Below are 144,179 nucleotides of genomic sequence, written 5' to 3' on the forward strand. Positions count from 1 at the left end.
CTAGGAAAGAGAAAACTGAGGTGAGAATCTGAAAACAGTTTTCAACTATATAAAAGCATGTTATAAAGAGCATGGTAATCAATTGTTCTCCATGTCTACTGAGGTTAGGACAAGAAGTAATCAGCTTAAATTGCAGCAATGGATATTTTGGATAGATATTAGAAAAATGTTCTAATTCTAAAGATAGTTAAGCACTAGAAGAGGTTACTGTGATACTGACATACCATGTACCAGCTCATGCCAACATCCCCATGTCTCAGTGGAATACCGACAAATACATAGCTGGAATCAGTCTGGCTCACTTTTGGGTTAGTATTGTTAAAATATGTATTAGAAGTATCAGAATGTGTTTAGTGTTTCGACTTTATTTAATGCTTGTGAGTTGCTGCATGCATTAATCTCATTTATAGCTTCTGTGTCCCCTATTGTAAGGGGATATTTGAGCATTTGTATTGTGAATCCCTGTGACCATATAAATCACCAGACAGGAGAGGGACATTAGTGTGAAACACTGGTCTCCAGTGAAAGGTGTTAAGTCCTGTCCAACAGGGAAGGTCCTTCAACACCATATGGGCTATTGTGGGATATTTAAGAGGACAAAATACACTGTTGTTCTGCTGTCCCACTCCTGCCCCCCCCATGAAGATAAGTGATGCAAGTGGATTCCTCCCATCAGCTAAATTTGCAGGTCAGAATACAAAGGTCCCTTCCAGCCCTGCATTTCTATGAATCTATGATTCAGTAAGTGTTTACAGAATCAGGGCTTTAAGGATTAGATTCCTTGAAAAATTACCTTTGTTTCTGATGTATGTTAAAACACAAAAGAGTGATGGAGTAGAAGAAAAGATGGATTAATTAATACCTTGCCTGTGGTTATACCTGACTGATGAATTTCTGAAGAAATGAGAAAACGGTTTTAAATCATTCAAAGCAGAGGCCAAATTAGAGGGAAATAGCAATGGGATTTTCCCAGGCTCTACACATTTGAGTCACACTCTCAGTAGACTGTGCAGATGTTTCAAATATGATTATGCATGCTCCGGGCTCGACTATGCTACTTGGGCTTGGTTACATCTGTGTGGGGCTCAACTGCTCTGCTGGGTTCTTGGCTAGGCAAACAAATTATCAGTTGTGGTATCTCCCAAGACCATCCATCCTTGCACTAAAATGAGTTGTCATAGCGAGTAGATTGTACATATCTTCATAATATCGTAAACCTAGATCCAAAAGACTTGGGGGTGGGGGTGGAACTCCCTTCTCCCTCTTTAAGAAGGCAAAGAAATAGCATATTGTAAGCCTTCTGTCAGCCAATGGCAACAGCAACGGCAAGGTTTAGTCTGTCAGGTCAGACTAGATGATCACAGTGGTCCCTACTAGCCTGGGAATCTATGAGATCTACTATCTAGGGCTCTTTTTTCTAAAATACATAAAACTTGGTTCAAGCCCAAACCTAGAGCCAAACTCCTATCTCTGGTTCTGGGGAAATAAAATATAACCTCACTGACCACCTTTGCCGGTGGTTTTTCCATAGTTTTCAGGTTATAAATGAGGTAGATTTGAGTTCTCCTACTGTGGCTTTTTCTTTTATTTTTTCTTGTATTTAAAGAGGGCCCTAACCAATACAAACAAAAACATATTTTATTGACTACATTAAACAGTGTATTTTCACTGGCGACATGTATACTAAAGGGAGTAAGTGAAAAAAGTATTAATGACACTAAATTGAAGGGTAGCATGCTGTGATAACTGAATAATCTGGAGGTATAAGCATTACAATCTGTTTATGTGCATATAAATCAAACTCCAACTGCATATTTGAGTAGGGGAAAGCCGAGGCATTTTACCAATGATTTTTAATTTTTTTTAAAATATGCTCACATATAGAGCAGCTGCATACTTTAATCCTCTCAATATCATGTAAATATTGATCTCAAGATGCAAACCTATTTTGGATAAAAGATGCAATAGACAAAACGTGGTGGGGGTTAGGGGTTGTAATAGCTATCTATTATTGCAATGAGTCAGACAAACTACAAACAAATAAAATAACTCTCATTGTACAAATTCACTGAGATTATGTTCTTGCTTAAAATGTGAAAATCTTTTCTTTGGGAAACTTTTATATCATAGAATCATAGAAACATAGAATATCAGGGTTGAAAGGGACCTCAGGAGGTCATCTAATCCAACCTCCTGCTCAAAGCAGGACCAATCCCCAACTAAATCATCCCAGCCAGGGCTTTGTCAAGCCTGACCTTAAAAAATTCTAAGGAAGGAGATTCCACCATATCCCTAGGTAACGCATTCCAGTGGTTCACTACCCTCCTAGTGAAAAAGTTTTTCCTAATATCCAACTCAAACCTCCCCCACTGCAACTTGAGACCATTACTCCTTGTTCTGTCATCTGCTACCACTGAGAACAGTCTAGATCCATCCTCTTTGGAAGCCCCTTTCAGGTAGTTGAAAGCAGCTATCAAATCCCCCCTCATTCTTCTCTTCCACAGACTAAACAATCCCAGTTCCCTCAGCCCCCCCTCATAAATCATGTGCTCCAGCCCCCTAATCATTTTTGTTGCCCTCGGCTGGACTCTTTCCAATTTTTTCACATCCTTCTTGTAGTGTGGGGCCCAAAACTGGACGCAGTACTCCAGATGAGGACTCACCAATGTCGAATAGAGGGGAACAATCACGTCCCTCGATCTGCTGGCAATGCCCCTACTTATGCATCCCAAAATGCCATTGGCCTTCTTGGCAACAATGGCACACTGTTGACTAATATTCAGCTTCTCGTCCACTGTAACCCCTAGGTCCTTTTCTCCAGAACTGCTGCTGAGCCATTCGGTCCCTAGTCTGTAGCGGTGCATGGGATTCTTCCGTTCTAAGTGCAGGACTCTGCATTTGTCCTTGTTGAACCTCATCAGATTTCTTTTGGCCCAATCCTCTAATTTATCTAGGTCCCTCTGTATCTTATCCCTACCCTCCAGCGTATCTACCTCTCCTCCCAGTTTAGTGTCATTTGCAAACTTGCTGAGGGTGCAATCCACACCATCCTCCAGATCATTTATGATATTGAACAAAAGATATTTGAAGATATTGAACAAAACCGGCCTGAGGACTGACCCTTAGGGCACTCCACTTGATACTGGCTGCCAACTAGACATGGAGGCATTGATCACTACCTGTTGAGCCCGACAATCTAGCCAGCTTTCTATCCACCTTATTGTCCATTCATCCAGCCCATACTTCTTTAACTTACTGGCAAGAATACTGTGGGAGACCGTGTCAAAAGCTTTGCTAAAGTCAAGGAACAACACATCCACTGCTTTCCCCTCATCCACAGAGCCAGTTATCTCATCATAGAAGGCAATTAGATTAGTCAGACATGACTTGCCCTTGGTGAATCCATGCTGACTGTTCCTGATCACTTTCCTCTCCTCTAAGTGCTTCAGAATTGATTCCTTGAGGACCTGCTCCATGATTTTTCCAGGGACTGAGGTGAGGCTGACTGGCCTGTAGTTCCCAGGATCCTCCTTCTTCCCTTTTTTAAAGATGGGCACTACATTAGCCTTTTTCCAGTCGTCCAGGACTTCCCCCGATCGCCATGAGTTTTCAAAGATAATGGCCAATGGCTCTGCAATCACATCCACCAATTCCTTTAGCACTCTCGGATGCAGCACATCCGGCCCCATGGACTTGTGCTCATTCAGCTTTTCTAAATAGTCCCAAACCACTTCTTTCTCCACAGGGCGCTGGTAACCTCCTCCCCATGCTGTGCTGCCCAGTGCAGTAGTCTGGGAGCTGACCTTGTTCGTGAAGACAGAGGCAAAAAAAGCATTGAGTTCATTAGCTTTTTCCACATCCTCTGTCACTAGGTTGCCTCCGTCATTCAGTAAGGGGCCCACACTTTCCTTGACTTTCTTCTTGTTGCTAACATACCTGAAGAAACCCTTCTTGTTACTCTTAACATCTCTTGCTAGCTGCAACTCCAGGTGTGATTTGGCCTTCCTGATTTCACTCCTGCATACCCAAGCAATATTTTTATACTCTTCCCTGGTCATTTGGCCAATCTTCCACTTCTTGTAAGCTTCTTTTTTGTGTTTAAGATCAGCAAGGATTTCACTGTTAAGCCAAGCTGCTCGCCTGCCATATTTGCTATTCTTTCTACACATCGGGATGGTTTGTCCCTGTAATCTCAATAAGTATTCTTTAAAATACAGCCAGCTCTCCTGGACTCTTCCCCCCCATGTTAATCTCCCAGGGATCCTGCCCATCCGTTCCCTGAGGGAGTCAAAGTCTGTTTTTCTGAAGTCCAGGGTCCGTATTCTGCTGCTCTCCTTTCTTCCCTGTGTCAGGATCCTGAACTCGACCATCTCATGGTCACTGCCTCCCAGGTTCCCATCCACTTTTGCTTCCCCTACTAATTCTTCCCTGTTTGTGAGCAGTAGGTTAAGAAGAGCTCTTCCCCTAGTTGATTGCTCCAGCACTTGCACCAGGAAATTGTTCCCTACACTTTCCAAAAACTTCCTGGATTGTCTGTGCACCGCTATATTGCTCTCCCAGCAGATATCAGGGTGATTGAAGTCTCCCATGAGAACCAGGACCTGCGATCTAGTAACTTCCGTGAGTTGCCGGAAGAAAGCCTCGTCCATCTCATCCCCCTGGTCCAGTGTTCTATAGCAGACTCCCACCACGACATCATCCTTGTTGCTCACACTTAATCCAGAGACTCTCAGGTTTTTCTGCAGTTTCATACTTGGGCTCTGAGCAGTCATACTGCTCCCTTACATACAATGCAACTCCCCCACTTTTTCTGCCCTTCCTGAACAGTTTATATCCATCCATGACAGTACTCCAGTCATGTGAGTTATCCCACCAAGTCTCTGTTATTCCAATCACATCATAATTCCTTGACTGTGCCAGGACTTCCAGTTCTCCCTGCTTGTTTCCCAGGCTTCTTGCATTTGTGTATAGGCACTTGAAATAACTCGCTGATCGTCCCTCTTTCTCAGTATGAGGCTGGAGCCCTGCCATCTTACGCGCTTCTGCACATGCTTCCTCCTGGTATCCCACTCCCCCACTTACCTCAGGGCTTTGGTCTCCTTCCCCCGGTGAACCTAGTTTAAAGCCCTCTTCACTAGATTAGCCCTCCTGCTTGCGAAGATGCTTTTCCCACTCTTCGTTAGGCGGAGCCCATCTCTGCCTAGCACTCGTCCTTCTTGGAACACCATCCCATGGTCAAAGAATCCAAAGCCTTCTCTCCAACACCTCCTGCATAGCCATTCGTTGACTTCCACGATTTGACGGTCTCTACCCAGGCCTTTTCCTTCCACGGGGAGGATGGACGAGAAGACCACTTGCACCTCAAACTCCTTTATCCTTCTTCCCAGAGCCACGTAGTCTGCAGTGATCCGCTCAAGGTCATTCTTGGCAGTATCGTTGGTGCCCACATGGAGAAGCAGGAAGGGGTAGCGATCCAAGGGCTTGATGAATCTCGACAGTCTTTCCGTCACATCGTGAATCCTAGCTCCTGGCAAGCAGCAGACTTCTCGGTTTTCCCGGTCAGGGTGGCAGATAGATGACTCAGTCCCCCTGAGGAGAGAGTCCCCGACCACCATCACCCACCTCCTTCTCTTGGGAGCGGTGGTCGTGGAACTGCCAACCCTAGGACTGTGCATCTCATGCCTTCCAATCGGCGGAGTCTCGTTCTGTTCCCTTCCCTCAGATGTGTCATCTAGTCCACTCTCCGCATAGTACCTGTGAAAAGAACATGAAAACGGTTACTTACCTGTATCTGCATTGCTGGTACACGGATACTCCCCTTTCTTCTTCTGGAGGTCACATGCTGCCAAATTTTTTCACCGTCCTCCTGTCCCTGCAGTGCAGCCTGCTCTGAATCTTCAGAACGTTGTGTCTGTAGAAACATATCCTGACCAGGAAATCTTCAGTTTCTCTTATGCAACACAAGGTTGATACATGTTGCTCCAGACCTTGAACCTTCTCTTCCAATATGGAGACCAGCTTGCACTTTGTACAGACAAAGTTGCTTCTGTCCTGTGGAAGAAAGACAAACATGGCACATCCAATGCAGGTCACAACAGATGAACACTCCCCATCCATATTACCTTCCTTCTGTGAGCTTCCTCAGGAGTTGTAGTAACTACTCAGAGAAGCCGGCAAGATGTAAGCCTCAGTAGGCTCTCCCCGGGCAAACTCCCAGGCAAAATCCCTCTGTTAGCCTCTCTGCTGTTTGCTGCTCAGCTGGTTTGCAGCTGAGCGGCTTTTTATAACAGTCAGGCCCACTCAAGGCTCACCTGGAACAAAGCACTCCCAATTCACACTTTTCAAACAACCAATCAAGCACACAGTCAAACTGTCCCCACAACAGACACTCAGATACTCACCAACACAGCCTCCTTAATGTAGCCCTTAGCGTATCTCGTCTCAGGCAGATCCCAGGCAAACTCCCTCTGTTAGCCTCTCTGCTGTTCACTGCTCATCTGGTTTCAGCTGACTGGCTTTTTAAAACATTTTTATATGCATTCTGAGATACAAATATAGAGAGAAAAAACAAGATTGCCAGATGTGCACAGCTTTTGTTATGATGACACTTGTGAACCAGAACTGGATCAAAGTCAAGAACTAATTTTGCATAGGTTGTCAAATAGACCTGATCCGACACCCGCAGAAGTAAATGGAAGAAACCCATTGATTACAATGGGTGTCAGATTAGGTGCTAAATAAGAACTTCCAGTTTCTTAGAGGTACCTTCATATCGGTGGTTTAGAGGCTAATGTCTTTGGTAGTCCATTAGCAGTCTTCTGCATAATCAGAATTTTAATTTTTCTCTTTTCTAGATTAATGTTCTCACTAATTAAAAATAAATAATAACAAAAGTAAGGGAATAATGGCCCTGACTTGAGCGAGGCATGGAGTAAGATGGTACATAGCAATATTCTAGATTGCGTCTACTAAGTCAACTCCAGCTTCACCTCCAATTCTTTGGGTCTTTCTTGATAAGAGATAATTATTTATGATGAACAGGCTCAAACTGTGCAATGGTTTTCTGCACTGCAAAAGTGGGATTTAGGATGATGCCACCACATTCATTCACTTAAGCCCTATGCCAGGATTTGAACTCAGGGGTCCTGTTCAGTAAAACACTCACTTAATTTCTAGTCTGTGTTTAAGTCCCATTAAATAATCAAATTGCAGTCAATGAGACTTAAGTACACGCATTACGTTAACCATGTGTTCAAGTGCTTTGTTGAATAGGAATGGATTTAAGCACCTACTTAATTTTAGGACACCTACTTAAATGCTTTGTTAGTGCATTAAACGATAATGCTACATATTCCTCAGTAGTACTATGGTTAAGCAATAGTTGTGGTAAAGAAAGTTATATATGGAAATAAGAGGGAAGCACAAAAATATATATTCCTACCTTTTCAGTTCACAATCCTGGAACTCTTACATACATGAATAATTCTTCAGTTCATCGGGAATACCCAAATGAGTAAGAAAAATTCACATATGCAATGTGGGTTTGCAGGACTGGACCTTTAGTGGCTTGCTTTACAGTCTGGTTTGATTTATTTTTCCTAGGAGATATAAGAAGGTTTGAAGTTTCTGAGTTCTAGGGTATTTTTCTCGTGGTCATTAATCCTGAAAAAAAAAATTATTTATTTATTATTTATTGAATTAAGGCCTGATTCCTAGAATGAACAGTATCCACAATTCCCATTGACATGACAGTAGCTATGATTGATGTTAAAAAGTGGCTGCTTTTTTTTATAATATCTGAGAGCTATAATTGATTACAGTTCTCAGAGGAAAATAGTTTGAGGACATAATTTCCTAGTATGGAGGCAAAAGATTGCTAGTATTGAAAGAGCAATTATATAAAGTTACGAAAATTAAACTAAAGATATTTATATGTCAGGAAATAACAAAAACTGGATGTGGGAAATTAAATTAGGATGGCCTGATTCTCCTTTACACGTCTCTCTCTCCCCTTAAGTGTAAAGGGGCCTTAATTTGGATGTAAAAGTAATTTATCAAAGTAATGATGCTAGACAGTATAAATGAGAATCAGGCCTGGAATGCTTCAAGGTCATCAAAAATAATAGTCAATTTTAACAAATATAATCCACATTAATATAAAGTATTGATTTTATCTGTTTTGTTATTATGGTATTATTATTTATGTAAATATACTGATCTTTAATACAGACCTTTTAAAAGTCAATCAGGCTTACTGATCTGCTACCAGCTCTTGCATCTTTGTTGGATAAATCACTTTCCCCTTCAGTGTCTTGGAGATGTGTGGTGAAGGGAGGCCTGTTCCCCTAAGATCTTGGATGAACCTGCAGGGGTTAACAAGTGACACTATCTCTCAAAGAGTACAGAATCCCTTCCTGCTGCCAACCTTCCGCCTCCTTCCCCCAACCTCCCCCCTGACAACTATGTCAAAAACACACTGCTGCTCCCTCTCAGAAAATAAGTCAATATGACTCTCTGCCAACCTTTCAACCTACAAGGCAGGTTCCGTTAGGCAGGAGCCATGTGACTTATGACCAATCAAACCAGTTTGAAATTCAACAAAGTAACAAGAAAATGTGTCAGAAATTCTCACAGCCATTCAACATGAAAAATAAATTTCACATTTTCACTGGTGAGGAGCAAATGTTCATAAAATTCCCTTTTCTTGTGTGTGTGTGTGTGTGTGATCTTGGAACAGGCAGATGTTGATAAACAAATGTGTGATAAAAATACTGAACTCATCTCTAATGACTGGCAGCCTGGTATCTTGTCATAGTTTGAGGTGTGTGTGAGCATAATCTGACTCTGTGGAACTGGACAACTGGAAATATGTGATAGAAATAAAGGAGTCTGCAGAATGTGTAATTTTGTTGAAATTAATATTTATCATGTTTCTCTCAGCTGCTGAGAGGTCAAAGATGTTACAAGTGGCATCATAAAAATGTAACAGGAACTTAGAGAAGCAAGAAAACTGAAGATTAATTACCAGAGATGTCATCAACCTTTAGAAAAATGCCATTAATACTTTCACTGGAATATGACTTTGGTCTTTTGTTTTTAATTCTCAGAACTGTCAAACGGTACGAGTCTCCTGTGTTCAATAGTTCACCTGGCATTCATGGCTGGCTTTCCAAAAAGGAGAAGTGCAATTACACAAGCGTAAAGGGTCAAATCAGCCCCACCCCCCAGCCCGCCTCCAACCATGAAATATATTGCAGTGTGGTCCTGCTACAGCAGATAGAGAAAAAAGTGTGTGTGTGGAGTGGGGTGAGGGTGGTGAGGGATAGAACAGATGCAAAACTGGGGGATTACTGTTGAGTGGATCCTCCAGTTCTTTCCCTGCTGAGGGCTGCAAAAGGTACTGCAAAGGCTACTCTGGTCACTGGACTGGAGAACCTCTGTGTAATACAGCTCAATAGCTTTTTAATGTGACTGATGCTAGCCTAGGTACCTGAGCTGTGTGTTATGATTTTGAGCTGAAACACATGTGAAAAGCATATCCATGGTTGTGTGCTCTCTTACTAGAGTGTTATTTTCAAATGGCTAATTATATGCCTATTTATTCTTCTGCATGACTTGTGCATGCAGTTGTAGTGCTAGTGCTAATTTGTGGGCCTATACTTTTGGAAAATGTTATATTTCCATGTTGGGTATATGTGACACAGTGACCCATCAGCAGCTCACTACCCTATGTCAGCACCTCTTGTCAGGCCAGGCATACTCACTATACCTAACACATTGTTGTCATAATCTGTATTTAAAAGGTGTCATATAAGATATCTTTGGAAAACTTAACTCTGATCATTAATATTCTTCCATGGTGTTTGTATAGGATTGTACAAAGAGTTATGGATATGTGTTAGAATTATATTCTTAAAATGAGTTGGGCAAGCATAAGCCCAATCTGCCCTGGACAAGGAATATGTATTGGTTTGTCTGACCTGCCTGGTCGTCAGGCAGAGGCAATAAAGGTAAATTTACATAAAAGGTAAACAAAGCCATCAACCTCACATGTGGGGGAGATAGTCTATTGCTGGGTCTGAACCTCAGATGATAAATAATTGAATCAACTGATTGTGTACATATTACTAGATTATATAAGTGTATCAAGTAAGGTCTTTTATGAAATTAATGTCTCACTGTTGTTTAATACCACTGTGAAATGTATACATTAACACTATATGAGGCATTATGGATACTCACTCATTATGAAACACCCAGATTCAGGACATGGAATGTGTCAGACCCTATCAATTTTTGCACCCAGGCCCCAAAATTCTACTGCCTGAATACAGACCATGTCCAGCAACTCTTACCACACCAAATGTTGCAGACCTTGGTATATTCCAGTGCCACAAAACCCAGAGTTGGAAGATTCATTTTGCCAATTTTGGCGCCTCATCTCCCTCCCCCCCATACACACACATTCCACTGTGTAAATAGAGCATACATCCAGCTGCATCTACTGCACCAAATAAACCTAGATCCAAGCATGTTGTGTTGCCACAGAGCTGCCAAAATCCATATCCAAGGTATGTATCATGCAAGATCCTGCCTATTTTTGCTCCCAAGGCTTCATATTTCATTGCGTCAGTAAAGAACACATCCAGCCACTCCTAGTGAGCCAGCAAATTCTGGGACTGATGCTACATAAATGGGGAAATAGGATCCACTTTCAGGGAGCAGACCTGAGACCAGAGGCACCGGGGGACTAGTACTGGCAGACACATAGAAGCCACCCATGGGCCCCTTGATTGACTTTTAAAAGGTCTGTATTAAACTGAAGCTACCTGTTTTAGGGTAATGTGTGGGGGACAAAGGAATCCAAAAGCTAAGCAGCATGTGCATGGAATATGGAAAGAGTGAACCAATGGCAATATGTGCAGGGGAGAGCAGGACCTGGGGTCAGGAAAGCATGCATAGCAGCAGGGATATATGAGAAAGTAAGCAGGAGACTTTGCAACAGAGAAGGGTGTGAGAGGAGATGCATTGCAAATAGAGCACACATTTTTCAAGGGGTAGGGAACAGGCAAGTTTCAATGAAGGAAGAAATGTGGAAGGGGCAAAAGGTGGCATAGTTGTGAATTATGGGGTATTTATTATGGACAGAGTAGAAATATTGAACAGTGCAATGTTGATAAGAGATAGATTTGTTTCAACGGGGCATGTGGAGTATGGGGTCAGGTTGGAATGGAACGGCCTATGGCAGGCATATAGGTGATGCCTAGGTTGAGTCATATGGCTCTAGAAGAAAGAATTAAGAGAGTAAAAGATTCCAATGGGAACCTGTACTTAAAAAGGAGACCTCAGGGGAACCTGTACTAAGGTACTGGAAGAACAGTCTGAATTCTGAATTCTACTTTCAGATGACAGACAGAATCTAGAGGAAAAAGGAAAAGGCTGCTTGATAAAGAATGAGGAGTAGTGGAGAAGACACAGTATTCAGGGCCCAGAAGGAAAGTTAAGTGGTCTGGTGACAGAAGTTACGAATCCAAGAAAGTAACGTCAACATAGACAGCAATGAGCAACTACATGGCTATAGCAAAAATATGGGAAAACTGAATCAAGACTAACATCTTGGGGGTGAGAGCAGTTGGTGAGTGGTGGGGAGGGCATCACTTACCAGAGACCGTCAGTAACAGGCCTGCAGAAATCTCTGTGGAATCTCTGGATGTACAGTATGGCTTTTTTACTACAAAAGAGCTATTGCTTTTGCAGTGGGAAACATATATAACTGTTCTGAGGGTCATAAATTTGTTACTGACCCACCATATAGACTTTGTGAGGATGTGTTCCTATATTTTTTCAGAGGTTTTCCCCAGAAGATAATGACTGCTGGTTGTGATAAGTATTCTTGCATTAACTGATACATCTTTGGACAAAATTACATCTTAAACTATGACAGGTTTCAGAGTAGCAGCTGTGTTAGTCTGTATCTGTAAAAAGAAAAGGCATACTTGTGGCACCTTAGAGACTAACAAATTTATTAGAGCATAAGCTTTCGTGAGCTACAGTTCACTTCATCAGATGCATATAGTGGAAAATATAGTGGGGAGATTTTATATACACAGAGAACATGAAACAATGGGTGTTACCATACAGACTGTAACAAGAGTGATCAGGAAAGGTGAGCTATTACCAGCAGGAGAGCGGGGGGGGGGGGGGGGGTGTATGTGTGTGTGTGGAAACTTTGTAGTGATAATCAAGGTGGGCCATTTCCAGCAGTTTACAAGGACAGTAGGAGGGGAAATAAACAAGGGGAAATAGTTTTACTTTGTGTAATGACACATCCACTCTCAGTCTTTATTCAAGCCTAAATTAATTTTATCCAGTTTGCAAATTAATTCCAATTCAGCAGTCTCTCGTTAGAGTCTGTACACAACAAAAACACTAACTCAGGAACCTATCCTTGCAACAACGCCCGTTGCCAACTCTCTCCACATATCTAGTCAGGGGACACCATCATAGGGCCTAATCACATCAGCCACACTATCAGAGGCTCGTTCACCTGCGCATCTACCAGTGTGATATATGCCATCCTGTGCCAGTAATGCCCCTCTCCCATGGACATTGGCCAAACTGGACAGTCTCTACATAAAAGAATAAATAGACACAAATCAGATGTCAAGAATTATAACATTCAAAAATCAGTCGGAGAACACTTCAATCTCTTTGGTCACTCGATTATAGACCTAAAAGTGGCAATTCTTCAACAAAAAAACTTCAAAAACAGACCCTGCTCTCCTGCTGGTAATAGCTCACCTTTCCTGATCATTCCTGTTACAGTCGGTATGGTAACACCCGTTGTTTCATGTTCTCTGGGTATATAAAATCTCCCCACTGTATTTTCCACTGAATGCATCCGATGAAGTGAGCTGTAGCTCACGAAAGCTTATGCTCTAATAAATTTGTTAGTCTCTAAGGTGCCACAAGTACTCCTTATCTTAAACTATGGAAATTTTAGCACAGAATCAAAAATTAAGTAAAGTACAGGAACATTTGTTACACACAGTTTTCATAGATTCAGAAATTTTAAGGCAAAAGGGACCACTGTGATCATCTAGTCTTACCTCATGCATAATACAGGCCACAGGACTTCAAGTCTAATAGCTGTGGCTGAACTAGAGCATGTCTTTAAGTACAACTGGTTGGAAAATTTTGCCATTTTGACTAAAACCATTTTTTTTCATGAAATCGTATCAATTTTGACAAATATTTTAAACTAGAATACCGGAATCAAAAGAAATGTTTATGAATGCTTCCATGCAGTTCTAAAACAGCAGTCTGAATTAACAGAAATATCAATGGAAAAAATGCTACTACCAATGTACTGTCTACAAAAAAGTTACTGGAGATAAATGTTATGTGAACTTTGACATATAGGAGATTACCACTGATGCTCACAATTCATCAAACATGCAACACTCCCTGAAATAAGTTTTGATCGTAATATAAAATATAATATAATTAATATATAATACTGCTTATGATCTACCACCAGGGTAGGGAGCTCAAAAATATAGAATTTACATCACCAAAAAAGAGGGAACCTGTAAGTCACATTCTGTGTGTCCAAAAATGCTAGCTAATATAAGATAGAAAAATTAACTGCTCTGTGGCTACGATGGAACAATTTTCCCATTTAGTTACTACTTAATACAGACACTGGTGCTGTAAAGATTGTCAAAGCAAAGCACAAAATATTGCATAAAGCACAATGTCCTACAAAAAGACAATTCCTCTTAATGAGAGACATTCACTGGATACTGATTATTGTCATTATGAAGAGAAAAATGCTTTAACTAGACTTAAACTATGGACAGAATATGGACTAGATGTATGGAATTGCAACAGTGTTAGGGAATCATCTTCTTATGGAGACTAGAGAGTCCTCATTTTGAGTCATTTTTTGTTGCAGCAGCCAAAGTAATCCAAGCAAAATAATTTTAATGACTGGTGTGTTTCTGTTCACATCATTGTAACAGCTAGGAAGTTATATTACCCAGAATATTATCACTTGCTACTTCTACATCTGGAGCCAAGGGTGTGATTCCCAGTTCCTGTAGACATACTCCAGCTAGCTCTCAGAGCTACCATGCTAAAAATAATAGTGTAGCCAATAGCACTGGGAGCTGGGCCGAGGGCTAGCCACAGGGAGAACAAACCAGCCAGGATCCCTTGGGATGTACTGGACATCATTAATCTTTGCTACCACTGCTGCACTACTATAAAGCTAGCTGGATGAGAGCTAGCACCAGTATATCTATGCCAGATGGAAATCACCCCTCTAGCTCCTAGTGTAGATGTAGCCATTACAGACTGTATTGCAATGACATTAATAAAATGTATTGGAAAAAGATATTATTTGTGAGGTAACTAGTCTCCAAAAATGAACCAAGAACATCCAAGTTTCCAGATCTTGTTCTGATGGCCTTTGAGGATCCTCAATCAGGTTTTTCTCCAATTTTAATTTCTTTGATGGACATTAGACATGGTATTTTCTGAAAAAGAAATGCTTTAGGCCAAACTTGAACAAGAATATGGTATTTTGTAAAGGAAACTGTAAGGCCTGGTACCATTGCAGTTGCTTGGAAATTGAGACAACAACAAAAAAATCCTCCCCGGTGTTATTTCCCCATTTGTGAAAATTAAGTGCAAATCAAGATCAGTCAGATAGTACCTGCTTCTATCACTAATACTTAGTGGGTGGATGAATATATTTTATGGAGAGAGATGGATTTAAGGGAAAGGGGTTGAAGAAGACTAAACTAAGGGATTTGGCAGAGAGGGAGGGGAAAGTGAAGGGACAGAGGGATATCCAGAAAAACACAGGGCTTGCCCAGCAGCTTGTGTCATTATTTGCACCTATGTAGAGTGACAGGTTTCAGAGTAGCAGCTGTGTCAGTCTGTATCCGCAAAAAGAAAAGGAGTACTTGTGGCACCTTAGAGACTAACACATTTATTTGAGCATAAGCTTTCGTGAGCTACAGCTCACTTCATCGGATGCATATCCACATGTCTACATGCATCCCATGAAGTGAGCTGTAGCTCATGAAAGCTTATGCTCAAATAAATTTGTTAGTCTCTATGGTGACACAAGGAATCCTTTTCTTTTTATGTAGAGTGAGTGTAAAGCAGACGTGAGAACAATTTTACATCAGCTCAGCAAACAAGTAAGTGTTCATTGTTTGAGATGTCAAAACTGGAGGAGGATAAACATCCCATACTCACTTAAGTGACACAACGCGATACTCCTGTTTAAAAACACCTTGTTTTGAAGTCTGTGATCACCTTCCGTCTCTCATTGTGCTCATTCTGCCCTTCCTTTCTCTGGTCTCCTCTTCAAAATTCATTTGTTAGGATATGTAAAAATGTTTGATCATGCATTACATCTTATACTTAAAACTGTGACCCGTTCAGGAACTGTGTTCCTTCTGATGCTCTTTAAACTATGTAGCACACTTTAGGTGCTATGCAAATAATAAATACTACTACTTATACTCAGTAATTATTCAAAGACTTATAGTTTTTGTGTAATTGAATTTAAGGGCTTAGATCCGAAGCTTTTTGGCATGTATTCAACTATGGTTTTATTTACCAGTTCCTGCTATATTTCACTCACCTATTTAAAAAAATTAAGTGATTGAGCAGCAAATGTTGTCATTTAAATCATATTAAGAAGCCAATGTGAAGTTAAGAAATTCGGAAATATATTTATAATATGGAAAGGGCAAAGCTGTGTAACTTTCCTTTTTATATTAAAACTCTTCTCTGCCGCCTCCCGGGATGGTCCTCAATACCACCCAAACATAATTTCCGTTCAGCACCGGACTTCATTCGTTATATTTTCTATCCGTTAAGAAAACGATGAATCAGATAAAGGGGATGCGCATGTGGCAGATATTGGAGCGCGGCAAGCAGAGCAGTGAAACAGCGACACTGTTACCCAGAATCTACATAATTATAACAAAGCGCTAGAAACAATTATTTGACCAGAGAGGTTGCCTCGCCAGGGAGAGCTCGCAATAGGCTGGGCAAGGACGCGCCGCCCTCCCGCTCAGTCTGGGAGGCCGAAGGACAAAGCGGTCTCTGTGTGAGCGGTGGAATGGGCCACGCCGGGAGGCGCAAATCCGCCGGTGGATCCAGCTTCCCCCCGGCCCCCCGACGAGCGCAATTGGAGCCTGAGCGCGCCGGAGCCCCCGCCGCGTGACGGGGCCGCGAGGAGCGAGGGAGGAGGCGGCGGGTGACGATTGGCGCGCTGACCGCAGCTGGCTCCCTCCCTGCGCTGCCCGGGTGCTCCCCGCTCCTCTCCCTGCCCGGGCCCCGTGGCTGCCGCGGGGCGCAAGCGCCAAGCGAAGGGGGCGCCCCAAGAGCCCAACGCCGGGGCTGCGGCGGGTGCCTGCTGCACCGTCTCGCGGCGGTGGCTTCCAATGGAGGAGGGGAAAGGGAAAGGCCCCGCCTGGCTCTGCGCCCGCGGGCTGCTGTGCTGCCGGGAAAATGCACCTTGCGCTGCTCTTCCTAGCCCCCACGTGAACTCTCTGGGTGGCTCAGGCTAGAGGGGGGCTAAAGAGAGAGGAAAGGTGAAATATGGGGCGGACTGTAAGGAGGAGGAGCGTGTTAGCAAATGGGGAGGATTTTATTAGGGACTATCAGAAGGGCCAGTGCAACTCCTGTTTGAGAGTGAGCAGAAAGGCGCTGGGAGAACACAGATGTAAGAAGTAAGCTTACCACGAGTGCCTTGCCCACCCCAGGATTTCACTTTAGAAGAGAGTCCCTTCCAGGGGCTGTTTGCTAGGCAGATCCCTGTGCCTGAGATGCTTCAGTGTTTCCTAAGTTTTCACTGATTTCCTAATGCATCCGATGAAGTGAGCTGTAGCTCACGAAAGCTTACGCTCTAATAAATTTGTTAGTCTCTAAGGTGCCACAAGTACTCCTTTTCTTTTTGTGAGAAAGACTCATTCATTCTCTGTACTCCGGTATCTCATCATGGGAGCCCACCGGGATTGAAACCCCCCCGAGGGGCACTTTTTTGTGATACTTTCGTTCTCAAGTTTCAGAGTAGCAGCCGTGTTAGTCTGTATTCGCAAAAAGAAAAGGAGGACTTGTGGCACCTTAGAGACTAACAAATTTACTAGAGCATAAGCTTTCGGAGCTACAGCTCACTTCATCCGACGCATTTGGTGGAAAATACATTGATCAATCTCCCCTCTGTATTTTCCACCAAATGTATCCAATGAAGTGAGCTGTAGCTCACGAAAGCTTATGCTCTAATAAATTCATTAGTCTCTAAAGTGCCACAAGTACTCCTTTTCTTTTTTCGTTCTCAAGTAGCACAGTGATGTTGGGAGCTCATTGCCACTTGCACGTTCCCTTGTCTATTGTGTGATGATGTTGCACGTTTCTGCTGACTGCGTTCATGGGGGATTATTAGGCAAACCACATGTACCCTGCTTTTGTTTGGCCTTTTTATTTTTTTTTTCCCCTGAAAGAGTAAGGTTGATTGGGGCCCCAGAGATAAAAAGTGAAATGTGCAGTGATAAGTGTTTTGTACAGCAAGGGTCATGAGAGAGCAATATCATCAGACTGAGTCTGATGACAGCAAATTGGCAATGAGGGGCATGAATTATGCCACAATTGCACTAGGATAACATCTTCCAAGACATGTCTTTAAATTACATCAAGAACTTCTATGAAGAATGTGTGAGTATTAAGTAAATAATGAAAGGAGAGGTGTTGGGGAAATAATGTGCTTTCTTTATCATGACAAATATACATGGGTGGAGATGAAAGTTCTGATAATGAAATATGGAGGAACAGAATAGCATTCTCTGAAAAGGCAGACTTTAAAAACTACATAATCCATGTTTTCCTAAAAGAAAATAAAGATGTAGCACTACTACTCAAAGTAATAGTGCAAACAGGTAAAGTTTCCTAGCCTAGTTCCTAGCAAAGCCACTTTTGAGAAGTTTATGTGTTTAATTTCTGATACTAAATATTAAATTATCTTAATTTAATCAATAGAATAATAAAAATGGATTGACTCTTTATTGAAGGATTCTTTTTCAATCAGCCTGACATGTCTGTAGTTGTAGAATACTGACTTTTATGAATGTAGCTGATCTGTAAAGCCACTACTGAAATCACGAAAGCATAGCTGTTAAGCAGAATAACTGACAGACACAATATAAACGAGAGTGTACTAGAAACAGTAAGTAAAATCAGTCCCTAACAATAACAGGGACTTTGATTTTATGTCAAGCCACCTTTTGGTTTAATGTACACGACACCCTTTGTATAACAGTTATTTTTAAAAGGAGAAAAAAAAGAGTGAGAAGGGAGTTTTTGAAACCTGAAATAAATGTTCTAGGTAACCTGAAACTGGAAGAATAACTTTTGTTCATCTTTGCCTTTATCTTTCCCGCTGCATAATCCTGCGACTGTTACAGCTCAGGCTTCCAACAGTGATTGGTCAGTTCCATACCCTTTTCTTTGGCTCAGTTCAAATGTTTTTCCTTGGAGTTCTGGGCTTTGCAGTTTATGGAAATGAGGCCTTGCATTTCAGCTGTGAGCCAGACAAGAGGGAGGTTAATCTCTTCTGTTACAACCAGTTCAGGCCCATAACTCCTCAGGTAAATTTTCTTTTAGTTGAAACAATCAATTATTTAGGAAATAGATAAAAGGTTCATAAAATGAAAGTAAATTCCATTTTCCCATTTTACATAAAGAGTAGTAATTAAACAGAAAGTGGTAGTAGTGTTTTTCAACAACTGGCACCAGTTCCTGAGCTCTCCCTGACACAGTTTAAGAAGGCAGCAAGCTGGTTCCTGGTATTAAAAAGGTTGAGAAATACTGGTTTGAACATCAGTGCAACATAATCTTCTGTAATAAACTTCCATTTGTGACAAAGTAAGGGGCTAATCTTTTAATCTTTATTCACATGAGCCATCGTTACCCTTGCAAGTAGTCAGATTGATTTCAGCTCATGTGAATAAAGGTTGCAGGATCAGCACATAAATGTACTATAATTAGCATTCTCTAACTTGGAAATATTTGTAGACAATAAGACCGGATTCTGTAACCCCTTGTGTAGTCATCCTTGTTCACCTAGATCAGTCCAGTGACTATATAACAAACAGGAAGGTGGGCCTAGTAGATAGTTGACACTCAGAAGAACTATGTTTGATTCCTGGTTCAGCTACAGATTTTCTCTATGACTTTCAGCAGGTCCCCTCATCTGCCTTAGTGAGTCTACCTGTAAAAGAAAATAGGGATAACATTTAACTTGCTCACAGTGTGTTATGAAGATAAAATCCGTCAGTGATTGTGAAGCAGTCAGGCTGAGATCTGGAAAGGCTCTTAACTAACACTTCCCTCCTGAGTCCCTCTGAACTCAGTGGAAGTTAGGAGCCTAAACACCTTTGAAGATCTGGGCCTCATACTTTGGTGATAAGGGCCATATAAGCGTCTATAGCTAGAATTATCCAGACAAATAAGGACAACTCCTGTGAATAAGGGACTACAGGCCCAGGATTTATTGACTGTAACCTACTTTATTCATACCATTCTTCAATTAAATGAATGTTTACATGCAAATGAACTGTAAAACTGGAATAATATGTAATGGTGATTGTTCTCATCTTAAATGATCTTTTAACCGTTTTTAATGTATATCATAAATAGAAAAAAACTTCTTACAAGAAATTTGGATGAATGCCTATTTTAACTGTTTGTACATGATCTGACAGCAAAGTTTCTGCTACCCTTTAGGTATTCTGGGCATTACAGCTAGTGACTGTTCTGGTACCTGGAGCAGTGTTTCATCTTTATGCTGCATGTAGAAACATCGATCAGGAAGATATCCTCCAAAAGCCCACCTATACTGTTTTTTATATCCTCCTCTCTGTTCTGTTAAGGATTGTCCTTGAAGTTGTGGCTTTTTGGCTTCAAAGTCATCTCTTTGGCTTCCAAGTGAACCCACTCTACAGGTGTGATGCAGGAGCCCTTGACAAAAAGATAAATATTACCAGATGCATGGTGCCAGAACACTTTGAAAAGACAATTTTCCTCATTGCTATGTACACTTTTACTGTGATTACAGTGGTGTTGTGTGTTGCTGAGATTTTTGAGATATTATGTAGGAGGCTGGGTTTTTTAAATAATCAGTGACCCTGTTGTCATAGTGAACTATTCCCACTTATGTGCTGTCTGTTCTCACTGTTGTGTATGGTGGGTTTTTTATGAACAATAGAGATCTCAGTGTGAAACAAAGACCACTTTTTGTACACCTCTGCAATTTTGTATAGGAACTTCCCTTACATGAACTTTTTTTATATTACTGTAATCAAATATATAACTAAGGGCCAGATCCAAAAGGTATTTACTTATGTGAATAATCCTTACTCGCATGTATAGATTGAAGCTACACATGTGAATGAATGCCACTTCGATGCCATTTAAAGCAATTTGGTGGGGGATGGGGGGAATGAGTTGGGGTTTTGTTTGATTGTTTTCCCCCCTTATCCCTTGTTGGAACTTGTAACTTAACTGCACAAATGCATTTGAACAAGTTTATTTTTTAAATTGAGTGATTATTAATCTGCAGGGGAAAGCCTTTCCAAACTGTAAATGCTCTCATGATTAACCTTTGGTTCAATGAATTTTAATGCTCATGGAATGAGCTTTAATGTTTCTGTAATGCCTGACATGGTACAAGAAAATGCTCTAAAATGTTCTCAAGCAGCTCTACCATTGCAACCTGATTCCTGAACAACCATATCCCTGGCCTTCACTAAGACTCCTGGTTGTGCTGTGATTTTAGTATGAACCAATGTCTAAACCTAGCTTCTAACAGCCAAACCTATTTTATCTGTGTCCAGGGCTAGATATAAATTCCCTTTTAAAAACAAAAGCTGCGTTGAGCTTCCTTTAATCCCCTACCCTGCTCATCTTTATATTTAAGATAAAACTTAGCCCCTCTTCCTTTTCTTTGTAATGAATCGGAGCTTATATTTATGGCTCATACTTACTTATGAAGTAAAAGTGTACAGATCCCAAACTTGCCTCAGATATGTAGCATTTAATAATTCATACATATTCATTATATGGTGAGGTGAGGAACAGGCTCTGTGAGTTAATTTTTTAACAGGAAATTTCAAAAGAGCTGTCAGGATGACACTACTGCTTGTGGGCCCAATCATGCATTGATTTCAATGAGAGTTTTGCCTGAGTATGGCCTGAAGGACTGGGCCTTGTAGGTTGTTTTTTGTTTGTTTGTTTGTTTGTTTTTTTGCCCGCCACTTCTACTTATCCCTGGCAGTATATACTGTTAAATAAAAATAATCATAAATATTCTGTGCATTAAAAATATTCCCTGTATTAAATGTATTTTTATAATTTACACACCTTAGACTTCTATAGAAAATATCTTATCTTCTCTTGCACTCCAGTTTCCATCTCATAATTAATGGAAATTTTAACATGAAAATTAATCTTGTTTCTTGAAGACTGGACAGAAAGAAAGGGGTAGTTTTCCTTTTTAAGTGTTTACAGTTAGAGTGCTAGTAATCACCTAGGTTTTTTTTTTTTGTTTGTTGGAGATTTTTTGCCACTCAGTTCTGATTTCTAAAAGTTAAGCTGTCTTGTCTGCTTCATCATTGTGCATAGGAACTAAATAAAAAAAAACCCTCAATTTCATATTCCAGTGTGCCTATTTTTGATGAAGTCTCAAAACAAGAGACTTTCTGACACATTCTCTTGAATTAAACTGACCTTAGGGCTTGGTCCAGTGCCTGCTGAAGACAATGGGAGTCCTTCCATTGTCTTCTGTGGGCATTGGATGAGGCTCATAGCGCTGAGAATAAACTGAGGGGTGAAAAGCTTAACTTATTTGCGAAATTTAACTTATTAAAAAAAAAAAGACAGTTAAACTAAAAGTTAACAAACAAGAGCAGACAAAAGTTGCTATAAAACGTACAGGCTTAAGGGTCTTCCAAAATTAATTTACCTTTGAAATCTCTGTAGGGAATCCAAATACAACTTTTACAGTAAGCTGAGGCCAAATCCTGTTCACTTTATTCATGTGAGTTGTCCCAACAGGCTCAGTTTGTGCAAATCTTGTAATTGTGATCCACACAGGTAGTCCCAGTGACTTCAAGTGAGTAAAGCATACAGGATTTGGTCGCTGTTGTACTCATACCAATGTAAACTGTGTACAGGTTACCTAGTTCTATTTGTTTTATGAGCTGGCTAATGATGAGATCCTAAATTCTAATATGTTTTTGTACTATAGATTAATCTTTTGACTCTTCCCATGGAAACAAGTGATATTTTTCTTGTCTTAATATTATAAATGAATGCAATATGTTTGGCCAAACACAATTATTTATTTGATATTTTGAAATACAACAAGGGCGGGGGGACTGCCCTTGTTTGTTGCTTGCCTAATATAACGTACTTTGGTCAGTATATACTTATTTTTGTTGTATATATCAAATATCCATCCAGCTGTTTTTTACATATATACATACATATGCTGTTCTTTCCAAAGTAAATTTGTAATCTCGGGTACAATAAACCTCTTTATGTATAAAAATACAAAAATGTGTGACTCTATTGACAATCCAGTTAATCTCTGTATATGAAATATAGATCAGTAATTACAATGTTGTCAGTGTTTTTCCCTAGTGTTTCATAGTTCTGTTTAAGTGATGAAATTCAAATGCTTTCCAAATAGACCAGCTGACCTCATGTAAATTACAAATAATAATTCCTAGATTCTATATAGGACTTTTCATCAATAGATCTCAAAGTGCTTTGCAAAGGAGAGCTGGACAGTATGAGTATCCCCATTTAGCAATGGAGAAACTGAGGCAAAGAAAAGTGCTCAAGTTCACAAAGCAGTCCCTCCACAGAGCCAGAAATTGAACTCAAGTCTTATAAACCACAGGCCATTACCCAGCCTTTAGGCCACAGCATCTCCTGGCCTAGGATACTCAAAACTTGGAATTTTGAGAGAAATTTTGACATCTTGAAATTTGTTTTCATTCTAAAACAAATCCATTTTTGAAAATTTTTTGAATGTTTGTTTCAAAACAAATTGTTTTCATTTTATATTTACATTATTTCATGACATGAGAAGTAGTGTATAAAATGTCAGAATATAGTAGTCAAAATATTCTATTTTATTTTTTGAAATTATTACAGGAAGCAGCTATTTTTAACAAGAAAATAAATTTATTCAATGAATCTGTACAAACTGTATCATTACAACACCAACAGGAGACACTTTGATCTAGAAAATAAGATTTTCCACCAGCTTTCATTCTAAACACTACAGGTAATTTGTTCAATACATAAGCTGTTGTATGTAATGCTCTAAGGGTTAAGTTGCTTAATAATCTTCCTTCTATAGGATGCAATCCTGCACTTCTTAATAAAGAAAAACTCCCATTGAACTAAATAGTAGTTTTGCCTCAGTAAGGAGTGAAGAATTGGGCCCGGAATGCATCTCTCAAGCCATTTTCAAACTCTTTTTACATAGGCTCGCTCCTCTGTGAAGGTGATTTATGTGGCCTCAGAGTTAAGTATAATTCTGAAGAATATTATATCAGAGGCGACAAGTATTTTCTTAATGTAAATGGAAGCAGCAAATGTTGTAGATGTACTCTTAATTGGATATCTGGAGTGCTCCTTTCCCATGCATTAAAATGTAAATACATCTCCATGTATGAAATGTATTACTGCACAAGATCTGAGATAAATACTGCACAGAATGAAAAATGTGAAGGTCTATCAATAATCTGGTCGCTATAAAGGTCACACTATAAACCCAATTCACTCACACTGGTGTAGGGAGGTGTAAACTACAAAAGCTATTGTAGCCATGGAAGCATTCATCCTGAAGGGACAGCAGACAGGGTACCCATGGCTTTCTGTCTGCAGGAGTTGTATTGCAGGGAGACCAGCTTCATAGGAGGCTGGGGCTTTATAGGAGATTTGACTTTGAACAGTCTTGGCAAGGCTTGAGTTTTCTCGTGGGGTGGAGGTTGTCGGCAATTCCTGATGAATGAATCTTACATTGCTAGGAGCTCTCAATTATTATGTATTTATAAGGCCTTCGCTGCTTGCCTTCTTCTGGAGGTAACAAGGCAACACTAAGTACCAGGAACACAGGTGAAAATTTTTTGGCATTGCCGTGAGATATGCCTGAAATCCAGAGCCAGGGGAAATCTTATAAATCACCCATACAAAAAAAACTTTAACTTGTATTTAAGGCTGCTGAACTGGATTTTCTATCAATATAGTTGCCAAACATTAAGGAAATAATTAAACATTAACGTCCACACCAACCACAGCTCATGTGCCTTGCAACCCAATTATAATGTCCAGCTGCACAGATTGACAGTCTCCACAACAAACTCTCTTTCTATTCTAATTTAAAATCACCCAAAATGTACACATCCAGTTACCCAAAATTATATTCACTTGTACAACCTTTGATCTGGCCTCAGAATATTTTAGATAGAAACAGAACAGTCTAGGATCTTGCTGAGGTTAGAATAAAGGTTCTGGGCTTGAGGACAACTTTGAGAAACTGGATATATGCTCTTGAATAACCTGCTCTAGTTTCTCTTCAGATTGTATAAATCTTTATTGAGTGAACTTAATTTCAAATTAACAAAGTTTGGGGTATTTGGTGATGGGGGGAGAGGTAAGAGGGCAGACGAGGGAATTTCCTTGTTTTCTAAAATGAGGAAAAAGGGTTTAAATGGAATTAGCGTGCAGGGTTTGAGAGAGGGCAGCCTGCTCTAACAGATGTTATGAGGTACACCAAGTACAGTTTCCCTCTTTGCACATCTGTAGGGCCCTACCAAATTCGTGGCCGTGAAAAACGCATCATGGACCGTGAAATCTGGTCTCCTCCTGTGAAATCTGTATAGTATAGGGTAAAAGCACACAAAAGACCATATTTCATGGGGAAGACAAGCATTTCTCAAATGGGGTCCTGACCCAAAAGGGGACATGGGGGAGGTGGGGGGTCACAGGGTTATTGTAGGGGGGGTCATGGTATTGCCACCTTTACTTCTGCATTGCCTTCAGAGCTAGCTTGCTGGAGAGCGGCAGCTACTAGCTGAGGGCCCAGCTCTGAAGGCAGCAGCACAGGTAAGGGTGACAATACTGCGACCCCCTTACAATATCCTTGCGACATCCCTCCCCGCCCCCTCAATGTCTTTTTGGGTCAGGATTCCTACAGTTACAACACAGTGAAATTTCAGATTTAAATATCTGAAATCATGACATTTATGATTTTTAAAATCCTATGACTGTGAAATTGACCAAAATGGACTGTGAATTTGGTAGGGCCCTACACATCTGCATATAGTGTGTGTGTGTATGGAATTATAGCTATATGGGACCTGAGGGGTTAGATAATAGAGGGAAATACTTCTATCCATATTGAAAGTGTTAAACAACTTTAAGCATTTAAAGTGTAACCTAAAAAAACACACACCCTTTCCCTGTTCTCCATGCCTCCCTCTGCTATATCTGTCTGTAACCTTTACAGCCCTTCTCTGAAATCCCAGATTTGAGCATCCCCCAAGTCCCACCCTCCTGGTCCTCCAAACCATCAGACCTCTCTTCCCTGACACCTTTTATACTTCCTTTTTATTTATGCCCTTACCTGAAGCTTTCTTCAAACCCTTGTCTGCACCTTTATTCCATGCCTCCATTTTCTGCACTAGGTGTTTGTCCCCACTGTTACCCCTTTCTAGCCAGAGCAATTAGCCAATATTCAGGGTCTTACAGGTTGTTTCTATTAGGAGGAGAAATTGAAGGAGTCAGGTATTTCTTTGATGCAATCTTGTTTATTTCCAAAAAAGGTACACAAAGTTCTGTTTTCTGGAACACAATAGGAATCATACAACAAGAGGGAATTTCCTTATTCACAGTTCCAAGCCTTTTTCCAGACAATTTACTCTGCCCCAGAAGCTCTCTCTTGGCTTTCTCTCACGGTCATGCTACAAGTTCTCCTCTTGCTCTCTTTGGCTTTCTACTTCTCTGGCTGTTTCTGACACACACACATAGAGCAATCAAAACAATCCCCAGCCCCAGCATTTGCATTCAGTCTAGTTTTTGGGCAATGACTTTCATTGTTTCAATTATCACTAAATGGGCATTTAACAGTTCCTTCATATATTCTGAATATAAGGCAGCTTGTAGGTCCAGCAGTTACAATGAGGTGGTGACATCATGTAATTGCCCATATATCAAATACATGCTTGCTGGGGTCCACCCAACCTCCAGCATAATACCACAATGCCCCAGTCCCCTCACAACTTTCTATCCCATCCAATCCCCTGTCCACTCCATCATATTCAATCCCTTCCATCCTCCCATGTTCCAACTCAAGGCACATTTAAGCATGTATTTTGTTACATTTTTAACCATTTAAAAATAAATGGAAAAAAATCCATTCAAATGTGCAACAGGGGAGATGACTGAAGGGGGTTGTAGAGTGCAGAGGTTCTCCAGGAAAAGTGCCCACTTTACAGTGAATTACAAGCTCCATTTCTTAAGCAGCTTTGCATCCAGGTTTCCCTTTGCCCCCGTCCTCTCCCACCATATCCAAATAAGAGCCACAGGGGAGGCATGAAGACTTGAAGGAAAAATTTCCTAAGAAGCATAGCTTGTAGGTCCACTAGGAATGCAGTCCCAGGCTGGTGAATCTGCTAGCCTGCCATAGTATGGTTTGCTAAATCTCAACTGTTCTGAATAAAGGTAATGACTATTGTCCTATGGTTTGTTCTCAAATAAAACTAACCTATACATCCTCTAGAGATCGACTCTGGAGGGGAGATGCTTAGTCACAAATAGGACTGACTGTCCCTGGGAATTTTACATCCAATTACCTTTTTGTGCCTTTGAAAACCTCATAGCGCCACCTACACCTTCCAGGGTTAGAACTGTGCTATTTGTTTGCTAGAGGAAGGAAAAGCCACGATGAGACAGGAAGGGTACACAGCACTAACAAGTCACTTCCACCCCTCAACGCCACTGAGAGCAACATTCAGCCACGTGGCGATACGCCAAGCTGTGCACGGACCCACGGCTTCCCTTATTATTACAGCTGCCTCCTAAGCAGCTCTACTCCATTTGACAGGGGGATCAACACAGTGGAGGAGGCCGCAATTTTTGCCTTCCCCTTTTGGCTAGGAACAGGCCTGCGGAGGCTGCACTGGCGCCCACAGGCTACGCTACAGGCTAGCCCCACTTCTAAAGCTCCCGGACAAAGGGAGGCTCTTGTCCGCGCTGGGCTTCGAACGCGCGGCCTCCCACTCCCAGGCCGGCGCGCGCTCTACTAGGCCACTTCGGCCCGCAGGCGGCAGCGGCTCCCCGCGCCGCTCACCAGGTGTCGCTGCTGCAGAAGCGAGGCTCCACGCCCCCGCCCCCGCCCGCCGGCTGCACCGGAAGCGGAAGTGGGCCGCAGGGGGCGGGCGTGGTACTAGTTGTTGTTGCGCGCGCTGCTGCTGCCGCCGCGGGTCCGACTGGGGCGTCATGGCGGCCGCGGCCTTTCCTCCTTTGCCGGAGCAGTTCAGGAGCCTCCAGCATCATTTGCGAACCGGGCAGGAGCTGGACAAGCGGGAGCCGGTGGTGGCGTATTACTGTGAGTGAGGCTGCAACGGCCACGAGAGCCCCGCCCCCCACCTCACCGACCGGTTCCCGATAGCCACGCCCCCATCCCGTGACTGCGTCCCCTGCCCCGCCCCCAACGCCCCTTCTGACCACAGCCCGCTGCGCCCGCGTCTCGGTGGATCCTGCTCTGCAGGCCCGACCCGAGTTACAATCCGGGCAGGCCGCGTCCCGCGTCGTCCCTCCCCCCCCCCCTCCCGGGACAGACCACTTTTTTTCCGGGGGGGGGGGGGTGGAGTTAAGAATACTAATCTAATAAATCGTTTTGTACCACGACTAAATGTGTCCACTTGTAATCCGGTGCGATAAATTAACGTTTGTTCCAAATTTAGTGTTGCCTTTAATTAAGGGAGCACCTATTTTTGGGTCGCCCTCCAACCCTCAGTGATTAATGCCCAAGACGCAACGTCTAGCAAAATACCACCTCGTGGCACCACCGTCACCTCACTATAAAGCTTATGCCCAAATACATTTGTTAGTCTCTATAGAGCCCCAAGTCTTCCTCCTTGTTTTTGCTTAGAAGTTGGAATAGTTTTAATAAGGGATTTTAAAAAATCAGTGATGGAAGTTTTCAAATGCCTTTGAAATATAAAAGTAGACTCCTAAAATGGAGAAACAGACTAGGATTGAGGAGAGCTTGGTTCTGTTCCCAGCTCTGCTGCTGCTTTGTCTTGCCTTCAGCAGTACACTTTCCTCATCTTTTGAGGCAGGTGTTTGTGTATCTTTCTAGATATTTAAAATCTTCGTTTGTTATTATTTGACATTTCCTCTCTCTAAGGGCAGGTCTACGCTACAGCCCAAGTCAATCTAATTTACATGGATGCAAGTTTTGCGCTGTTCACGCCAGTGCTAAGTCGGCAGAAGATGCTCTCCTGCCAACATAACTTATGTTTCTTGCTGAAGTATATGCCAACGGGAGAGTGCTCTCCCGTCAGCATAGCGCATCACCAGACGTGTTGCAATGGCGCAGTTGCATCAGTGTAGCTGCACTTACGTAGTACTGTACTGTAGAATGGCCCTCGCTCATTTTCAGCAAGGGGGGGAATTTATATTTTCTTAAGGCTTGTCTACACTACAGCAGCACAGCTACAGCGCTGCAGCTGTGCTTCACTAGTGTAGACCCTTGCTACAATGGCAGAAGGGTTTTTTTCATTGCTGTAGTTAATCTACCCCTTCGAGAGGTAATAGTAGTTGACAGAAGAATTCTTCCATTGATTAAGCGGTGTCTATATTGGGGCTTAGCCTGGCCTAACTACATCTCTCAGGGGTGTGAATTATTCACATCGCTGAGCAACATAGCTAGGTCAACTTAAGTTTTAGGTCTACTGTTTCTGTCTCTTGAATGACTTATTCTTTCCCTTTGAGATAATTTTATCTGGAGGTAACTTCTTGGAGTTGCAGTACTATATTTTCAGGATGGATGAATGGGGAAAGGAGCTTTTTAACCAATGATTTAATAAAGTATTTCTTTGTATACAGAGGTGAACTGAAAATGCAGTGTTTTGAAAAACATAGGCAACTCAGAGGCACAAGAATGATCCTATTCTTGATATTCTACTACTGTATTAGCATATTATTTGTGTGCAGGAAATAAAGAAGTTGAATAAGGCATCTGTAAAATAACAGGAAAACTAGATGTTTGTAATAATAATTGCTGGATGGTTCTAGTAAAACACAACACAAAGTCATCTTGTGTGTGACAGGAAGCACTAGCTAGCTCCTGAAGTGCTTTTTTGTTATCAGATGCAACACAATGTCTAACTACGTCATACAAATAATAGAGTTTCATGTAAGCAAGTAAGTGCAGGTTTTTGTTCTGATGAAACTAAATGCAGAAATGTTTGATGATTAACCAATACTCATTTCTCGTTTTCTTGATTTATATATTTGTTCTGAAATCTAATATAAGTTTTCAGGAGTATGTAGGAAAAAAACTAACTTTTTATCACACCTTAATATATTGTGATATTTGAGTGTATTTTGTGATATTTGTACTTCAGTGAATAAATACTTAAGGGAGAGGAGATAAAGTGCCAATTAGCTTTATATCATTTATGGTACATCCCTGCTTGAGCTTTAAATTAGTGTAGGTGGCCTTGACTTTTCCATTTGGTCACTTAAGTGTGCTTACTGTGTTATTGAACATAGCAGAAGAATATGTTCCAGTGACATAATGTTTCTCATTACAACTTAAAGTAAAAAGTGATGACATCTTGTTTTCAAAACCAAACACTGTTTAGATTCTGAATCCTTTTTAAATGTCACAGAGCAAAAGAATCAGTCATCACTGAAATTATTTCAAAACTTTAAGTAGTGTTTCATACAAATAGACATCCGACCCATCTCTAGCAATGAAACTGTTCCTGCTATATTGTATGGCTCCAATCCTGCAACTTCTGATGTGGTGGAGAACCCTTTTGAACTCCATGTTGGTGGGATTCCATGCAGGGACAAGGAGTTTCAGGATCAAGGAGATAGGCTTCAATCCTATAAAAGTGTGTGTTTAACTTTACTATGATGAGTACTTCCATTGAGTTCTTGTGACTACTCAAGGTTTTAAAGTTAAACACATTCATGAGTGTTGGCAGTGCCAGGGCTTAAGGGCATTTCTGCACATTGTTTAGCAGTAAAATTATCAGTAGTGACCACTCCTTGATATTACTTCTTTATGTAACTTCCTGCTGTTCCCTCCCTTCTCCCCCCCCCCCATTTCAACGGATAGTGGGTGTTAAGTCTGTGTTATGGAACTTGAGTTCGTAGTCGGATTTTCTACCTCTAAGTAATAACTAAAAATCAAGAAGCAAAGTGTAACATATGATTTGTCTCACAAAAATAGCAAACAAAAAATTTTAAATAGAACGATGTACATTTTAGAAGTATTTATTTGTTAGACTATAATAGTTTTTAAAGACTATACCTTGGACTTAAACTATGTTTATTTTAAACTGTGTATTGTAAAAGATTTTTTTTTGAGCATTTCCTTTTCTAGGCTGTATTAAATAGTTTGTGTTAATCATATGGCAAGGTCTTCTCAATGATGCTTGTTCAGTGCCGAGCTGTTTCTACACCCCACGAATGATCAGATTTACTATCTAGTAATGTCTAAAAGAAAAGTTGTATAGCTCCACTGGAGAAAAGGGCACAGGTTATTAATGGGGAACAAGGTGGAATTCTTCCTTCATTAAGTAATATGTGTGGAGGGTAGATTGTTTAATAGAGTTGTATGACTTGTTCAAGGGATGTCATTTTCTAAACACAAGGAGGAAAACTCTGATAATAATCTCTGGCCTGTTCAATTTCTAAAGAAAAAGATGTCCCCAAGTAATATCAAAGACAGCCTGACTGGAAAATAAACTTGCAAAATAACTGTGTTTGAGAGATAATTACTTGTTTTTGTAACTAAGTTTTCACTTCTGTTGTAGTGGTTTGATGAAGGAAACTTCTTCAATACTGATTTTTTTTTTTTCAACCTTTCACTCTTGGCTCTTTTCAAATTAGCCTGTAAATTTTCAAGAGTCTATTTATTAACTAAATTGTGTTCATTTTACTTACTGTAGCTCTAATTTAAAGGTATTGATAGCTATGCAGGTGTACTGAAAGCAACACTATTGTCCCTGAATCTCTTCAACACTATAGTACATACATAAATCATATTTCCATATTCAGTAAATGCAGTATAAAATAGTATAAGTGATAATAGTCAGTGTGTTCCAGCAACTTCTAAGAAGCAGAGATATATGGCCTGATTCTGGTAACACAGTGTTATAAATCTGAAGTATCTCTGTTTAAATCATTGGACTAACTGGTGTAAAATAGGTGCAAAAAGAATTTGATCCCTAGATTTTTTTTTTTTTTTCAGATCTCCCTTCTCCTTTTCCCATCATCTTCAAATTAATCTTTTGGACAGATGACAGTTGAAAAAGCCCTTACTCAGCATGTGCATTAGTGATTTTCCTAAAATGCAAGGGAAGAAAACGCATACAAGATTTCAAGTTGCTTACTTCTCCCAGAACTCTAGCTGCCCATAGTTTGGTTGAAAAGCTGAGTGGAACAGAGGAAAAAGCCTCTGGCCAACATTTTTCAGCAGTTAAATGTGGTTTTTCCACTTTGGGGAGTTTGGGGAATAATAAAATGTTGGCAGACATGACCTTTTCTACCTGCAATAGATCCAATGTCATTTTTTCTTGTAACAAGTGATAAAGAATAAGGAAGCTTTGCTTGACCTTCTTGCCTTTCTAAGGCTGAGGTCTGTGCAGTGTGTTGCATTTCTGTATGGTTCATTCTGTTTAGCATTACCGAGCTATTTCTGTCTGCTTGTTTTATACAGCAGCTACAGTGTAGACCCTCTTGCCCTCACCTGTGTTTGACATACTGTAATATGTTGCAAAAAGAAAAGGAGTACTTGTGGCACCTTTAGAGACTAACAAATTTATTTGAGCATAAGCTTTCGTGAGCTACAGCTCACTTCATCGGAGCTCACGAAAGCTTATGCTCTAATAAATTTGTTAGTCTCTAAGGTGCCACAAGTACTCCTTTTCTCTTTGCGAATACAGACTAACACGGCTGCTACTCTGAAACCTGTAATATGTTGCTTAATGAAAACCTACTTTGTGTTTTTCAAAATTAGCACCAACTGAAATTTCAAGTTCCAGTAAAGTGTTAGCATAAGTGATAAATTTAAAAACTTGGATATTATTGAGGTACAGGACTAATTATAGACAGCAAGAAATATTTTTCCCGTTGCACTTGGTTATAGTTGCAAAAACAATGTTCTACTGTAACTTGATATATTTTTTGCTTATTAGGAAAATTTTGAGTAACCATTTAATCTTTTTTGAAGCAGTATATAACTAAATGGCATTAGATCTTTCCATTGAAAAACATCTTTGTCAATTATGTACTTTATACATTTAACTAGGCTTATTAGAATTCAAAAGCATAAAATATTGTGCCCAGAAGATTTCTTGTTTATTAAAAGGTGAGTTCTGTGGAGTTTCTACATACTGGAAGGAAACATGCATTTATTACATGTCTGCAACAAAGTTTGTTTGTAGGATTGTACCTACTAAGACTTCAGAGTTCAAACTGATTCACATGTGTCCGTGGTTGAACAATCTATTTTCCGTATCGCTAATAGTAATGGGGAAACAGGTTTTATGGGTTTTTTTAAGTGTATGATTTGAGGTTACACATTAAGGAATAGATTTTAATCTTTTGTTTTTCTGCAATATTTAAGGAAAAAGACATTTAGTTTGTGGTGTGCTGTGACCCACGTTTTGAGTATATGGGATAAATTATAAATTGTCCTCAACTTCAGTTTCTTAAAGATGGGTTTCCTTCATCCTATATCAAGTATTTTCCTTCCTCTGTCTTTGTTTGTGGGCACTTATTCCTTTAAGGGGATTGCAAGGGAGAAACTGTACTCTGATGCCTTTGCCCTTATTGTTGCAGCAGAAGAACAAGTATCTGTGTGTTTAGCAAATGCTTACGAGAAGGGTAAATAAAAGTTAATAATTGCCAAATGTATTTGATGGAAATTATTAGAACAATGAAATCAAGCTGCTGATATTGTTTAAAAATACTAAGGGATGGACAGAAATGGAAATGTAGAACAGATATGATTCGGAAATTAAGACTTGTTTTCTCAGGTGTGTATTCTTTGATTTAAGTAAACTATTAAACCTATTACTTATCCACTGGTCAGAGAATTACCCTTGGTCTAGGACCTCAGTACAGACCTGAGGATCATGACATCTCCATTTTAACCTCTCTCAGAACGTTTCTTACACCAACTCATTCTCCTTTGGCAATTTTGTGAATCTAGCCCTTTTAAAAATGTTTTCGGTCGAATAAAATGTTTAATTTAATCTGAAATGGACTTCAATTTGCCAGATTTGTCTGGAATTCTTCAAATTTGACTTGGGTTCTATTGTTGTTGTTTTTTTTAATTGCCAGCAAACTGCAAAATCAGTGATTTGCCCAGCTCTAGCTCGAACATATTCTGTCATCCAGCTAACTATAGTTCCCATTGGCATCTCCCTGGAACTTGTCATTTTGGGCAAAATTCTCTGCAGAGGAGCCCAAGTTGAGATCAGCATCTCCACTCTCTTGCATCTAGCAGCTTGTCTACACAGGGACAGGCAAAGTAAGCATGGATGTGAATTTAATGCACACTAGTGATTTCTCACTAACTCCCTGTGTGGATTCTCTTACTGTGCACTAGAAGCGCCTTTGCACTTTGCATTTACACCATAAAATTACTCTGCACTAAGTTCCTTGTATAGACATGCACTTAGTGTCCTAATAAGGTGATTAAAGAACATCAGACCTTTAGGTAAAATGAGGGGTAACCCCAGCAGAAGAGATCCAAATCCCTGGTTCTCAGGGTCAAGGAATTTACTAATCTCATATATCCCTGTTTGATTTGGACAAAAAGGGAAAAAATATGGTAAAAGCTAAAAATCACAATAAAAGCAGTCGTCGTTTTCAGAAAAATGATTTTCAAGTTGACTATTTCCATTTAATCATAAAATATTAAGACATCTTTGCCAATCATATTTCACATTACAAAACATGCATCTCACTGCTAAATGCTCAAATCACAAAAGAAACGACCATAGAAAATGCAGTGATTTCACACTTTCCCTCTCTTCCCCTTCCCAACACACTGACAACCCCATATAATTGTACATGATCAGTCTTTGATGGATGTTTCATAGGAATGTAGATTGGTATTATGATTCTGCAGTATACTCTTCTAAAACAGGTGATCGGATCTGGTGATCTAAAACAAGATCTAAATCTGAAGACCTGTTGTGGAATTCATGTAATTTTTTTTCTTTTCTAAATTGACATTGATTATATAAAATTCATTTTGGTTATTAATATACAAGGTTTAATTTAGAACGCGTATGTTACTTCCCCGACCTTGTCCCCTCCCTCGCATCCACCCTACTCTTCAAATAAAGAAGTTCCTTTTCCCATCCACCCTTTAGTCTGCATTGTGGTGTTTTTTCTTGACTGAGGAGAGCTGGATGAGATTGTTTGGAGCTAACAATGCTACTTCTACAGTAGCTCAGGGATTATTACAGACCGACATCCTTCCCGCTAGAGGCCGCTAGGGTTGGGATGACAAAAATCTCGATACTGAATGAATATGGCTCAGATGTCGCAATGTATATTGCTTCAGGGCCAACATAACAGACCCTCTTCTGTAGCTTTCACAAACTGTAGTTGCTCAAGAGTTATTTTTCTTGTGTGTGGACATTCCCATTTTTTGACTTCTTTCTTTGAACAAGCTGTGTCATCTTAGATGTGGTAACCCATGACTGCAGTTAATTGAACTTGTCTACTTCTACTTTTCAAGCAATTTCTCAAGTATTTGAAAAAGATCTCAAACTTACCTTTTTACTAAGCTCTTAATCATTTCTAATACCAAATTTAGTGTTTTTTCACATTAATATATTGGGTCATAGTAGTGTTCTAAAAAACAGCAATATTATGATCTCTACGAGATTGGATTTAATAGGGAATATGATAAATTGCCTTAACAATACCAAGAACTAGAACTGTAACCTTTCCATTGCATACAGAATACCATTGCTTGTGTCTTTCATGTGAATTAAGTGCTCACAATAGGTGTGACTGATAGTCTTGAAGACTGATGTTTTCATCTGTTGAATGGCTACAGCATAGATAGTTACACTGCAAAGTTCCCAAAATGGTCCTGAAAATGTAGGTCAGTCTTTGCCTTGAAGAACCAGCTTTAGGGTTGAGTGTATTTCATTCTTCAACCTGCTGATCCTCTAAGTTTCTAACAAAGGCAAGCAAAGGTGCCATTTGTGATACATTTTCACACAGGCTATTAAAGAGAGGAAGTATGCTCCAGTGTTAGGGCAATAGTCAAAGACTTGGGATCAAGTCTGCCATAGACTTTTTCTATGACCATAGACAAGTCACTTAGCCTTTCTGTGCCTCACTTCAGCATTAGAAAATGGGGAATATAGTATTCTCCTACATCAGAGGAGGGATGTGAGGATAAATACATTTAAGTTTGTGAAGCACTTAGATACTATAGTAATGAGGGCCATAGATAAAACACATGTTTTTAAATCTCCCCCACAAACCAAAAAAAAAAAAAAATAGGACAGGGGAATCTCCTTTCATTCTTTCAGCTAGTATTTTAAAAAACAGGTGGATTTTCATTTCCCTTGGTTATGTCAATAAGAGAAACTGAGCAAATGTAAAACCTGTCTTCAAACCTTGTCAACAATTTTCTTAAGTTTTTTTTTGTGGCTTCTTCCTTTATAGTAAAAAGAAAAGGAGTACTTGTGGCACCTTAGAGAATAACAAATTTATTAGAGCATAAGCTTTCGTGAGCTACAGCTCACTTCATCGGATGCATTTGGTGGAAAAAACAGAGGAGAGATTGATATACACACACACAGAGAACATGAAACAATGGGTTTATCATACACACTGTAAGGAGAGTGATCACTTAAAATAAGCCATGGGGGGGGGGAGGGGAAGGAGGAAAACCTTTCATGGTGACAAGCAAGGTAGGCTATTTCCAGCAGTTAACAAGAATATCTGAGGAACAGTAGGGGGTGGGGTGGGGTGGGGGGGAGAAATAACATGGGGAAATAGTTTTACTTTGTGTAATGACTCATCCATTCCCAGTCTCTATTCAAGCCTAAGTTAATTGTATCCAGTTTGCAAATTAATTCCAATTCAGCAGTCTCTCGTTGGAGTCTGTTTTTGAAGGGTTTTTGTTGAAGTATAGCCACTCTTAGGTCTGTGATCGAGTGACCAGAGAGATTGAAGTGTTCTCCAACTGGTTTTTGAATGTTATAGTTCTTGACGTCTGATTTGTGTCCATTCATTCTTTTACGTAGAGACTGTCCAGTTTGGCCAGTGCACATGGCAGAGGGGCATTGCCAAGAATTATAACATTCAAAAACCGGTTGGAGAACACTTCAATCTCTCTGGTCACTCGATCACAGACCTAAGAGTGGCTATCCTTCAACAAAAAAGCTTCAAAAACAGACTCCAACGAGAGACTGCTGAATTGGAATTAATTTGCAAACTGGATACAATTAACTTAGGCTTGAATAGAGACTGGGAATGGATGAGTCATTACACAAAGTAAAACTATTTCCCCATGGTATTTCTCCCCATGTTCTTCGTCCGTCGTCCCCCCCCCACCCCCACCCCCCGCTGCTGGTGATGGCTTATCTTAAGTGATCACTCTCCTTACAGTCTGTATGATAACACCCATTGTTTCATGTTCTCTGTGTGTGTATATAATCTCCCCTCTGTTTTTTCCACCAAATGCATCCGATGAAGTGAGCTGTAGCTCACGAAAGCTTATGCTCTAATAAATTTGTTAGTCTCTAAGGTGCCACAAGTACTCCTTTTCTTTTTGCGAATACAGACTAACAGGGCTGCTACTCTGAAACCTTCCTTTATAGTGTATATGTATCTCATGTTACATACTAAGCAAACAGATAGTTATGAGACAAAGAAGACTTTTTTAAAAATGCTTTCTCCTGACACTCATTTAAAAAAAAAAAGTTTTATGTTGAATTTATTTTATTATGAGACTTAAGTTCAGAATCTGTTAGATTGTGTAAAGCTTTTAACTTGGAAAGCCATTGATTTGCTATTGTTAGCTCTGTGTAAAGTATTCGGGATGTTTGGAGTATCTGATTGTTAAAGCTGAAGTAAGGTTTTAGAAAGTGCATTGGATTGACTCTGACAGTGTACTTGGAGATAGTGTGTTGTTTTAATTGTTTTGTGGAAGTGCAGTAATTTGAACATTAAAGATGCAGGTATTAATACTGACCATGTAAAAGATTAAAACCTGATACTTTTTAGGTAATGTTTGCAAGTCTACAGATCAAGTTTTTGCCCATTGCCATCTTCCTCATAATATTTTAAACTTTCGTTGTGTTTGCTCTGACCATAGCCAGCATCTTCGTCGTACTTTATGGGGCAACCCCCTGGTACCTTTCCTTTGACTGAGAGCCTAGATCTGTCCTATTTCTGTCTCCCTTGAGAGTAAATGAACAGGTTATTCATCACAATGACCATGAGTATCCTCTAATTAAAGTCAGCAATTTTAAATTCATGTATTTTTTTTAAATTCCTGTTTTTTAGAAAATAATACAATTTTAATCAGTCTAAATACATTGACAGCTATGTTGCTGCACATATTTAGTGTAGCTAGATCAGACTTTTCTAGTTTTATTCCAGCTTTATATTGGAGGACCAGAAGTTGGTCTTTAAATAACAGCACTGAAAGACCAGAGCTTTAGAGTGAATTGGTCATTCTTTTTCTGGGATTCTTAATGGAGATTTGTACAGCCTATTTGCATTACCATCTGGACTTCAGAGTTACATGTGTTTGTAATTGCAAATATAACTGTATTTTCCAATTAATTCATTTTATTTAACAAGCTGGTATTCTTTAGAGAATAGTATGTTCTAAAATAGTTGTTTATAATTTTCAATACAATTTTTTTGAAACAGTATCAAGTTTGTAGTATTAATAGTACAAATATGTATCTCCTACATAGTGTTTTTTGAAAAATGAGACCACCCAGCACATATACAACATTGTGGTAAGTTTTAAAATGTGGTACTGTAAATGATCCGCCCTCAATTCCAGGATTTGGAATATTATTAAATATGAACTGAAAATAGATTTTTTTTTTTCTTGGATGGGATCTTTTTTACTTTTTAAAGGTAGTCTGGCTATTCTTTCCTCCAAAAGGAAAAAAGTTTTCTTCTGCTTGTATTTTTCCTTAGAAATATCAGGAATTTCAAGTTTTGTTATCTTTGGGGAGGACTTATTGTTTGACTCAAATTTTTGAGTCAAACACTTTTTCAGTCACTCTTACTGTTTGACTTTGCCCATCTACATCTCCCACATTATGTAGTGGAAGGGGGAGCATATGACCCTCCAAGGTGTTTTTTATATATATACTGCAAAATAAGTAACGTACTGAGTCAGATAATTCAAATGAGTTAAGACTTGGCCACCCTGTAAAAAAGTAGCATGATGAATACTAAAACTACTAATTCCATAGTGGAATAAACAGGGGAACAAGTAGAAATCATTTCTTGCTGGTACACTGCACTCATGGGAGAGACATAAGGGGGAGGCATGTGACGTGATTCCTCCCCAGCCTGGCCCCTCCCAGTCCTCTCCCCATGATCCACATCCATCCCACGTTACCTGGGGGACGGGGTCTGACTGTCCTTCTCCCGCTGAGCCGTAGATGTCTGCTGTACAGACCCCAGGCAGGAGGACTTAGGAGACACAGCTGTATGGAAGGCCTGGGGCAGAGCTGGAGGCCGTACAGCCGCACTGGAGGAGCGTGAAAGGAGTAGTTGTTTCTGTTGCTACAGAACAATTGTCTACATTAGATTGAATGAGTCTGGAAAGCAGGGTGGATTGATTTTAAATCAAGGCAATTTAAATCCTGATTTAAATCACCAAGTTGAAACCTTGATTTAAATAGTCGATGTTAATCAAGTTTTCCATTTGCACTTTAGTTACTTTCTAAACAAAGTTGCATTCTCATTGGTTGGTATAACCATTAAAACATGTTCACTTACAACTAAATAAAGCCTTTGTGCTAGATTTTGTATATCTTTTTTCTACCTCAGAGAGTATACTGTAACTATATACATTTATTTAAGCAACTATATAGCTTAATATTTTCAGATTCTTATTAATTGTACATTTTAATATGTTAGAAAATTAGTGAATAACATTGCTTATTTCTAACAACAAAAAACTAATTTTTTTCTCATGATTTGTGTCAAACTGGAATAGGATAGTAACTGGAATTTAATTAAATGCACAAAACAGCATATAAAATTTATTTTTATTAAAACAATCTTAAATGTTGTGGCACAAACTTCTCTTATCAGAACATATTTCACATTTACAACTAAATGGTTTAATAAAAAACAGAGGTATTAACTGTAGTCAGTGAATAAAATTGATTTCAGGTGAGCCTGGGAAAATTCTCAAATATGCCTAAGTGAAAGTGACTGGAGCTTAAGTTCCTATTTGCCTAAGTCTGTTGAAAGTGAGACAACAGTCTCCTAAGTTACTTGGGCTGTGTTTCAAACTTTTAAAAATAGTAAATCTCAATCCCTCCCTCTTTGTTTTTATGCACAGGCTGAAAGAGAGAGACTGGTTTTCCTGCATTTTGAATTCCCAATCGATTTCTCAACTTCGAATGAATTAGTCCACATGAAGAAAATAATCTTTCTATGCCTGCAAAAGAGGCTACAGCTGTCAGAAGCCAGTTTAGCACTTCAGCATGATATGGTTCCAGGGGCTTAGCTATTGACTTCCACCTGATGAGTGGTGAGACTTTCTTTAAAACATCAGCAAACATATATTGGTTGAATGGTTCACCTCAAGCCCTGAAATTTATTATGGTTGGTATGACTTGAAGGGTGACTATTAGATGCCCATGTCATAGCAGCTGCATCTTCTTCAGCAGTTAGGAATCTACTCTGGTACTTTGGATTGAGAATATTGGCAAGAAAATGAGGTGGAGTAAGAGCTTGACCTATCTGCTTCTTTCCTGCCTACAATTTAACATTGTTGTTGAGTATTTCTTTCTTCCGTGTCCTTTCCAAATTTCAACTGTATCAGCAGTACAGCAGCAATCTTTCTGCAGTTTGTTCAAGGCTATGGAAATAGGTTTCAGTGTATTCAGCATGTCTTCTATATTTCTCTTTAGTGCAATGTTTACTGCTTTGTCTGTGATAGTTCCATCTATTTTGTGACAATTTTCTTGGTAAGTTGTCATCAGAATAGGCCAGTTCTTAATAAATAGCTCAAAATATTCAGCCACTGAATTCCATCGTACATCTTGGGGGAGAAATAGTTTGGATCCTATTGCTCTCCCATGAAGCTGAAATAAAGTGGTTGTTACAGAAATAGTTTTCAATTTCAACAATATTTTCCTTTATTCCTGGAGTTTTACGTAAGTCTTTGGCTAAAATATACATCAGATGAGCTCTGCACCCATATGTTGTGAGTTTCAGGTTCCCTCCATTATCTTCTAGATTTCTTCTCATCTTTGCTACATTTGCAGCATTGTCTGTGATAAAGCTACACACTTGATACTTTAATTTTTGTTCACAGTTTTATAGTTTTTACTGCTCCTTCTTTTTAGTATTCTGCTGTATAGTCACTCCCTGATGTATTAGTTGTTTCTGTAAGATAGAACTTCTGTAAGATAGAACATCTTCTGTTGTCAGACAAGCACAACAGGATCATTGTGTACATTGCTTCACCCATCAAGACTCAGATTAACGCATTTCCCATCAATGTTTTTTGCGCGCTGTTCAATTTCTTTCTCATACACTCTATCCAGCAAACTTCCAGCAGTGTCTGCTTTACTGGGTGGAGTGTAGGCTGGTCGTAATGATTGAACCATGTCAATGAAATGTTTTGTTCTGAACAAGATGAAAGGGGGGAATTTGTTGCATAAATGAACCGAGCAATCTTTTCATCTATGGAGTCTTGCTGGAATTTGCTGGTCCTGATTACAACGCATCCATGGTTTTACTGGATGATGAAGACAGTACTATTTTTATATTTTTTTTTTTGGATACAGGTAACTTACTGTCTGATGTGTGTTTAGTTGCTGTGCTGCTGGTGGTACACATTGCAGATGGTGGACGTTCATAATACCTTATGTCTAAGAAGGACCCTAAAACAAAATGGTAAAGGAAGTCGCTCACTGAATATTACTCAGTACACTGCTTTTAAAAAAGTGATTGTAAATGCAAGATTTCTCCTAGTGCAACTCTTTGTACCACTTTTTAAATGATAAAATTTATTCTAAACCAGGTTTTATAGGGAAGATAATTAATAAATATACGGATTATCTAAATCTATTTAAACCCTTATCTCTAACAGCATACCAAACAAGTTGGAAAAAAAAATGGTTTTAAAAGTTAATATGCATAAGTGTCTAATAGAACTTTATTTGTAAACAGGAAATCTTCACCTAGGATGTTTGATTATATTGAGCAATAAAAAATTTCAGAAGTCCAGCAGTAACAGTAATAATATAGTTGATAAATATTTCTACAACAAATTAATATGCCAATTATATTTGCATTGAAACATTTTGAAATTCATAAGTAATCTATTCAAAACACAATTTTATTACAATAACTTGTCATAGATTATCATTTATTAGCATACTAGGACATGGAAAGCAGTCCATAAGAATGATGCAAAAACAAGTTTACTAACCAGTTGATTCAGATTGTTCAGGCATGCCCACATCATCATCTTCAGGTCATTTACTTCTGAGGAGCATTTTTCATAATGGTGTTTTATTCTGTTAATTAGGACTTGCATCTATGTGGCACGTGTTCCTGTTTTACCCAATGGTAGAGGAGTTTCTTGAAAATATTCCTGAGTTGGGTCTTTCTTATGACCTGCAGCCAAGGCAGTTTTTTCCTCCAGTTCCCAGGTGTTGAAATCAAGACTAGAGGCTGCACTCTGAAGAATACTGTTCCTTCTTCCCACAGGGTCCTGCTTGAACACCAATATTGTTCCTTTCTTTTTGCACACTTTGTTTCTTCTCCATTGTTACATAAACTGGATCCACTGCTCCCCAATTCTTCACCCTGGGGGAAAACAACAAACTAAAAACTATGGAAGACTTCTGCTCGTGTAACCCAAATGCCTTTTGCGCTGCAGTATTTTATTTATTTAGAGACAGAGAGGGAAGCAGATGAGAAATTAATGGATCTCTGTTTGTTTGTATCTCATTCTGTGTACACATGCAAGGAGACCAAGCAAGGCTATTTAATTGAAGTGCCTAGAACCATCCAAAGCAAGGGCTTGTAGTTACTGGGCAGGTTAGTGCTCTTCCATGAACTGGAGAGTAAGCTTCTGTGTTGAGTTGACTCGTAAATATTCATAATTTTGAGAACTGAACCAGTCAGAGACAAGCTATAAAATAGGAGTAAGAGACCGAGGTGGATGATCCTGATGTGATACATGATGGGGTCTCCTGGAGTAAGAGGCCAGGTCCCAATGCCTGTGATCACTTTGCCAGTCTTTTGCACCCAGTAGCACTGTCCCTGGGTCCCCCACAGGATCAAGCCCTTACTACAGTTCATGACCTATTGTGCCATATTCTTAAAGCTTGATCTCAAAAATTAAATGTTTTTCCTCATATTTTTCTTTATTTAGAAAAGCATCCTTTAACTCAAAATGTTTGATGGTGACAGTCATAGATTCAACATATTTTTTATTAAATTCAGATTTCATTTTAAACAGGTTTATTTTTAAAAAGAAAAGCTCATTATAATTTACATAAAATAAAAAGTCAGATTTATATTTTAAAAAATCCAACTTAAAATATATATAAATCTACCCTCCTGGAGAGAGAACTACCTATTTGTCATTACAATTTGTCATCCCTCTAGGCCAGAGTAGAAGCATGTGGTGGGACAGAATTAGAAGCTAGCAGCTACCAGTAATATCAATTCTGTGGATAAAGCTTCATTTGCTGCTATTTTATTTTTATTTAGCACTAAATTCATTTAAAAAATAATAGTTTTGTTATCCTGGCTGAAATCTGGAATAATATCCTATGTTATAGAAATGAGTGCTATGCACAAATTAAAGAAACTACTCACAGTGAAATTGTGCTGTGCATTAGAAAAGGAGGAATAAACTAGTATTGCGTGACACAAATAAAAGCAGAACGGTTTGTGTCAAAACTCATTGTATAATTCCTTCCAGCACACCCACATTTAGTATTTACTGAACAAAGATTAAGGGCAACAAATTGAAACATAAATATTCAGTTGCTTTGAAAAACATTTTTCTGCGAATTATTACTTGCCAAGTCTTTATGACTTTGAAGATAAATGTCCTGTCTTCTTAAAAAAAAAAAAAAAAAAAAAAGTAAAGAAAAGAAATGGAAACAAACTGTTAATGATTAGTAAAATATATTTCTATCTTTGTGTATAAAAAGATTTAAAGCGATTTCAATAATATATTACTAGTGAGTACTCCTTGCAGTATTAAATTATGGCAGTAGCTTACTCCACAAACCTTTCTTTACCTCTCCACCACCCCAGTCTCTGCATGTTGATTTAGTTTTGTTTGAGTAGACAGAATTTGAGCTGCTAAAATATTTTATTAATTTTAAGAACATGGGAGCAAAGGTAATATAATTTTGTAATTGTATATTAAGCAAATTGCTTGAAACTGAGGTGAGATTAAAAATGAGTAATCAGCATCTTTTATTCATCTTCAGATACATTTGGATCACAAGTAGTAATGAAGATTTGTAGGTCACTTTTTTTCTGACAAAGAATACCTAAGCTCTTCTAACAAGTCCAGTTAAGACTTTGGAAATTTGTGTGTTCTTGCAGCTGGAATGTATGACTAACTATGGCATTTATTTCAGAAGTTACAGCTGCTTGGCTTTCTTTCCACTGAGTATATTTTTGATCAAAACGTTAACATCAAGTGGCTGCCTTCATTTTAAGCCTAGCTCTTCAGTTTACAGAGTATTATTGGTTCCTTTAGGGACAAGCAATAAATATATTGTTTCAAGTTCAACAGAAGAGAAGTAATTGGAAAATGAGCTTCATAATCATCTTTATGTAAAATGACACCTTGAGCCATTAAGCACTTGTGTAAAGTGTTCTCGTTGTTTTAAAAGCAGACACCTTTGGCTGAAATAATACAGTTTTAATTCAAAGCATAAAGAGGATCTCATTCTGTGCTGTATGTGGTACTAAGCAACTTAGCCTCCCTATGAGGCTATTAGGAATCAAACATTGTCAGACAAAACAGAATTTGTGTGACTGTAGCAAGTATCATAGCTATATGTTCTATTGCTTTTGCAATATCATGGAAACTAAAATTTCTGGGTTTAAGGAAATGTAAATATTCAGTCTATTTTCTTTAAGAAAAGAAATGAGGAAATATAATTTATGATTTATTAATGTTTGGTTTCCCTCAGCAAACTGGTGGGAAGAGGTGGGAATTTGGTTTCTCACTTGGGAGTTGCCCCTGAACATTGAGAACTTCCATCTTACTGAGCAATGCTTAGGGCCTAGTAAGTTTTGTCTCTGGCTATTAGGGTTCAGTTAAAAAATTCAGTAAAGGAACAACCTGAACTTGAGAAGAAGATTTGGGCATCGCTGCCTACAGCTCAATGAAGATATCTGCTCGTTGTTCAATGGCAGTCGGAATAACAAATATGTGAAGCCCTTATCCTTCAAACACCTACATGCATGCTCAACCTCACTTTTGGACTGCTCACTGTAGTAAAATTAAGTATGTCTTTGTAGGATCAGGACCTTAGTTTGCATAAGCAACAGGAGAAAAATATGATGCTTATGGCTTACTCCCAACTGGAATACTTTAAAAGGATATTTCAGAGTTTTTCTAAAGGTGGGGGGAGGAGGTTAGAGAAAGGTCACAAAAATGACTGGGGCATGGAAACACTTTCATATGAAGAGAGATTGAAAAGATTGTTTGTTTACCTTAGAAAAGAGACCTCAAAAAAGTATATAAAACAATTTAATGGAATAGAGGAGGTAGATGGGACATTTCTGTTTTCTCCCTGTCTTAGGAGAAAGGGGACAGTCAATTAAATTGAAAAGCAATAAATTCAAAAGTGAAAACCAAGAAATATTTTTTGCATAAAATCTGAATTAGATCACTGATGTTGAGTCCAAAAAATTAATAGAATTCAAAAAGAGCTTAGATATTTATATGCATAACAAGAATATCCAGCGTTTTTATAGTTAATACCAACAAATTTTAGAGGCGATATTAAACCTCATGCTACCAGGTTTTTTGCCAAACTCTAACTATTAAAAATTAGGATGAGACCTAATGTGGGAGGTAGGTTATTCGGCATCTGCCTAATACAGTGTTTCTTGCAAGCTCATCTGAAGCCTCTGGTGCTGGCCATCATCAGAAATCACTGGACTAGATGGTTTGTGGATCTGATCCAGTATGGCAATTTCTGTGTTCCTGTAACACAGCCATGGGGGGCAAAAAGTAGAGGAAAAAATCTAGTGTGTTTTAAAAATGTATTTAATTGTATGTGGGACTGCAAACACTAAAATGCCTTAATCATATTCATATGGTTAGCCCTTACTGCAGGGCAGCGTTAAAATTGTTTGGGTGCTTCACATGTGCTTATTTTAATATGTTTGGGTTTCTTTTAAGTGTATCCTTAATTCTAAATTTTGTGAATTTGTAATGCTTGGTTTTAGGATAATTGCAGCACCTTGGAGGGTAAAAAAAATAAAATACTGCTACATACTTAAACTTAATTATATCTTAATGTAAGTGGGGTTTTTTTGGGGAGGTGGGGAAGAATAAGGGAGTACATATGATAAATTCCATCTGCTTTTAAACTTACTGAGTTTCTTTCAGTTGCCAAACCCTTATTATCAGTTGCTCAAAGCTTTTACCCAAAACATATCTTTTGGATTGAAGTTCCTATTTAGTCTCAAAATTAGAACTTTGTGTTTGTTTTTTGTTATTGCATTGTTGATGATACAGCTGTTAGGCTATTTTTTAAATTATCCAAATGTGTACAGGGAGGAGACCGAAGGCAAAAGTATGTTGTTTTTCATCTGCTAAAAAATGTTTGTCTTTTTTGTGGTTAAATAACTGAGATTTATTTTAACGTTTTAAAACTTGGCCAGTTTATGATCCTGAATAAGGAGTGCATGCTTTGTCTGCTTTGAAGAAATTTGGTTTTCAAATAATGTGGTATTTGGCTCATGTGAGGTACATTTCCTAAACTTTGGAAAGACTTACCAAATTGTAAGACTCACTGTTCAAACCTAATCACTGATAGCCAAGGTGATTCTGCTCTACTTCAGAATCATTGGAGGAAGTTTGGAACCCTTTTTTACTTACACAGCAAGTTCAATATGTCCTCTGATTTATCTGCCTTCAGAATGCGTGTTCCCTACCACAATCACTGCAAGTCTCTCTGCCAGTTGCAAAATCAGCTTGTTACACTCTACCCCCATCCCCCCCTCGGCAGTCTTACTGGATTTAATGTATTATGATGTGAAGGGGGACAGACTGATAACTTCAGCATTAATTCACTGGAGTTATCGAGGCAGTTTCCAATTTACTGTACAGTTAATACTAAAAATTAAATGTACTTTATGGTGATAGTTATTTTATTATAATAGATTGAGTATGTTCTATTCTTGCAATGAAATAACATGGTTAGATGACTCCACATACCTTCAGTGACCTTTTTACTTTCAACCATTGTATGGGCATATCTTTGTAAAAAAGTCTCCAAATTTCCTTCTCCCCCCTCCCCCAACATTGTGTTCCATGTTTAAAAAAATATGGAGAAAACCTGTGAGTTGTTATCCTGTTACAGTGAAATAGATAAATAAGATAAACCAAGTGGAAAAATCAAATGAAATGGAGAAAATCTGTATTCTGAATCAACTATTGTGGATTGTGCTTTTTAAATTTTTACATTGTATAAGGCAGGGGTGGCTAAACCGTGTCTCGCGAGCCACATGTGGCTGTTGGACAATTAAAATGCAGCTCATGGAGCACTCCATGTCCCTCCCCCCATTCTCCACCTACCAGACTGGGGGCGGGGAGCTCAGGGCTTCTGCCCTGCGGCAGGGTGGTGGGGCTTCAACCCTGTGGGGCATGTCTGCTGAGGCTTGGGGCTTCAGCCTTGTCAGGTGCCTACTGCAGGGTAGAAGCCTTGTACCCTGACAGGCACGCCCCGCTAGCAAACTTCTTAAGATTATCGTATGAGGCTCGGAGGATTAGTAAATTTGGCCACGCCTGGTATAGAACATAACTTCAGACCTTATTTTGCAGAAGGTACAGTAATTTCAGGGGTAACATCTTAGAATCTCTTCCATGAAACACATGATTGGAACTTTGTCAGAAAATATGAAGGCTAAAAGAACTCCATTTTACTTTGATTTTTTACAATAAGGCAAGGGAAACATTGTTCCTAAAGGTTTCAGAGTAGCAGCCGTGTTAGTCTGTATTCGCAAAAAGAAAAGGAGTACTTGTGGTACCTGAGAGACTAACAAATTTATTAGAGCATAAGCTTTCGTGAGCTACAGCTCACTTCATCGGATGCATTTGGTGGAAAAAACAGAGGAGAGATTTATATACACACACACAGAGAACATGAAACAATGGGTTTATCATACACACTGTAAGGAGAGTGATCACTTAAGATAAAGCATCACCAACAGCAGGGGGGGGAGGAGGAAAACCTTTCATGGTGACAAGCAGGTAGGCTAATTCCAGCAGTTAACAAGAATATCAGAGGAACAGTGGGGGGTGGGGTGGGAGGGAGAAATACCATGGGGAAATAGTTTTACTTTGTGTAATGACTCATCCATTCCCAGTCTCTATTCAAGCCTAAGTTAATTGTATCCAGTTTGCAAATTAATTCCAATTCAGCAGTCTCTCGTTGGAGTCTGTTTTTGAAGCTTTTTTGTTGAAGGATAGCCACTCTTAGGTCTGTGATCGAGTGACCAGAGAGATTGAAGTGTTCTCCAACTGGTTTTTGAATGTTATAATTCTTGACGTCTGATTTGTGTCCATTCATTCTTTTACGTAGAGACTGTCCAGTTTGGCCAATGTACATGGCAGAGGGGCATTGCTGGCACATGATGGCATATATCACATTGGTAGATGCGCAGGTGAACGAGCCTCTGATAGTGTGGCTGATGTGATTAGGCCCTATGATGGTATCCCCTGAATAGATATGTGGACAGAGTTGGCAACGGGCTTTGTTGCAAGAATAGGTTCCTGGGTTAGTGGTTCTGTTGTGTGGTGTGTGGTTGCTGGTGAGTATTTGCTTCAGATTGGGGGGCTGTCTGTAAGCAAGGACTGGTCTGTCTCCCAAGATCTGAGAGAGCGATGGCTCGTCCTTCAGGATAGGTTGTAGATCCTTGATGATGCGTTGGAGAGGTTTTAGTTGGGGGCTGAAGGTGATGGCTAGTGGCGTTCTGTTTTCTTTGTTGGGCCTGTCCTGTAGTAGGTGACTTCTGGGTACTCTTTTGGCTCTGTCAATCTGTTTCTTCACTTCAGCAGGTGGGTATTGTAGTTGTAGGAATGCATGATAGAGATCTTGTAGGTGTTTGTCTCTGTCTGAGGGGTTGGAGCAAATGCGGTTATATCGTAGCGCTTGGTTGTAGACAATGGATCGAGTGGTATGATCTGGATGAAAGCTAGAGGCATGTAGGTAGGAATAGCGGTCAGTAGGTTTCCGATATAGGGTGGTGTTTATGTGACCATCGCTTATTAGCACCGTAGTGTCCAGGAAGTGGATCTCTTGTGTGGACTGGTCTAGGCTGAGGTTGATGGTGGGATGGAAATTGTTGAAATCATGGTGGAATTCCTCAAGAGCTTCTTTTCCATGGGTCCAGATGATGAAGATGTTATCAATGTAGCGCATGTTTATAAGCATCCACAAGCCCTAATGTAGAACTGACACTTTTAATACCTCTATTCGTGAGGCTGAACACTTAGAATATTTTATTGCTAGCTTATTAAATTAATTTTATATTTGCACTGACCAGGTGCAGGGTCTAGGTTCTTTTCTGATAGCCTTTAAATTCCTCTTTGAATATATCATAGTGGATCCCAGTGTACATGCACATGTGCCTCATTCCTGCAGGTTTGGAATCTTTCAAATGACAGGCTGCCCTTATGGATGCTATGTGTCCTTTGCCTCTTTGTGCTCCAGTATGAGGGCAGAAAATGTCGAGAACCTGTCACCCTCCCTCAGTTCCCTTTTACAGTTCATGGCTTCAAGATGGAACCTGAATGGTGTCCAGTCTACTCTGTTTCTCAAGCTTCAAACCCAACTTTACTCTGAAGAAATTCCTGTTCACTCTCATTTAATTTATTACTTTTTTTTTTTTTTTGGTGGTCCAAAAGACAAGGGGAAATCCCCTGCTGGAATGAGGCGCTGGGTGCCAACTACCGGCATAATAGTCGCTTAACCCACTGGCTTTAAACCCTGCTCATCATGCACAGCATATGTCTTTTCTGCCTCAGGGAAGTACATATCCCTGACAAGCGCTTAAGCTGACACTCTTTCCCCTCTTGCACCCAAAAATCAGGAAACACAAGGCTCAAATTACATCTCTTGGAGAAATCCATGAAAGAGACATCTTCCAAGCTGGAGTTGAGGAGGCTATCTGCAGCAAGTGCCAAAGTAACCAGATACCCATACCTCCAGTTCCAGTGGGGAGAAAAGTCTAAAAGGATGCCAGGACCACTGGGACCAGTGTCAAAATCCCCAGCACCTTATGCACCAGCGGTCTTGGCACCAAGCATCTATGTCAGCTTCCAAGGAAAGAGACCCAGCACCCATTTTGACTACTTCAGACACTGAGCAGCATACCCACAGAGAGCTTGTCCCATAAGGAGGGGTCAAAATTCCTCCAAAGACAAGTCTCCCCAAACACTCTTCAAGGGACATCAAGGGATAGAAGCAGGATTGTGAGACCATGGTTCAGGCACTGATGTTGACACAGACCTGGTCTGGTACTGACACCAATCAGTGAGCCCTTTCAGGTACCAAGGTACACCTTTGAAGAATTGTCCTTTGCCCCTTGTCTCAGCACTAGAACTGGCACCAGCTCTAAACCTGCACCCATCAACACCACTTTTCCCAGAGATGTACTCCCCCGTGCCATCGCCAAGCCCCTCCTTTGTCCTGACTTTGAGCAGGGAACCCTCTCCTATTAGATTGGAACATTACTGTGGAGGAATTCCAGAAACACCCTTTACCAAGCTCTGGTGCATGACTGGCAGTGGACAGGCCAACTACTGTCTGGCCAATACCCATACAATTTATCACAATGACTTTACTGGCCTTACTAGGTCTAGTTTCCCACAGGTCTAGAATGGAGCCCCATCACATGTCAGGAAAGAGAAGGATGTGTCAGTCACCATCCCCCATCAATTGCCAGGACCCCCAATTTGGAACCAGAGGAATCCACTTGTGAGGATGCAGAGGTTGTTCAGGAAAATCTCCTATTGCCTTGCCCACCTAAGGCATCCTCTTCTCTGGATGAAGCAGTAAACTTGTCCCTGACACTGGCCATCATTGATTTTAGGATCTTCCAAAACGTGCTGTTGAAGATAGCTTCAGCCTTGTACATCAAGCTAGTGGTGAACCAAAAGAACACGACAAGCTATTTGATATCCTTAGCTCATCACTGTCAACAGGAATTGCCCTACCGATCAATGAGAGCATATTGGACCTAGCAGACGGACAGTAACATACCCCAACGTTGCTTCCCCTTCTGCAGAGTAGAAAAGCATTATCAATTTCCACTTAGTCTTCAAACATTTTATGTGCATATGACACCAGGGTCTCTTGTGGTACTGCAGTCCAGGAAATGACTAATTTCACAAGGGGACTCTAAAAGATACAGTCTTCAAGGAACTGGACATTTTTGGCCAAAAGGTTTACTTATCAGCCTCCCTCCAATTCTGCATCACGAACTACCAGACTCAGTTCACTAAATAGTTTTCTGATGAGGGGGAAAAGAGTAATCCTCTTTCTATCTAGGCTCCTGCAGGACTCTGGAGAGGAGCTGGACAGATGGTAGTGAAAACAGCGCTACAACTGACAGTAGACAAGTCTGATTTGACCACATGACTACAGCAGTCACAATGTGCTTGGCCTCCTGGTTACAGGTGTCTGGGGTTCCAAAAGAAATCCAAGTGACGGTAGAGGACCTACTTTTTGAGGGCATAGAGCTCTTCAGCAAGCAGTCAGAAGAGGTACTCTGTTCTCTCAAGTATTCCAGGGCAGTGCTGAGCTCTTTAGAGATCTACATCACAATGCTGTAATTCAGGCCCTTCCTATATCAGCCCCTCATAGACAAAGAATACAGGCTTATTCCCACAGTTGCCAACTGCAATACTTGCTCAAAGAGCAACCTCAGGAGGCATGCCCGTCCTCCTCTCTCACACACCATGATTCTTCCCAGAGTCAGCAGATTTGATGAGGGTGTTGAGAGCCACATCAAGACCATCCCAGACCTGACCTTCGGAAATCACCTCACCGTCATCTATTGGGTCTGGTCAGAGATAACAACTGACAGAGGAGTGCTTATATGTAGCAAATGAGTGCTGGACGTCCCGTGGCTACCCCTTCCATTTCTTTTTCTTTGCCCCCTGCCCCATGGACTTTCCCCATCTGTCTTTTGTGACCCTTCTCATGAGTCTGTTACAAACAGCAGTGGCCTCTTTACTTTGTCTAGGAGCTATAGAAGAGGTAGTACAGTGGAAGAGATTTATATTCCTGATATGCCCTTATTCTGAAGGGGGGGGGTCTTTGTCCTATCCTAGATCTGAGGAGACTGAACAAATACAGCACCTCAAAGTAAAGAATGGTAATGCTTGCCTCCATTATGGCATCACTTCAGGTTCAGGATTGATTTATCGCTTTCGACTTACAGGATGCATATTTCCACATTGCCATTCACCCAGCCCACAGGATGTATCTGAGATTTATGGTGGGACCAAATCACTATCAGTACGAGATTCTGTCCACAGCACCAAGAGCTTTTACAAAAGATGGCAGCACACCTGTAGAAAAAGGGCATTTATGTCTATCTGTACTTGGATGACTGGCTCATCAGAGGTAGCTAACATCAGGAAACTCTGAGTCTCAAATGTGCTCTCCGGGCCTCCTAGTGGATGGTGAGAAATAGTCTCTTATCCTTTCCCAGATAGATCCCCCAACAGCAAGGGCTTACCTACCAGAGGATAGATTCCTCTCACTTCAGTCATTACTGAATAGGATGAAGTCACACCCCACTACAGTGGCACCAACTTGCCTCACATTATTAGTTTATATGTGTATGAGTATGTAATTGATGCAGCTTGATAGCCTTCATCTGAGATTGCCGCAATTCTGGTAGAGGTCAGTCTAAAACAATGGTCCCCAAATTGTGGGATGTGCCATCCTAGTGTTGGGTGTGGAGGAATGTTTGGGGTGGGGCTGCAGAGCCCAGGCCAGCCCCTCTGTGGGGCGGAGAGGGAGCGCCACCCAGCCACGTTCCGCACCCAGCTCTGTTCCAGCCTCCAGAGTTGGCCCCCAACCGTGACCCCGGCCGCTGGCCCCCACCGTGGACCCATTCCCAGCCGCAGCCCTGCCCTCAGCCTCAGCCATGGCTTTGGCCCCCTTACCCCAGTCCATGTCCCCCCTTCCCCCCAGGAGCCGTGGCGCCACTTCTTACCCTGGCTCCTAGCGGGGACTGGGAGGGCGCAGTCCGAGGTGGGCATGTGACCCTGAAAAGTTTGGGGACCACTGATCTAGCTCCTGCAAAACAGGCAGTGTCCAAAAAGGTGCATCTTTTGTGACCCATCATCTTCAAGGCCATCTATCATGGACATGTCAGAGCAGTTTGGGGAGCCCATCTGGACCATCTGCAGTTGCAAGGGTCACTGTCACTGGAAGACATGGACCTGCACATAAACATCTTAGAGCTCAGAGCCATCAGACTGGTATGCAACACTTTCTGTCCTGTGATACTTGGAAGTGTTGTTGCTGTCAGACAATATGTCAGCGATGCACTTCATAACCAAGCAAGGAGGCTCCTGCTCTTTCCTACATCTGCAGAGACAGTCAAGCTGTGGAGTTGGTGCCAACTGTATGGCATAACCCTGGTAGCTCTGCGCCTCCCAGGAGCCAGCAGCATCTTGGCGAGCTTCCTAAGCTGGGAACAGTCCCCATTTACAAGTAGTCACTGCAGAAATCCATCACCAAGTTGATATTCCATCAGTATGGGCCTCTGCTGATAGACAGGATGTGTCCAGGATCATTGCCTTCCTTCAGCAGTGGAGTCAAGGCCTCCTATATGCCTTTCTGCTAATCCTCCAAGGTGACTTGCCAAAGCCAGACAAGACTAAGTCACTCTCATTCTCAAAGCTCCCTAGTATGTGAGGCAGTTTTGGCTGACGGACCTATTACAAATGTACACATAACCACCTATCAGGCTCCCAGATTGCCCAGACATGCTGTTGCAAACCAGAGTCAAGTATACCATCCAGACCTGAAGTCGCTGCGTCTGACTGGTTGGACGTTGGCTGAGCACCATGGACAGGGACGGATCCTTATGCATTCAGGAAATTCTGGCACAGAGCAGAAAGTTCCTCCAAATGGAAAAGATTCTTAATATGGCCAACTCACCATGGCCTAGACCTAGTGCAGGCCCTAGTGGTCAAGTGTATGTCTAGACCACAATTAGACACTTGCGGCTGGCTCATGTCAGCTGATTCAGACACACTGGGCTTGGGCTAAGGAGCTGTTTAATTGTGGTGTAGAGGTTCAGGCTCGGGTTACAGCCCAAGCTCTTGGATCCTCTCACCTTGTGGGCTCTAGAGCCCGGGCTCCAGCCCAAGTCTGAAAGTCTACAATGCAATTAAACAGCCCCTTTCAGCCCGGGAGCCTAAATCAGCCACAGTTTTTTAATTGCAGTGTAAACGTACTCAAAGATTCTTGTCTATTTGCTGCAGTTAAAACATTCTGAGCTTTTATTTGGCTCAACCAGGGTCCATCCAGCAGCAATATCAGCATATAATCTGCTGATATATTTATGCTCTCTCTTCTCTCATCTGACAGCATCTAAATTCTCAAGCACCTAATGCATGCTTACCCACCAGTCTGAGAACCTACTCCAAAAGGTGACCTCAGCATCATCTTTCACAGGCTAATGGACCCTCCTGGTGAGCCTGTCTCAGTGTGCTCCATCCTTCATCTTGCTCTCAGAATTATCTTTTTAGTGGCTAAGCACCTCAGCCAAAAGAGTGAGCAAGCTTTAGATACTTACAGCAGAACCCCTTTATACCTCATTCTGTAAAGACAAGATGGGTTCTGAGACCTCATGCAAAATTAATTCTAAAGTTGGTTTCTGAGTTCCACTTAAACCAATCAGCTAATTTACCTGTGTTCTTCCTAAAACCATGTTCCACAGAAAGGGAAAGGAACCTATACCCTCTAGATGTATTCAGAGCACTTCAATATCACATTAACAGGACCAGATGTTCTAGACTGCCCTACATCTATTTGTAGCCATAGCTGGCCACTCCAAGGGCCAGGCAGTACCATTGCAAAGGCTATCAAAATGGGTAACGTATCTTCGTTACCTGTCTTTCACCTGTCTTTCCAAATGTTAAGTCTCATTCAACCAGAGCTCAAACAACATCCTGGGCCTTCTTCTGCAGTGTGCTGGTATCTGAACTCTGCAGGACACCTACATGGAGTGACCTGCATACATTTGCCAAGCATTGTTTCTAGATTGGATGCCAAACTTAGGAGGACAGTACTCCAGTCTCTATTTAACTGATGTAGTTGTTGTTCGTCATTCCCTCCATTCTAATAGGTTACCTACAGTGGCATCTGTACTGGTGCATATTTGAAGGACAAACCATTACTTGCTATACACTAACTGTGGTTCTTTGAGGTGCTGTAGTCATTGCGAATCCCATGAACTGCCCACCATACCCATTTTTGGCATACTGAGCTCCCATGTCCTTCAAATTGCAAAGGAATGGAGGGAGAATTGGGACTGCTTCATCCTTTAAGTCGTCACACAGGAGCACAAAGAGGCATAGCCCTGATGTACACTGCTATTAACAAAACTTGAGTTCATGCATGTAAGGCACACGTGCACCTATGAGAGCCACATTGACTACATCTCAAAAAAGTGCTGTTACTGTGTGGTAAATAACTGTTGTTTCTCTGTTTCTTCAGTTGAACAAAACCATGGTGTGCCTTTCAGCTTTGCCCTGTAATCATTGTAGTAATTGACTTGTCATTACAACATCAGTAGAAATTGTGAATGTAATTAAATACATCCTATGACATGACATAAAGACTTTTTAGCAGGGAACCAAGTAATATTTTGAGAAGTTAGTTTGTCAAATTGTGAAAGTATAGAGTAATGTGAAAATGTTGATGGACTTGTGATTGTAATCATGTAGCAGTATGAAAAAGAGATTTCCCTTTTTTCTATATTAGAGTTATTAACCATTTATATAGCACCATAAATTTACACTGTGCTTAAAACATAGTACAGCATGATTAGAGCTTGTAGTTGAAAACAGATTAGACAAACTGAAAAGACACAAGACACCAATTCAAGAAAGAGAAGGAGTAGAGAGGGTATCCGGGAAGGAGAATAGATAATTAGCTCTGGAGAAAAAGTTTGACATGCAGGAGACTAGATGAGTATAAAACATCAGAAGAGAGAAGTTTTTGGACAGATGGGAGGTCTGAGAAAGAATGGCAGATTGGGGATTTGAAGTTTCTTGTTATGACTCTTAGTTCTTTTCCATGTCTTAAGCTCTCTCTGTGCTTCACTTGCCTGTTGTCAGTACCTTCAAAATACTTCTCTGGATGGCGAAACTGCATTTTGAGAATACAAAATGAAAATTCTTAAGTTTAAATTCCAAAAATATTAAAATTGGACAGGTTGGTTACACCTGTCAGATCTTAAATTTAATCCGATTAAATCAGGATATTTAAAAAATAATAATTATTAGAACAGAAATTTAAACTCTAAACCTATTTAGTTTGTTGTGGTCAGCTCCTGACACACACTATTCTTTCAAAAAGGGAGCCTCTTAATAAGGGAAATGGGTCTGTAACTCCTAATTATCTCTCTAATTTGGATAAACTCTTATACCTAGGGGAGATGAAATAAGGATGGTGTTTTATTTACAAATGCTTCATTATAGTTATATTTTAGGTCTCAATCTGCAAAAACTTACTGATTGAAATCAATTGATTACTAAGTGCAAAAAGTGAATCACATGCATAAATCTTTGCAAAATCCAGTTTGCCCTAAGTGTGCAATAACGAATGTACTTGAACACTCAGTAGGGTTAGAGTTATGATTTAACAACGTAAAAATGAAATTGTTCCTCAAAATATCTAGTTTTGGGGCGCGCGTGCGCACACACACACACACACACAGAGTTCATTGGTGACCTTTTAATATTTTCTCTCCTTTAAAGGCCGTTTGTATGCTATGCAGACTGGGATGAAGCTTGACAGTAAAACCCCAGAGTGCCGCAAATTTTTATCCAAACTAATGGATCAGTTGGAAACTGTGAGTATTTGGGTTTGGGGTTTTTTGCTATACTATTAGAGAACCTACTACTATCTCACTTTTTAAAAAATCATCTTTAAACAATTGGAATTGCCTTTCCCTTTTCATTAATTAATTAAACAAACCAATATGTGCAAGCATACTGTTTAATTGTTGTAATGTATTGTTTTTAAATTAGGTGACAGGAGAGGCAAAGGGTCTACATATAGTTACACAAACTTAACTGAAATCTAACACAAACTTTTTTTTTTACCATAAAATTCTGTGTGAAGTACACCTATTACAATGAGAGGTTTCAGAGTAGCAGCTGTGTTAGTCTGTATCCACAAAAAGAAAAGGAGTACTTATGGCACCTTAGAGACTAACAAATTTATTTGAGCATAAGCTTTCGTGAGCTACAGCTCACTTCATCGGATGCAATTACAATGATATTTTACAATGATACTTTATTTAAACTCTATTGAGAAATTAGATGACCTAAGGATAGGATTTTCAAAAGTGCTCATGCATGGCCTATCTATTCTCCCATTGAAGTCAATGAGAGTTTTACCATTGACATGAGCGGATGTAGTTAACCCAATGCTGACTGCTTTTGAAAATCTTACCCTAAATATCTTGCTGGAAGAAATAAATCTCTTGCCATGCTGGTAAGATCAAGTAACGTAACCATCTAAAAATGTTAAGTTCTGTCATAATTTCTGAACTCGATCAGTCAAGAATTCGTAATGTGGCAACCTTAATCTTACTCACTTACTATGTAAATAATCATCTGAGCCTCTGAGAAGCAAGGACCAATACTGTGCAAAAGAAAAAAGTATCTTAAACTGAAGAGGAGTAAATTTAAAAAGGAAATGCATGGTTGAATACATCAATAATAGATTACTGAATACATCAATAATACATCAATAATAGGCATTATAGAAGCTGAATGCCACCTAATGACTTCTAATGTAAAATTCCTGTTGCCCTTCATGGAGTTGTCTGCCTTTCTCTCCCCCTTGGTGAAGGAATGCTATGCTTGGAAAATAATGTTTTAACACCATCATCCCAGTTATGAAGGATCTTGCAGTGTGTCCTCAAAGTGGCTGTCCTCTGATCTCTGATACCAAAGCTTTGAACATGTTATGAAAATGGACTTGTAGGTAATTGAGGGAACTCAGAAGTGAAGTATTGATGGAAGTCTGTTCCAGTCAGCAGAGAGGCAGCCCAAGATGGAGTATCTGCATTGTGTTCATGTTCTATTCTAGAATAGTGAATTGTGATAATCCAATCTGGAGGTGACTAATGAATGGATCACTGTGGCCACAGCCTCATCTGGGAATAAATAGTAAAGTTTACTAGCAAACTGCAGTGGAAGAAGGATTTTTTTGATAATATCTCTGATACTATCTGATGCCTTGGCTTAGTGATATGTTAAATAGATACACAGAGCATTACACTGAATGTGAAGCCAAGGACAATGTATCAGCTATTTCTTCAAAGCATTTTTCTTCTTACCAGCACTGCCTCAGTCTTGTCTAGGTTCAGTCTGAGCTAACTATTAATTCAGTAGCTCCTGTCTTGTTGGCCTTATGACATTCTTGCACTGCTTTTATCTTTCGAAAATGCTGTATACAGGAAAGTGTCCTTGACATGTTGGCATTGGAGCCTGTTATATCTTGCCACATCTTCAAATGGTCTTATGTAGATGTTGAAAAAAAGGGAGATTAAATAACTTTGTCTTGGAGAGGAGCAGTTTCCTATCGCCACTCTCTGAATCCTCTTGGAAATGAATGATTGGAGCAGTAGTACTACACCATCTACTTCAGCTGTGTTATCTAGGTAGTCCAGTAGCACCTTTTGGTTCATATCTGAAAAAAGGTCAAATAATTTGAGCAATGAGATGTGGCCTCTAGCCAATGTCATAAGAAGTGTCGTGTTAGTTGCTATAGTGGTTGTCTCCATGGTGTGCCCCTGTCTGAAGTTCAGTAGGGGAGAATCAAGGATATTGCAGATGTCATTTTTTTTAGTTAATTGTTGTCCTTTTCTCTCTTTTACCCAACATTGGGAGGCTGGAGACAGAACTATAGTTGGAAGGTTCTGAAGCATCAGATTTATTTTGTATATGTTTGCATAGACTAGCATTTTTAGGTAATTTGGCGTTTTAGCTTCTCTGAAGGAGGCGATGATTTGTTAACAACAAACATAGTTGTTTTTCACTAGCCAGAAGAAGAACAAAAATGTCTTTCTGGTCTTGGTTTAAATATTTCTCAGGGCTTTGTGAGCTTTTGTGGATATGAGGTCAGACTTTGTCACGGGTGGTGAGGTGTAAACAATTATCATGCTTAGTCAAATGTAGATGCTGTATAACTGTAAAAGTAACATGGCTGTAAAGAATAAAATAACTCAGCTGTCTGGAAATTACCAGAAACAAAATTTGTTATGAAACACCATTATTTTGTAAATAATCATGATTAATTATTGTTTAATACTGTATATTATTGCATTATAAAATATTTTACATATTTTATGTAGATATGCCTTTGCATTAGATAATTGTATTATCTTAATGGTTCTGGCAAAGTAAAGCCATTGTGCATGCTTTTAGGTTTGAATTATAAACCATAATTTAGTACATAATGTTCAACCTCAGCACTACAGTGCTCTTTGGGGAAGAATTTCAAAGGCACAGCTTTAGGCACCTAATTCCCATTGACTTTCAGTGAGAGTTAGGAACCTGTCTGCTACTTGAGCCTTTGAATATCTTTTCCTTTATATTGGAGAACCTTTTATTAAAACTGCCTCATTATATGTAAAAATCTTAGCTAAGGAAATCTGTATGAAATGACAGTTCATCTTCAATAAATAAAAGCAATGAGTACAAGTTTGCATATTTTAGGTCAAATATAAGTCTGATAAAATTACTTACAAATAATGATAATTCACTAGGAAGAAAATTAAGCTTTCTCAAATACCAGTTGTTTTGTAACATAGCTATGATGAAAATCATGTTTAATTTACTTTTGTAAAGAAAAATAATTATTTGCAGTAATGTTCACATTTCAGGTCTAAAACTCTCGAGTGGCTGTTTTTGGGTACTTTGTGTGCTTTTTACATTGCTGTAGGTATTCCTAATATTATAGATGTCTAGCCTTTAGACTTTATTCATGTGTGCCCTTTGGAAAAAAAAATAGACTACCATTCAAAGTTGCCTTTACAATTTTTGGCAGTATAGAAGTTGTATGTTTGTATTATGTGTAGTATTCCTGTTTTTTGTTCTGTAAAGATAAACTGAGATGTCTTTAAATGCAAACAGTAAGTCTATTCAGGAGCCCTACATCCACCTGTTGTAACTGTACCAGTGTTATTTACTTTACGGATTTTATTAGGAAACCTGAGGTTTCTTGTACTCCGTAACATCTTTGAAAAGAGGTCTTTCAATTGCAGTTCACTGCTTAGACTGAGCATTCCAGTAAATATTTAGGTCATTAGATCAGTCAGGTTACAGCTGGGATTTCCTTTTCATTAGAGCTGAGTTTTTATTAAATACACTAATGTGCAGCACAAAAATGTTTTATAAGACAGAAGAAATATGTAGTCATACTGTTCTACAGTGTGACTCTGTGAAACACACACTATGAATTCGGTAGTGTTCAATCCTTACTCAGAGTTCAGAATGTATGGTCTTTCAGATAGTGGGGAAAAAATGATGTACTCTAGATATTCCTTCACAGCAGCATGTGTGCATATTTCTTTCAATATTTCTAAAGACCATTGTGAAGAATGCTTTTGTTGTAATACACACCGTTCAGAGTTATTAGTTCATAATATTTTCTCCCCAAAAGGCTGCGCTCTGTTCTATTATAAGAAACTGAAATAAAGTTATTAATCGTGTCTCTCTGTTTAATTGCATCTGGATTGTTTTGAATTAGCAAATTGATCCTATGTCCTTGAAATTCAATTGCTGAGAGCTAGTCAGTAACCAGATATGTATTTTTAACTTGCTTCAGATGAAAAAGCAGCTGGGTGATAATGAAGCTGTTACTCAGGAAATAGTTGGCTGTGCCCATGTGGAGAATTATGCTTTGAAAATGTTTCTATATGCAGACAATGAAGATAGAGCTGGACGATTTCACAAGTAAGTGAAGAATGAAAGCAAATGGCTGAAAGTATCTTTTTTTTCTTCATTAGATTTATTACTTAGGTTAGGTAGAGTCCAGAAACTCAAATATCCAAACTGTGTCCTTCTTTCCTGATTTATGGAAAAACGTTGGGTTGTCATCCACTCTTTGCTCTTTGTGATTTTTTTTTTTTAAACCCATTCATCACTACCCCTTAAAGCTACCATTATAAAAATGGCTAGCATCTCTGAATGGCTTTCAGTGTATATAATGCCTTATTTTATTGGAAAATTATGCACCTCATTTTGAAAATGACCTATGTTGACCTAATAAGAGACTCCTGAGGCCAATATTGAATCATCATAATCATCAAACGTGGCAAAAGTGTTTCTACTGCTGTACTACTAATATATCTATGATGACACATTGCTAAGGTCACAGTAATGTGGTTTGATTTATGGTATTACTAGAGAATAATAAAAATGGCTAATTATTTTTATGAAAATACATTAGAATATCTTAGGAATTGGCATCTACAGAGCAAAACTGCAGATCAGTTTTGAAAAATCTGTATTTTGCCTTCTAGTTAAAGGGGCATTATCAATTTAAATTTACCCCTAGATCCAAATATTGTGGAAAAAGTTTTTTAAACTAAGTTCATTTATTTTAAATTTCAATGACAATTGTTTTTTAAACAAATAAACATTTCCCTGTGGTGTTTGATACAGTGTTATGACAAAGTTAAGGTTAGTGACTCTGACTATAAACAAAAGTGAAACTGATTTAATTATTTTTCATTGTCCAATCTGAAAGAAACATGAAAGATCAAATAGTGATAAGTAAATGAGATTTTAAAATTCTTTTCCTTTTAATAATGTGGTGTTAGTAGCAAAGATGAGAAATTTTGAGTGGAGGGGTTACATCATATAATTTTTAAATTTATAGTATTTCCTTAACTCATTTTTTAAGATCACAAGTAATAAGCAAAATTCTTAATATTGCTATAGTACTACATGTCAAATAGTTCCTTATTCAGTTTGTCTGTGTTATTGTTTTAAGACTTTATTATTAAAATATTACTTATGTAGGACTATCGTTGATTAGATTAAACTCGTTGAAAAAAATGAATATGCACCTGACTTCAATGAAAAATTATAACAACTAAGATATGAACTGACAAATCTACTTTTACAGATTTTTAGGCCTAAAAATGCTTACCTTTTAAAACCTAATACTAATGATATTCAGCATAAGAAACTAAAGTTTGTACGATGTTTGTTTGTTGTAGAAACATGATAAAGTCCTTTTATACTGCAAGTCTCCTGATAGATGTTTTGTCTGTATTTGGGGAGCTCACTGAAGAGGTAAGTTACACAGGTATACAGTATATCATTGATTGCTTCTTTCCAGCTATGACACAAAGACATGGTTTTAGTCTGTTAAAGCTTTGTTCTGCTTTTTGGCTCTCAGTATATTAGCTGTTAATTGTGAATGTCAATGTAGATGGGTTTTATTGCCATCTACAGCTTCACTCTTGTGATCACAGCATCTAGAAGGAATCACATCCACTGTTTCCTCCATCAGTGTAATATACAGGCTGTGTTTATTATTGTCCTTTACACATAGAAATTTTATACCTGTACAAGTGTTTCAGTTAGTAATGAACATACCATACATTTACATGGGGGTGAAATATTGCACCAGCTAGAGGGAGGGTCACCAGGGGAACTGGGGAGGGAAAATGGGAAAGTCTAACTCCTCTTCCTTCTCTCCCATTTAAAGAAAAGCGCTTCTCACCCTTAATAATTGAGGTTGCACTATATAAAGTTTAAAGTACAATATACATTTTTTGGTGCAATAAATAATAACTTTTAAAAAGTGATGTCTGATGTCAGCAAGTACTGAAGTTCAGTTCACAAATGTAGTGCTAATGTCCCGAATTGTCACTTTATAAGCATGTTATAAAGCACCAAGACTAGTTTCTGGAAAGCCAATTATAAACTAAAAATTGCAAGTAACTGAAGTAGACTTGGTTATAGCCACTTTTTTCAGCAGATTTCTTATTTGGACAAAGACTTCAGACCTGGCTGAATGGGATGACAGTATGCCTGGTAAAAATGGGAACAACCACCAGTACTACTTTAAAGTGAGGGTGTCTGCCAGTGGTACAGTCACCTGCTTCTGCTTACTCTTGCAGCAGGAGATTTAGACTGGAAAATACTGGAGCAGATAAAGTCTAATCAAGATGTTTCATGTTCTTCTATTTCCTTTCTAGAAAATAACTCAAGGGATTTCTGCAGAATTAGCTGAATTAAGAGTCTTGATGGAAAAATGTGACAAAAAGGTTGAAATCTTTGGACAGTAAGATAAAAAGAAAGCCAGTGCAGACCAGCACAGGCAGATTTTGCATCTAGTCAAAGGCAGTTTAAAATACCTTGAAGATCAAAACAAGATGCTGAAATATTAAAGCACTTGGTATCCCAGCAGGAGAAGGATATGTGGTCTTAGTAGCATTTGTGAAAGAACTAATGCCAGAAGTTATGAATGGGGATGGGATAGAACCTATTCAAATGGAAATTGGCAAACATACGACTAGAGGGTTCAGAGTAAAATGATGCTTGCTGTGATCTTTCTCAAAGATAGCTCATTGTGGTCAATTGTTCTCTCCTACCCCCAGATTTTAGCTCGGTTACGCTGGTTAGGAGAAGGGATTTGGCTTCACTTAGGGTTTAAACCCATGGAAGAATGTCCATTGACAGCAATGAGAACTGAATGGGTCCCTTGAACTTGGTAGACAAAGGTGCTTTGACACAAGAAGCTGGATTCTAAGTTTACTGATCTGCATCTAATCAGAACTAACCAACACTGTTCAAAGTGCAGTTTTACCTTCTGTAATCCGGGTGTTTGGAACATTGTTCCCCTCAGTAGCAGATGTAAATCAATAATTACATCTTTTTATGTCACATCCAAGATGTAAGGTCTAACCTGTCTTTCAGATTCTGAATGTTTCCATCAAGCGGAAGATTCAGTTGTCCTTACAAGCTTGTGGTCTGAAGAAGGGCTTTGTGTAAACTCAAAAGCTTGCGTCTCACCAACAGAAGTCGGTCCAATAAAAGATATTAGCTCAGATACCTTGTCTCTCTAATATTACACTGCATATAGAAGAATAGATAGCAAAGGTTTCTGAGGTATAAAAAAGGCCAAAGACACACTTTCTAAAGAATCATGTGAGGGACTATCTTTGGGCTCTTGAGCCAATGTAAACTGTACATCCTTAGCTGGCAACCAACATGACTAGCTCCAACAAGGATTCTGAACCCTAGTTGCTCACATGATCAGTCTCCTATGCAGCCAGGCACTTTGGGGGCTTCTAGGAGGAGGAATAGAGGTATCAGAATCTGAAGAATCCCAGCACTCAGAGGAAGCTGGAAAGCAGAAGCACCCAGATGTAAGGTAACTGCTCTGGCGGGCTGCAAACATGCCCCTCTAGCCCCATAAATTCACATTTGCAGTTGCCCTCTAGCCCATTCCCTACACCCAAGTCTCCCAGAGGACTCAGGTTACATAGTTTCATCTGCTCAGGGGCTGGAGCGAGAGCACAAGTATCATTCCAGCCCTTCCAGTGACTTCAGTTGTCAGTCTGGCTATAGGGGAAAGCAGCCAAGCAGACTTCTCTCCTCTCATATTCCAGATTTGGTAGGAAGAGGAAAAAGAGCCTATGCTGCCAAGACCCCTTCCTTCCAGAGAAGTCTATGCCAGAATTATCCCTAACTCTCTCAGTTTTGAGCATCTCATCTTTGTCACCTCCAGGAGAGAGGCTGCTGGGGGAGCTTAGGTTGATGATGGTTCTTCTGCTATAGACTCCCATTACCAACAGAACAGCTCAGGCAAGGAAATGGAGTAACTGCTCCAGTGATTCTCCTGTGGCTCAACATTTCCACCTCCACAGAAACAAACCATTAAAGGGGAAAAAAGCTAACAGGCAAGCATCAGAGTGACCAACAAGCAACTCCACATTTCTTCAGCAGCAGATCCATCAGGATACACAGTAGCCAGAAATCAGCCATAGCTTGCAGGATCTTTGCTACCCTGTTCCCCCAGGTAATCCTAACCAACCATGAAGTAGAAGAGATGATCAGGGGAAAGTACCAAAAGTATATTCTGTCTTTTGAGACTGACAGCTCCTCCCCACAACAGGCATATATGCTCCAATAAAGAGGACTACCCTTCTAGGCAATGAGGAACACCAACATCTGTTCCTTCAATGTCTCCAGTTAGGGTCCTGCTGGACACTCAAAGCTCTGTTCAGTCCAAACCTAAACAGTCCCTGCATCCTTTCACATCCCCATGGGAAACTGAGATACTGTGTACTAGATGGATGAGTATAAAGCAGTATGGGAAGAAGATTAACTGGAAAATGGGGCAATTTAAATGGCAATAGGACATCTCAGAGCTGCAGCTGTAGTGAGCAGAGCATTCTAAATATTGAAAAGAGGAACAACTGCACTTTTCATAGTTGGATGGCACAGAAGAGGAAACAATGGTGGAGCCAGTATCCAGGTCCTCCTAGTATAAGACATAATTTTGTCCTTTCATGCTCACATAAAGCAAATAGTAGACTAGTAGGGTTTTTTCCCCCTAAACAAAATATTAGGGCAAAATATTCTTTCCATCTAGCAGTCTGTTTGGTTTATACAGCTGCTACTCTCAGATCCAAAGATACAGTTCATGTGGAGAACGCCAAAAGAACCCCATCCTGGTTCAGTGGCGAATTAAAAAGGCAGTATAATAAATGGAAAATGGGGGGAAATAGATAACTTCTCATTTATATCGATTGCTATGTAGTGCAGAAAACTGATGAAAGAAGCTAAAGTCGGGGGAAAAAAATCCATGTCTGGAAGGGTTATGGACAATAGAGGAAGTTGAATATATTAATAACAAAAGAAATCCTAGCAATGGCATAGGCCCATTATTAGATGGAAATGGATAAAATTGTTGTTAATGATGTAGAAAAAGCAGAAGTGTTTAATAAATACTGTTCTGTGTTTGGAAAGAAGTGGAATGATGAACTCATATCATGAGGATAATGAAATCTTGTCCTGTCCATTTGTAACTAAGGATATTAGACATCTATTAGCGATACATATTTTTAAGTCAACAGGCCTGGATAACTTGCATGCAACAGTCCTAAAAGGATTGGCTGAGAGATCTGTGGCCATTGATGTCAATGTTTAATAAATTTTGGAAAACTAGGGAAATTCCAGAAGGTAGGAAGAGTGATAATGTTTCCAATATTCAAAAAGTGCAAACAGGATGACCTGGGTAGCTGTAGACTGGTTAACCTGAATCAATCAAATAACAGAATAGCTGAGACAGATTTGATTGACAAAGGATTAAAACATAGGAATATTATTAATGGCAGTTAACATAATTTTATGAGAAATAGGTTTGTTTGAAATGACCTATTATTTTCTAATGAAATTACAAGTTTGATTGATAAAGTGACTTCTATAGATGTAATATACTTTGACTCAGTACCACACAGTATTCTGATTTTAAAAAAATAGCATTATACAATATCAATAGAGCAATGGTTCTCAACCTTTCAAAACTACTGTACCCAAAATAAAAGAAGCCATGAGAGGCAAAAAGGCATCCTTTTAAAAGTGGTAGTTAAATCCTACTGAGGAAAATAGAAAGGAGCATAAACAATGGCAAATGAAGTGTAAAAATACAATTAGGAAGGCCAAAAAAGAATTTGAGGAACAGTTAGCCAAAGACTTAAAAAGTAATATCAAATTTTATTTTTAGGTAAATCAGAAGCAGGAAGCCTGCTAAACAACCAGTGGGGCCATTGGACAATCGAGATGCTAAAGGAGCAGTCAAGGACGATAAGGACATTGTGGAGAAACTAAATTAATTCTTTGCATCGGTCTTCACAGCTGAGAATGTGAGGGAGATTTCCAAACCTGAGCCATTCTTTTTAGGTGACGGATCTGAGGAACTGTCCCAGATTGAGTTATTGTTAGAGGAGGTTTTGGAACAAATTGATAAATTAAACAGCAATAATTCACCAGGACCATATGGTATTCTGTTATACCTATAAAATAAAAACCAGCAGGATCTTATTAAAGGGGAAAAGGCAAAATGCCACATTTATTGTGAATACAGAAAGAATCATAGTAAGCAGTTAGTTATAGCTATAACATTCCATTCAATGTCATATTTATTCACACATTCATTCATACACACAGGTTCTGCAAGGTTGTTATCATAGTTACCAGCCTTAGAGTTGCTCATGCCAAGCCACTGGCCAGGTGGCCTGGACATGAGGAGGAAGCAGGGCCTTGTCAGATGCTCATCTGATGCTTCTGGAAGTTGATTTGCAGAATCAGACCCCAAAGTTCTCACTTTCTAGAGTCCATTTTTATAGGAATTTCTTCCTATGCCAGTCTATGGGAATTGCTTCATCATGCTGTTGCTGAATCAATCAGCAGATGGCACAGTCCTGATGGCGCTATGCTGCCAGATGTTATCTTGTTCTATCCTTGAGGCTGTTGGGTGGATTCCAGTCTGCCCTCCAGGGGTCCTCTGGTTATTTCCACTTGACGCCGCCTTCAGCCGATGGACACTGGATTCTTAGGCTGGCACCTCCCTGATCATTCAGTTATTATCCACATCAAGCATCCAGCCACATACATCCTCTATCTCTATTTTAATCACAATTGTTAACAAAGTGAGATGAATACAACCAAAGGGCTAGGAGTCTCTGGGTGCTGTTTCTGTTGTTACAGATTATTGCTTTGAGTCTCTTTCTCTGTGTGAGTAGTTGTTGTTACAAAGAATTGCTTTGAGAATAGACTCTGTCTTAGAATGTACTAACACAATTAGCAGCTTGCAAGTTTCACAGAGAGGAAGAGAAACAGTACCAAAGACCAAGAGACCTCTTAATTAGTAATACCCTGGAATTTAAACTATGAGGAATCAAACTCATTTGTAATTTTAATACAGAACTTCTTTAATATGATCCAGCAATTCACCCAAGAGTTCTGAAGGAACTTAAATGGGAAATTGCAGAACTACTAACTGTAGTCTGTAACCTATCGTTTAAATCAGCTTCTGTACCAGATGACTGGAGCATAACTAATGTGACACCAATTTTTAAAAAGGGCTCCAGAGATGATCCTGGCAATTACAGGCCTGTAAGCCTGACTTCAGTACCAGGCAAACTGGTTGAAACTATAATAAAGAACAATATTGTCAGCCATATAGATGAACATAATTTGTTGAAAGAAAAGGAGTACTTGTGGCACTGAATGTATCCAATGAAGTGAGCTATAGCTCACGAAAGCTTGTGCTCAAATAAATTTGTTAGTCTCTAAGGTGCCACAAGTCCTCCTTTCTTTTTGTGAATACAGACTAACTTGGCTGCTACTCTGAAACCTGTCATAATTTGTTGAGGAAGAGTCAACATGGTTTTAGTAAAGGGAAATCATGCCTCACCAATTTACTAGAATTTTTGAGGGGGGTCAATAAGCATGTAGACCAAGGGGATTCAGTGGATATAGTGTACTTCGATTTTCAGAAAGCCTTTGACAAGGTCCCTCACCAAAGGCTCTTACGCAAAGTAAGCTGCCACAGGATAAGAGGGAAGATGCTCTCATGGATTTGTAACTGGTTAAAAGATAGGAAACAAAGGGTAAGAATAAATGGTCAGTTTTCAGAATAGAAAGAGGTAAGTAGTGGTGTCCTCCTCCAGGGGTCTGTTCTGGGACCAGTCCTATTCAACATATTCATAAATGATCTGGTAAAAGTGAGGTGGCAAATTTTGCAGATGATACAAAATTACTAAAGATAGTTAAGACTTAGACTGTGAAGAGCTACAAAAGGATCTCTCAAAACTGGGTGACTGGGCAACAAAATGCCAGATGAAATTTAATGTTGATAACTGCAAAGTAATGCACATTGGAAAGCATAATCTCAACTATTCATATAAAATGATGGCATCTAAATTAGTTGTTACCACTCAGGAAAGAGATCTCGGAGTCACTGTGGATAGTTCTCTGAAAACATCCACTCAATGTTCAGCAGCAGTCAAAAAAGTGAACAGAATGCTGGGAATAATTAAGAAGGGGATAGATAATCCCAGGACAGAAAATATCATGTTACCTCTATATAAATCCATGGTATGCCTACATCTTGAATACTGTGTGCAGATGTGGTGGCTCCATCTCAAAAACGATATATTGGAATTGGAAAAGGTTCAGGAAAGGATGACAAAAATTATTAGGGGTATGGAACGGCTTCCGTATGAGGAGAGATTAATAAGACTGGGACTTTTCAGCTTGGAAAAGAGACCGCTAAGGGGAAATATGATTGAGGTCTATAAAATCATGACTGATATAGAGAAAGTAGATAAAGAAGTGTTTTTTACTACTTCTCATAACACAAGAATTAGGGGTCACCAAATGAAATTAATAGGCAGCAGGTTTAAAACAAATAAAAGGAAGTATTTCTTCACACAACGCACAGCCAATCTGTGGAACTCCTTGCCAGAAGATGTTGTGAAGGCCAAGAGAATAACAGAGTTCAAAAAAGAACTAGATAAATTTATGGAGGATAGGTCCATCAATGGCTATTAGCCCAGATGGGCGGGAATAATGTCCCTAGCCTCTGTTTGCTACAAGCTGGGAATAGGACAGGGGATGGATCACTTGATGATTACCTGTTCTGTTCATTCTCTCTGGGGTAACTGGCACTGGCCACTGTCAGAAGACAGGATACTGAGCTAGATGACCTTTGGTCTGACCCAGTAGGGCCATTCTTATGTTCTTTCAGGAGTCTGATTTGTTTTGTGTACCCCAAGTTTCACCTCACTTAAAAACTACTTGCTTATAAAACCAGACATAAACCCATAAAAATGTCATAGGACACTGTTATTGAAAAATTGCTTACTTTCTCATTTTTACCACATAATTATAAAACAAGTTAATTGGAATATAAATATTTTACTTACTTTTTTCAGTGTATAGTATATAGAGTAGTATAAACATCTCATAGTCTGTATGAAATTTTAGTTTGTACTGCCTTTACTAGTGCTTTTTACATAGCTGTTGTAAAACTAGGCAAATATTTAGATGAGTTGATGTACCCTGTGACAGGGGCCCTGCGTATCAATTTGGGGCGCCCCTGTTGGCCCAGTGCAGGGTTGGCACATGCAGTCACACAGTCATTGGGATTTCCTGTTAAGCAGGTGATTTCAGTCAAGTGGGTCCTGGCCCCCAGCTGGGGTCACTTAGATAAATAGTCTGTGGGTCCCTGGGCGGGAAAACAAACAAGCAGCCTGTTGCCCTGCAGCCTCCTGGCTGGGGCAAAGCAAACAAACAGTCTAGAGTCCTGCAAGGAATTAGCCGCCAGGGCTGTGCAAAACAGCAGTCTATGGCTCCTGATTGGGGCAAAACAAACAAACAAATAGTCTGTAGGCCTTACTTCCCTCTGGGCTGGGACATAGAGCAGGCAGCAGCCTCCTCAGCGGGCAATGGCTTGGCTTCCCTGGCAGTCTCTGCCATTGGCGAGTCACCTGGAGCATAGTCCGGGTCTTCGGGCTGTACCATCAAGAGTGTTGCAGGAACTGGCAGTGTACATCCTTCCCCCCACTGTCCCCTTCACCCCCTCCCCCCAGTTGAGCTGGGCTGCCTCCTTTTATCTGTCTTTTCCACCTGGAGCATGCACAGCAGGGGAGAGGGGGCGTGGGCCCACAATGATTGGTCCACCCCGGCAGCCCAGTTGGTACACCTTGTCACATACCCCATGGAAGACCTCTGCGTATCCCAGGGGTACATGCAATAGCATAGCTAGGGAAGAGCTGCTGCTCCCCCACTAAGCACAAGTGGCGCCTTTTTAATTTTTTGGCACCTTTTTTAATTTTTACTCACCCAGCAGCGCTCTGGGTTTTCGGTGGCGGGTCCAGCACTTCGGCAGCGGGGGGCCTTCACTCGCTCCGGGTCCTTGGCAGCTTTTTGGTGGCGGAGGCCTTCAGTGCTGCCGAGGATCCGGAGCGCCGCCCGGTGAGTACAAGCGGGTGGCACCTTTCTTTCTATCCGCTCCCCCTGTTCGCTCCACCTAGCTACGGCACTGGGTACATGTACCCCTGATTGAGAACCACTGCAATAGAAGACTCATTAAATGGATTAAGAACTGGCTGACTGACATATCTCAAATTAATTGTCAATAGGAAATCATCACCAAAAGGGGGTGTTTCCAGTGGGGTTCACAGGGATCCGTATTAGGCCCAATTCTATTCAACTTTTCTGTCAGTGAGATGCAAGTAAATATAAAATCACTGCTGATTAAAATTTGCAGATGCGACAAAGGTTAGTGAAGCAGTAACTAACGATTAGGATGGGCGGTCATGCAAAATAATCTGTATTGCTGAACTCAATCAAAGAAAATGTGGGTTTTTTTGTGTAGCTGAATGCAAAGTTGTACATCTAGGAACAAAGGATGCAGGCCATACCTACAGAATGGGTGACCGTATCCTGAAAATAAGTGATTCTGAAAAGTATTTAGAGGTCATAGTGGACGGGCAAATGAACATGAGCTCCCAGTGCGATGCTATGGCAAAAAGGATGAATGAGATCCATAGATGTGTAAACAGGGAGTGTGGAGTAGAAGTAAGGATGTGATTGTACGTCTGCTTATGGCACTGTTGAGACTGATACTGGAATATTGCATATAGTTTTTTGGAGTCCACATTTTAAGAGGCTTTTGAAAAATTGGAGAGGGTGCAGAAAAGAGATACAAAATTAATTACTGTCAGAATTACTGTCTGTCAAGATCTTTCTCTTCTGGTTTCTAAGAAATAGATTTACTTAAATTGGTACAACTTGTGTGTGCAGATAAAGCCTAAGATCTGTAAGTAAGCAGTTGGGACACAGTTGTTTTCTTCTTTTTAACTGAATTGTAATGATGAGGTCTCTATTTCTAAACCAGTTTTGTTAAATAAATACAACTTTCCCATGCAGACAGTGTTTTAGCCAAAAATATTTTGCTATCACCCCAAACAGCTTGTCCTACATTTTGAATGGGGAGTCTGAAAAATAGAACCCCACCACTCAACCAGGAAAATTCTTGCAAGGAAAAGGTTCATTATCCAAAACAACAACCTTGGTTTCTCAGCTAAAATGGAATTAAATTACTCAAGGTATAGCAATCACTCCAATCAAGGTTTTGTAAACGTTTTGTAAAAAATCTTCATACTCAGTAAAATCAAAGGTGTTGGACAGATAAAGGAAACTCAAGGACCTCAGGTATGACCAAAGTTAACTTCAAAAGAATCTCCTTTGTAAATTTACATAGATAGGAATGATTAATAGAAAGAAGTATCCTATACATCACCATGAATTTCTATTTGAATTTTATCTTTGGAGACTCATGCCAAGTGAACATTCTTAAATAACGGATGACTTAAACACCCTCATAGATTTCCACAACTTCAACAACCATTAAACTCTCTCTGGAACACTGGCGCACTAGCATCAACTTCCTGGACACCACAATTAGCTTCAACAATGGAACCCTACAGACTATATACAAGAAATCCCTGGATCACCATACCTACCTTCATAGATCCAATAACCATTCCCAAACACATCAAGACATCCGTTATCTACAGCCAGGCAGTCATGGACCACAGAATATGCTTCGAGAAGAAAATCCAGGATATACACCTTTAACGCTCAAAACTACCTTCACCAAAGGAGGACACTCCACCAGAGAAATAGATTGCATCATGGAATGGGCCATCCAAATACCCCTAGAGAACTTGCTTCAATACAGAAATAGAACCCCTTCAGACCACACACCCCTAGTTGTCACCTACCCCTCCACACTGGAACCCATACAGAGTATCATCAAACTACAAAACCCATACTCGATGGGGACCCCTTGAAAAACCTTTCCTGAACCCCCACTTATGGGCTTCAGACAACCCTCTAGCCTCTCCAAGCTCATCATCAGAAGCAAGCTCCCCACAGACCAGGATAAATGAACTCAAAGAAGCACTAGACCCTGCCGGAACAACAGATGCAAAACCTGAAGACAAATCTTCGGTGCTACAATGATCGACACCCCCCACAATACACCTTTCAAAATCCATGGGACCCACACATGTCTGTCACAACATGTGGTATACCTCATCCAGTGCACTGAATGCCCCAATAACAACTATGTGGGTGAAACAAGACAATCATGATGCTCTCGAATGAACTCACACAAGAAAATGATAAATGAAAAAAACACCATATCACCTATGGGTGAACGTTTTTCACAAAATGCAGTCATTCCTGTATCTGACCTTTCAGTCCTCATATGCAAAGAAAACCTGCACAACACTTTCAAAAGATGAGAGTGGGAGTTAAGTTCATAACTTTGCTAGACATTCATAATCATGGTCTTAATAAAGACCCTGGATTTATGGCTTATTACAACAATCTGCAACTCACTAACTCCCCCCCACCCTTTTTTGTCCTATGACTATAAGGGTGTTAATGGGTCACTTTACCTTGAATGGTTCCTTAAAATATGTGCTAATTACTTGTGCTAAACTATCTTTTCAATCTTGTATTTAGCTGTGACGCTCTTAGTATGGACAAGTGTACATTACAAATTTACATCGGGGCAGCTGCACCTGTAACGTCTGGTGAAGATCTAAGCTGAAAATAACTCCACCTCCATGAGAGGTGGTAGCTATGTCAGCAGGAGAAGCTCTCCCACCGACATGGCACTCTGCACAAGGAGTTATGGATCAGTCAAGAGTGTGGATTTTTCACGCCCTTGAGTGACATAGTTATATTAAGTAAGGAGACCAAGCCTACTTTTCCCAGACCTGAAGAAGAGCCCTGGGTAAACTCAGAAGCTTGTGTCTCACCAACAGAAGTTGGTCCAGTAAAAGATATTACCTCACCCACCTTGTCTCTCTAATATCTGGGACTGACATGAATACAACAACACTGCATACATTTTTAAATAAATCGATCTTCAGAATAGGGCATTTCCTGAAGGTCAGACTAGCTGCAAAAACTAGGACCACCACTTTCACCTGACCTATCCAAGCATGCAACTAGACAAAGACCAGCTAAAATATGAAAAGCATTATCTAATTTTATGTCACTGATGTCTGACTGATTCACAACTGATAGTGTTTTGAATTTAATAAAATATAGCTTTGGATCTCTATTTATCACATTCCCAGAATCATGAATGAAAACCTCAGGAAGGACCATAAGGCATAGATTAAAAGATGTGTGGAGTCTGCTTTGTGCCAGATTACCTGTCTTCCCCAGACATTTATAGCCCCATGATTGTCTCCAAATATACTGACAAGCAACATCTTGCCAATATGACATGGTCTTCAGTGGAGCGCATGCTCCAAAGCTAGGATGAATCATAGAGCAAAATGAAAAGGATGTTGCTAAACTTAATTTTAATTTATTGGATTTGCAGAGTTACTCCAGTAATCTCTGCACTCCTCCTGCACGTGCGCGCATACTCTCTCTCTCTCCAGTCCACTAAAATGGGTAAGCTTACATCTGACCAAACCTGTGGTTGGGCAGTTTCACCCACCTTAAGTGAATGTCTATAACCATCTTCTTTCCTAACCCACCAAGACTTCTCTGGTAAATTGGAAATCTTTTTTTGTAATTAAAAAAAAATCTATTGCATCCATCCAAGGGGAAATAAAATAGCCCAGATATTTTTCATTTTATTATATTATACTCGGTTCTAAAATTTGCCTGAAATATAAATAAACCTCTTACACCAGTTCTAACTTCCACTTAATTCTGTGAAATTGTACCTTTTTGCACCAGATTTGAATTTGCCAGGTTTTTTGGCTCCTCTAGTTTATTTTGGCCATATGTACAATTCAGTTACTGATCTGTAAAAGTGACAAGTGAGAGTGCTCGCTGTCTTCTTTCTGTAGGTCATTCTGATCCCATTTTTGCAATGGTTGAAGTCAGTAAAACCCTTAAATTACCTTAATCACTCCAATGTTCATTTTGGGGGAAAAACAGGAATCTGTAAAGGCCCTTGATGAGAGGTTTTTCTGGTGGTTCCTGTTTCCCAGGAACAGAAGGTGGCCAAAAATAAGGGAAGGATTTTAAAATATTGACATTCTAAATTTTCCTTACCTTATTTTCTCAATTCCAAGTTGTTTTTATGAAAATGGAATTGGAAAGCCTGCTAGCAGCTGAGTACGAACTTTCACTTGTCATTTTCACTGCTCAGCGATCATCCAGCTTCAGTTTGCCAAAACTAGCTACAGACTCTCTTGAGAAGAGTTATTTTAAACTCTTTTTGAAGATGTTAATATTTGTTAAACACCTGGTACTCCTATTTCTCTGGTTATTGAAGGTATTTTGCCATTGACCTTCTAACATACAATTCACTAATTTTGTGTTCTTATGTACAGAGATTAAAAAAGATAATCAGCTAGATATAGCAAAGCTGCTGTTCCATCTGTTGATTTTAGCTCCATTATAAGATGCTAAGGTAAACTTTACAGTGTCTTTCTAATGTCACCAGAACATGTAGATGAAACTATAACCTCTTTTTTACAGACATGATTTTAAAGCTCTGTTTGGAATTTTAAATTTTATATCTTATAAAAATTCCATTATTATTGATTAGAGATGAATTATTTGAATTTAATAGAGAGATGAAATCTTAATCAGATGGTCTTCTGAAATTATCAAAATGTAAAATTTATTTTATTTCTGCGCTGTATGGACAGTTACAAAACACCTATCAATTTTTAGTACTCAGAGAACAGTTCAATATACTAGATGACTAGGGTGTCCGTTTTACCCCTTATCTTAATGTGTTGCATTAATTGAAGACCTCCCACGTTCTCACCTCTTGCTGAGATCCCATTTAAGACTTGTCTTTATTAGTTCCCTGATTTACTTACCTGAATAGTTGTTTATAGTGGTATCAGGTAATTGCAGAGAAGATTACTTTAACTTTTTTATTTCATCCTGAGGAGGAGTGGAAAATCTAAATCCTGCTTAAAATTGAAGGTTGAAGACTAGTGTATTTTCTTAATCTGTGAAGTCACAAAAATTAGAGTACATTTTGACATACTTTTTTTACCTCCCCCAGAATGTTCAACACAGAAAATATGCCAGATGGAAGGCAGCATATATTCATAACTGTCTAAAGAATGGAGAGACTCCTCAACCTGGACCTGTTGGAATGGAAGAGGAAGATTATGGTATGTATGTTGCTATTTCAAATAAAGTAACATTAACAAGTTGGATGGGCTAGTGAATTAAGGTGAATATTGTTTTATATGTTTTCCCCAAAGGGAACTACTTATCATCACTTTTCTGCTTAGGTGAATGTTTCACAATAATTTTCTGTTGTTCTTTTCTATGTCAGACATCTTTTTTGATTTTCATTGGACTTTTCTCTTGACTGGCAACACTAAAAAAAAATCTTGCTTGTATATGGAATGTTGTGATTTTGGATAAGTGTCATCTAGAAACTAAATAAGGATAATGAAACTAATTTCATAAATGTCTCAAGATGGAATTTAATAGTTTTCAGAAGCAAAAGGCCTGGTAAATTAATTCCCTTTATCACATACTCTCTTTGACTCTACCTTCCAGCTGCAGATCTGCCTTAGTCAAGTAGCAATGTAAAGTTCTGAATCTGTTGGTACAGGATGTGTACTAAGGTTTTGGGCTCTATACCTGGCTCTGCTGTAGACAATATAGTTCTCTTATGAAAAGTGATTCTACAAATATTATCTCTAGACTTCTGTTCTTCAATTTAATTTAAAATGTATTAAACATTAGGAGATAGACATATGCTATTATGGATCTGGTTTTCAACCTTTCTGAAAGGAGAGCCCCTACCCATCTAATCAAAGAAAAGGAAGGATGGGCATGACTTCCAGTTTGAGAAGAGATCAGACTATTAGTCCTTCAAATACATTATGCTGCTTGAGGTAGTGGCAACTAGCTGATGCCATGGAGAAAAACAGAAAATAGGAACATAAGAACTGCCATATCGGATGAGATCAGTGGTTTGTTTAGACAGGTTTCCTATTGCCAACGGTACTAGATGCTTCAGAAAAAGGTGCAAGAAATGCTGTAGTAGTGGTCGTAGAATAATCTGCTCTCAGGGAAAATTTCTTCCAAGCTCTCTTGAATAACAGATTGGCTTATGCCCTGAAACATGAGAGCTTATATCTCTTCCAAAAATACATGTGTTCCAGAGTTGTACAGGGAAAATGGGATGAGTGATACATGTAGTAATCAGCAGATATCCTATTGCATTTTTTAGACAGATACCTCTGGCTGTCCATTTCTTTTACTCTTTTGGAGTTTACAACTTTCTTGGCACTATTTATGGTGTTTGCAGGCTTTCTAGTTTAAAAAAAAAACAGTATTACTGCTAATACATTCTTTCTCTGTTTAACTACCTATATTTACTGTCCTCCTTTTTTCTGATAGACATACAAGATATCTCTGTTTTTATTAGTTCTTTTCAAACTACTCTCTAAAATGATTGTGACTCAGTTTTACTTAGCCTTTATACTTTTAAAAGTAGACATGAATAGGGCCACCTAAAGGACTGTAGTTGCAAATTAAAAGTTTTATACCATAGAAATATACTCCTTAGAACACATGTAAATGAAATTCATAAATATTTGTGAATTGATATTAAATCATATTTCAGTGTATTTACCAGATTAGTTTATCCTAATTATTATAAATGTTTCATAGTAGTATATTTTTTCCTACCAAAGGAACCCAAAGCACTTTACAAATACTGAAATCACTACACTCGCCACTGAAATACAGTTGCTTCTGAGCTGGAGCACAGCAACCAGTTGCTACGATGCACAACTTTAAATAGTCAAGAATAATGATATATTAAATTGAAACTATATTCTTACATAGTTCTGTAGAATTAGGCGTTGTCTCAAACTGAGCTTTTTAACCACTGGTACAGCTATGCTCATGTAGTTGTACCAATGCAAACTCCCAAGTGCAGATGTGGCAACTTACCCCAGTTTGACATGCACTTAGTTAACTGAAAAATGTTGTTAAAAGAGCTATTGTAAAATGAGTTAGTTTTTATTATCAATATATTATAAATCTGCAAATATAGAAGTCTGTAAATTAAAGAATTTGTTTTTATTATTCAAATTCATAACTAGTGATCGCCCACAGAACTTGTTTGATTCTTGTAAAATTGTATAAACGCTAAGCAAAGTGTTGTAGTACTACTACTATTAAAACTTGCATACCACTTCTAGTCTTCAGAACGTTGTACAAATATTAACTGATCCTTAGAATGAGGAGTGTAAGTTGTATTACGCCTCCTCATTTTACAGACTGGGAAACAAGCAAAGATGATAAGGGACTTGCCCAAGGCCACAGAACTGGTCAGAGGGGAGATGAGAATTCAGTAGTTTTCACTCTTACTACTATGCTAAAACCATTACTTTTCACTCTGTATCATTACCAGGGGCTGTAGGAAAAAATGAAAATTGCAACGCCCATTGCCAGGGTTATAAGTAAAAGTAAACTAATGGGGACAATATTTTTGGTGATATAAAAATGAAAGCATTGCTATTCAAAATGAGCCTGCAATAAGTATTTTTCATAATCAACAGGCTATATTTTTTGTTTGACAAGTTTTATTTTGTTCAGTAAGGCATTACTCTTTTAGGCATTAACGCCATATTGTATTTTTATGTATGGGCAATAAAATGACAAAATACTTTTTTCAGGGGATTATTAACATTGTACCAGATGCAGCATACATGCTATAACATTTTGAACATTGTAGAATCAAAGATCATATGCAAATAGATTTTTCAGTAGAATATTCTGGAAAAAGAACTTGTCATAATTCTTGCTTTGTTCATCCCAGAAAGAAAAGCAGCATTGTTTAAACATACTACTGGACTTTCCCCATTCCTTTCGGCTTGCTCACTTTCTGCCTCCTCTTGCGAATGAAAAAGTGCATGTTTAAATAGACTGAAACTAGCCATCTCCAGCTTGACAAATTACCATATTTTCCATAAGTGTTGTGCTCCCTGTGATTCTTGAAAACCATACTGTAAGTCTTGGAGATGTTTATACAGTAACATAGGCGTCTCTATGTAATTCTGCTCTTGGATTTAGTGAAGGCTTTTGTCAGTATCCTACAAGACCATGGAAACTTAAAATGGCACACTTGATTTATTAATGTGGTTAGAATACGACTCATAGAGTACACATGAAGATCACTCAGGAGTACCCTTGGATCAGCTACTAAACTTTGATTGCAGTCAAGAAAAACATAGTTATAAGCTGTATATTTATAAATTAAAAATATCCTAAATGGACAAAGTATAAAGACGGTAAAATACATGAACTACTGACATTGATATTAGAGAGTTCCAAGGAGCCTTTTCAGTCCTCATAAGAATAAGGAGAAATTTGTAGAAGGGGAGGTACTGGAGCACCCTTCTTACCTGATTTGAGGAAAGTATGTGTTCTAAATGTTTTTAGAATCATAGTTTGCAGTAAATTGGAGTGAAATGGTACACCAAGATAAGAAAATGAAATGATTTGGAAGCTGAAATTACTACAGGATCAGTTAGACAGAGTAGACAGTCTTTAGAGTTCTAGTCTGGAGTTCCTAACACCTCAAAATATGGTTTCTATGCCAATATTCAGTATGATATTCTAAGCTGTATTCCATATGATATTTTAATTAAAAAGTTGTTGGTATTGTGTGTCAGAATGATTACTGTAATGTTCCAGATTTGTTACTTTTATGATCTGCTTTAAATACCGATCACTACCGTCAAAGCAGAAAGTTATTTGTTTATATTTGCCAAGATGAAATATCGATGGAATTGTTGCTGTCACTCTGTGTAAAAGTAGTTAAACACTATGTGGCAATAAAAATGTGACTGTTAAAGGCGGCAAATATAGAATGATAGTATTTCATTCACATTGGCTCTAGAACTGTAAATATATTGTTTTGGCTATATATAGACAACAAAATTAGAAATATAAATATTAGATAGCTTTAAACAAGGTTTTTGTAAAACTACAGAAGTCCTAATATTTACCTTTTGAATTGCCAGTTGTCAAAACGAAAACTATAAAATTGAAGTGTGAAGAGACTGCAGTTGTTTTATTACATAGTTTTTAAACATTCTTAGCCATGGTACAAATGTTTTAAACTTAAATTGTAATTGGTGTATTTTGAGAAACAGATGATTTAATTTTACTAGCATTGATTTACTGTAAAAGATTGGAATTTCAGATTTGTGTTCAGATCTCATACTTAAAACAGTTTCTTGAATGAAAAATTCTGATCCAATATCTTAAAAATAACTGTTTGTTTCTCTTGTATCAACTACTTTTCAATCCTGTGCAGTAATATTACAACTAAAGATTACATAAAAAGGCCATATTGAGTCAGACCAATGGTCCATCTAGCCCAGTGGCCAGATGCTGCAGAAGAAATTAACAGAACAGGGCAATTCTTGAGTGATTCAGCCCATCATCCAGTTGCAGCATCTGGCAGTCAGAGGTTTAGGGATACCTAGAGTATGGAATTGCACCGCTGACCATCCTGATTAATGGCATTTATCCTCCATAAATTTATCTAAGGTTTTTTTGTTTTTTTTTAACCCAGTTATACTTTTGGTCTTCACAACATATCATGGCAATGAGTTCCACAGGTTGACTAAGCATGGTGTGAAGAAATACTTCCTTATGTTTGTTTTAAACCTGCTGCCAGTTAATTTCACTAGATGACCCCTAGTTCCTGTGTTATGTGAAGGGATAAATAACATTTCCTTATTCACTTTCTCTACACCATTCATGATTTTATAGACTTCTATCATATCCCTGCTTAGCTGTCTCTTTTCTAAGATGAACAATCACAGTCTTCTTAATTGGTCCTCAGATGGAAGCTCTTTCATATCCCTAATTGTTCTTGTTGCCTTTCTCTACTTTTTCCAATTCTAATGCATCTTTTTTGACATGGGGCAACCAAGAACTGCACGCAGTATGCAAGGTGAGGGCATGCCACAGATTTATATAAATGGCATTATATTATGTGTCTTATTATATATTCCTTTCCTAATGGTTCCTAACATTCTGTTAGGTCTTTTTTGATGACCGCTGCACATTGAACAGATGTTTTCAGAGAACTATTCATAATGACTAAGATCTTTCTTGCATGGTAACAGCTAATTTAACCCCATCATTTTGTTTGGATAGTTGGGATTGTGTGTTCCAATGTGCACTATTTTGCACTCCGCAGCATTGAATTACATCTGCCATTTTGTTGCTTAGTCCACCAGTTTTATGATATCCCTTTGTAATCTTTTCAGTCATCTTTGGATTTAATTTTCTTGAATAATATTGTATCATCTACAAATTTTACCACCTCACTGTTTATCCCCTTTTCTAGATCATTTAAGAATGTGTTGAACTGCTCTGGTTTTAGTACAGATCCTTGGGGGATCCTGCTATTTACCGCTCTTCATTGTGAAAATTGACCATTTATTCTGACTTTTTTTCTGATCTTTTAACCAAGTGATCTGTGAGAGGACCTTCTCGCTTATCCTATGACTGCTTACTTTGCTAAAGAGCCTTTGGTGAGGGACCTTATGAAAGACTTTCTGAAAGTCCAAGTACACTATATCCACTGGATCCCCTTTGTCCACATGCTTGTTCAAATCCACAGAATATTCTAATAGATTGGTGAGGCTTGATGTCCCTTGACAAAAGCCATGTTGACTCTTCTAAAACATATCATGTTTATCTTTGTATTTTTGTATCTGACAATTCTGTTCTTTACTAAAGTTTCAACCAATTTGCCTGGTACTGCAGTTAGGCTCACTGGCCTGTAAATGCCAGGATTGCCTCTGGAGCTTTTTTAAAAAAATAGGTATAACATTAGGTGTCATCTTGTCATCTGGTACTGAGGCTGATTTAAGTGATAGATTACGTACCACAGTTAGTAGTTTTCCAATTTCATATATGAGTTTCTTCAGAACTCTTGGGTGAATAGCATCTGATCCTGGTGATTTATTACTGTTTAATTTATCAATTTGTTCCAAAACCTCCTCTGGTGTCACCTCAGTCTGGCACAGTTCCTCAGATTTGTCACCTAAAAAGAACGGCTCAGGTTTGGGAATCTCCCTCATATCCTCTGTGGTGAAGACCAGTGCAAAGAATTCCTTTAGCATCTTTTCAACAGCTTGTCTTCCTTGAGTGCTCTTTTAGCATCTTTATCGTATAGTTGCCTCACTGAGTGTTTGACAGTCTTCCTGTTTCTGATGTACTTAAACAAAATTTCTATGTGTGTTTGTGTCTTTTGCTAGTCGCTCTTTGAATTCTTTTTTCGCCTACCTAATTATACTTTTACACTTGACCTGCCAGAGGATTTGACTTCCATTTTTTAAATGATGCCTTTTGCTAGTTTGGTTAGCCATGGTGGCATTTTTTGGCCCTCTTACTGTGTTTTGTTTTATTTGTTTGTGTTTTATTTATTGGGGGGGGGAATATACATATAGTTTGAGCCTCTATTATGGTATTTTTAAAAAAAAGTTTCCAGGCAGCTTTCAGGCATTTGATTCTTGTGACTGTTCCTTTTAATTTCCATTTAACTAGCTTCCTCATTTTTGTATAGTTCCCCTCTTTGAAATTAAATGCTACTGTGGTGGATTTATGCAGTATTTTCCCTCCTACAAGGATGTTAACTTTAATTCCATTATGGTTGCTGTGATTGGGCTGCTTGGCTATATTCACCTCTTGGACCAGATCCTGTGCACCACTTAGGACTAAATCAAGAATTGCCTCTCCTCGTTTGGGTGCTAGGACTAGTTGCTCCAAGAAGCAGTCATTAATTGTGTCTAGAAATGTTATCTCTGCATTCCAGCCTGAGGTGACATACCCAGCCAATATGGGAATAGTTGAAATCCCCCATTAATACTGGGTTTTCTGTTTTTGGAGCCTCTCTAATCTCCCTGAGCATTTCACAATCACCATCAACTAGTCAGGAGGTTGGTAGTATATTCCTTCTGCTATACCCTTATTATTCAAGCATGGAATTTCTATTCACAGAGATTGTGGTACTGTTGATTCATTTAACATTTTTGCTATATGTGACTCTGCTTTCTTTCACATATAGTGCCACTCGCTCACTAGAGCGACTTATTCTCATTCCTATATATTTTGTACCCTCATATTAATGTCGCATTAATTTTCTTTGTTCTGCCAAGTTTCTGTCATGCCGGTTATATCAATATCTTCATTTAATACCAGGCACTCAAGTTCACCCATCATAGTACTTAGAGTTCTAGCATTTGTATACAAACACTTATAAAATTGTGCTCCTCCACACCTGTCCACTCTCCCTCCAGCCCTTAATTTAAAAACTCTTCTACCACCTTTTTAATTTTACATGCCAGCAGTATAATTCTATTTTGGTTTAGGTAGAGCCCTTCCTGTATCGGCTCCTCCTTTCCTCAAAGGTTTCCCAGTTCCTAGTAAACTTAAATCCCTCCTCTCAACACCATTGTCTCATCCATACATTGAGACCCTGCAGTTCTGCTTGTCTAACTAGCCCTGCTCATGGAACTGGAAGTATTTGAAAGAATACAGTCCAGAACCTCCATCGTAGCAATCAATTACCTAGCGGTCTAAATTGGACCTCCAGGACCTTTCTCCTATCTCTCCCTGTGTCATTGGTACCTACATGTACCACGACCACTGGCTCCTCCCCAGCACTACGCATATGTTTATCTAGATGTCTTGAGAGATCCACAATCTTCACACGTGTAGGAAATTCACCATGCAGTTCTCCCAGTCATCACAAAACCAACTATCTGTATTTCTAATAATCAAATCCCCCATTACTATTATTTGTCTCTTCCTAATAACTTGGAGGGGTATCCTAAGTGCAAAAGTGTACTGTCACGTCATCTGTAAGGAGGGTCCCAAGGATGGGCTCATTTCCCTCTGCTCCAGTTTGTTATCTAAGCCTGAGACTTTCATCTTTCTCAACAGCACAGAGGCTGTCAGACTAGGAGTGGAACCACTCTACAATGTCCCTGAAAGTTTCATATATATAGATTATAAAGCACTGTAATTTTTTGCTTCCTTCATTTTGGACAGGTAAAAATCTAAACATATGACATTGCAGAAAGGAAAGAATACTTTTCGTGTTCTGGTGATTAATTTGATTGAGCTTGTGCAGCTAATAAAAGAAGTTCACTTTATAGAAAGGTGGCTTTGTTTAAGAGCACAAGATGGGTTTTACTCATTGCATTACAAGTTTTCAATTTTAGAAAGTATGTATTGGGCAGGGGTGGGACAGCTGGAATTGCTCTGCTTACTGTATGTAGGCTGTGTGCATATGGAGGCTAATTTTTCAGCAGTGAACATGAATGAAACTGTGCTTAATTTTCCACATACAAATTGAATATTTGCACATGCCCCAATAAATGAATATCCCTCTTTCTGGGGTGCTGTGTGTGTGTGTGTGTGTGTGTGTGTGTGTGTGTATATATGTGTGTGTGTGTGTGTGTGTGTGTGTGTGTGTGTGTGTGTGTGTGTGTGTGTGTGTGTGTGTGTGTGTGTGTGTATCTTATTGGAGACTACCTATTATAATGTTTGCCCAAATTTTCCCATTTTAAGACCCTGGTTTCAGTTGCTTGTAATTTGGGCATGTACATACTACAAACTTAAGTGACCTATGTTGGCACGACTTACAGCCACCACAGTAATTACTGCAATGGTTCATGTCCACAGTGCCCTCCTTCTGTTGATGGTGCACATCCTCACCAGAAGCACTTCCACCAACTTAAAAGGGGCAGTGTGGGGGACTGAGAGCCCAGACTGTCTGCTCCATCCAAGTTGGGAGCCTGGGCAGCAGGGTTGGAGGGAGCTGGGAGCCCTTCAGGCAGCCCAGGCAACAGTTTGGGTGGGAGCTGGAGCCAGGGGGTGAGAGCAGGGACCTTGGGCAGCAGCCTGGCTGAGAGCAATGAGCCCAGGGGTACTAACTGGAGCACCCCACCCATCCCAGAGTGACAGCGTAAGCTGTGAGCAGCCTTCCTGTCAATTTCATGGCTCCAGCATGGAGTCATGAACTTGACAAGAATGACAGCCAACAACCAATGTAAGTAACCCGCAGTATCTACACGGATGCTGCATTGACCTAACTAAACTGATGTAAGCCCTGTGCCCCTCAAGGACGTGGAGTTATGGTGGTGTAGTAGGGCACTTACATTAGTCGGAGCAAGGCTGTAGTGTGTACTTGTCCTTCTCATGCTGAATTGTTCAGGATAATTTCAGCCAAAATGGTTCAGCTATTTCTGAGAATGAGGTTAGGGAAAAATACATTATTTTGTCTGTGTTTAAAAAATTCTGGTGACCTTTTCTTTGAAAAGCTGTAGTGCCCCATTTTTTGGATTGGGACTGCCAAAACTGCCCAAATTTGGCCAAGTTACAAGCCTTGTTTAAAAAAAAAAAAAAAAAAAAAATCACAATTCCTCTGTGCTTGGAGACTTGCTAGACCTTTGCAGCTAAATTCCCTGGAGATTCTGTGCACAATGAGCATGCTCCAGCCTGAGACAAAACAGGATTTTCCCCTCTGATTGCAGCTCTGGGCTGGGCCAGGAATTGGAACTGAGATCAGCAAGCCTGTCTTTCCTGAACTCTGTGACCCTCTGCTGGTTCAAGGCACCACAGAAAAGGAAATTTCCTTATATGACTGCAGTAGATTAGGATAACAAACCCTGGCGGGACGGGGATGGAGGCTGGGGGGGCTAGGATTAACTTGGTAACGAGACTTGGGAGAAGACTGGTGACATGATCTGTGGGGGCATGACTGGAGGCTGGGCGTGGGGAAGAGACAGATCAGATGTGGCACTGGTTGAGTGGGGGAGCTGGGAGTGGAGAAGAGACTGGGTCTGGTTAGGCAGTGAGAATGGGATTGGGATGAGTAGGAGATTAAAGGAAGAGAACAGATTATCATCATTAAGGATGTTGAATGATGCTTAGCAGAATTGGATTCTATCCCTGTCTCTGCCACAGAATTCCTGTGTGATGCTGTGTCCTCTTTTTCTGGGTGTTCAACCTGAGTCCCTAATGCCTGAATTGTAGAAGTGCTGAGCACTTAGAGTTGCAGTTGAAGTCTATGGGAGTATGACAAACTGGGAATATGTCTGTTATTTCTTTTGAATATTATGTGCAACTCTGTTTCCTTATTCAGTTGTGTATTGCTGCCTGCCTGAATGCGTAGAGTTAAATCAAAGGAGGCTTTAAAGGGGTTGTTGAGAGGCCAAGCAGGAAAGGTAATGTAGTGACAGCTTAAGACAGCCTCATAGGTACCTACCTTCAAGTGATTTAAGATGATAATGGCTGGACCATCATTTGAGGAGAGAAGTTACCTAGATGGATCCATCCAGGTGAGAATGTTTTACTCTTCCCAAGGCTAAGCCTATAGTCAAAGTTTTTTATTTGTGCTATGCCTAGTCTTTTTCTACCTGTTTTAACACGCCTTACTTTTATTCCTGTGAATGTTAGCCAGATTGCATTCCAGTGGTGGTGAACTAGCAAGAAATACAGAATAAAGGAAAATCTCTGCATCTTTAGGATTGTGTTTGCCTGCAAAAAATCTACCTTAAGTTTGTTGTAGAGGTCAGACATCTGTAGCAATGAATTACAAGATGCAGATGAGAAAAAATAATTTTTAGAAGGTAGAAGAATTTTACGATGTTCTGTGCTTTTCTATTACATTTTGGAAACAATACTAGCCGCTTTGTTTATAGCTTTCTCATAAAAATGCATTTTTATATGTTTAAACACTGGCAATATAGTGAATGCAACAGTGATGGCTTAAGTGTAAAATAATGCATTTATGAATAAACTTGTACAAGTCACAAGGTATAATGACAGTATTAGACTTATTGACAAACACTATCAGGCATATGGTGTTTTATTCCTTTTTATGTTTTCAACTGTATTTGAAGGTGGCATTGAAAGACTACTAGGGCTAACTTAGTTACAAAATTACCAGAAAAATCATTTTTATTGTAATTATATTTAAAATCAGACTAGAAAAGAACTTTATGGGATAGCTTTTCTTCTTGATGCACACATTTGAATCCCATACATATGATGCCCACCTCAGAAAAATATACATATACAAATTTTGATAGGGAGTTGAGAAGGCAGATAGCTTTTAAAAAAAAAAAAAAGAGAGAGAGAGAGAGAGGTTTTTCCATGGAATGTATTTTTAGAGTTTTATACTTTTAAAGTAATGATATCTTAGTCTAAATGTAGTAATACGCTCAGACAGATATTGTCAGTTTCAGCTATTCTGCCTTTAGTTTTCTGTAGTAGTAAAGGACATTGTGAAAGGTAATAGAAAGTGGTATTTGTTTACTTTTTTTTAGTAAAGTTAGCTGTTCTACATGTAACTCAAATTATACCTTTTCCCTGTTTGTTTCAAAAGTTTTAAGTGGGGCAAAATCTCAGTTCCATCAGCTGACTCTTCAATTTTCATTACTAGACACTAATATTTACATACTTGATCAGATCTTCTATAGCTGGAGACTAGAATGCACTTCCATAAAGAATTTTAAAATAACCAGTTTTTACACGATCTAAATACAACTCTATCCTCTTATGTTCTTTCCGCTGTCTTTGATGCACCAGCAGTTAAAAAACACTATTCCCAGAACTGTGCTTGTTTCTGCTGACCTTTCTAATCATGCAGATGCACACCTCCAATAAATGAAACAGAGCTTTGTTGGCTTGAGCGCCACTAGAAATCTAGGAACAGAAACAACTTCTTAATAAAATGGCACAGGTAGGATAAATTATGCTTGATGCAGGTATGGCCATACTTAGCTGTCTTTAAAGTTGTATGCCAGTTAGAAGCCAGGATATTTTTAAAGAGGTAACTATTAGCTTTGCACTAAGATAAGCCAGCCATTCAGATTCTAATGTTGGAAGTTCTGCAGGCAGGGCCATGGATCAGCTGACCAAATGTCTCATAAGCCCTCTTTAATATTACTTCCTTCCCAAATTTTCTCTTGTTTTTTTTCTTTTTAATCTTTTATTAATATTTTCCTCATGAATATACATGCCTTATAAAAGAGAGAGTGCCTTATACAATGTAGTGTGTGCATTCAAATATATTCATTATTACACACTGTTTGTACTCTGTCAAACTGTTTTTAATTCTGTATAATTTATATGCTAAAACTTAAGGATTCAGAAAAATAAAACCACAAGGTTGTACATATTCAGCCCAGTGATGACATGCATTCTCTTTCAAACATCTATCTACAGCTCTATACATTAAGTATGTGAGCTCCCGGAACTTGTCCCATGATGCACTTATACTTCTATAGATTGTTGTTTGATTTTTTTGTTGTTGTTAAACCATTCATTTTATAAATTTATAAGATGTTATCCAATAGGGAAGTCAAGGCGGATTATTGTTGCAGAAATAAATGGCAGTTTATATGCTTGCACAAAATAAGTATTAATAGAGCCCTTTTCTATATCTTAACAGATGCTGAAAGTGAAGACGCTAGTTCATCTGCTCTACCTACCCAAGTATCTCTGCCATCATCATCTACATATGATGCAAACATGCCAACTAGTAATTATACTGGCATACATATCCCACCTGGTGCACATGCTCCAGCCAACACTCCAGCTGAAGTACCTCATAGCACAGGTATGTCGCATTTATATCCAAGAACACAGATTTACTTTTACTGTGAGGTGCTTTGCTATTCCATTGTAGCCTCCTTTCCAGTTATATGTAAAGTATAATAAGGCTGCAGTATTGTATATGTGTTAGAATAGAGGCAACTTTTATAGTTAATACTTCATAAATTACCATGCTAATCCTCATGTTTTTGCACACTTGTGACTTTCTGAAACTTTCACTTGTTGGGCTGAAACTTTCTATAATTGGTCTCTGCCTGAAAGTGATTTTTGTTAAAAGTTTGGCAAAATAATGTTGGTCTTTGACTAGATAGTGACAAGATAGGGATAGTGACAAGAATTTACTTTTCCCATTATTAACAAATATTTATGGACACGTCAAAGAAAGTATCTGCTCTGTGGGCAAGTGGCAGTCAAAAAATCTAACCAAAATGCAGAGTGTAAAGAAAGGTCTAGGAAATATATGACTGAAATATTAAAATATATTGATTTAAATCTCTCTACATCCTCAGTTGGAATACAGTACTTAGTTCTCGTGACCCATCTCAAAGACATCTAAAAGAAATAGAAGGGGCATAGGAAGGCTCCCATAAGAGGAGAAATTTAAAAGATTGAAAAGAAATTTACTTAAGAGAGCAGAGGAATAAGGGGACAGGATAGAGATATATACCAACTAATGAATGTGATACAGAAGGTGAATTGGACACTCCCACTTGCCATTTCTCATTATACAAGATTAAGAAGACCATCAATAGAATTAAAAGGCAATACATTTATAACTGATAAAAGGAAATACTGTTGACATTGTGCATAATTAGCCTTTGGCAACACGTTATCACAAGATGTAAAGAAGATGTTTATATGGGTAATGGGTACACTCGCAGTTAAAACAGAATAAGCGAAATTGTTTACCCTAAAAGATATAAAACCCTCATAGTGTGGACATAGCATATCCATTCGCTGACAAAGCTAATGGTGAAAGTTCTCGTGTGGGGAATTAAATCTGTTCCAATTGGTAAAAGTGCACAAGTGGGTGAGTTATTCTAATGCATCTTTGGAGCTTTGCAACTCCCATTTGAATACCTCCATTGATGCCTGGTTTATTAACTTTTTTCTCATCTTCAAATCCCTCAACCCAGATACATCCTTTTCCTACGTTTTCGACCATATCTAATGGAGTGTCTTCGCCCTTCTGCCCTTCCAACGATGCTATGCTTGCTGCCCTGTTCACTGAATAGCAACTATGAAACTGACAAGAGTGTCAATTTCACTTAGCTGCTCCACAGCAAGGAGCCTGCCAGCCCTGGGAGCCCCAGCTGGAGCCAGGATTCTCAGGGTTGCTAGGCTCCATGTTCCAGCTCCGGTTCTGTTGGCTGGCAGGCTACCTTTCGTGGTGAGGGAAGCCTGTAAGGAGTTGGAAGGCTCCCTGCCATAGAGCCTAGCAGCACCAAGAGTCCTGGCTCTAGCGATGGCACCCAAGATTCTCTCCTATCTTTCCAGTATAAGTTCTTTGTCTTTCTCTCCATACTCCCATTGCAGCATGCATTGTTCCTCTGGTTGTGTCACCTGTGATTGGCTCTTTTTTAAGACTTTTCTTTCTTCACTCAGTTTCCATGTGCTTGGCTGTATCCACTCTTCTGTCCTTGATCATCTTGAGCCAAGTGCAGTTATTGCAGCTTCCCATCAGACATCTCTAAAGCAAGATCATTGTTCCTCCATGTCATCATTTGTTACCTGCAATTCTTCAAATTCATTGGACTGCTGGATTTTAAACTCCCTCCTTCAATCAAATATCATCTCTTTTCTTGTTAACTTGTCTTTTAGCTTGATTCTAACTGTTCCAATGGCAAGGTAGTGGTTACTTCCTGTGTCAGAATTTTTAAAAGATCTTGCATCCTGCAGTGATCATCTGTGCCATCTGTTTAGGCAGCGTTATCCAATTGTTTCTCAGCAATTCCATCATTTGACTTGCCTGGTAGTTTGTGTTTCCTGAGATGAGGGAAAAGTACCTCCACCAATGGCACAAGTTATACATGCTGCACATCTCAATGAATCTTTTACCATTTTCTATCTGCCCCTCAATTCCATGTCTATGAAATGATCAGATCCGAGGCTGCCATTACCACCTTGGGTATTCATATCACCCAGAACCAGAACTACATCATAAGCATAAACCTGGTTTAGTACATCTTGCAACTTGTTGTAGAATGCACCCTTTGCTTGTCCATCATGATCATTGGTAAGTGTGTAACACTGTGTGGTAGTTACTTAGCATGATTTGTAACAAAATGTGCTCTTATAATTCATAAGTTGACTGGTTCCCATTCTTGTAGAGCTTATGTGTTGCCTTTTGGTCAAGGACTATTCCAACTCTCTCTTTAGGAGTATCACAAATAGAGTACCATGATACCAATTGAACTGAGTATTCCACATTCAGTCCATCTCATTTTCTCCCTCTGGGAATACCATTATTGAATTGAGTCTGACTTTAATTACTTGACTCAGTTTCCCAGTGAACCCACATGGTTCTCACATTCAAACATCTAATTTTAGTTGTTAGGATTTCTTGTTTCAGGTGATGAACTCCTTAACAGGTTTCGTCTACCACCGTCAGACCTCCATTTGAACTCAGTGATTCCAAAAGGCTGAGGTCTCCTTCAAGCTGGCTAACTAAGACAGACTCTCCTGTATCTGGGTTTTTCCATAACTACATCTTTTTTAGATAAACTGGTAGTTCGTCTGACTCACAACCTTAGGTCAATGACTCCTTATCCTATATGGGGTTCCTTCATCCACCATCCGAGACACACAATTGGTAGTTTAGGATGCCCCAGCATAATGGCATGGTTGTAGGGTAATAAGGGGTTGTCTGCATGTGTGTGGGGGAGTTGGTTTCACACAGAACTGCCTTTATCTCAGGGGTCAGAAAAAGATTTGAGATAGAGAAGTGCTGTCTCTCTCACTGAGAGCAACAGACTTCGGAGTGAGAATTGTATTTTCAAAGGAGCACAATCCCAGATAAAAAATGTTCCCTTTCATTATGCAACCATCATGTGGAACAACTTTTCTGTATCTCCTAATGTCTCAATCCTTAACTCTTCTTCTTGGCCTGAAATTGTTAACCCTCTTTGAAAATAAACAAATGCTACTTCTGTTCTCTCCTCCCCAACCCGTTTGCTTTCTCCTAGTTCCTTGTACTAATTTTCCCTAAAACTCTAAATCTGGTGACCACCTGTTCCCACTGGACCTTTTTGCACACCAACTTTTCCGTACCTGTTACTTCTATGAAATATTGTACTGAAATAGCTGTTCTTGAATGCGTCTTGATTTTGTCTTCATGAAAGACAAGTGCTATTTAGAAATTATTTAAACATTTCGTAGCCAACAAATTATTTTTCAGAAGTACTTTATAAATATTTCTGAAGTTCTCCTAAAGTTTCCTTCAGTTATAATTATTTCCAATAAAAGCCAGTTTGGGATTGTTTACACTGTAACACAATTAAACCTCCTGTAAACAACTTGCTTTTTAAGTCTGTAATTAAAAGTACCATAGTATAATTCCACTGTTGTTTCGCGGATTTGCAGGTGTAACAAGTAATACCATTCAACCCACTCCACAGAATATCCCAGCTGTAGATCCTTCTCTTTACAATGCTCAATCTGCAGGTAAGACAATGGCATTTATGTTTTTGCTTATGACTTATTTTGCACAAAAAATAGTTTGAGGAGAAACAGAATAAAATTTCAGTAATGTTGACAATTCATAAATAAAGAGTATTGCTCTTTGGAGGTAGGGACTGCTTTTCTGTGCTTGATGCCATCACCTAGCACATTCTGAGTGCTAATGAAATGCAAACAGTTTTAAAACTGTTGTTATTACCCTGATATATAACTCCTGGCTATTACCTCAGTAAATCCCCTAGCTAACCAAAGTATGGTCTTTACTTAGAACAATGTTTCTGAAAATCCCAGGTGCTGCAAAAGGTAGAGTTGGGCGATTTAGGTAATACTCATTGGGCGATTTAGGTAATGAGTAGGTAATACTCATCCTCTGAATTGGTATTGAACTAATGAGCTATTATTATGTTAGGGATTCTGTGCTGCTATTTTTCAAATGAGATTTAGAACCATCCAGTTCAGTAAAAATGATTATTCTGGTGGTGTGGCTAAATTCCATGTTGGGTAATCAGTGAATATTCCACCTACCTAAAATGGGCCTCACAGGGTCAGTTTAAGTTGTTATTCAATACCTTCCTAAAATAATCACACAAAAAAGACATTTCTATAGTGTCTCTGCTGCGGAATACCTGTCGTATTTCACACCAGAGACAGCACATGTCAGTTGTAAGACTGTATGAAATGAGCTAACTTAATACAATGCCTCCTGATTATGTCTCTTTAATTATCAATCACTGAGCCAAAGTTTGCTTTGAATCCAAAATGTTTACTTATATATTGCCATCTGTCTGTGGTGTTATATTAGCACCCATTGCCATACTATTTCTCTATTCATAAGTTCATTGTTCTCTCTGTATATACATATGAACTAACCTTAGCAAGAAACCATACTCTGAGAAAGGTGTGGTCTGACTAGAAGCCAGAATCCTCCTAGCACTGACACTCCAATGAATGAGTCCATTAACCTTTCTGCCAGAGTTTTCCATTTGCAAAAGTGAGGTAGTACCAGGATAGGTTATGTTGCTGTGTAAAAGTTAGTTATTGTTAGTGTTTCCATGTGGCTGGTATAATTTTGATACTGTAAGAGGCCAGTCCTTGCTTACAGACAGCCCCCCAACCTGAAGCAAATACTCACCAGCAACCACATGCCACACAACAAAAACACTAACACAGGAACCTATCCTTGCAACAAAGCCCGTTGCCAGCTGTGTCCACATATTTAATTGGGGACACCATCATAGGGCCTAATCACATCAGCTATCAGAGGCTCGTTCACTTGCGCATCTACCAATGTGATATATGTCATCATGTGCCAGCAATGCCCCTCTGCCATGTACATTGGCCAAACAGGACAGTCTCTACTTAAAAGAATAAATGGACACAAATCTGACTTCAAGAATTATAACATTCAAAAACCAGCCGGCGAACACTTCAGTCTCTCTTGTCACTCAATTACAGACCTAAAAGTCACAATATTACAACAAAAAAACTTCAAAAACAGACTCCAACAAGAGACTGCTGAATTGGAATTAATTTGCAAACTGGACACCATTAAATTAGGCTTGAGTAAAGACTGGCAGCGGATGTGTCATTACACAAAGTAAAACTATTTCCCCATGTTTATTTTTCCCCCCTGCTGTTCCTCACACGTTCTTGTCAACTGCTGAAAATGGCCCATCTTGATTATCACTACAAAAGGTTTTTTTTTTCTCTCCTGCTGGTAATAGCTCACCTTAACTGATCACTCTCGTTATAGTGTGCATGGTAACACCCATTGTTTCATGTTTTCTGTGTATTGTGACAAAGTTCCTGCTCTACCTTGGTGGGTTTTACGCTTATTGGCGGATTTGCTCATCTTGGAGCTTCACGGCAGCCTTCAGTTTGGCCGTTTTTCTGAATTCACAGTCCAGGTCTACTCCTCCTGTGTCTGACGAGGATTTGGGGGGAATCTGGGCCCACCCTCTACTCCGGGTTCCAGCCCAGGGCCCTGTGGAATGCAGCTGTCTAGAGTGCCTCCTGGAACAGCTGTGCAACAGCTACAACTCCCTGGGCTACTTCCCCATGGCCTCCTCCCAACACTTTTTTTTTTTTTTTATCCTCCTGGTGTCTGAAAATGCTTGTACGCCTCAGTCCTCCAACAGTCCACATTCTCGCTCTCAACTCCTAGTGCCTCTTGTTCCCAACTCCTCACATGCACACCACAAACTGAAGTGAGCTCCTTTTTAAAACCCAGATGCTCTGATTAGCCTGCCTTAATTGATTCTAGCAGCTTCTTGATTGGCTGCAGGTGTTCTAATCAGCCTGTCTGTCTTAATTGTCTCCAGAAGGTTCCTGATTGTTCTGGAACCTTCCGTTACCTTACCCAGGGAAAAGGGACCTACTTAGCCTGGGGCTAATATATCTGCCTTCTATTACTCTCCTGTAGCCATCTGGCCCTAGCTTGTCACAGTATATAAAATCGTCCTACTGTATTTTCTGCTGCACGCATCCAGTGAAGGGGGCTGTAGCCCACGAAAGCTTATGCGCAAATAAATGTATTAGTCTGTAGGGTGCCACAAGTACTCCTATTCTTTTTTCAATAAACTAAGAGACCTAATTAAAGGTGGTGTGGTATATTATTAATTAAAATACATTTTTTTCTTTGAGTTATTAAAAGACTCTTTAGCAGTCTGCTCTTTGAGTATAATTAGGATTGGAAGGATTAGATTTTTTTTTTGTTGGTAAATGTCAGGAAATATCAATCTACAAACTGGCAAAAAAAATTACCATCAACAATCATCTAAATTTATAGATAAGCAAAGTAAAAAAATGCTGCTTGAGAACTTATTAGAGTTTGATTTAAGGATACTTACTTTGTATACTTTGATGTGATATTGACCATTTTTGTTTTAACAATATTAAAGCTTTAACTTTTTGGATATCAGGGTCTACTGTCATTAAAAATTGTTTGATCCCCCATTAATTTCCCACATTGGTGAAAACTTAAATTGATAAAAATAAAAAAAAGCTTTAAAATAAGTATTGATTTCATCCCTCAAAATTACATTAAAAAATCAAATTCTGCCAAGCCTAAGTATAATGAATTAAAAGACATTAACCAGAATTTCGTATTTGAGGATGCCGTCACATGAGGATGCCACGTAACAATGCCATCTTGATGTGTAAAAAGCAAATTTCTGTGATAGGAAATGTGTTCAAAAGATTGCAGATGAGTAGGAATTCATTAATAAATTCATCTTCCCCATTTTCTTTAGAGAATAAAAGGCATCCCTCTGAATAATTCTGAATAACATATAATGTAGTTTGAGTAGCAGCTGTGTTAATCTGTATCTGCAAAAAGAAAAGGAGGACTTGTGGCACCTTAGAGACTAACAAATTTATTTGAGCGTAAGCTTTCGTGAGCTATAGCTCACTTCATCGGATGCATTCCGATAATGTAGTATTTCTGTTTACAGTTGCTCCTATTGTTGAGTTCAAAAACATGGCACTGTGATTAAAACGTGTATGTGCGCAAAGGTTTCATAAGCCCTTTAGCCTAAATCACAGGGCATTATTTATTTTTACACATGTGAACACCCGCTGCCCTCTTGTCTCTGGGAGCCTGAATTCAAATGCTGAATTAGGATAAAAATTAAAAAGGAATTTGAATCTCTGTGGATTCCCCCTACATGTGATGCCGTTCAGAATGACTAGGAACCTCTACTACAGAAACATTCATCACTGGGGTTAGTAGTGAGCATTGCAAGTCCTGATTAAATTGATCCATCCTCATTTAGGTATTCTCATGCCCCCTTTTCAAATCATCTCAGTATGGTCTTGATCCTCTAGTGGGATAATGAATAGCACCAATAATGCTGAGCAGAGCGAGGTAACCCTGTGGAATGGATCCCCAGTTGCTCCTGATACAGAGAGCTACACAAGTAATGGAGATGATCTGCATGCACTCTGCTCTGCATGAGTGCACAGAGGTCATGCCAGTTGGCAGAGTCAGGGTGTGATGCTACATCCCCTGCAGATATGCAATTGAGGATGTAAGGCGTGTGTGTGGAAGTCATGTCCACCCTTCCCAATCACCACCTCTAAATTCCCCTGTGCCAACTGGTTGCAGGCATTGATGCCATATGCACAGACAGGAACCAGATGGCAACCTGCAGAGAGGGGCAGGTGCCCGGTGGCTCTAATCAGACATCTCTGCAGGTAAAGGGGCACTTCTAAAAGCTGGCCAGCCCATGATATCCCCACCTCAGGCAGACAGAGAGGTAACCTCTGAATTTTCCTCTCTGAACAGTTGCAGAGCCAAGCATTCATCTGTGGCACATGCACTGTCTCTCCACAGATAGGAGAGTCACATGCACTGTCTCTCCCTTGCTGCATGGGCAGACTTTGGATCACATGCTGTGCCACAGGGTGTTCAGCATGCTCTTGTAAGGCTCTCTGAGCACCTCCTTCATATTTTAAAAGAAAATAGAGGTGGTGGTGGTTGGTTGGGTGGTTATAGTGGGAGAAGAGGAGTGGTTGTCTTACTGAAGGAAATAAAGAAAGAAGAAATAAGTATTGCTTTTAGTTTGCCCAAAGTGAGGCATGTGGTAATTGTCATATTTATTAATCAGGTTTATTACAGTAGTACTTAAAGGCCAGCCAAGAATGGGACCCCATTGTGCTAGTCACTGAACAAACAGAGTAATAGACGTTTCTTCCCCTGAGAGCTTGCAGTCTAAACAGAAGAGACAGATACAGCGTAGGGCAAGGGGTACACAAGCACACACACAGAAATGTTCATCATTTTTCTCGGTCATTTTTATTTGCTCCTGGCCTTGTGGCTCTCAGTTTTCTTGGGCAGCAGCACAGCCTGGATGTAGAGCAGGACATCCCTTGAACAATTGTGACTTTCCTCAGCCGCTTGTTGAGCTCCTTGTCACTACAGATGATGAGCTGAATGTAATGGGGGATGATCCTGGTTTTCTCCAGTGTTGCATGCCAGCTCAAGAATCTCAGCTGTCAGATATTCCAGGTCCATGGCCATGTAGACTGGGGCTCCTGCCCCAGCTCACTCCACATAATTGCCTTAGCAGAGAAGATGGTGCACACGGTCCACAGGGAACTGCAACCCAGCCCTCAAGGAACAAGACTTAGCCTTAGCTTTCACTTTGCCTCCCTGCTTCCCTCAGCCTGCCATTGTAATTTATGCTCTGACAGAGCGACCTCCCAATGAACACTGTGATGGCAGAAAATGAAAATATCATGTTTGTGCCACTGTTTAGGGAGGGGAAAGAGAAGGGTTGGGTCTATTTACTTAAGTGGGGATAAGCTAAAGGGAAAGGAAGTGAGGGGAGGTTAGGTGTGGAGTGAAACTGAGGGACTGTAAGGCACGGGGAGAGGGTTGGCACAAATAGCCAATCGGCACAGAGCAGAGTTGCAGTTCAAAACTGCAGAAAGTTCTCTGAATGTCCAGAGGTCATAGTCATAGAGTCATAGTCATAGACGTTAAGGTCAGAAGGGACCATTATGATCATCTAGTCTGACCTTGTGCACAACGCAGGCCACAGAATCTCACCCACCCACTCCTGTAATAAACCCCTATCCTATGTCTAAGCTCTTGAAGTCCTCAAATCATGGTTTAAAAACTTCAAGGTGCAGAGAATCCTCCAGCAAGTGACCCGTGCCCCAAGCTGCAGAGGAAGGAAAAAACCCGAGGGCCTCTGCCAATCTGCCCTGGAGGAAAATTCCTTCCCGACCCCAAAAATGGTGATCAGCTAAACCCTGAGCATGTGGGCAAGGCTCACCAGCCAGACACCCAGGAAAGAATTCTCTGTAGTAACTCAGATCCCGCCCCATCTAATATCCCATCACGTCCCTGCTTTGGCTGCTTCTGCTCCTCCCTGTAACTTTCCCAAAAGGCAGGAATGAGCGTCACTGTCTTAGCTATGGCTACACTAGAGATCTTACAGCAGCACAGCTGAACCGATGCAGCTGTGCTGCTGTAAGCTCTCAAATGTAGCTGCTCTAAGCTGATGGGAAAGAGCTCTCCTGTTGGGTTAATTTCTCCAGCTCCCACAACCAGCAGTAGCTGTATTGTTTGGAGAAGCTCACCCGCCAACATAGCACTGTCCACACTGATGCTTAGGTCGGTGTAACTTACGTCGTTCATGGGAGTGGCTTTTTCACACTGCTCAGTGACATAAGTTATACTGACATAAGTGGTAGTGTAGACTTAGGTTTAGTGTCTGTAAAAGTTCTGACTCCTACAGTCAAGAGTTGCCCAGCTGGTTGATAGTTTCATGGTACAAATAAGCCAGAACTGTGTAACAACTTTGTACATATTACACTTTGCATATATTAGTTCAGTTGAGTTTAGTCATTGTTTTTGTTAGCACTAAATTTCATTACATTTATTCACAGGTTATACAATGTTTTATATAAACTTTGTATGTTCCCATAAGCTTCCTTTGCCAATGGCCTAGTGTAGTAAAGCCACCTATACCACCTTGTTGTACAAGTGATCATATTTGGAATCAATAACCATTTTGGTTTTCCACCCACAAAATAGAAATAATAATTACACATTTAAGATGGCTAATGTAAATGAATACATCTAGGAAGAAAGAATGTAGCCTATACTTACATGATGGGGCACTCTGTCCTGAGAAGCAGTGACTCTGGGGAGGGGGGAAAAAAAAGATTAGGGAGTTGTGGTGGATAATCAGCTGATCATGAGCTCCCATGTGGCCCTGTGGCAAAAGGAATAATGGAATCCTTGGGTGCATTAACGGGAATCTCAAGAAAAAGTAGAGAGGTTACTTTGGCACTGTTGTAACCACTGCTGTAATACTGTGTCTAATTCTTATGTCCACCGTTCAAGAAGGATGCTGATAAATTGGAGAGGATTCAGAGAAAAGCCACAAGTTTGATTAAAGAATTAGACAACAAGCTCTGTCAATTTAGCTTAGCAAGGAGGAGGTAAAGGAGTGACTTGATTAAAGTCTATATGAACGTACTGGGAACAAATGAGCTCTCTCTGATCTAGCAGAGAAAGGTATAACATGATCCAGTGGCTGGAAGTTGAAGCTAGGCAAATTCAGACTGGAAATATGACATACATTTTTAACAGTGAGAGTAATAAACCATTGGAATAATTTACCAAAGGTTGTGATGGATTCTCCATCACTGGCAATTTTTAAATCAAGACTGGAATTTTTTTTTGTTCAAGTGCTTGCTCACATTGATTACATTCTAGGTGTGTGCATGCCCACGTGTGCAGCTGTCAGAGATTTTTACCACCTTAGCAGAACTCGTAGGGCTGGCTGTGGCGCCCTCAAGACTGTTGCATTCGTACCATGGTATATCAGGCGCTGCCCCTCACATCCTCTCAGTTCCTTCTTACTGCTCATAGTGGTCAGTCGGAATGCATCTCTTGCTTGACAAGAGCTAATAGTTTTCTTCCCTTGGACTCTGTGTCTTTGGGCCTCTTGTACATTGTTAAGTGTTAAGTAGTTGTTAAGTGTTAGTTAGTTAATAGTTAGGGTCCCAGCGGAGACTTTGCCCCAGGCCAAGCCTGCCTCGTGCTCCTGGGTTTAAGCCCTGCTTGGACTGCAGCTTGCCTATGCCTGTGAGTGACCCCCATAACAGCTGCCTTAAGTGCTTGGGGGCGTCATACAACAAGGTGTGTTGCCAGATCTGCAAGAACTTTCAGCCCCGTATCTAAAAGGAGAGAGAGAGATTCACCTCAGGGCTCTCCTGATGGAGTCCACTCTCCACCCGGCTTCTGACCCTTCCACACAGGCCATACCAAGCGCCTCAGCCTCTGTGTGCAGTGTGCCCCCAGCAGCTGGCTCTTCCCGGCACAATTAACCGACGCTGGCACTGAAGAAGAAGGCTAAAAAGCACTCTCGAGCACCGAGCAAGAAGGCCCAGAGGTCATCCAGCAAAGGACCCGGGCCTGCCTGCCAGCCTTCTCCAGAAACACGCAAGCATGCCTCCACGGCTGAGGCTCTTAGCCCCCTTAAAGGTTTGCCACTGATTCCTAGGAGCGGAGTGGGACCCACAACCCTGCCTGAACTGTCGTCATCCCAAATGGAGGTGCAGAGTGTGCACAGGTCTCCATCTGCTCCTATGATGTCTTCGGTGCCACAGGAACAGGCTAAGAGTCCCCAAGAGGGCAAGCCCGCTGTTAAGACTCCTTCGGGGGTGGAGCACCACCACTGGTCACAAGACAAGAAATGTCCATCTCCACTGCGTAGAGCAGTGCTCTTCACTATTTTTGAAGCGGGGGCCACGTTGGTAAAAAAAATCTTCAATGTGAGAGCCACATCAGCCTGATGCAGACATTTGAATACTCCGAGTTCTTTGATTGATATGGTGTAGGAGGGGGCATGGGAGGATGGCTCTGGGAGGGGGCACTGGGTGCAGGAGAGAGTATGGGGGGCTGGCTCTGGGAGAGAGTTTGGGTGCAGGAGGAGGCTCAGGGCTGGGGCAGAGTGTTTGGGTGCAGGAGGGGGTACGGGTTGCAGGAGGGGATATGGGGTGTGGGCTCTGGGAGGGGGCTCAGGGCTGGGACTTGGGGTGCAGGAGGAGGTACGGGGGGCTGTCACTAGGAGGCTCCAGGTTGGGTGGTGGAAGAGCTATTCAGAATCTGCCATTGAAGAGATACTTACTTACTTTGCGCGGCCCTGGCTCCACGTCGCTCCTGGAAGGGGCCAACACACCCCTGCAGCCCCTTGGGGGGCACATGGCTCTGCACGCTGCCCCCACAACTCCCATTGGCCACAGTTCCCCATTTCCGGCTGGACTTTCCTCCCTGGCTCCTCAGCAATACTCTGCGGCACAGGGTCTACACTTCCCGTACTATGACCGGTATCATTCACCCTCTCACTGATCTACCTCTAGACGTCAGTCCCAATCGCCAGCACCATGGGAAATCTCCCCATCTTATTGCTGGTCTCTCCCCGGCGCCGGGACCGCTCTCCCCGATACAGTCACCAGTCAATTACATCTGGCCAGCGATCCCTGGTAGCCATGATAGTAAACAGACTTAGGCATTGACAGCTCCTCCCTGGTCACTGGAAGGTGGTTCCTTTGGCATGGAGGCCCAGTTCAGCCCATCACCCCAGTCTCAGCGACAGGATTGGGCACTGGAGCCTGCTTCGTCATCCATGGCACCACAGTGGCAGCAAGGCCAGTGGCCAATGTATTGGAGAGCAAGGGGCGTTCCGGTGATGACGATGCCCCCTTCGCATTACTCCTCGATGGCCGTGTCAGAGCAACGGGCGGCAGCTCCACCAGCACTGTGTCCAGTACTGGAAGTCCATTCTGAGGTCATGGTAGAGGATCCCATATCCACCCCTGAACCTCCCTCTCCAGCAGCTGCCAAGCCCTCTGCACCACCACCGGAAACCAAGTCTTCCTCATCTTCCCTGGACGAGGCAGTTGTGGGACCTTCTAGGGCTAGCCCCCTGGATGACTTTAGGGAGCATCAAGCCCCTTTCCAGCAGGTGATTGAGTACTTGGGGTTTGAGGTGCAGGAGGACACCTTTTCAATGTCCTCCCAGCCTCCATGCCTGCCCGGGTTGCCCTGCCGATACACAATGGGGTTCTCAAGATTGCCAAGTCACTGTGGCAGACCCCATCCTGCATCCATCCCGCCCACCTCGAAACGGACAGAGAAAAAAATACTTATTGCCCGCCAAAGGTTTCAAGTACCTTTATACTCACCCAGCCTCAGGCTCGCTGGTTGTATCTGCAGCCAATGAAAAGGATAAGCAGGTTCCCACTGCCTCTAATCCCAAAAATAAAGAAGCCAAAAAACTCGATTTATTTGGCAGAAAAATTTATTCAACAGCCAGCCTACAATTCCGGGTGGCGAACTATCAGGTCCTGCTGGACCGATATAATTTTAATCTTTGGGACAGTCTTAAAAAGTTCCAGGATTCCATTGCTCAGGGTCAGGTTCAAGAGTTTGGCACCCTGATAGAGGACGGTGCCGCAGCAGCACCCTGCAAATGGCATGGGTCTCGGCAGCAAGGGTGGTCTCATCGTCTGTGGTCATGCGATGCAGCTTCTGGCTCCAAACAGTGGGCCTCTCCCAGGAGATGCAGGCCTCGATTCAGGACCTTTGACAGAGTTGGACTCTTCTCCAATCAGACAGATGCCAGGATACATGGGTTGAAGAACATGAAGGCTACCCTTTGCTCGTTGGGCACGCATAACCCGCAGTCTGCCAGAAAGCCATTCCAGCCTCTGCCGCCATCAAGGCCTTGGCAAGCCTGGTAGGGATCTGCCAGAAGGGATGCTCAGTTTGCTGTCGCTGCCCTTCCTCCCACTCACCATTCCAGTCCGAACCCGCTAAACACTCGGGTGGCCAAAAGTGATCGTTTTGTGGGTGCGCTCGAGAGCGATGCCCCAGTCATCCAGATGGATCCTGCCCATCCTTTCCTCAACTGCCTTTGTCCCTACAACTCCACCTGGTCGTAGGTTTCGTCGGACCACTGGCTTCTGGACATAGTAGCTCAAAGCTATACCCTGCAGTTTTTGGATACCTCTCCTTCCTGCCACCCTTCTTCCTGATCCCTCTGCAGGGGCCCCTTTCATGAGCAACTCCTGGTTCAGAAGGCCAACAAGCTCCTGCAGTTGGGGCTGTGGAGGTGGTTCCTCAGGAAATGGAAGGAAGAAGTTTCTATTCCCAATACTAACTAATCCCAAAGGCCAAGGGGGGGCCTTAGACCCATCCTGGACCTGGGTGGCCCCAACAAGTCTCAAGAAATTGAAGTTCTGCATGGTCTCCCTGGCCTCCATTATTCCCTCTCTGGATCCGAGGGACTGGTACACCGCTCTCAATTTAAAAGACGATTACTTCCATGTCTCCATATTCCTGGGACACAGACGTTTCCTGAATTTTATAATGGACAGGGGCCACTTCCAGTTCATGGCGCTACCCTTGGGCCTGTCCTTGGTCCCTAGAGTTTCATGAAATGTGTGGTGCCGATAGCAGCTTACCTCAGATGTTGGAGGGTCCAGATCTTTCTGTATCTCAATGACTGGCTCATCAAGGGCAGATCTCTGGAGAAGGTGCAAAGAAGCCTCAATCTGGTGCACTCCACCTGCAGCGACCTGGGCCTGTTAATAAACATAGAAAAGTCCACATTAATGCCAGCCCAGCACATAGAGTTTATCGGAGCAGTTCTTGACTCCACGCGAGCCAGGGCCTTTCTTCCAAAAGAATGTTTTCAGGATCTCGTAGCCCACATAAGGAGACATTCAATCACCACAGCCCACCCATGACTGCGGCTGATGGGCCACATGGCATCATGCACATATGTGGTCAGTCATGCCTGGCTTCGTTTACGACCCTTGCAATGTGGCTGGCAATGGTTTACGTTCCCAGCAGGCATCCCCTGTACCGAGTGGTCACAGTACCGAACCACATCCTCTCGTCCATGGACTGGTGGTTAGACCCCAAGTCAGTGTTTCCGGGAGTTCCCTTTGTGTCCCCAGCACCGTCGCTCACCCTGGTCTTGGACGCATCGGACCTGGGCTGCGGAGCCCACCTGGGCTAATTCAACACGCATGGCTGCTGGATGCAGAACGATGTAGCCCTTCATATCAATGTCAGGGAGCTCAAGGCGGTGCGCCTGGCCTGTCAGGCATTCTTGCTCCACCTGAGAGGCAAGGTGGTGCAGATCCTCACAGACAATATGGCCGCAATGTATTACATCAACAGGCAAGGCGGTGCCAGGTCTTCGGCCCTGTGTCGGGAGGCATTCAGCCTCTGGAACTTTTGCGTGCGGCATGCCATCCATATGGTGGCTGCCCACCTACTTGGAACCAAGAATGTCCTGGCAGATCACCTCAGCAGGACCTTCTCATCTCGCCACAAATGGTCCCTCCATCGGGAGGTGGTCAGCCTGATCCTCTGAAAGTGGGGAACTTCCCAGGTGGACCTGTTTGCATCCAGATGAATCAGAAAGTGCCACATATTCTGTTCTCTGCACGGCAGAGACAAGGGATCCCTGTCGGGTGCCTTCCTGATTCCATGGTCGGGAATGCTGATGTACGCCTTTCCACTGGTGCCGCTTATCCACAGGGTCCTGCTAAAGGTAAAGCAAGACAAAGCCTCTGTCATCCTGATAGTCCCTGTGTGGCCTTACCAGCACTGGTTCGGCATGCTACTGGGTCTTTTGGTGACCGACCCACTGCAGTTACCTCTCCGACTGGATCTGCTGTCCCAGAACCATGGCAATCTGCTGCACCCAAACCTCGCATCTCTGCACCTGACAGCATGGCTGCTGCATGGCTAAGTATGGGTGAGCGGGAGTGCTCTTGCTGCAGAGCAGGACTTGTTGGACTGCAGCAGAATCCTTCCACCAGGGCTACCTATGTAGCAAAGTGGAAACACTTCACATATTGAGCCTCAGACAAGCACATTCATCCAGAGGAGGCCCCACTGCAGAACATCCTGGACTATTAGTTGCATCTTAAGCTTCAGGGCTTGTCATTGTCTTCGGTCAAGGTACACCTGGCAGCCCTTTCGGCATTATGCCCTCCGCTTCAGGGCAGGTCAGTCTTCACCCATCCCTGACAATGCAGTTTCTGAAAGGTCTAGAGCATCTGTACCCGCACATCTGGGACCTGGTCCCTCTGTGAGTCCTGAATCTTATGCTTTTAAAGCTCATGGGTCCCCCCTTTGAACCCTTAGCTTCCAGCTCCTTTCTGCTTCTCTCCTGGAAGGTCTCCTTCTTGGTCACTATAACTTCAGCCCAGCCGGTGTTCAAGATCAGGGCGCTCACATCGTAGCTTATTGTCTTCTACAGGACAAAGTCCAGCTGCGTCTGCACCTGGCTTTTCTGCCCACGGTCATTTCCTAGTTCCACGCTGGCCAAGACATTTACTCACCGGTCCTTTGTCCAAACCTTCATGCATCAGATGAGGAGCACAGGTTGCATATTCTGGATGTCAGACTGGCCCTGGCCTTCTCATTGATAGCTATTCCGTACATCAACGCAATTATTCATTCCTGTCGCAGAGAGGATGAAGGGTTGCCCGATGTCAGCCAGAAAATCTCGTTTTGGATCTCTGCCTGCATCCGCTACTGCTACAAGCTGGCGAAGGCACCTCTGCCGGCAATCATGACGGCTCATTCCACTAGAGCGCAAGCGTCTTTGGCGGCCTTTCTGGCACAAGTGTTGATCCAAGAAATTTGTCTGGTCACCACTTGGTCATACGTTCATACGTTTGTGTTGCACTACGCATGACTCAGCAGGCGCGAGACAACACTGGCATTGGCCGTGTGTGCTACAAGCCTCACGATGGTGAGCTCCAAGCCTACCTCCATTGATACTGCTTGCAAGTCACCTAGAATGGAATCGACATGAGCAAGCACTCGAACGGAAAAGGGTTACTTACGTTTCATAACTGTTGTTCTTCGAGATGTGTTGCTTTTGTCCATTCCATTACCGGCCCTCCTGCCCCTCTGTTCCAAGAAGGAACTGAGAGGACGTGGGTCAGTGGTGCCTGATATACTGCGGCATGAGCGCAGCACTCTAGAGGATGCCACAACTGGCTCTACGGGTGCCGCTAAGGCAAAAATCTCTTGACAGACACGCACCTGGGTGTACGCACACCTAGAATGGAGTGGACATGAGCAACACATCTCAAAGAACAACAATTATGAAGTGGAGGTAACCATTTTTTCTTGTTTTTAAAAAAGATTTGTTCTAGGAGGAATTATTTTGGGGAAGTTCTATGGTCTGTGTTAAATAGGAGAGCAGACTAGATGATCACAGTGGTCTGTTCTGGCCTTGGAATCTATGAATCTATTAATTTAAGTGATATAGTAAAAAAAAAAAAAAAAAAAAATTCAGTTTAGTTACATTTTGAATATCTTAACTGTTTCTTTTTAATAGGAAAAGAAACTTTCACTCCTTTAAATAATTATGGTTCCAATTAGTGCATAGTTCATATATTTAAAGAATGGTTAAAGCACTGCTAACACATACTAATAATTTTAATTACCTTCACTGCTTCGATTTTCTGTGGACTATATCTAAGGCCTTGTCTACACACCACAGTGCATTGGTTTCATTAAAACTGGTTTTATCTAATTTATCTAAACTTTATCTAAACAATTTATCTAAACTTGTTCAAGTTGTGAGTAGCAATTTAAATTAAATAATAAATTAGAATTGTGTAAAATATCAATTGTTTTTCTTTCAAAAACTGCTTTCCTTTCTCACTACGTGATTTTCTTATCCTTCCTCAAAATGCCCTTCATCATGTTCCTAATTGCTGAGCTGAAAGAATCATGGCTGGTGGAAGTTAGCTTTGGATTGCAAATGACTTATCAAATTTCAGTAATGAATATAACTACTATACTAATATTATTTTTGGATTAATACAGAGTCCAGTTTGTTTCAGGATTGGTACAGCATAGCTTTTCCTGTGTGTCAATATTTTTCTTGCCTTTAAATTATATAGATTGAAATTAATTAGTCACTAAATGGACAGGCTATCTAAATGACAGCTTTGAAATAACTACAAATATTGTAGTTTTTCTCCACATCATTTCAAGTAAATACTTCATTAAAGTATTTCAGGAAAATTACAGTTGGCTTTTTTCTATACTCTTTCTCCATTGTGAGATGCTGACTTTAACAGGAGCTGAGGCTGCTCAGAACCTTATAGGATGAGGCCCTTACTGGGTAAATTTTGGTTTATAAATTAAAATTGCTAGAATCTTTCCCTAAAGTGTTGATATGGTGGTATCTGAAGGAGGCGTCATAAAAAATAAGACTCTATGCCAACAAAACATTAATAGACCTTGTGCTGTAAAAATAAGATTAGGTGGGTTAATTTAGGCTTTGTTCCAGTAAATTAGTTGAATACTGGAATGATGCCTTGTCTATTTCTTAAAGAATGATTTTCTAGTTTTTTTGGCATCATAATATGAAGGAAAAATGTCTAAGGGGAGCTTGTCCTTCTTTTACTTTTCAAACATATAACCCAGTGTGGTGGTGGAATTCAGCCCAACTGGTTTGACTCAGGTAAATGTCACTTAGGCTATGAAATATGGACAAATGTATACATACCATGTATGTACGAGTATATTTTTTTAAAAAGGACTAAAATGGCTCATCTGATTCACTAAAGTACATTTCCGTCATACAGTAATCTTACAGGTTTGACAGGTGCCAGATGCCAGAATATTCAACATCTATTCTTTCTCAGGCTCTATATTTTGAAGATGAAAGTAGGTGCGGGTGTGGAGTGTGTTTTCATTTTGGATAAAATTAAATCTCAAGAGCTTCTTTCCTAATCGTATGCTGTTTGTTTTGGAGGACCGGTTGTTTCACTGACCAGGTTTTACTGATGAATCTCAATATACTAAATGTTTCCGCACTGTCTGACAGTAGTAATTATCATCTGGATTTGGCTGTTTTGTGTATGCTAACTTCTTGCTATATAACAAAATTGAACCAAAAGAATCTCATTTATAATTTGCTTTGATTGGCTGATATATGTTGTCCATCTTTAGTAACATAGGTACTTAAATCATTGGTTTCAGAGTAGCAGCCGTGTTAGTCTGTATTCGCAAAAAGAAAAGGAGTACCCGTGGCACCTTAGAGACTAACAAATTTATTAGAGCATAAGCTTTCGTGAGCTACAGCTCACTTCATCGGATGCATTTGGTGGAAAAAGCAGAGGAGAGATTTATACACACACACACACACACACAGAACATGAAACAATGGGTTTATCATACACACTGTAAGGAGAGTGATCACTTAAGATAAGCCATCACCAGCAGCAGGGGGGGGAAAAGGAGGAAAACCTTTCATGGTGACAAGCAAGGTAGGCTAATTCCAGCAGTTAACAAGAATATCAGAGGAACAGTGGGGGGTGGGGTGGGAGGGAGAAATACCATGGGGAAATAGTTTTACTTTGTGTAATGACTCATCCATTCCCAGTCTCTATTCAAGCCTAAGTTAATTGTATCCAGTTTGCAAATTAATTCCAATTCAGCAGTCTCTCGTTGGAGTCTGTTTTTGAAGCTTTTTTGTTGAAGTATAGCCACTCTTAGGTCTGTGATCGAGTGACCAGAGAGATTGAAGTGTTCTCCAACTGGTTTTTGAATGTTATAATTCTTGACGTCTGATTTGTGTCCATTCATTCTTTTACGTAGAGATTGTCCAGTTTGGCCAATGTACATGGCAGAGGGGCATTGCTGGCACATGATGGCATATATCACATTGGTAGATGTGCAGCTGAACAAGCCTCTGATAGTGTGGCTGATGTGATTAGGCCCTATGATGGTATCCCCTGAATAGATATGTGGACACCAATGTGAATCCGATGAAGTGAGCTGTAGCTCACGAAAGCTTATGCTCTAATAAATTTGTTAGTCTCTAAGGTGCCACGGGTACTCCTTTTCTTTTTACTTAAATCATTATTTAACTTAATCATCTGAAAAATCATTGGTACTTATTCATCCAGGACATATGAATCAGATCCAAATAAGGTTAAACTGAAGTTAAAAATATTAAAACAAGCTTTAAAAATTGTATATAGATTTTGTCCACTAAACTATTTCTATCAATTGACAAATGAAAAATGCGTACTGTACTTCTTTAAACACAGCAACCATAAAATGTATTTTCCTGGAAAAATGTAGTAGTAATAATAATAAACAATACCTAGCTCTTATTAGAATATTAACAAAGATATTTAGTTTTTAATATTTACTGTCTTTCCATTTTTTTATTTGGCCCAAATAAGCTGCCTAAAAGTGGAAAAATGGATGAGGAAATATAATGGATACTTAGAAACATTTCTTGATAAGTAAACAACTGAGATTATGAAGTAAATATTTGCATAATATCAGCAACTACACAGTTGGTGAGTTTCAGAAAAGGAGATCCAGCTGAACTGAACTCTACAGGATAAAACTCATAAAAATGTTTATATTCATGTTTAAACTTTCAAAGAATTAAGTTTACAATATCTGAGTTTAAACAGGTTTTCTGTTAAAACCCCCATCGTATAAGAAATTAATGCTAAATAAATATTCATTTTAAATACTAAAATATTATGACCTGATATAATAGGTGGTTATGGGAACCCTGGATTAAATAAATTCATATTAACGTCCAATATAACACATGGTTTTTAAACAAAAATTTTCTGATGAATATGCCAAAGTAGATCCCTAAGGACCACAATTTTTCACCTTGAGTAGCATTGATAGAAGTGGGATTATTTACAGGCTAAAATATACTATTCATTATGAGTATAGGTTTCAGAATCTGGCCCTAAATTATATTGGCTACATGGGCTTTAGCGTTAACTTGCATTGAATCGGTTAAGCCCTCAGTGCAATGCATTTAAGCACATGCTTAACTTTAGACACGTCAGTGGGACTATTCGCATGCTGGTGTGCTGAATCAGGATTTACATCTCCAACACTTTTTTGAAAAGTAGGAGAGTGTGTGTGTTTGTGTGTGTTTGAGAAGTTTGTACAGATCAATGTTTGGGTTTGTTACAAAAAAGCTTTTGGCTGGTGTTTGTCAAAATTACAAAAATAGGTGAATTAATAGAGGAATCTTGCTTTCTCTGATTACATAAAACTGAAAATACTGCAGATATGTTGATAATATTGGGACAAATGCTTTAGTCTGTTTCTCAGTAGGCAAAAGTAGAAATGTAGTATTTGCACAAATATCTCAATAGGAGATGTTTCTGTATCTGGAAGAGTATACAGACACGGAGAAAATGGCTTCAGCTGTGAGTGTATTATTCCATGCTGAGAGTAAAGCAGTTACACAATAAACACATAAGCCACTGTCCTTGTTTCACGCAGGTTGTAACATGAATACAGTTAACTTACTATAGTTTGAAATCTCTTCTGAGCTACCTCAGATAAAGGGCAGATCTTTCTCAAAGGTATTGGTTTACTCATAAAAGGCACTGGATTGCATAAATGTCCAGATTTTGAAAGTCCCCATATAATATTAGAAAGACACCAAAGAAACTAAGAATTTATACATAAAAATTAACTTAAAAATAACGGAGTAGGACCAGCACTTCTCATGCTCTTTGTTAACATATGAACAGACTATTTCAAACATTAAGTAAAACATTATGCTTGATCTGAGATAAAGCCCTGAATTTTCTTATTTTTACTTCTTAATTATCTTGTTTTTGCAGGGGAAGTCCGTTTGACACCAGAGGACTTTGCCAGAGCTCAGAAATATTGCAAATATGCTGGCAGTGCTTTGCAGTATGAAGATGTGAGCACTGCTGTGCAGAATCTACAGAAGGCCCTCAAGTTACTGACTACAGGCAGAGAATGATGCCTTTGTCCAGCAGATTCATGTCTTTTTTGCCTAAAGAACTAACAATCCATTACTTTACCTTCTGCCTATCAGGGGGGACACAGTTACATGAAAGCTCTCAATTCCATTGACCATGACAAGGAAATCTGTTTCTCAGTATTAGATCCCTGATATAGCACTAATCAGCAAGCTCAACCGGTTTTCATTTTCCACACGGTGGAACTGGAAACATGTGGATGGAGTGATGTGATCAAGATACTGGAGAATGCACTCTGGACACCGTTTAAGAGTTAGAATTAATGCTACAATATTTAGAGTGTTTAAGGAAAAACATGAAATCTCTCTTTATTGTTTTGGAAAAACAAAGTAATGTGCTCTACTAGCATTCATTGAGTCTGAATTTATCACTGTTAATAAAATTTCAAATGAAAAATGGCTTTGGGACTGGAAATAAAAATTAGGGCTTTTCTACTGAAACTTATATAGCAGGAGTGTGGGGCCGGATGGATCATGAAATGATCTTAATGTACATCCAGAAAAGTCCTTTTTAAAAAATACAACTTAAATACAACTAAATTGTTTTGGTATTATCTGAGACCAAGTTAAAGGTGTGGAGGCTTGAAAAGAAGAATACTGAGATTTAATTGATAATTTATTGTACTGGAACATCCATTTCTTGAAGCTTTGGGCAAAGACATTTAGATGCTCCTCCCCACCCCACACACACGTGTGTGAACGGTTACATATTAATTTTGGTAACTGTTACTTATTTTGCATGGACAATTTAAATTTTCTATATTAAGGTTAGTTAAAAGAAGGTGGTACTAGTGTTAACCAGAGATGAGCCCAAAGCCCAGATCCTACACAGTGGATTTAAGCTTCACAGCTGCCCCATTTCTTTCACCAGCCGAATGACCCCTCAACCAAATGTCTGGACTATGACACCTTCATAGTCTCTGTTCAGATCCAAACTTTGCAGCTCAGGTTCATCACTACGGTTAGTGTGACAGAGCTAGTATCCTCCCCTGCTTACTTTCTTGTGGAGACTTTGGAGATTCTAGAACTGATTAAAATATTTTGGAATTTGAACTCTGAACATTTTATAAGCTTTGTCCTGGGGAATTATGGAGCTATTGATTGTTAAAACTGCATCCATGCTGTATAAAAACAAATGAATAAAAGATTCTTAAATTCGTATGATCGCCTTAAATGAGTACACTGTGGAGTTTGTCTATTTGTATAATACATCTTTGATTGCCAGTAAAACCTGATAGATGTCTTTCTTTACAAAATACCAGATCGGATGTGCACACCTGTTCATGCCTACACTATTTTCCAGGGATGGAAATATAGCTGGTATTTAATGTACATAAAAGCAGCCTAATGGTATGTAAAATCTGATATGCAAAGCACATCCACTTAAGACTGCAAGCTCTGTTCAACAGCATGTTTGAAAAGGTAATGTGATCATTTGTAATATATTTTTAAGCATTTTAATTGAGTACAAATTAATACATAAAACAAGTTCATTCTTACATGTCTAAGAATCCCAACTTAGACAGTGTTTGTCTGTGTAAGGGATGTTGTTGCAAGTTTAGAACAAACAATTCTGAAACATTACTGACAATAACTTTCTGTAGCTCTTGGCAATGATGATTCATTATAGTACTTTATGGTTCATTGTAGTACTTTAAGCCGGTCAGAGATGCTTCAGTTTGCTGAACAAGCCCTTCTCACCATCAGACAAAACTATTGGTAAATTCTTCCATATATATATAATGTATAAAATGAAGGGATTTTATTGTCACTAGAAAAGCTGGATTTTAAGAAAAATGATATATGTTGAATTATCAACCTAGGAAACCTGTTGCAATCTAGAAATGACTTTAAAAGTATACAATTTGGTATAGCACTTTTCATCTTAGGTTCACACAGCTAATTATAAATATTAAAAAATAAAGCCCCAGAGTACCCCAGGGAAGAAGCTAAGTTTTATTGTTTGTCTGACTTATACATTAAGTAAATGTTATGCTTTGTTCTAATAATGTTTCTCAAATGAGTACAGTGTTAATCAGGGCTTTTTAAATTAAAAATAAGTTTTCTCTTGGAAGAATTTAGTGAGCCAGTGCAATGGATTCGAAGGAAATAATTGAGTAGAAGTATACACTGAATTTATAGGTCGCTCAAGAAGGAGGACTGGCTGTTACAGGTAATATGTTCAGTCTCCAAGAAGGATCATCAGTGGAGCAGCCCCGGGCAGTTCCATAGGGGCAGCAGTTGCAGTGTCTAGCTTTTCCAACCAGATGAAAATTTCAGGGTGGTGTCTGCGAATGGGATGGAAATTTAAAATGAGTTGAACTAAAAGGTTTCCAAAGCTATTTGCGAGGGTTCAGTAGCATTTTTTTCTTAAACTGCTTGTATGGATTCCCCTCCCCCGGCCCCTTAGGAAATCCTCTAATATTCTGTTGCCTGTAAATTCAGAAGTAATCTAACGCTGAACTCCAAAACACAATCTTTTAATATTTTTAAACAGATCAAGGCATTTTATGGTACAAAAAAGGTCTTCCTCTTTCAAGGACTTATTTTTAATTAGCTATTGTTGACAAGACAGCTACTACAGATATTTCAGTGTGCTGCTAGCACACTACCTTTTTTCATCTACACCTAATCTAATTCTGTGTGCCATTCCCATTGACTTAATTAGAGGTTGTGTTGCATCCATGTAACTGAAGGCAGAATTTGGCCCAACTGTGTTCAGCCAAAAGAAAAAGATATTTAAAAATGGATGTTTGTAATAAGCATTTTGCTCCATGAATAAATAATTTCCTATTTAGTGCTTCTCATCCAAACAGATGAACTTTGCAATTTATGAATATTCCACTGAAATAAGGCCTTTTCTGGGATTAGCTTAATATGGCAGCTATTTCAAAAGTTTACATTTAATGTTATGCAACAGTTTAGGAGCAGTGAAGTTGCTGTATCCAGCTGATGCTGGGAGGATTTAGGTAAGTAGAATGTAATTAACCTAATTGGAGTTTGGCACAGGCACTGAAACAAGCTGCCTTAATCTTAAATAGCATGGGAGCTTTTAATAAGTGTCCATGAACTCATTTTACATTCTTGCAGAAAGGTGATACCTCCACCCATAGCTCCCTCTAACATTGTGCTGGGAATTAGTTTAATACTGACTTAACCAGGAGTGTCACTTGCTGAGTCATACACCATTGCCTGCAAGTATAAATCTGGTCACACTATCCACATACCAGTCAAGCCTTACCCTGCTTAGCTTGTGAAAACTGAACCCACAGTCTAAGGAGTGTAGAAAACATAAATAGTGCCTTGCTTGTTCTATGTTCATTTTTGCTATTAACTTTCAGAATACTACCATTTATTAAAAGGTTTTAATTAGTATTAATTTTATGCATAGGTATTTCTGTAGCACTGATTTTCTTAATACTTTTAGAGTTCTAAGTTTTAAACTTCCACCTGTCCTGTAGGTAGAAAAAGTGTCTTGTAGTAGTTGTAGTTCAGGAATTCAAGTGTTCTGTGGAATTCACCCTGCAAGGCAAGAAATCCTCTGAATGACACAATGGGAACCCTTAAGAAGTGTCACTGTTTTGAAAGACACTACCAATTTTGGAGATGGTCCATTAGAATTGCTGCAATCATTTCAATTGATGGACTGTTTCAAGGATGACCAGTGTAGGTAAAATTTTATAGGGTCACATGTAACCTTTATATTGAAATGTTCCATTAAATTAAGTTGTTAAAAATAAAATTGCAATAACACCCAATTTAGTTTTCAGGTTTGAGCTTCTAGGTCGGTTACAGAAAATTTATATAGTAAAGGACCACTAGGCACCACTTTGAATGATAAAACCAAACTTTATTAAAGAAAAATGATTAGTTAAGTAAACGGGCATGCAATTACTACTTGCACAATACTACAGTAATACTTACACTCAAAGATGAAAGTGTATCAGTAGGTGATCAGTCCACTGACAACGGAGTGACGTATAACCTTATAATTCTGTTCCTTTTTTATGTTAATTGGAGCTCTCTCCAAATTAACAAAACTACTCCTTTTGTAATCCATTGTAATACAAATTAACATTAAACTGTCCCTTACCATAATTATATTTCTACCACCTCTTTTTGGCTTTTTACATTACTCATTTAAATTAACAGCACCAATGTCCTTCAATATAGATAGCATTTTAATAAAACATGCCAGAATTTTCAAAGAATTCTAGGGATTAGAACCTTGCTCAAATCAGTTATAACCAAAACATAACCATAATATAACTTTGGGTCATGTCCTTGCTAACTTCAGTTTTTGCACCATATTATCCCCAATTTATTTCTAACTTTCTCGTACTAGCAACTTCAATTTCCCATACTCCACTACACTTAAGCTAACTTAGGCTCAAAACCTAATCTCTACTTATTTCTTAAATTAAACCATCCTATAGACTACACAAGACTCAGTCTGAGAAAGCATTCACATTTTGATTTTCACCTACATAAATTATATACAGGGAAGGTTATTGTATTGTGATGGATATGTATATAGAATATTATAATGTAAATATAGTGGTTGTAATTAAAAATGCCAACCAAAAGTCTTCATAGTTATCTCTTATCCCAAGTATAGATAAAATCTGAGGTAAAGTTAGATACAAATAGGTGGATAATGTTGGCAAATGTATTAAACATTGAATACTATTAATAAATAAAAGCAAGGAACCAGTTAATACAGCACCAAAAATGAAATTTTAATTGTATGTTGTTTCAAATAAAATAACACTCTCCCTTTTATGAAGACAAAAACAGGACCTTGGTTTCATGACTAGAAAAATATGCATATAAACTTAGAAAAAGGTTTAGACTTGCACAAGGTTGAAGGGCATTTTCTTTCTATTGTTATGAAGTCTTCATAATGACACTGTAGTTGAAGTTAAGATGCTTTCCAATGTAAATGTGATTCTGACCTTCAACTTCCTTTTAACAAGCTCCTCTCCATACAGCTTCTGGAATTAGAGCATGGCCAATGGTTAAAGCATCAGCTCTGGGTCTTGGGAAAACATCCTCCTCTGGGTTTGATACCAAGTCTTGAACCATGGGATTCCAGCAGCACCAGCAGCTTTCTGATGGTCACCAGAGTTCTTATGATCTCCAGTATTTGATTCCTAACCCAGCTCCTTGTGGGAGGTACAAATGATGGTATCCTTTCTCCTTGCTTTATTTTCTCACCACATCCCAAACACACACACGGTTAGAGAAAAAGGGAAATGTCACACAGGACTCAAAACATGAAAGTATGCCTTAGCATCATGACAATTTCATTGCCAGCAGTGAAAGGGTCATTCTCATTTGAATGCCAGCAGTGTTCTTGGAGGGATGGTCTCTGTATCAAGGAGTTTAGTCTGAACAGAGAGGCAATTCTCAAATGTAATGCTCTAGATTACCAAAAACTAGGGATTTCTGTGTATCACAGTGGTAAAAGATCTTTAGAGGAGGGATAGTCAATTATTTTTTATCAAGGTCCAAGATTCTTGGTCAAGGTGTAGTCAAGGTCCAGACTCCAGAGACACATTTTTCACATTGCAGTAACAAGATAAGTAAGTAAGTAAAAAGCTTTCAGGTCCATTAAAAACATATGGCAGTCCAGATTTGGCCCATGCTCCACCTATTGACTACCCCTTGATTAGCGGTTTTGCACACTTGTGGGGAAAGTGGGGGCTCCAAGAACAGGCCCAACATGGAAACACAGTCTTTAGAGTCCTGTGTGGACCAAAGGGATCAGTAGGATGAAGTGAAAGCAGAGATGTGTAGAGGCTTGAAGGCAAAGGGAAGAAGAATAACATAAGAGGGACCATACTGGGTCAAACCAAAGGTCCACCTAGCCTAGAATCTTGTTTTCTGACAGTGGTTAATGCCAGGTGCCCCAGAGGGAATGAACTGAACAGTAATCATCAAGTGATTCATCCCCTGTTGCCCATTCCCAGCTTCTGGCAGATAGAGGTGAGGAAAATCATCCCTGCCCTCCTGGCTAATAGCCCTTGATGGACCTATCCTCCATGAATTTATCTAATTCTTTTTTGAACCCTGTTATAGTCTTGGCCTTCACAACATCTTCTGGCAAAGAGCTCCACAGGTTGACTGCACATTCTGGGATGAAATACTTCCTTTTGTTTGTTCTGAACTTGCTGCCTATTAATTTCATTTGGTGACCCCTAGTTCTTGTGTTATGAGAAGGAGTAAATAACACTTCCTTATTTTCTTTCTCCATCCCAGTCATGATTTTATAGACCTCAATCGTATCCCCTCTTAGTCGTCTCTTTTCCAATCTGCAAAGTCCCAGTCTTATTCATCTCTCTTCATACAGAAGTTGTTCCATACCCCTAATCATTCTTGTTGCCCTTTTCTGAATCTTTTTCCAATTCCAATATATCTCCCTTGAGATGGGGCGACCACATTTGCACGCAGTATTCAAGATGTGGGCATTCTGTGGATTTACATAGAGGCAAGTTGATACTTTCTGTCTTATTATCTATCCCTTTCTTAATGATGCCCAACATTGTTTGCTTTTTTGACTGCTACTGCACACTGAGTGGATGTCTTCAGAGGACTATCCACAATGATTCCAAGTTCTTTCTTGAGTAGCAACATCCAATTCAGATCCTATCATTTTAAATGTATAGTTGGAATTATGGTTTCCAATGTGCATTACTTTGCATTTATCAACATTGAATTTCATCTGCCATTTTGTTACCCAGTCACCCAGTTTTGAGAGATCCTTTTGTAGTTCTTCGCATCTGCCTGGGACTTAAATATCTTGTAGTTTTGTATCAGAAAATTCTGCCACCTCACTGTTCGCCCCCTTTTTCAAATCATTCATGAATATATTGAATAGGACTGGTCCCAGTACCGACCCCTGGGGGACACCACCACCCACCTCTCTCCATTCTGAAAACTGATCACCCACCCCTACCCCGTTTCCCATCCTTCAACCAGCCACCAGTCCAGAGAGAACCCTCCCTCCCATCCCATGACAGCCCACCTTGCCCAAGAGCCCCTGGTGCGGGATGCCCATCAAAGGCCTTCCAAAAATCCAAGTACACTACATCCACTGGATCCCCCTCATCAACATTGACCCCCCTCAAAGAACTCCAGCAACTGGCAAGGCATGACCTCCCTCCACAAAAATTATGTTGACTCTTCCCTAACAAATCATGTGCCTGACAATTCTGCTCTGAACCAGTTCCAACCAGTTTACCCAGCACTGAAGTCAGGCTTTACCAGCCTGCAACTGCCAGGATCACCTCTGGAGCCCCTTTCAAAACTTGGCATCACACCAGGTGTCCTCCAGTCATTTGGCACAGAACCTGAGTCAAGTGATAGGCCACAGACTACAGCTAATCATTCTGCAATTTCACATTTGAGTTCCTTCGGAACTCCTGGGTGAACACCATCTGGTCTTGGTGACCCACCACTGTTTTAATTTATCAATTTGTTCCAAAACCTCCTCTAATGACACCTCAATCTGGGACAGTTTCTCAGATTTGCCACCTAAAAAGAACGGCTCAGGTTTGGGAATCTCCCTCTCATCCTCAGCCATGAAGACCAATGCAAAAAGACATGAGGCAAAAAATAATGGGAAGATGGTGAAGGGATTCTAAGAGGGGAGTGACGTGATTGGCATATCAAGTGAAGAAAATATCTTTCACATTAGCATTTTGGATGGCCTAACAAGGAAGTGGGGGGAGTAGAGTAGGAGGTTGCAGTACTCAACATGACAAACGACCCAGACATAGACAATGGACTTAAAAGTAAGGGCATATAGAGTGAGGGAAAAAACCCGAATTTAGCAGCCTTGCTGTGGTGAAAAGAGAGAGAGACGTAGAAGATGAGTGAAGTTGTTGGACTGTCTGATGGAGGATGGTGGAATTGTTAACAGTGATGGAGATGATTGGGTATGGGAGCAAGGGAGAGTCATTTGACTTTCTGGTCCATGGGGCAGGTCTGCTCCCTAATGAATAAATGTGTAAATCAGATTTCATCATCTCCTTTTTCCAACACCAAAGTTGGTTAGGCTGAGGTTGTGAGCAGATTCCATCCATATCTGCTTTGAGCCACCATTTGAGCCTGTTGGGAGGTTTCCTGGATGATTTTATATCCCATGTTATATTACTGTCTCGTTGGACATCCCCAGCTTCTCTCACCATGCACTCTTCCATTGAGCAGAACAATTTTAGTCAGATACATGATTAAAATTAGGGGCCAATGAATAATGCATTAGCCAGCTGCATAATTTACAGGTTTTAGCAAATTGATGCATAAATCTATAAAAGTGCTACCCTTTCTGCTCCACTTGCTAAGGCCCAAATGTGAGGTGCAGTGCCTGGCAGATGAAAATGAGTGACACAAAATATTAAGCATACAGGAAATGTAAAGTTCTGTGTGATTGCTTCCTTGAGTTTAAACATTTTCTAGCACCTGTACTCCCGATGTAAATCATTTTCAACAATAAGTGCAAGAAGTCAGCCAACGTATGTGGACCATAGGTAACTTGGGAATCAAATGAGTGATGTCCCTTTTAAATTGAGCATAATTGACAGATATTGGGAATTTTTGAGTTTTGAAACTTTAAATACTGCCAGAAAGCACAGTGCTATGAGACCTTCTGATTCCATCTGCCTCTGCTGGTCGAGATTATAACTTTTGAGTGAGGTCTAAAACTTGACCTTTGGAGGTTGCCAGCTCTGTAAGGTATTTGAGAATTGAATTAGAATCATAGAATCATAGAATATCAGGGTTGGAAGGGACCCCAGAAGGTCATCTAGTCCAACCCCCTGCTCAAAGCAGGACCAAGTCCCAGTTAAATCATCCTAGCCAGGGCTTTGTCAAGCCTGACCTTGAAAACCTCTAAGGAAGGAGATTCTACCACCTCCCTAGGTAACGCATTCCAGTGTTTCACCACCCTCTTAGTGAAAAAGTTTTTCCTAATATCCAATCTAAACCTCCCCCATTGCAACTTGAGACCATTACTCCTCGTTCTGTCATCTGCTACCATTGAGAACAGTCTAGAGCCATCCTCTTTGAAACCCCCTTTCAGGTAGTTGAAAGCAGCTATCAAATCCCCCCTCATTCTTCTCTTCTGCAGACTAAACAATCCCAGCTCCCTCAGCCTCTCCTCGTAAGTCATGTGCTCTAGACCCCTAATCATTTTTGTTGCCCTTCGCTGTACTCTTTCCAATTTATCCACATCCTTCTTGTAGTGTGGGGCCCAAAACTGGACACAGTACTCCAGATGAGGCCTCACCAGTGTCGAATAGAGGGGAACGATCACGTCCCTCGATCTGCTCGCTATGCCCCTACTTATACATCCCAAAATGCCATTGGCCTTCTTGGCAACAAGGGCACACTGCTGACTCATATCCAGCTTCTCGTCCACTGTCACCCCTAGGTCCTTTTCCGCAGAACTGCTGCCGAGCCATTCGGTCCCTAGTCTGTAGCGGTGCATTGGATTCTTCCATCCTAAGTGCAGGACCCTGCACTTATCCTTATTGAACCTCATTAGATTTCTTTTGGCCCAATCTTCCAATTTGTCTAGGTCCTTCTGTATCCTATCCCTCCCCTCCAGCGTATCTACCACTCCTCCCAGTTTAGTATCATCCGCAAATTTGCTGAGAGTGCAATCCACACCATCCTCCAGATCATTTATGAAGATATTGAACAAAACGGGCCCCAGGACCGACCCCTGGGGCACTCCACTTGACACCGGCTGCCAACTAGACATGGAGCCATTGATCACTACCCGTTGAGCCCGACAATCTAGCCAGCTTTCTACCCACCTTATAGTGCATTCATCCAGCCCATACTTCCTTAACTTGCTGACAAGAATGCTGTGGGAGACCGTGTCAAAAGCTTTGCTAAAGTCAAGAAACAATACATCCACTGCTTTCCCTTCATCCACAGAACCAGTAATCTCATCATAAAAGGCGATTAGATTAGTCAGGCATGACCTTCCCTTGGTGAATCCATGCTGACTGTTCCTGATCACTTTCCTCTCCTCTAAGTGCTTCAGGATTGATTCTTTGAGGACCTGCTCCATGATTTTTCCAGGGACTGAGGTGAGGCTGACCGGCCTGTAGTTCCCAGGATCCTCCTTCTTCCCTTTTTTAAAGATGGGCACTACATTAGCCTTTTTCCAGTCATCCGGGACTTCCCCCGTTCGCCACGAGTTTTCAAAGATAATGGCCAAGGGCTCTGCAATCACAGCCGCCAATTCCCTCAGCACTCTCGGATGCAATTCGTCCGGCCCCATGGACTTGTGCACGTCCAGCTTTTCTAAATAGTCCCTAACCACCTCTATCTCTACAGAGGGCTGGCCATCTCTTCCCCATTTTGTGATGCCCAGCACAGCAGTCTGGGAGCTGACCTTGTTAGTGAAAACAGAGGCAAAAAAAGCATTGAGTACATTAGCTTTTTCCACATCCTCTGTCACTAGCTTGCCTCCCTCATTCAGTAAGGGGCCCACACTTTCCTTGGCTTTCTTCTTGTTGCCAACATACCTGAAGAAACCCTTCTTGTTACTCTTGACATCTCTTGCTAGCTGCAGCTCCAGGTGCGATTTGGCCCTCCTGATATCTTTCCTACATGCCCGAGCAATATTTTTATACTCTTCCCTGGTCATATGTCCAACCTTCCACTTCTTGTAAGCTTCTTTTTTATGTTTAAGATCCGCTAAGATTTCACCATTAAGCCAAGCTGGTCGCCTGCCATATTTACTATTCTTTCGACTCATCGGGATGGTTTGTCCCTGTAACCTCAACAGGGATTCCTTGAAATACAGCCAGCTCTCCTGGACTCCCTTCCCTTTCATGTTAGTCCCCCAGGGGATCCTGGCCATCTGTTCCCTGAGGGAGTCAAAGTCTGCTTTCCTGAAGTCCAGGGTCCGTATCCTGCTGCTTACCTTTCTTCCCTGCGTCAGGATCCTGAACTCAACCAACTCATGGTCACTGCCTCCCAGATTCCCATCCACTTTTGCTTCCCCCACTAATTCTACCCGGTTTGTGAGCAGCAGGTCAAGAAAAGCGCTCCCCCTAGTTGGCTCCCCTAGCACTTGCACCAGGAAATTGTCCCCTACGCTTTCCAAAAACTTCCTGGATTGTCTATGCACCGCTGTATTGCTCTCCCAGCAGATATCAGGAAAATTAAAGTCACCCATGAGAATCAGGGCATGCGATCTAGTAGCTTCCGTGAGTTGCCGGAAGAAAGCCTCATCCACCTCATCCCCCTGGTCCGGTGGTCTATAGCAGACTCCCACCATGACATCACTCATGTTGCACACACTTCTAAACTTAATCCAGAGACACTCAGGTTTTTCCACAGTTTCGTACCGGAGCTCTGAGCAGTCATACTAGTTCCATGAGGCTCCATATGATTCTTTCTGCTCACACCAAATACAACCTTATTACACCCTTCCCTGAGAAATACACTTAAAGCACGAGGAAAGCTTGTAATTCATAGATACCACTGATTAAATATAGGTTTCATTAAAGAGAGTGAAGCATTTGGCCCTCGAGGATGAGAGACAGGCGTGGCCATCAAGACTTTGGATTCCAATCATAAACCTTACACTAACTTGAGTGATTTTGGGCAAGTCACTTAACTTTTCCTTGCCTCAATTATCTCATCTGTAAAATGGGGATATGTATGCTTACCACATCACAAAACTGTTGAGAATTATTTACTGGTAGTTTAACATTGGCACAATGCTTTGAAAATATAAAGCGCTGTATAAGGATTAAACTGAGTACACTTGAATCCAGTGCTATAAAAGTCTGTGCTCTTTGACAAAATATAATGTCTTTTCAAAAGACTTTTAGCATGCGTCTATAGGAGTAAATACCTAAATTTGGTTAACAATCTAAGAACAATTTTTAATGTAAGAACACTACTGGGCATTGTTACTACATGTTTAATCAATCACTAATCTTATTGATTTTGGCAGCAGGTATTTCAAATACATAGTCACTTCCCTCATTGTTTACCGTTTGGATTGTTCCTTCCCACAGCATACACATAACACAAGATGTAATAACTGCTGAGGGTTTAATTTCTTTTCAAATCAAATGCCAAACCCTTTGGTTTTATTCCTTCATGCTCTCCATGAAGGCATGCAAAAGAGTCTTAATCTCACAAGATCAGAGCTGAGATAGCAGATTCAACAACTGATGGAAAGTTCGTAAAAATGTAAAGGCTGGAAGCAGAAATAGCTGCCAGATTTTCTTTCCAAACTCCCTTTTCCCCCCAATAATATAGACATGCTCATTACAGAATACAGATGAGGTCCACAACATGAAGAATTTACAAGCTACTACAGCAAGAAAAAATAGGATGTGACAAATGAGGTGAGGGAGGCTACTGTGAAGATTTTATTTATGTGACAATTGTATGTACATCGCCAGAGGATGTGGATTTTAAGGAAGGAATTTGAAGAGATGGAGAGAGAGGGAAGTGGCAGACGAGAAATGACCATTTCCAGCGTAAGGAACAGCAGCGGTGGCGACAATCTCTTCGTAGGGAGGCAAATGCCAGTCATCCGCCCCCGCCCCCCCCCCGACCCCAGTAGGAAGACCGTTCTTGTTCTTGCTTGTCCTCTCTCCCCTCCTCATTCCCCCCCCCCCCACATATCCATTCCATTCAGCACTGCTATTCTCAGCCATTTAAACAAAACAGAATCCAATGCATATCTAGCTAGATTGCTTACTAAGTTCTAAGACTCCATTCCTTTCTGTTCCCAGCAAAAGCATCACACACACAGAGAGAACCTTTGTTTCTCCCCCGCTCCAGCTTTGAAAGTATCTTGTCTCCTCATTGGTCATTTTGGTTAGGTGCCAGCGAGGTTATCCTAGCTTCTTAACCCTCTACAGGTGAAAGGGTTTTTCCTCTGGCCAGGAGGGATTTTAAAGGTGTTTACCCTTCCCTTGATATTTATGACACAGGCCATAGACCTTTCCCAGAATAATTCCCTGAGTATATCTTTTAGAAAAATGTCAAGTTGATTATTTGAGTTTTGATTATGCAAAATCAACAGGGTCCCTTCTGAGAAGAATGGTGAAAATGCACTGCAGCTGGGGGATGTGGGCTAGCTGCATGAGTCAAATCCCACCTGACTCCCCTGGGTCAAGCTTAGGTGGTTAGCCCAAGCCATCACCCCAGCCACAGCATCCACACTGCTATTTTTAGAGCACTAGCTTGAATGAAGCTAGCATGACTCTGTCAACCCATGCTGGAAATCAGATTTCACAACTGCAGTGTAGAGCAACCCTGAGACACACAAGTGTCATGCTATCTGCATTGCATATGGTGTCAGGAATACCTAAAAAGTGCCTTCACAATGTCTTTAATAGACACATTCATGCTAGGCTATCAAGCAATTAAAAAAATTAATCGCGATTAATCACACTATAAACAATAGCAGAATACCATTTATTGAAATATTTTTGGATGTTTTCTACATTTTCAAATATATTGATTTCAATTACAACACAGAATACAAAGTGTACAATGCTCACATTATAATTATTTTTGATTACAAATATTTGCACTGTATGAAAACAAAAAATAATATTTTTCAATTCACCTAATACAAGTACTGTAGTGCAATCTCTTTATCATGAAAGCTGAACTTACAAATGTAGAATTATGTACTAAAAAACTGCATTCAAAAATAAAATATAAAATTTTAGAGCCTATAAGTCCTACTTATTGTTCAGCCAATTGTTCAGACAAATAAATTAGGTTACATTTGCAGGAGATAATGCTGCCTGCTTCTTGTTTACAACATCACCTGAAAGTGAGAACAGGTGTTTGCATGGCACTGTTGTAACTGGCATCACAAGATATTTTACATGCCAGATGCTCTAAAGATTCAAATGTCCCTTGAGGTAAATTGCCGGCACTACTTTGATGGGTCTCGCGTTTTCTCTTCTTGGGGCGGGTTCCGGGCACTGTTTCTTGCTCCAGAACTGGGGTATTAACTGCCCCACTAGTGTTCTAGAGGAGGGGAGGGGAGTGGAGAGGGAGGGACCCGGGCCCGCCCTCTACTCCGGGTCCCAGCCCAGGGGCCCTAGGGACAGCGGTAAACCACTTGAACTAGTGGTTCCTTCCCCTGGGCTACTTCCCTCTCCTGCCCTTCAGCTTGTGGGGCTTCCTACCCTCCCTCTGCACAAACCAGGTGTCCCTTTACCTAGGGTCTTCTTAGCCCACTGCAGCACTTCTCCAAACTCTCCTCTGCTTCCCTCCAAACTGCTCTCTGCTCCAGCACCAATCCACTCTGTTTCAATTCCTTCCTTTGTCTGATTGAAGCAGGGGGGGGGTTATCAGGTGACTGGCTTCAGGTGCTTTAACTGGCTTCAGGTGCTTTAATTAATCTATAGCAAACTTTCTTCCCTCTACAGGAAATAAGGCTCCCTTCTAACACTCTCTTGCTGCCCTCTGGCCATGCTGTATCACACCCTTCATGCTTCAACCACCATTCCAGAGGACATGTATCCAGGCTTATGATGGGGTCTGCTTGATAACGATCCAAAGCAGAGCAGACTGATGCATGTTCATTTTCATCATCTGAGTCAGATGCCACCAGTAGGTTGACTTTCTTTTTTGGTGGTTCGAGTTTTGTAGTTTCCGCATTGAAATGTTGCTCTTTTAAGACTTCTGAAAGCATGCTCTCAAATTTTGGAAGGCACTTCAGATTCTTAAACTATGAGTTGAGTGCTGTAGCATTGGTACCTTCTTTGCGTTTTGTCAAATCTGCAGTGACCGTGTTCGTAAATCAAACAACGTGTGCTGGATCATCATCCGAGACTGCTATAACGTGAAATATATGGCAGAATGTGGGTAAAACAAAACAGGAGACATAAAATTCTCCCTCAAAGAGTTCAGTCACACATTTAATTAACACATTGTTTTTTTTTAACGAACATCAGCATGGAACCTTGTCATCTAGACTGGTGGCCAAAGCATGAAGGGGCATATGAATGTTTAGCATATCTGGCACATAAATACTTTGCAATGCCAGCTACAAAAGTGCCATGGGAATGTCTGTTCTCACTTTCAGGTGACATTGTAAATAAGAAGCGGACAGCAGTATCTCCCATAAATGTAAACAAACTTGTTTGTCTTGGTGATTAGCTGAACAAGAAGTATGACTGAATGGACTTGTAGGCTCTGAAGTTTTATATTGTTTTGTTTTTGAGTGCAGTTATTAACAAAAAAATCTACATTTGTAAGTTACACTTTCACGATAGAGATTGCACTACAGTACTTGTATGAGTTGAATTGAAAAATACTATTTCTTTTGTTATTTTACAGTGCAAATATTCAATAAAAATAATATAAAGTGAGTATTGTGTACTTTGTATTCTGTGTTGTAATAGAAATCAATTTGGAAATGTAGAAAAACATCCAAAAATATTTTAATATATTTCAATTGGTATTCTATTGTTTAACAGTGCGATTAATCGCGATTAATTTTTTTGAGTTAATCGCATGAGTTAACTGTTATTAATCGACAACCCTAATTCATGCCCAATCTTACTTCGATTAATTTTTGCTGGTAGGAGTCCTGCAGCTCAGCAAAAGAACATATACTGAATGTACTAGCACTAAAAAAGCCTTTATTGATGAAGTGGGTCTCCACAGCTATCCTCCTTTCCAGCCAAACTCTGGGGAATGTACAATAACAGGATTTTATTTTGGAATGTTTGCTCTGCACAGGAATTTCTGAGGGAAGATGGATGGAAAAAAAGAAACTAAACCCAGATTCTAAAGTTGAACCATGTATGGAAGTTGCAGCCAGTTTCATCTTTCATAACCTATATCCTGATCTGTGTCTAGGAAATGGACTGTTAGTAGATCTCCATTTACTCTCAATATAATCAAAATGTATGTTTTCCCTCCCCTGACTTTTTAATTTCTCCTCTGCCAAATATTGGACTTCCCTCCCTCCCTTCTTGCTTCCTTTTTGTATGCTCTCTGTTTGTTAGTTATATTATTGGATGTTTCATTTATTTTTCTGCAATGTGGACGTTTTAATAAGAAGAAGATGCACTGTAATTTTTATATGTGTCAACAGAATTGGTATTTTTCAGTGTAATGGATATGTTTGTCTCTTGCTAGAAATAATAGAAAACAGATGTTCTGTATGTTGAAATTTCAAAACAATAAAATATAGGGAAGGAAGAGCTGCCTGACCAAAACCCGTGTGTGATGTAATTCTGTCGAACACAATGGATTAACACCAGGGATTAATTTGTCTTTGCAAGCACAGCCAGAATAAGAGAGAACTCTACAGATACATTTACATGCAGAACAATTTCTACAAAGGTAGAAGACTCAGCCCTCTCAACTGCTGCTTTTTAAATCTCATTTTACAGTGGAGATGTAGGAAAACTAAAGGTTTTAGAATCTGATTTAACTTGGAGGTGGAGAACGATTTATGTGTGACTTTGTAGTTGTCTCCACAGGCATTTAAACATATGGCAAGCCTTTACTTAGTGGCTTCAAAAGAATTAGTACATTATATGCATGACTTTTTGTCTGGTATTGAACTTTGTTTAATTACACCACATTACACTAAGGGGCTGGTAGTAATTTGTGTAATGGCATGCATAAACAACGCACACATTTCAAGAACTCATTTAACCTAAAATGCACAGCTATCGCTGTAAGGGTTCTATAGATTTGCATAAATCCAGCTTTTAAGTGGTTATTTCCCCCCTCTTAAGCTCGGACCACAGCGTGTTTGTCACCCAACAAGAGAGGAAGGTAGCAAACTTGGTCAGAATTCTTCTGGTACAGAGTCTAATACATGAACTTTGGCATCCAGCTTATCAGTGTGTGTGATTATATCAGATCTTCAGCAATTTCATTTGTCAGCCTTTTTGCTTCACGTAAGAAGAGGTTAGGATCAAAAAATCTTTAACTAACAATGAAATGAAAATGCAAGAACAGGGATTTGAACTATCAGGAACAAAATTAGACTCCAATGATGACCATGTGGGGTTTAGAGCAGGTAAGGCCTAGCTGTGCAGACATTTATTTGATCATTCTTTTTCCTTTTTTTGTGTGTGTTTACCCCTCTATGATGGCTTTCAGTTATTGATGCCTGCATTCAGCCTGCATATTCATCCCTATCACTGAGTCATGCTTGATGAACAACTTACATAAGCTGTTTAAAAGAAAGCTAAACCCCTCCTCTGATATGGGCAGTAATAATGGCAGGAATGTTAGAACTGATGAACATTAAACAAAACCAAATAGCTTGTTATTGACATCTGATTGGATAAATCATGTAAGGAGCTGGTCAAGATCTCGCTTTAGTCATCCAAAGAGATGCTGCATACTTATGTGCATGTATGCTTTTATGGCCAAATTCTGCCTCCAGGTATATGATTGCGACTCTTTAAATCCTGGGATTGCTACTGAAGCAGTAGGGTCAACTTCTTGGAGAGGTACTGTAGGTTTTGAGGGTGGACATGGGGGCATTCAGAGGGGAAATAATGGGGAAAACCACCAAGAAAATCTTGGAAGAAGGACGGATTTAGAGAGAACTTCCAGACCCCCTTGAAATGGAAGAGAAGGTGATGTCTCCTGAGGTGAACTTGAAATGTTTGAATTCAAGCGTTCAAGGGGAAAATAGTCTTAAGACTTAGGTCAATCTACACTGAAGCTTTTAGTCACTGGGGCCAACTACTTGAAGGCTGCACTGGGGAAAACCTTTGCCTGTGAAGACAGAAAAAACTGTGCCAGTGCATATCACAGATTTATTGGTCTGCTTTGCGCCACCAGTGGCTGTTACCGGGGCAAATCTCCAGAGTACAAAAGTCCTGGGATTGCATATAAAACTATTTAGGTATTGGGCTGGGAAAGTGTAGACATGTTTCCAATCTGCGGATACATTTCTTTTTGCATTTCTCTTGAGTTGATTCCAATAATCAATAATCAATACTCCGATGGTGCTGGTAGATGGTGGTAATGCTGTACCAGAAAAATCTCCTCTGGCCCTGCCATTTTCTGCTGAATTTAAGCTTTCCTATTAATAAAATGAGAAGTTTCTAGCCCAGGCGGTTGAAAAGAGAGCCTTTCACACCTGATCTGATGCACTGCTGTTACACTGAGAATGTGGGTAATCAGAACAATGCCTCTGAAACGTGTGAAGCTAGTGCTGTGGAGCTAAGTGGAAAGTTTGGAATCTCCTCTCTCCAATGGTATACCGGTTTCTAACTGTTTTGGTCTACAAGCTAAGACTATAAATACATCACTTGTTGCAGAATTGAATATTGTCTCTCTGGGCTTTGAAATAATGTAACCTGGGGTAGTTGGGAGGAAGGAAGGAAATGAATTTTATGCCAGATTGATTTTCTTTTCTAAATGACAGGTGCCTTAAGATTCTCAGAGGTTGGGAAATTAGAAATAGTCTTGCGGGAGACTGATTATTGGGCCGAGGAGAGGTGAGTAGGTCAAAAGTGGATGGTAAATGCAATTTATTACCTGGATAGAACCATCATCTGTTTGGCGCATGTCTGTGTTTTTGTGTTGTTATATACATGCACAAACACAGTGGAATGTATACTCATGCATGTAATATAAGGGAGAGGCTTTTGTGTCTCTTACTCACATTTTACATTAATCCAGTAGTTATTGCTATCAGGATTTTCTTAGGAGCTGAGCTTTCACAGTTTCAGGCTGAAGCAACCTCATCTGGGAGACTATGGCTTCCTGCCCATCCCGTGCTGTACGTTGTATGCTTTAGACCTTCTCTGTTGAAGTTTTATTCTGGAATACAACTTTCCTCTTCCCTTTTATTCTATTATTCCCACACCTGTAGTCAAACAACATGCAATACAGCCACCCTTATCCTGGCTGAGGGTGGCTGGATTCAGTTCTTGCTGTACCCTAGCAGCACTGCTCCTCAAACCAGGCAACAGAGTGTCTGAAGAAGATGGAAGAAACGCCCTCTCCATAGAGGCTAAGCATTGATTTATTGTTCTTGAGCAACATTGCAGACAAATTGTTTGCCAGGCATAATTCCTTTGGCAGGACTTACACCAGGGATGAATTTGTTCCTGCAATGGTATTTGGTTTTAATTTTTTCCATATCTTCCTATATCATGTTGGTTTAACCTTTGTACCTCAACGTTCCTTCCGTTATAATGCTGAGGTTAATTTCTTGATATTTCTGTAGCTATTTTCTTTAACAGAATCTTTGTATCTGAAATTTGGACTAGTTTTGCCAAGATTGACAACCCAATGAACCTAAACTGAGCTTTGAGAAAAAGTCTGGACTGATTTGTGGTTTCAAATGGAGAGAATATTTTGGCTAAGTTTGCTTTTCATATTTTGGGTTTGTCTGAATAAGAACACTCAGGGGACGCAAACTCAAGTGAAGTGAGGCAGGAAAAGACATTCAAAGATTCCAAAGCTGGAAGGGACCACTGTGCTCATCTATTCTGACCTCCTGTATAACACAAGCCATAGAACTTCCCCAGAATAATTAGAATAATTCGTAGAGCAGATCTCATTTAAAAAAAAATCCAGTCTTTGATTTAAAAATTGCCAGTGATGGAGAATCCACAATGACTTTTGGTAAATTGTTCCAGTGGTTAATTATTCTCACTGTTATAAACTGCATTTAAGTCACCCCTTAAACTTCTCTTTATTAGAGCTAAATAGATTGAGCTCCTTGAGTCTATCACTATAAGGCATGTTTTCTAATCCTTTGATCATTCTTGTGGCTCTTTTCTGAACACTCTCAACATCCTTCTGAATTGTGGACACCAGAACTGGACACAGTATTCCAGCAACACTCACACCAGTGCCAAATACAGAGGCAACGTAACCTCTTTACTTCTACAAGAGATCCCCCTCTTTATACATCCAAGGATGACATTAGCTCTTTTGGCCACGGTGTCGCACTGAGTGTTCGGGTTCACCATGATCCTCAAACATTTTTCAGTGCTTCCCTAGATAGAGTTTCCCCAATATGTAAGAATGAGCTACATTCTTAGTTCCTAGATGAATTCATCTGTAAAAACCTCTGCAAAATGAAACTGCTGAGTTTCACATGGCTCTATCTGCAAGTATTGTGCCAGAGATTGTGGCACTGGCCAGTTTTCCATATATGACGTGTACCTATTTGACAAGTGGGTTTTTTGCTCTGTGCACCTCTTTCTCCATATTCTGCTATTCCTCTCTTGCAACAGGGAATTCTATTTCCCTTCAATAAAAAGTAAGATTTTAGGTATATTACTTTGCTCTTGAAAGTTGCTTTACTAAATGCAATCTGAGAGCAATACTGATTGTCGGAATGTATTGCATTGGGAGGAAATGGGCTGTAGACCACACAGATGACTCTACAGAAAACCTCTCATTTTGGAATTCAGCGGTACTTTGAAATGTTTTAATTATGACTTTGACTATATGTCCAAGCAAAGCAGTAAGAACTCCTCTTATGCCTCTGCACAGGCTATCCAGACCTTGATCCCAAGGATGCAGGTGTAAGCAGGCATTGCATGACACTTACTCCTCCCCAATGCAGATAGGGAATGGATAGAGTCTTGGCTCCGCTCTTCCTTGTTTGGCCAGCGAAGTGGAGATGGAGTGAGGAGAGTTGTAATTTGCTGCTGGTATAGACCAACAACAGAGTACTCAAATCCTCTCTCTTGCCTCCGAGGGCTTCTTCTGAGGCAATGCAGTTTATGCATCATTCCTAGAAGAAGGCTGTATCCAAAGTCACAATCTAGCTGTTAGTTTGATAACAATAGGTTTCAGAGTAGCAGCCGTGTTAGCCTGTATTCGCAAAAAGAAAAGGAGTACTTGTGGCACCTTAGAGACTAACAAATTTATTAGAGCATAAGCTTTCGTGAGCTACAGCTCACTTCATCAGATGCATGAGCTGTAGCTCACGAAAGCTTATGCTCTAATAAATTTGTTAGTCTCTAAGGTGCCACAAGTACTCCTTTTCTTTTTGATAACAATGATACTTTTTAAAATGTTTGTGCTTTTATTGTTTATTAATAAAGTTATATTATTTAGCTGGTGACTGTTCTATATAGTATTATCTTCACCATGCATGCATCCATGTTATGTGATTTGTTCTCTATTTTCTTTTTCATACAAGCTCAATAAAACTCTCAGCTCTTATTTAATAAACCCAGAAATTCACTAGATAGGAGATTTAAATTTGTAAAATATTCATCAGTCAAATGATTCTCATTCACTCACAGTGCCATGGATTCACTGCTAAATTCAAATACATTTTTACTATTTTTTCCAAAGGAATTTAGCATTGGTGGAACTAGAAGAGACCAAGTTGCTACTCTGGAGCTTAAATTCCTGTGCCATAAAAAAAGATACAGTACTGGCAGCAGCAGTTCAGGAATCACTATGTGGGCGGGTCAGTGGGCTCCAATCTGGAACAGAAGAAATTCATGTAGTGGTGAGGGTAACTCTTCATAATCATTGAACTCTTGGCCTTTCCGCAGAGATTATTGACAAAGGTAATAAGTGGTACTAATTATGATGGTGGGGTTTTAATATCAAGATTGAGTCTCTCTTTTTAGTGAATGAGAGTAATCTTGTTACATTATTAATAGGGTACAAAGTGAGGAAACACTGAGTTTGAAATATACAAATTGTCTGCTTAATATTACAAGCAATAATGTTTACACAAGTCTCTTCTTCAGCAAAAATAAGCAAGCTCTCTGGGACAGGAACTGTCTTCAACTGTGTTGGCTGGGGCTTTTGAGCAGTGCCATAATATATTACTATTATTAATAATGATCTAAGCTGCCTTCTGTCATTTGCTCCTCTCTCTCAGTGTTTTGCTGCCATTTTTGCTTGAGGAAAAATCTGTCACACCTGCAAAGGCATTTAAATGACAATATTTGTCCAAGAATATCTGGGCAAAGCCCACTTTTCAAAACCTGCCATAGGTTCTTAGTCTTATTGAGAGAATAGAAGGCCAGTACCTTTTTAAGGGCTCATACAAAAGACTCATATGTAGTACTCAATTTATCTACTTCAGAATGATCAAATAAACCCTGCCAGGGGTTGAGTCAGTAATCCTTGGTATTATAAACCTGAGGTTTAGACCTATCATCCTCTATGGAATTTATCATAATGAAAAACAAAGTAGTGTTGTATAAACAAACTGGACAATGGGTGCAGTGTTGATAGTAACATTATTTACATGAAATAAAAAGCTCTATGGGTTGTAAATTCCAACAATATCTTATAATTTGTCAAAATCATAGTATTTCATTCAACACTTGCCCTCTATGTACACATTCTGTACATAATGCACTGAGGTCTAAGGCAAGAAAAATGCATGGGGGTAGTATGAGAGAGAGGCATATAGCTTTTATCTTAAACCACAGCGCGTAATCAGATAGCTCTAGACCAGTTAAACTATCCATTTCATGGTTCCGGTCTCCACTAGGGAAACTAGTGTAGTTATCTGGATGATATAAAATAGGTTAGACATTACAATTATCAGGAGAAATAGGAATTAATCTTTTCTTTTTCTTTTTGGGTCAGTTTTGCTTCCTGAAGTCTGTGTGTTCAGCAAAGGGATAATTTGTAATGACAAAGAATGAATTGTTCTGTAAAATGGAATACAGCAGAAGGTAATGTGGAGTTTTCCACAGCTCTTAATGATTTTGAGTATTCGAAATTGCATTTCATTAGTGTCTACACTTTCAGCTACTGAAGCATTTTGCATTATTTGTTGTTTGGTTTACTCTTTTACAACCAAGGGAACATTTTTCCCATTATCAAGTAAAAGATGGAAGGCTACTCACAGATTCTCTGATTTGTGTTTGAATACCTCTGTCATAATTCCTTTCAAGTATTGCTATTAATGTCTCCTTTATTGAATTTGTATTTCTTCATATTATAGAAGACTTACTTGACATTTTTAAGACACAATTTGTTGTGTTAAGCTTGTCTTTGTGATTTTTCCTGTGCTATAACACTCTTGTTCCATATCTGTCAAATGGTTAAATGAAAAATTTGCACACCAGATAAAGTACAGATAAAATAACAAATCACATCCTATACCATAGTCTCCAATGCAATCTAAAACATACATATATGTAGCATTCTTTACTGTATTCCATCAACTCTTAACGTTTGAAAGTTCTTTGCCATATTCATAAGATCCAATTCGACGTGGTCCAATTTCAGTTTAAATTACCCACCTATCCAGTGCTGGGAGATGTTCCACAGTTTGATTTACAGACATCAATACAGTTCTAAAGCTGTCAAAATAAGAAGTCCAAAGCTCCATTTTCACTTTATGTCCTGTGCAGCCTAACTTGTCATCTTACGAGGGGGAGATTTAGGCTCCCAAGAAGCAATATAGTTATAAAGTTTTATGTCTTTTATATTTACTAATTCAGCATTGTGGCAGACTTCTGTGGGAGGAACTTAATATTTCTCAAACCAATGATGTTTTTGGTGACATTGACAATTGTCTGTCAATAATTCTATATTTTTGAGCAAAATCAAATTATATGTTCCAATGTCCTTCCCCATTGCAATTTCTCCAGTAGTGCTTCTGTTGTCATCGTTTCTCAGACCCACAACCTCGCAGATGTTTAATAGAATCTACATAAGAATTCAGGCCCTGATCCTGGAAGCACTTACTCACACGTGTGTGCATACATACACACACACCCTCTCTCTTTGCCACTTCCTTCTTCAGTGTTACTGCTTCTGCAAAGTGGTTAGTAAGACATCTATCATGTGAATACTGATACCTACCTGTTGGTCAGTCACCTAGAGATAATAGGCTGGTCTTTGCCCTCAGCCTACTTGTTTTGGTTGCGGCAAACATAACCTTGGGTGAGAACAGAGTCAATTTTGCTAAACCATAATCCCTCAGGCTAACTGATGAGATCCAAAAGGGATTACCCAGAATGGGAAGAGATCCTCAGAGTTCCAAGTAGATACTCAGCTACAGCTATGGTGCACCATATATATAAAGCTCACTTCTGTGCTCCCCATATCTTCTGTTTAGGGTCAGTTCTATTCCAGGATGGTGTAGCTTGATGGCTTTTGCTGGCTGCAAACAGATGCAAAAGGCTGGAAATGCAGCTGAAGATCAGCAGGTTGCAGGTGATCCCAGCCATGACACTCTTATTCTGGTGGTACCTGTTTTCTCTGTCATGTTGGCAGCAGAGAGTGGCACAACCCTTTACGTTGGCATGATCCTCTCCTGCTTTCAGGCCAGTTTCTGCCAGCAGTACAGTGGAAAGTGACCACACCATACCAGACAGTCTGGCCCTTTAAATATAAAGGTTAAATAACATTTTCCTTCCTTTCTTGGACAAATGTGATGATATAAACATATTCAATGTTCAAAGGGCTATAATGAATTATCATTTTCCATTCAGCATAGATAAACACATGCAAGACCTGCAGAAGTGGTTTGCTCTCACTTTTAATCTATTTGGCAGAAAACTGACCACTTGCAAGAAAGTTTTTCTGATTGGGTTCTGAGAGAGCAAACCATGATGAATTTAACTAGATGGCTGCCTAACATGGCATGAGCAATCTCTTCCACAAGAAGCTCATCCAATGTGCTAGCAGAGCTACTTTGATGCCATAAACCTCTTTATGCTTAATGGACCAAATTCAAAGCTGGTGTAAGTGGGACAGCTTTGTAGATATCAGAGGAATGACATCTTCTCATACCAGGAATGAATTTGGCCTAACGATTCTTCTTGGCATTGGTGTGCTGAAGCAGAACATTTATATTGTACTGTGGAAACAAAAGGAAACATGGGATTTGGGATCCTTGAAGTCTGAAGGAGCCAAGCTGTAAATAACAATTGCTGTGCTCTCCAAGCACTACATAAACCCATTTGGAACATAGTCTTGTGAGATCAAAAAAATGGGATCATAAGGCTGGCGAGGCCAATTTGAAAGTCAAACTGTAACAGATGGGACATTTTATTGACACTAATGAACCAACCTATGCACATAATAGTCTAATATTTACTGAGGCTGGATTTCCAAAAGAGCCTAAGGAAGTTAGGCACGCAACTCCCATTTTAATTTAATGTGATTTGGGTGCTTAATTCCTTTAGGATTCATCTAAAGAGCCTGAGACAGTGAGCCTCCCAGCCCAGCTCAATAGATTGGGGGAAAGACATATTTTCATCTTTATTACATAGGGCGGGGGGGGGGGGTATTTTTTTCTCATTTAGTCCTAGCTCAGTGTGGCCTAGTGGACATGGCACTGGATTGGGTCTCCAGAAACCTGGGTTTTCTTGGGCAAGTCCCCATCTGTGCCCAGTTTTCCCATCTGTAAAATGGGGGAAATAATACTGACCTCCTTGCTAAAGCCCTTTAAGGTTTATGGATTGAAAAGTTTATATAAGACCCGGGTAGTAGTATTAAAATGGAAATGATTTTTTTAAATGTCCCTCCGAGTAACACTTGGATATGACAATAAAAAAATAAAAATTCTCAGTCTTGAAAGGAGAATATGGAGCACCAAGCTGATGAGCAAATTCTTCCCCATGGGACAGCATCAAAATACCAGTCGCTTCAAGGAACCTCTGAAAAGCTGCTAACCACAAATAGTTGAATCTCTAGTGCTGCTCAATAAAAGAAATAATTATAATCAGGTGAGAGTTTTGCAATTTTATAATATCATAACAAGTTGTCTAACAAAGTTTACCAGACTTCACTCTTAAAAGAACTAAAGGCTGACCCTATTGTGGTCCAATACCTGTCTTTTAATTGATTTTATTTCCAGTGCTAATTATGATAACATTTAACTACTATTAATGATCGGCAATAGTGAAGTTTTCTCTTTTGAAATGTTCATTACACATAGAGATGCATAGACTGTAAAGTGAGGAAGGACTATTATGATCACTTAGTCTGATCCCTTGCATAACACAGGCCATAGAATATTACCCAGTTATTCTTGCATCAAGCCTATTATCTTGTAGTTGAATTGGGTACAATTTGCAATAGCACCTAAGTGACTTAGAAGCTTTGGGCCTGGTCTATACACAGTTTTTGTATTATTAAAACTCTGTCAATTAGGGTGTGATACTTTTATCACTACAGTTATGCCAGTACAACACCTAGAGTTGGTGCAGTGATGCCAGTATCCATGTGATTATACCAGTCCAGTTTATCCCTGTAAGCTATACTGGTATAACTACATGCATGCTAGGGTGGGTCATACCACTTGAATGACACTGGTAAAGTTAAAGCATTTGTGTGTAGGCAAGGCCTAAGTCCCATTTCAAAAGTGACTTAAGAATCCAAGACTTATTGACCTTTTCAGCCCTTGAATCATCCTTGAAGTCCTTCTCTGTGTTATCCAGCCAAAGGTAAATAAAAATGACATATTTATTTTACCTTAGTTTGCTGATTCTTAAGCAGTGAAATCTATGAACAGATTCAAGGGGGTGGTCGTCTCTAAACAAATTGAGCAGAGCTGGTGCTAGGCATAAGCAAACAAAGCAATTGTCTAGGGCCCCAAGCATCTCAAGGGGTCCCCCTGTTCACTTTTTTTATGTGTTGTGGGGGGAGGGGAGCAAACATATTCAGGCTTAGGACCCCCAGTGGGCTAGCACCGCCTCTGGGAAGGAAACCCTTAATGAGAATAAAGTAGACATAAAAATCAACTGAAAGGTACATAGCAATCCTGTCTTTCCATGAAATCAAAAAATAATTAAGGAGCTACAAGTTCCCTCATAAAAAATTTTCTGGTGGAGATCAGGCAATATGAGTCTATCAAAAATAAAGTAAAACCAGGCATACTTGATAGTGGGAAAAATTGCAAATCTGTTGCAAGCTGGCAAGAGGCTACAATGAACAAATGAGTTCTAAGAATAGTATAGTAAACTGGTGTGCAGTACAAATACCTATAAGAAAACAAGCCTTTCCAAAGAAATTTCAAGTATTAAAAGGAGTGCCAGCAAAAGGGAGGATCCGGTGGTAAGCCTCACTATGCATTATTGAGAGAGATCGCTGTGCTCTGTCCCTTTTCTTCATTCCTCACATAAGTGATTTTCAATCATGTCAGTTCCCATGACCTCAATCAGTCCCTAAAGGTGTGAATCAAAGTCACATGTACAAAATATTTCAGAATGGAAGACCCTATGGAATTCTCATGCCTCTCAGAGAGAGGAATGCAGATGACAAACACACTGAAGCATAAAAGCAAAGGAAGATGGACATAGAACTAGCAGAAGCTTGCAGTGGATAAGTGATATATGGTTTAAGAATCTATCAAAGTTAAATTGTCTGTTTTAAGTACTTGTTGCTTAAGTTATGAAATAACAGTAATCTCTATTATAAATTGGCTTCCAAAATGTCTACTGTCAAATGGCCAAAAACCATCCTTTAATGGGCTGGGAAAGGCCATGCATTGCCAGAACCTCCCTGTCTCCTGGCTACAAACTCGTCATTAATGATCAGTAATGAGTAATAACCTGTCTTTTGGAAAAACACGGGAGAGCAAATATTTAATAAATTGACTCTACTCCTGCACTGAGTGCTGCTTGGAAAAAGGGAAATGATTTCAACAGTTTCCATCCCACCATCAACCTCAGCCTGGACCAGTCCACACAAGAGATCCACTTCCTGGACACTACAGTGCTAATAAGCGATGGTCACATAAACACCACCCTATATCGGAAACCTACTGACCGCTATTCCTACCTACATGCCTCTAGCTTTCATCCAGATCATACCACTCGATCCATTGTCTACAGCCAAACGCTACAATATAACCGCATTTGCTCCAACCCCTCAGACAGAGACAAACACCTACAAGATCTCTATCATGCATTCCTACAACTACAATACCCACCTGCTGAAGTGAAGAAACAGATTGACAGAGCCAGAAGAGTACCCAGAAGTCACCTACTACAGGACAGGCCCAACAAAGAAAACAACAGAACGCCACTAGCCATCATCTTCAGCCCCCAACTAAAACCTCTCCAACGCATCATCAAGGATCTACAACCTATCCTGAAGGACGACCCATCACTCTCACAGATCTTAGGAGACAGACCAGTCCTTGCTTACAGACAGCCCCCCAATCTGAAGCAAATACTCACCAGCAACCACACACCACACAACAGAACCACTAACCCAGGAACCTATCCTTGCAACAAAGCCCGTTGCCAACTCTGTCCACATATCTATTCAGGGGATACCATCATAGGGCCTAATCACATCAGCCACACTATCAGAGGCTCATTCACCTGCGCATCTACCAATGTGATATATGCCATCATGTGCCAGCAATGCCCCTCTGCCATGTACATTGGCCAAACTGGACAGTCTCTACGTAAAAGAATGAATGGACACAAATCAGACGTCAAGAATTATAACATTCAAAAACCAGTTGGAGAACCCTTCAATCTCTCTGGTCTCTCGATCACAGACCTAAGAGTGACTATCCTTCAACAAAAAAGCTTCAAAAACAGACTCCAACGAGAGACTGCTGAATTGGAATTAATTTGCAAACTGGATACAATTAACTTAGGCTTGAATAGAGACTGGGAATGGATGAGTCATTACACAAAGTAAAACTATTTCCCCATGGTATTTCTCCCTCCCACCCCACCCCCCACTGTTCCTCTGATATTCTTGTTAACTGCTGGAATTAGCCTACCTTCCTTGTCCCCATGAAAGGTTTTCCTCCCCCCCCCCCTTCCCGCCCCCCCCCCCCCCGCTGCTGGTGATGGCTTATCTTAAGTGATCACTCTCCTTACAGTGTGTATGATAAACCCATTGTTTCATGTTCTCTGTGTGTGTGTGTATATAAATCTCTCCTCTGTTTTTTCCACCAAATGCATCCGATGAAGTGAGCTGTAGCTCACGAAAGCTTATGCTCTAATAAATTTGTTAGTCTCTAAGGTGCCACAAGTACTCCTTTTCTTTTTGCGAATACAGACTAACACGGCTGCTACTCTGAAACCTGTCAGTTACACTGCTTATTGTTCATGCTGATCTGTTCTCTTTACTGTATCCCCTCCATAGCCACAGAGCAGAATTGCCAGCTATTGCGGTTTTACTGCAGTTCTCATGATATTTTGTGTTTTCTTAGAGCCCCAGTTGCTGGAATCAGTTTATTGGCTGAGAATCTCAACCTCTTTTTTAAAGTATGTTGCTAACTCTTGTAGTTGTGGAGAAAAGCTTGAACTTGCAAGCCCTATGCATTCCAACACCAGGAAGCAATCAAAAGAACCCCAAAATTATTATTTTTAAAAAATCTCATGATTTTCAAACCAATCCCGTGGTTTTGGGTGGGCCTGACTCCTGATTTTTTAACACTTTGGGCTGACACTTGCTCCTTTTTTATGTGCATCTCCCTCTCCATTGAAACCTCCTTTCTGCAGATATACACAATATTTTGACTTATGCCCACTGCATGAATCATCTACATTATTTTTCTGTTACAAAGATGCAGAAATAAGGGCAGTTTTAAAATGAAATGTTAAGCTCCTCAACATCATATCAGTTCAACAGCAAAAAAAAAAAGACACATTTTCTGAAAAAGAAGACTTTTCTGTAATTGTCCCAGTGCATCTACTATTCCCCACTTCCAAGACAGCAGAACAACCCCAGCGACTCAACAAAAATGCAATCTAAATATTCCGAGAGGACAGTTGTGCATTTTGGGAGAGATCTGAAAGATGTATTTGGCCATTGATGAAAAACTGCCCAACAGTCCTCACGAGCTGAAAGAAATTTAGCCTTCTCTAAGATTTACAGGATTATAAGGCATGTTTTCGTTTTCATTCTGTGCATGTGAACTAACTTGTGTTCTCATTAGTTCACCAAATTCTCACTCCCACTGTCTGACTAATTCTCTAAGGGCAAGAATGGGAACTTAATTACAAACAATCAACTATTTTATATGTCTCATAATAGTAGCAGAATAGGTTTTCTTTTGAGCATTGTCATTCAGCTAGTGGCCTTCTGAAGAAGTTATATTCATTTTTATCTCACCATGCACTGCACACAATTACCCTACGCTCTGCTGACTGCCTTTAAGGAAAGAATTCACATTCTGCTCGCTACTAACTAACCTCCAAGTGAGATGCCCAGAACTGTGTTAAGCAAATGGTTTAGACATTTAACTAAAAGAGATCAGAAGAGTTGGGGTCAAGGACTTGTTAGTGTTTATAACATATGCAGCAGATGTACAGGAGTTCAACAAAAAATGAGGGATGGATTTTTGTTTCAGATGGACATGAACTAAAAGCCTAAACCTCCGATGTTTGACTCCAATTTTGGATCTGAACGATGCAGCTCAAACCCATCTGTTCTTATTAGAACTGGATGAATGCGTTTCACCTAATTACAAAGCCTGAATTAATTTGAGAGCTCAAACACGGTGGATTTGAGCTTCTAGACTTGACAAACAAAACTTACAGTTGCTTCCTGTTCCAAAATGTAAACTATCTCCTGGGGGCAAAAGACACTTCCTTCCTTCATGGGTTGGAGATAATGTAAGAAGTGTTGTCCCCCAGGATGACCTGCCTATTCAAGCTGGCTGCTGTGCAGCGGTGAACCATTTTGTTGCAGAGAGGAGCCAGAGGGGTAGAAAATCATTGAAAACACACAGAGGCTCTGTGAGGAACAGTAGAGAAAGGGAAAAAACCTTTGTTCAAATCAATACAGAGGGAAAAGCAAAACAGGGAAAGCAGTTACACAGCCTGAGGAAAAATCTTTTTACAATTGCTGTGCTGTGTTGTGGATAACTACTGAGAAAGGCCGGGGTAAAATATTAAACTTAAGTTTTTAGAAAGTGACTGGTAATTTTGGAAGCCTCAAGTTTTGTCCTACTTGAGACACCTTAAAGAGGCCTGGGAAAGTGTTGGGCACTCAAAAACACTAGTCACTATTGAAAACTTAAGTTTGGAGTAAAGAAAATTGTGTGGACTTTGATCTCTGCAGTCAAATTTTCAATAGGCTTATCTTAGCCTCGGAAGTGAGCAACTTTGCACTCACTGTCCTTGCACATTATCACTTGTTCATATAGTATGAGAGACTATACAGACACAAAACCTGTGTGCACTTGATTTGCATATGCCCCTGATTAGATTAAGCTGAAAGCAAATGTTTGCACACAAAGAAGATACACCAGAATGCCTTTGAGAGTGTAACCAAAAATGGCAACAGTTATTCATGCAGTTGTTGCTAATGAATTTAATCGTTCTCTTTTAAAATGTAGGTTGGTGGTATTTAATACCATTTTGAATTTAAAAATCTCATCATATATTTTGTTACTGTATAAAAGACAAAGGAAGTGATCTTACCTGCTGTTTAATATGAAAAATATTGTTCAAAAATGTGCTTTAACTGAATTTCTTCAGGTATGTTAGCAACAAGAAGAAAGTGAAGGAAAGTGTGGGCCCCTTACTGAATGAGGGAGGCAACCTAGTGACAGGATGTGGAAAAAGCTAATGTACTCAATGCTTTTTTTGCCTCTGTCTTCATGAACAAGGTTAGCTCTCAGACTACTCCACTGAGCAGCACAGCATGGGGAGGAGGTGGCCAGCCCTCTGTGGAGAAAGAAGTGGGTCGGGACTACTTAGAAAAGCTGGACGAGCACAAGTCCATGGGGCCGGATGCGCTGCATCTGAGAGTGCTAAAGGAGCTGGCAAATGTGATTGCAGAGCCATTGGCCATTATCTTTGAAAACTCATGGCAATTTGGGGAAGTCCTGGACGACTGGAAAAAGGCTAATGTAGTGCCCATCTTTAAAAAAAGGAAGAAGGAGGATCCTGGGAACTACAGGCCAGTCAGTCTCACCTCAGTCCCTGGAAAAATCATGGACCAGGTGCTCAAGGAATCAATTCTGAAGCACTTAGAAGAGAGGAAAGTGATCAGGAACAGTCAGCATGGATTCACCAAGGGCAAGTCATGTCTGATTAATCTAATTGCCTTCTGTGATGAGATAACTGGCTCTGTGGATGAGAGGAAAGCAGTGGACGTATTGTTCCTTGACTTTAGCAAAGCTTTTGACACGGTCTCCCACAGTATTCTTGCCAGTAAGTAAAAGAAGTATGGGCTGGATGAATGGACTATAAGGTGGATAGAAAGTTGGCTAGATTGTCGGGCTCAACGGGTAGTGATCAATGGCTCCATGTTTAGTTGGCAGCCAGTATCAAGTGGAGTGCCCCAATGGTCAGTCCTCGGGCCAGTTTTGTTCAATATCTTCATAAATGATCTGGAGGATGGTATGGATTGCACCCTCAGCAAGTTTGCAGATGACGCTAAACTGGGAGGAGTTGTAGATACGTTGGAGGGTAGGGATAGGATACAGAGGGACCTAGACAAATTAGAGGATTGGGCCAAAAGAAATCTGATGAGGTTCAACAAGGACAAGTGCAGAGTCCTGCACTTAGGATGGAAGAATCCCATGCACCGCTACAGACGAGGGACCGAATGGCTAAGCAGCAGTTCTGCAGAAAAGGACCTAGGGGTTCCAGTGGACGAGATGACCTCCTGAGGTCCCTTCCAACACTGATATTCTATGATTCTATGATTCTAATTCTCATGAAAATGAACAATGTTTAATTTATAACAGAAAAGGTTTTACAAAGCTCAGTCACTGGGTGAAATTCAAAGCGTCTAACATCTATGCAGCTCACAAAATCACTACTGAGTTTCTCTCGCTCGTATTTGTCCTTCAATAGCCATAGTTAATGTCTGAGTTTGGCTGTGTGAGCCTATTGAAACGGTCTTTAGTCTGGCTATTCTGTACTAAGGGCAGGGAAGAACTACACTCATCTGTAAAATATTCAATGGCAAAAAATGATGTTGAAGCAGAGTTAAGGATGCCTGATGGTACATTGTCCCCTGGCAGAATGTTGAGTGGAGCAATACTCAAACGTCTGAAAACAAGGAAATGCACAGTTAAACTTGCCCATGCAACCTAATTCTGCCCTCTTTCAGCAATACCCCAATACATCCTATTAACACACATACCTTTACTCTGCCAACCCCAGAAGTGCTGAAATGTACAAGCTCTTAACTTCCTTTTACAACCCACTCAGTCACCCACAGAATTCCATCTAACACTAGAGAAGGGAAAAAAGTAAGGAAGAAAAAAAAATAAAAAGTTGCCACCTTACCTCTATCCTCTTTGAGTAACTCCTCAATATGCACATAGCCGGACTGACACTGGCCTTTGGCAGTGTAAGATTCAGGAGGTTCCAGATCCTGGTGTACACTCACACACTTAGCCAACTGCCCAAAAGAATACCACATGTGTACAATTTCCAGCCTTTTACCACTCCCGTACACAATTCCACTTAACTAGC

General features: G+C 40.1%; 2 protein-coding genes across 5 annotated transcripts; both read left to right on the forward strand.

The window, feature by feature from the left end:
- The first annotated feature begins 9,030 nt into the window (after positions 1–9,030).
- GJE1 (gap junction protein epsilon 1) lies at positions 9,031–22,619 on the forward strand. The gene is made up of 4 exons (XM_043511482.1): positions 9,031–9,119; positions 16,308–16,434; positions 18,486–18,668; positions 19,807–22,619. Exons 1-4 carry the CDS (start codon positions 9,031–9,033, stop codon positions 20,203–20,205), a joined length of 798 nt encoding a protein of 265 aa, XP_043367417.1. The 3' UTR covers positions 20,206–22,619.
- A 642-nt stretch (positions 22,620–23,261) lies between these two features.
- On the forward strand, positions 23,262–111,983 carry VTA1 (vesicle trafficking 1). 4 transcript variants are annotated; one of them, XM_043511111.1, is made up of 9 exons: positions 27,579–27,703; positions 41,379–41,487; positions 56,822–56,916; positions 60,906–61,033; positions 62,305–62,380; positions 76,176–76,287; positions 88,632–88,799; positions 92,378–92,458; positions 110,663–111,983. In XM_043511111.1, the coding sequence occupies exons 2-9, from the start codon at positions 41,436–41,438 to the stop codon at positions 110,806–110,808; spliced, it is 858 nt and encodes a 285-aa protein (XP_043367046.1). In that variant the 5' UTR covers positions 27,579–27,703; positions 41,379–41,435; the 3' UTR covers positions 110,809–111,983. The 4 variants fall into 4 exon arrangements, with proteins under 4 accessions (XP_038251247.1, XP_043367048.1, XP_043367046.1 ...); XM_038395319.2 differs by lacking the exon at positions 41,379–41,487 and having other exon boundaries at positions 23,262–27,703; XM_043511112.1 differs by lacking the exons at positions 27,579–27,703; positions 41,379–41,487 and adding an exon at positions 40,093–40,114.
- The last annotated feature ends 32,196 nt before the right edge of the window (positions 111,984–144,179 follow it).

Source organism: Dermochelys coriacea, chromosome 3 (assembly GCF_009764565.3).
Source record: "Dermochelys coriacea isolate rDerCor1 chromosome 3, rDerCor1.pri.v4, whole genome shotgun sequence".
NCBI lineage: Eukaryota > Metazoa > Chordata > Testudines > Dermochelyidae > Dermochelys > Dermochelys coriacea.

Bases quoted from the DNA above. Each gene is read 5' to 3' on its own strand.
- GJE1 (XM_043511482.1), top strand. From the start codon at position 9,031: ATGTCATCAACCTTTAGAAAAATGCCATTAATACTTTCACTGGAATAT. The intron at 9,120-16,307 runs GTACGAGTCTCC...CGCTGACCGCAG, and splicing joins ATTCTCAGAACTGTCAAACG to CTGGCTCCCTCCCTGCGCTG. The intron at 16,435-18,485 runs GTGCCTGCTGCA...CGACTGTTACAG, and splicing joins CAACGCCGGGGCTGCGGCGG to CTCAGGCTTCCAACAGTGAT.
- VTA1 (XM_038395319.2), top strand. From the start codon at position 27,595: ATGGCGGCCGCGGCCTTTCCTCCTTTGCCGGAGCAGTTCAGGAGCCTC. The intron at 61,034-62,304 runs GTAAGTGAAGAA...TGTTTGTTGTAG, and splicing joins AGAGCTGGACGATTTCACAA to AAACATGATAAAGTCCTTTT. The intron at 62,381-76,175 runs GTAAGTTACACA...TACCTCCCCCAG, and splicing joins TTGGGGAGCTCACTGAAGAG to AATGTTCAACACAGAAAATA.